The sequence below is a fragment of the Dysidea avara genome, chromosome 3 (assembly GCF_963678975.1).
Source record: "Dysidea avara chromosome 3, odDysAvar1.4, whole genome shotgun sequence".
Taxonomy (NCBI): domain Eukaryota; kingdom Metazoa; phylum Porifera; class Demospongiae; order Dictyoceratida; family Dysideidae; genus Dysidea; species Dysidea avara.
Window position 1 is genome coordinate 38,783,501 of NC_089274.1, and position 144,179 is coordinate 38,927,679.

General features: G+C 37.5%; 3 protein-coding genes and 1 pseudogene across 4 annotated transcripts; 2 read left to right on the plus strand and 2 right to left on the minus strand.

Annotated features, from left to right (window-relative positions):
- The first annotated feature begins 862 nt into the window (after positions 1–862).
- LOC136250911 (uncharacterized) lies at positions 863–74,908 on the plus strand. Of its 2 annotated transcripts, XM_066043252.1 has the most exons (20): positions 863–988; positions 13,104–13,182; positions 27,517–28,008; positions 48,993–49,187; positions 56,850–57,230; positions 57,287–57,652; positions 59,045–59,428; positions 59,484–59,867; positions 59,915–60,292; positions 60,351–60,728; positions 60,779–60,949; positions 68,766–68,851; positions 69,546–69,608; positions 69,668–70,020; positions 70,425–70,706; positions 71,832–71,991; positions 72,042–72,134; positions 72,179–72,292; positions 72,347–72,432; positions 74,584–74,908. In XM_066043252.1, the coding sequence occupies exons 2-20, from the start codon at positions 13,119–13,121 to the stop codon at positions 74,777–74,779; spliced, it is 4,626 nt and encodes a 1,541-aa protein (XP_065899324.1). In that variant the 5' UTR covers positions 863–988; positions 13,104–13,118; the 3' UTR covers positions 74,780–74,908. The 2 variants fall into 2 exon arrangements, with proteins under 2 accessions (XP_065899324.1, XP_065899325.1); XM_066043253.1 differs by lacking the exons at positions 56,850–57,230; positions 57,287–57,652.
- An 857-nt stretch (positions 74,909–75,765) lies between these two features.
- Positions 75,766–95,505, minus strand: LOC136250919 (uncharacterized). The gene is made up of 7 exons (XM_066043268.1): positions 95,265–95,505; positions 89,741–89,859; positions 89,264–89,327; positions 89,101–89,214; positions 86,919–87,110; positions 77,169–77,279; positions 75,766–76,046 (listed from the first exon to the last, which is right to left on the minus strand). The coding sequence occupies exons 1-7, from the start codon at positions 95,394–95,396 to the stop codon at positions 75,870–75,872; spliced, it is 909 nt and encodes a 302-aa protein (XP_065899340.1). The 5' UTR covers positions 95,397–95,505; the 3' UTR covers positions 75,766–75,869.
- Positions 95,506–98,857: 3,352 nt separating this feature from the next.
- Positions 98,858–104,615, plus strand: LOC136248505 (uncharacterized; annotated as a pseudogene).
- An 18-nt stretch (positions 104,616–104,633) lies between these two features.
- LOC136250918 (WD repeat domain phosphoinositide-interacting protein 2-like) lies at positions 104,634–126,970 on the minus strand. The gene is made up of 15 exons (XM_066043267.1): positions 126,781–126,970; positions 123,676–123,767; positions 122,844–122,956; positions 122,724–122,789; positions 122,570–122,626; positions 122,482–122,521; positions 121,674–121,771; positions 121,467–121,559; positions 121,136–121,317; positions 120,249–120,333; positions 120,021–120,078; positions 119,630–119,657; positions 107,045–107,161; positions 106,436–106,496; positions 104,634–104,884 (listed from the first exon to the last, which is right to left on the minus strand). Exons 1-15 carry the CDS (start codon positions 126,855–126,857, stop codon positions 104,759–104,761), a joined length of 1,293 nt encoding a protein of 430 aa, XP_065899339.1. The 5' UTR covers positions 126,858–126,970; the 3' UTR covers positions 104,634–104,758.
- Between the last annotated feature and the right edge of the window lie 17,209 nt (positions 126,971–144,179).

Below are 144,179 nucleotides of genomic sequence, written 5' to 3' on the forward strand. Positions count from 1 at the left end.
TCCTGTATTACGTAACTTTGTGGTTGAGCAAGTCTGTACATAACGAGATTGGAATTCAATAGAAACGTGTGTTGGTGACGCAGTATACTACGTAATTCCGTGCAATGCATTCTTGAAACTTCTTCAATTTTCCAATCAACTTTATTGCCAAAGCAATTGTCAGAATCGGTTATAAAGTTTTATTGTAGAAGATCGAAGGTATGTGAATGTGCACGCGTATCGTCGTAGTGATCCGAACTTGTGAGTGCTATGGTAGCACTTAGAGGTGCTGACTGAAGCAGTCAAAATTTAGCACTTCTAGGTTTTTTCATGAGAAAGAGTAAAGCTCCATCCTATTGCACTGTATGATGTTTCCTTCCACTACCCCCAATGAAGGCAGTTACTAACTGTGGTTTTGTAGTTTTGTTAGACCTATATAGCTATTTAGACCAAGCTGCTGATCCTATTATGGTCCTGTCATTTTTGTCCTTCATTGAAACAACTTATTAGCTAGCAGCTACACAGGATGTGCATGATGGTTAGGCTGTTACAAGTTATCTGCATTCCTCAAATAGTTGACATCATGTTTACAGTATAACTTCAGTGTCAATGATGCACACTTCCATCTATGGATATAATTGGACAACATTCAATACCATTTGTGGAGTATAGCTATTATATTCATATCCTCCTACCATCTCCATAAGCGATTACCACAACACCACAATGCATGACTGATAATCGACTAAGACGAACTGCCATCACAGACTCATCTTCCTGCTTCATAAAGTGTGCAATTTCCAGCCTATTTCAACAGAATAGTGAAACACCAAATACGGCACATAGCTATGCTGTTTCACGTTAAAAGGTCCCAACACTACATCTCACGTGACTTTTAATGGGGTGTGATTTCTTAGGACGTTGCAAAAGAAAGATTTGAGCTGGTGTAGTTATAAAGAGTCTAGTTCCAGATCTTCGCTTGGAACTTCTACCCGAGAGAAGCCATAGCGTAAGTTTTGGTACTAAGACTTTATATATTAGACCACATATACGCAGAGCACAACTGGTCGCTCCCAGGTGTATAGCTACCATAGAACAACAAATCTGTTTGCAAAGTTTAACGTACACTTGTACCATGAAGGCAAAGCGAGACGCAAAAGGCGCAAGTATCAGTACTGCTTAGATCAGTCGACCTAACGCAACTTCCCCCTAGTGAGGGCGGGCTGTGTATGCTATACCAGGGCATTACTTTTTGACAGGCTAAGCATGTAAAATGACAATCACCTCTTTCCAACTGGATATGGTTCTTTGTGTATTGTATTGTGTGTACCTGAATCAGCAAATCCCTTAAGAGTAAAAACAAAAAAACGGATCAAACCCAGTTTATCGTAAACTTGGCATGTTTTTAAACGTACATTTTTACACTATTAATTGATTCTGTATATTTTAACAAAAAAAGTATCAAAGAGTAGCTAGCTAATAGCTATAAATGTGTACAAACAGCAACACCCAACTTTACTTATAGGTATTCTTATACTGACACATACACACACAAAAATTGGGTGTGACTTCAACCAAATGACTTGCAATGCTTTTCATACTGTCGTAATTAACCAGTGATCACTGAAAAGTAGTAAGGATTGTTATGATATGGTTATCTGCTCCATACTTTTTTAAAGTCTATGTTATCCAAACACCCAATAAACCATCAAATTGCTCTAATAAAGTAGTCTTGATTTTAAACTGCTTCCATACTTTAATTTTATCTTCTTCCATTCTTCACCAACAGTGACCACCTTGGGTAAGAGATACACTTGTATGTATGCATGTGATCTAATGAAGAATCCTGGTCAGACCCAAATATTTGACTGGCTGAGCAAAAACCAGCACATTCCTCAAATTCCATTTCAGTGTTTCTCTGCTATATCTATAGTAACAAAGGAATTGACAGCCAAAGTTTCAGCCTTTTATGGATAGTCTTGGAGTTGTAGTGGTAGAAACAGCAAGAAATTTGATTTGTACAGCAACAATACGACAAATAAATTATTAATCAATCATAACTCACAATAGCTACAAAGATGAGAGGACTTGGCTCAATCTGAACTGACAAATCCCATCAAGGTATAGTGTTTCCCTATATTCCTCTGTGTGTGTGTACAAATAAGATTTCAACACTAAAGATGACAATATAAAATTTATTTGTACTGCATCATAAATTAGTGCCCATAATTGATCATGTGCCTTTTGCTGTATGAACATGAAACAAACATTTTCTTACTCTCCATGAACAGGTATAGGATTTATTGATTTGAGCTTAGTTTCACTGGGCGATTAAAATGTGCATAAAATTATGTGGCATGCATACTTTACCTGATTTATTTCAGTATATACCACTTTAGCATGGGTGTTCAAAGGCACCGCTCAGGGTTTAACGGCATAATTGCCTGGACAATATCATGGGAACACAGTTTGCTCGTAGCTTTGATGCCCACCCAGTTCAAAGATACAAAACACTTTGGCTCATTTTATTGAGTGACACAGAGTGTTTTACTGTGGGTTTTAATTTACACATTAGGCTAGGCTCAGTGTAGTTGTTAAGTTTAGATTATTTGACAGTAACAAAACTATATTCCAACCACTTTGGGTGATGAGTGGATGTGTATTTCTACCCACTGCGGGTGTGTCAGCCATAGAGCAGACCATGAAACAAGAAGAATATGACAACTAGGAGAATAGCTTATAGTCCTAAGTACTTAACTTAATGTATTAACATACTATAGTCCGTTCGTGTTCATCTGAGCCCTCATTTCTTGTTAATATCTCTTGTTACGTGGGCCAGCTGCCCAAACATTTAGTAGCGCTGTGAAGCCCTTTAAATGCCAAAACTGTTAATCAAAAAAGCTGTTAATCAAAAAAGCGCTTTGATATGGGTTATAACAAGTGAGTTATGAGGCTTTAAAAATATCCCATACATTTAGTATGAATGATTCAGGTATGCAAACATGTTTACAACATGAAAACATGCTTGTTCCAGTACAAAACCATTGGGAGTGAACAAATGTTCACTTCTTTGATATTACTGTATTTGATGGAGCTCAGGTGAATGTGTATGACTATACCACAATAGTGAAAGTTTAATGTAGTATTAAAAAACCATAGATTCCAAAAACCAATCCCACAATCGAAAGTTCCTGGCATGTGTTGAAACATGATGTAGGAATAATATTCTGAGAGCTATTTTCCCATGCTATTGGAACCACAATCGATTATCAGATGCTAGTGTATAAAACAAATGGGGGTGAGTGCTCCATAAATCTTTCACCTGTCAGGTAAGTGTGCCCTGAGTGATATATATCACTTATACCATGACCATGTCAGGATTTTGCTGATATATACATCTGAACCCCAAGTGCCCCCTCATAGCCATGGTACAACTATATTACATGATTTTACAGCAAAATAGAATTTTGTGAAAACGACTAATTTTTACTTAGCTAGTCACATTTTCTGGTAGACATAGACAAGAACACAACCAACTCTGTTTTGACTTTGATGTATTTACTAATGTGTATATTTGTTTGGCTTCTCACTCCAACAAGGAAAATTATTTTGTACTGATCATTGTGAGTTTAAACAATAAATCATATCAGTGCATATTTCAATGAGGCAAGCTTACTCCATAAGTGTAGCACAGCGAAACACTTGCCAAGTAATCAAGTCATGTTCTCAAACTTTATGTATGTGATATACCTGTATGAGTTCATGTTATAATTGCTCAGGAGTGACATTTTGGGTTTTTTGAAGCCCAAACACTTTATATATTACACACAGAACACAATTAAAAATGTGTTTTTTTGTGTGTCTTGTTACTCTGAACACAACAAAGCAAGTAGACCATTTGCTAATGTCACAAATTATTACTGGAAATTATCACATTGCAGGTTATAGCCATAACCTCATTAACAGTCTTTGTGTTTCTCATGGTGACATTTTCACCTTCCTAATGGTTACATACTTTCAGTGTTTGTGATTGATGTACACACGTTTTGACTGACTGATGCCTTTTGCCAAGCATGAGGTTTGATTTCTTCACTGTTTAGAGTTGCAAGATGTGCCTTTTTAAATACCTCTGTCTTGCTTTGTGTCTCCTATTTCTTCATTAGAAAATGGTATGCATAATATGCTTTGATCTTTGGAGGATAACAAGGTTTTTAAAATTCACTAAGAGTCCTGCTAGCAGGTTCTTAGTATTGGTAAGACATGCATTGCTAGGAGTCTTCAGTAGGTAAGCAACCCAAAGGAATGATGTAATAATCACCGAGGCAGAGCTGAGGGGTGTTTATCCACTGAAGAATCCTAGCAATGCATGTCTTAGTAATTTAGACAATGGCCTGTGGTGACTGGAATTTTGTTATGAACCCACAAAGTATGCAATTTGTTTGTTGAAGTTTGTGGCTAGGTGTCTTACTAGGTTCCACCTATTTACAGGTGTCTTACTAGAACAAAAATCCTGCATACTTTGCAAATATCAAAGCATTCTTGACATGCCATTGTCTAAAAATGGTTAGAAGCCTGCTAGCAGAAAGACCTCAAGCATCACAAATCTCACTTTCGATCATTGATTTGCTATGCTCTCTCCAAGCATATTCAGACTGATAGCCTGTAGTGGGCAACCAGTCACCCAGATCAACATGTGGTTAACCTGTCTATTCATTTTATAGGCATGTCTAAAAGATTTCGGTTATGGGAGGCACAGTCTAACGTTGTAGGTACGTATATTACGATGAACGGAGAAGTTCAGAAATATCACGGAAAATTCTGTTTAGTGTCCATCTGTTTCTACAGTGTTGTAAGGCTGTTTTTGTCTTCTACTAAACTATGGATGGACTTTAGTCTTTACTAAAGACCTAAATGGGTAAGCTTCCTTGTAGAAACGTTATTTTGTACTATGTGTAATGTGGGTGTGGCCCATATTTGAAAACGTGCCTGTTCAGTCTTCGTACTACTGTGGTACCACTAAAGGCACAACTTATTACAACTGATTCCCATTGTATAAATCCACACAAGCTGTTTTTTTTGACACACGTGATCTTTACACTGCTGTGATGCCATAGGCACTGGTTACCGCAAACCCAGATCAACAGTATTGATCACTGCAATTTCCCAGCTGTGCTGGATCCAAGTCTAATTAGCGGTATGAGCTTCAATTTCTTCAGCTTTTCAACAAAGGCACATTCAGTCGTCCGTGATTATTTCAACATTGTGTGACGATTTCAGAACGACATAACCCACAATGACTCCACCCATATTCCCATATAAAATGCATACATTTTCTAAGTCAGTTAGAGACGCACCGCACCCTTGGATCTTCGTGGATTTTAAAAACCTCGCCTCACTTGGTTTTTTAAATTCACAAAGATCCTTGTGCTAGGCCGCTAACCTACACATAATGCTAAGGTGTCGATTCATCAACGGATTTCTAAACTGCTTACATAGAATATAATAAGGAATCACCATCAATTTCATACCATGCTACTTACTTTTAAAGTGAGCAATTGCAGAAGTTCTTCTAATCCTGCCATGAAATACTTATATCAGGCAGAACATAGTTGACACTAAGCTAAGCAGTCACTGTACTTGCCAGTACAAGGTAATTGGAATATGTGTTGAGACACAAAATTGATTATTTAATATGGCTTGTGCCATTCTTTCCTTTGATTGCATAGTAGGACCAGGAAGGTTTCTTGTACCAAAAGATCAACCACCAGCCTCATTTTTCCTTCACAAAGTATTAGTTTAAACTAACCCAAAATGCTTCTGATGAGTTTTTACAGAGGCTTAAAAAGATACGTATATACTAACTAACTAAATAACTGACTGATTGATGGACTGACTGACTGACTGACCGATGGACAGACTGACTGTTGCCTTTGAACAAGCATACTGTGACTATGTAGTCATAAACAGTTATTACCCACATTGGTTTCTTGTCTGGGTAAGTGCTTCACTCAACTGTATGTCAATGACAAAAGATCCATGGTGAATTTTTAAATATATATTGGTATCCACACAAAAACAGCAAAGCTATAAGAAAATGGTGTGGCTTTAAAAAGCCTAGGTGAAAAAGTTGTGAAATAAAAGTGAAATCAAAGGTGGCAGCCAAGAAATGGTTGCAGTGATGTTATTGCCTATATATATTAACAATAAACACACCGTTACAAGTAGCCACTATAAATAATTGCACATCGCAAATGATATGTTGCATACTACTCATAAGTTCAGTCCAATTCTGACAAACATTAGAGCGAATGTTATCTAATTGTGTATGATTTCAAATATCTGCAGAACATCCCAGAAACTCCTATGAAACAGGTCTAAGAAAATAATAATGTCTGTGTGCATTGTTAAAATTTGACATCATTGTAGCCATTTCTTGGCCACCACCTTTGATTTCACAACTTTGTTTCACCCAGACTTTTTAAGGCCACACCATTTTTTTTACAGCTTTGCTGTTTTTGTGTAGATTTCACTTCTTTTTGTACTTGACTTTGGGATTTGTTTTAAGTTCACATTTATTCTTTTTTATGACAATGATGATTTTTGAAGACAAACTTAGAAATGTATTGCATGATTTACTTCAATATTTGGTAATATCATTGAATAGAAGGCACATTTTTGAGGACTTCTAATAGAACATTCATAGAATGTTCTAGAACAATCTAGTACTTCTATGGTAGATCTATGAAATTACAAACATTTATTTACAAGCCTATAAGTTTCATTTATAAAGCAGAAATTAAGTGAGGGGATCAGCCAAGATAGTAACAGTTTAGTGGTTAAAGATGTGGGTGTTAGGTATGGAGGTCCCTGGTATGAACTCTGATAAGTTTTTTTGTTGTTGACATTTTTGTCCACCTTTTACCCCACAGTGACTGCTCTATTAGAGTATCTCAATCCTGCAATTTTACACTTGTTTGGTTTTGCTTTATAACTTTGTAGCTATAAATCTATTGCTTTTCAAACCATCAAAAGGCACTGCTACGATGATCAGCCTATGTACATACCATTTTCAAAGTTATTCCCATGTTCAGTTTAACCTGTAGCCGTGACAGAAGTTTGATCTTCTTTTATGTAATAAGCGCTCATCACTCTTTGGACTCAGTATGCAAATTCACCTTTATGTGCTCTTCATTTGTGCCAAAGATTGAGGCAATTAAGGTACACATTTATGTTTTATAGCAATTTTTGCAAAGTGCAAAAATAAATCGAAGCCCTCATAGCCCTCCTATGGCTTAATAAGAAGAAATAAACAAAGAAATTAAATCAAAACTTTTGAACTCCCATATCTTGCAAATTCCTGGTGCGAATTTAATCAAATTTGCTGTGTGGCCTACCCTACCTGGTGGACAGCTATAGTGCAAAAATGGTGTGCTTTGTAGTAGGGGCCATGGAGCTATGCACCCATGAAAATGCTGTTTTCTTCCTGTCAAAATACTCACGGTGCTTTCTTGACCACACAACACACTACTGTGTGTATTGATAACCAATCCAGTGCATTTCTGCTGAGCGAATAGCATAATACGATATACATGTAGCAGAACTGGTTAGCTAAGCACCCGGAAGTGCAACCAAGCATCCTTGCATGTAGTTCTTTTAAATTAAGCACTTCAAACAGTGATGATGATAATATTATTGACCATTTACAGAAAGTGCTGTTAATGAGCTTTTGAGAATCTCTCACAACCATCAATGCAGTTACAACAGCAAGTAAATAATATAGACTTTTCCTTCAGTTTGTAAGACATCGGTCGATATCATTGATACTTGGTTAGTGAGCATAAGTATACCAGAATATGCATGAGTACTAGACAGGCTTATATTCAATAGACTATAATGCAGTGGGATACTCTCCTCTCCAATATTTACTTTTGATTCTACTTAAATGTTTCAACAAATATGTTACTCACTAAAAATAATGAATTTCTTATTGCTATAAACTGTATCATGCAGTAACCTCTAACCAAACCTTTAATATTGTAACATGCAGAGAAATTGACTTACAGACTCATTGCATTGCCATGAAACAATGAACTTATAAAAAGCAAAACACATGGTAGTGTATATATTGACAGGAAGAAAGAAAATTCAATGTTCATTCCTGCACAGATCCATGGTCCCTTCTCCAAAGCACACCATTTTTGTATTGTAGTTGTCTACCAGCTAGGATAAACCATGCTGCAAAATTGATTAAATTTCTTTCCAGCCATTCGTGAGACAACTTTTCAATTTTCTTTTTTTTCGTAAGGGGTCTATGGGGCCTAGATTATTCTTTTTGCACACTTCGCTAAACTTATTATAAAATGCAAATGAGTAATTCAATTACTGACCTTGAAATTTGGTACAGGTAAAGAGCGTATAAAGGTGAAATCATATACTAAGTAAATCTGATAAGTGTCCACAATGCTATTCACGTAAAAAAAGATTGAACTACTGTCACAGCTACAGGGTAAACTGCTTATGGGAATTACGGAATTACTTGAAATTTGGTGCAGATTATATACACATAGATAATATATGGCTACCATAAGATAACTGAGTAGCTACGATGAAGCATTTGACTGCCAGGTGTTCTTCATGTGCAAAGGACACTGTGTTGAGAAACTTTCTTGTTGCAATTGTGCTTCTGTTCCACACACCCCTGGTGGTTATTGTGTGGTAACTTAGGGTATTGCTAACAGTTTTCTTCTAGGGAGCTGGTTAATGCAAGTACACCCATCGTATATTCACTTTGATATATTGATCAAATTCGGCAATAAACTTCTGGTATATCATTCTATCTTGTGAAAAAATATGGGTAGTGCCCAACATATCTTCCAACCTCTTCCCCTAGACAGCACAAACAAGTGCTAACTTGTTGCTGTTCACCTTTTTGCGCTAGCCCAGATGCATACTTGACAGTATATTCAAACGTAAGCATACTGTAATTGCTCCAAGCATTCCCAAAATATATATGGCCTACTTGGCTATCAAAATACAGTGGTCCCTCGATTATCCGGCTTTTGATTATCCAAATTTTCGATTATCCAAGCTATGGAGGTGACCGTTCTATTAGAGTGTTCTGTTCAAAAGTGTATGTTCTATTAGAGTATTTGTACAGGGCTCTGTATATAAATAAATGGGATTCTATTATCCAAACTTTTCGATTATCTGAACACCCTCAGGGTCCAATGAGTTCGGATAATCGAGGGACCACTGTAAACTTCATTTCTTTGGGGTTTTTCAATCTACTTTTTGAAAACCCATTATCTGATTGCCTTGAAATTTGTCACACATAAAGGAGGTTCAGAGACAATCATTGGAGTCATAACATGTGGATCGCTTATGAGAATATGCTGAAAATCAGTGCATGAATAGGTTAACCATTGTTGCAAGGTAAATGGCTAATAGTAATAAACTGAAATCAGTGCATGGTTAGTCTATCCGTCATAACTTCACAAAGAAGGCGGCCAAGAAATAACTGCAATGAATGATTGCACAATCATCATTAAAAATAATTGGTATTGACATCATTGCTGCCATTTCTTGGCCGCCATGTTTGATTTTACAATATTTTTCCATAGCGTTTAGGAGCCATACCTTTTTTGCATCGGTTGGCTGTGTTGGTATAGATACTGTCTATAATGTGATTCATTTTGCATTACACTTTAGATATTATAGCTTATGAAACAGGATTGGAAACAGATAATGTCACATAATTAACATGTATAAGGGCAGCTACTTAGTCATTAAAGTAAAAATGTGGAGAGTGCCTGTCCTTCATTTGTTAGTGAAAACAACACTGAAACAACAAGCATGTTGTACTGCTATACACCTACAAAGTTTTTGTCACTGGTTAATTGCCTACCAATAATTGGCAATAACTGGTTAATTGGTTGTGTGTACTAAAGTGATATTGGCAGACATAATAGGGTAGTTGGAAAAGGTGGATATGGTCGGACACGGATGCGGACACGGACATTTAAAAAATACACTTTTACATTAAATATACAACAGTTATTTTTCATACCTAAGTAACCTAACATTGCTCTATGCAGTAGTTTTCGCTTTCAAACACAGAGATCTACTTCGAGTAGTGCTTATCTATTTATAAGCGCATATGTAGAGCACGATACAGAGTACCATACACCATATGTGACCGGATTTGCGAAAAGGTACCTTTTCCACACATTTGACATACCAGCAAACTAAATGATGTAACATTTAACTCCTCTTACCGATTAACTTGCTTTTAGTATCAAAATGTAGCCAAATACTGTAGTTACATTCATTGAAACTTTCAAGCAATTATATGCCATGATCAAAAATTATGAAGCTTTACAGTCCAAAAAAATGGGTCACATTTTGTGTGTGAAAAAGGTACCTTTTCGCAAATCCGGTCACATATACTGTTGTACACGCGCTATAGAAATCCAATGCATACTCACAGCTGGCATGTCCCAACTTAGCCTCGCAAGCCAGGACCTTAGTAGCTATAAGCGCCTGTGCCTTATACTGAAAGCTGGCCTACGACAGTAAATTAGGGTCTGGACCTCTACAATTACATAACTACATTAGATTTCTAGAGCACTTGTACAGCAGTACATCGTCCATAATACTTGTAGCGTGCTGACCAATCCTCCACACATGCGCTTATAAATGGATAAGCACTATGCGAAGACCATGTCTGGGCCTAGAAGTGAAGACTACTGTACAGAACGACGTTAGGTACTGTTGTATAGATGTAAAAGTGTATTTTGAAAATCTCCATGTCCGCGTCCGTGTCCGCCCATATCCGCCTTTTCCAACTACCCGGTACTCAACAAGCCTGCTGGAAGGTTTAGGGTGGTACCAAAGTGACCATCAACATCCTTTCTTACAATAACAGTAATTACAATCACATATTTACACATGCTTTGAGGTCATGATGTTAACACTTGTCAGCAGGGGTAATTTATGGTTTACCAAGTGGGGCGGCAAAACTGGTGATTGGCTGACCTAGACAACACCAGTTAATAACTGGTTTTTTGCATACTGGTTCACAGCATTACAGACTTGGTATGGTTGCTCCAGGCGTTGGTCCACTTGTCCATACATCACTTCGGCTGGTACATTACTTTAGCTGACCTAACAGCAATAATTATTAAAACTATGCTGTAGTGTGTAGTAATGTGCATGTGCATGGATTGTTTGTGTCGTCTACTGAGAGCAGTGGCAAAGTACAAGGAGACTTCAATGGTACACATCTCATCAAGTGCTGATGAGCCTCAGAAGGCAAGCAGTTAGTGGTAGGCTACCCAGAAAAAGCTTTGCATATTTTTTCTTCTCATTCAGTGTTTTCCATGTGTACAATACATTGCTAATCACTTTCATACAATGTCACAAGTGTTAATGTAGCTCACAGGTATTTAAAATACACTGAACAGTGTTAACAGGCTATGAACAAAGTCAACAACACACATGCTATATAAATCATAATTCTGACTGGCTCCTGCAATCAACACAGGAGCTACTTCATCTGACTGAATGGCAATGTTATGAATGATGGAAGATTTCATCCGCTGTGCTTTACAACAAGTTGTGAATGGTACAATCTTTCATTTGCAAAAGTATTCTAAAATATAAACATTTAAAGAAAGCTCAACCTTACACTTTACGAACAAACAGCACAAAATGGAATCAAAGGTATTTTTAAAATGACACTGATCCTCATGTTTTAGTTGTCAGCTATAGGACATTGAGGAAGATTGTTCTTAGCTGTACTCCCCAATATAGAGCAGTAACACCTGACATCACAGTAATTACATAATCACTTCTGTGGGACAGAAAACGTATGCGTGCTATTGGAGCACAAGTTTATAAATACTTTGCATCAGGCTTGTTGAAATTGTCTTTTTAATGTGACCACATTATCTGGAGCGAGGAAGAGAGTAGTAGTATAAGAGGTATTTAAGTAGTGCAGGTTAATTTGATCCATAAGTTATGGCTGATAATTGGCAAAAGAAATGCGTGAGCACAAGAATTTTGACACTTTGAAAATTACGATAGAAGAGTCCCACAACGCTAATATTGAGAAATTGACGTACAATAGATCATTATTGATCATCCTTGCTGAAAATGATTGATCATTCTTGCTGAAGTGTTGTTTGGTGACAATCGCTTCTCGAGTTGAGCCTAAAACAGCTGTTTTGTCTTTGTAACCCAACCTGATTCCCAAATAACATTTTTCATCATCTTTCCCAACTTCTGTTCCATGTTCTGGGTAAGTTTCATGCAGAATGAATCACCAAAAGCCAAGTTGTAGCCTCTTGAAGCAGTCCCACCACTGAATTTGTCCCACAAAAGTTGCAGTTACGCATTTTAATATAATTTTGTGACATAAAAGTTATTGCTTTATGGGCTAAAATTGCCTGTCAACTGTGACAAACCCTATGGCCCAGCCAGTAGTGGGGCTTTAGCTCTTGCAAAATTGTCCAGTCCTCCATATACATAGCCAGTACTGGGGTGGTATGGGACTTAATGTTGATAGGTGCATAACTTTCATCATGAACTGGTATTTAATAATTTGACTACATATCCTCAAATACTAACTCTTACTTATTTCTACTGCATTAATGAATAACTTCTATAACCTTATATGTAGGTGTAGCGTGTAATATATATAAATCATGACATACATTTTAACATTGTTGGCAAATTGTAGTTGTATAGGGGCAATGGCTACAAACAATTTCTATGAACACAACAATGAATTACTAACTTTTTGAACCTCACAAGGGAGCATAATTCATCTGTGTAGATGGTTTTGTCTAACAGGTGCTTCATTACCAGCGTAGCACACCTTGTCTGCCTATTTTGTGCACTCGTTAATTATGTGACATGATCAGTTTCCAATCCTGTTTCATAATGTATGATTACACAGACAACTTCAGTGATGTAAACTTTTGTATTGTCTGAACTATGTTCAGATAATAATAATATTTTACTGTGCATGGACAGTTCTTTTTACGTACTGTTAAAAAGAGAAACTTCCTCTGTATTTGTCAGCACATAGTGTTATTATCGTGTGTGTACACTGAACTATATAGGTCCTCAAAGGAACAATGACATTTCTGCTGAAAAGTATTTTTGCTGCATATGTGATATCATATTGGAGCTTTCAATGTGGTAAGTACAGTATACTGAAAATATTGTCATTGGTAATATATCTAATCCAAAACAGCCAAGCTGTGAAGAAGGGTGCATCCTTCCAAAAAAATAAGCTAGTACGAAAAAGATGTGATATCAAAGGTGTTATAATGATCACAAATTAAGTATTAAGTGACATTATAATTATAATATCATTGCAGCCATTTCTTGGCTGTCACCTTTGATATCACATCTTTTTTGTACTAGCCTATTTTTGGAAGGCTATGCCCTTTTTTACAGCTCAGCTGTTGTGGATTAGATATCATTTCTTTTGTATATGTAATAGGATGGATGGCTGTGGTATTCGGGATTAATAGTGCGAGCATTGTAAACAGGAAGGAGTAAAATAGTGCGAGGTGAAGCCGAGCACTATTTCCTTCCTGTTTACAATGCAAGAACTATTAATCCAGAATACCACAGCCATCCGTCCTATTGCAAATTAATCCAACAACCATAGCAACTGTTACTAGGCAACAGAAATTCAAAAAAAATACTGCAAAAGACCAATCACACTTAGCAACGGTTGTGATGGTCTCAAAGTGATGTTTACCTTAGCAACCATTGCTAAGCAACCACATTGTTGCTATGCCATAGGGCATCTATCACTATGGTAACACTAGTTGTCAAGTCGGACATTTACTTCTAATAGAAACACACCACACTATTTTAGCCAATCAAATTAGTATTACAGGTTTTTGTTAAGGGACCTTGACAAACAAGTGTAATACTAATTCTATTGGCTAATCGCTTGACATATTTCAAAATAATACGTCAAGGCGCTATTGAGAGTATTATACTGTAACACATTCATTTGTTGGATTAGTATTTGTATATGATGACTTTTGTCTGATATTCTACAGGTAAGTAGAAGGACTAGATTTTAAGCGACATTTGGAAATTATTTTTGTAACTTCATATTAGTTGTTGTATGTTGCATGTATATGACTGCTCTATTAAGGAATCTCAAAATGCTCTTGCTACTAGAGGTGTACCGATGTGGGGTTTTGGCATGTACCAATATCCGATATTGATGCCACCAAAAGAAGCCAATAACCAATAGTCGATCTATTATTTGTATTACAAACAAAAGTCACAGATGATCTATGCAAAAGTATACATTACCTACTCTACAACAACATGAGCATGTATTCATTGCTCACTCTATGCCTGTGGTGGTAGTGGCTTGGTTTTTCTATTGTGTAATCCAGACAATTAGGCACCCACAAACATTTTTATGTATACTCCCATGAAGCCTTATATGGATATTTCTGCATTACTCCGCAATTTAATGGCTTGTGTGAAGGCTGGTACAGCAAGTTTCCTTGGTTATTCTGTGACTCTTATTGCATCATTTTTAAAGACTGCGATAAGCTTTCCAGCAACAAACACTAGAATCACATGTGTTTATATGGCTTCTTGTAGCATAGCACTTGTTGGTAGAGTGAACAATAAGCCACTGGCACTAAACAGCCACATGCACAACATTGAAAACCAATATAATTGTAATCTGTTTATGTACAAACTATTGCTACTGTATAAATATCGGTAGCTATATTGGTCCTCCTACTATTCTGTACCGATCCCAATATTGGTAAATAAAAAAGCCATATCAGTTACCAATATTTTAGCTGATCCGATTATTGCTACACCTCTATTTGCTACGTACATGTTTAGTTGGTTTTCCATGTTATATAGCTCATTGATATTTAAAAAGATTACTGAAGGTTTGTACCGTGATACATAGTTTACTGATATGAAAAAAATTTCAAGAAGTTTACATTAGCCGGTAAGTGTGACAACAATCGCACTATTGCCGACTGCTCTATTAGAGTATCTTGATCACGTGGCCTTAAGTGTGTTTGGGTATAGACATAGCCTCTTTTCTATGTATGAATATTTTTGTAGTACTCTAATAGAGTGCACTTTTTCTGAGCGCTAGAGTTTCCACTGATAGATCTATGAAATTATAAAACTTTACCATTCTGGTATAGTGAACTAGAACTTTCATTTATAGGGTATATAGAATTTAAGTGAGATGAGCAACTGACAGCAGTGGTATAGTAAATGGTTTGGGCATATACAGTAGGTTGTAAAATAAAGTTTACGTTTCGTAATTGTAATTACGGTGTGATTACTAAGTAATTACCATGTTTGTACTGTAATTACATTGTGACCGTAATCCGTAATTATGCAAAAAAGTAGTTTTCACCAGCCATATATCAAGACTCACGGTAGTGAGTCGCGCGGCCAGTAAAGCAGAAACGCGCGCCGCAGACAATAAATGACGCGACCACTACGTGAGGATTTTACAGGAACGAACGTTGTCAAATTCGGCCGTCCTGTAACTCACCCGCCACTTACGCTATCCCTCTGAAACTCTAGAGTTGAACTCATCGTGTCACTAGTAACCACCACACAAGCAGTGAAGCAAATCCATGCCGATTGTTTCGTGATCGAGATTGCCGACATCAAAGAGGAAGTTTTGTTGTTTTTTTTGTTTTTTTTATCGCATGTGGTTAGACGCAACCGCAGGTGTATGCCTTGCGTTCCTTTGTGCATTCCAAACATTGATTGCCCTGCTATCGCTTCAGTATTCACTCAATCGCCTCAAGATTCACATCATCGATTTCACCATACATGATTACCCTACCGTCGTAATTTCAGCACCAAACGAAGTTTCAGTCGTCCTCAGTCGACCTAGAGGCCAAATACAAATCCCAGATTGTTGTTTTCCGCAATACTCGCTTGGCATGTAGGGCAATGTATCTTTAAACTGTTCTAAAAGTTTCGTTCAGATTGAAACATATGTTTTCGAGAATGACTAGTTTGAAATTTGAATTTAGTCGCCCCCACGTAATTTGCTCTCTAAGAATTTTACACGGAATTTAAAGAATGACGCAGAGCACAACTGCGGTCACTGGGTATTGATGAACTGGCGCTCTATGTAGTTAATCAGTGCATATAGCCACAAAGAAGTGTGCTGCCATAGATTATAGTCCACAGATATAATCTATGGTGCTGCATACCATCATTCGTTTTTAAATTTGAATTTAGTCGCCCCCACCGTGATGTAATTTGTCCTCTAAGGGCGCGGCTTAAAGAACGACACAGAGTACAACTGCGGTTACCAGTTGTTGACACAAGCTGCGAGTAATTAGCACATGTAGCTATCCAATTGTCACCATGCACTATTGCATTTTATAGCACCCCCACACAAAAATTACGCATGTAATTACAACATACAGAGGACACATGAATACCAAACACTTTTCACAACAATAATGTAAGAATTGTACAATAATGACTGTAATATAACTGCTATGAAAATGTTTTCCAGTGGCCAGCCATGGTAGCAAGTCTCACATGACGGCATGTATATTCATCCAAGCACAATGGGAGTAACAAGTAGGTACGATGACAAGTTAATATGACTCCATTTGTAGAATCCAGATGAGTGGGTGTTGCTCCAGTATGTCTAAACAGTTAACAAACATTCCTGTTATAAATACGTGCTAGAGTTGCAATATAATAGTATAGTATTTAAATGCAACAATACATAGTCTCCATTGCATCACTATCAAACGACACTAAGTGGAGGATATTGTTGCATCTCTAGTATGTACACTCTATCAGTACAACCTGTCTTAATGGCCACCAGTATAGAAAGACAACCTCTCTTGAAAAGCCAATTCCAATTGAGAATTTATACACTATTACCTGCTTATTGAGTGAAGGTGGCAATAAACAAGTTCCACCGTAATTTATACACGTGATCTGATCCTGTATATTCTGTCAGTGGATGAGATCCACTTGGCCAGGACAAAATGTGACTCAAATGTCCTAGATGATCCATACTCAACCCACTTATGACCCAGTGGCACAATGGAACTGAGTATAGAGAATACAATTATATTTATTTCTAAGATGTGTGGACACATTACAACACATTACATGTACATACAAGACATGCTACGTACTGTTTTAGCATTTCAAGTCACCACATTATGTACGAACCAGTCAACAATGCTTCATAGTGCCCATCAGTAAACCTGAAGAAAAGTTACGAAAAATAAAAATTCACATAAGTACAATGAAACCTCATTAATATGGCCAGCTGTGGAACCACAAAATTTGGCCTGAATAACAAGGTGGCCTTATTAATGAGGTCATAAAGTACTGCTTAGCTATATTTGGGATCTACTAGAGGTGGCCAATATAATGAGGTGGTCTTATTAAAGAGGTGGCCACTAAGTGAGGTTTCACTGTACATACAGTTCACAATCACAATGGTGAACAATATTAAAGGTTAACAATATACACTGAAACCTGCAGGTCACTTCTTGTGGAAGATTGCTCTCTACACTAAATGACACATTCAGAGATTGTATTTAGATGGATGATACAGTAACACATTGTGACTTCAATACTCGTGATGTGTCAATGCAAGGCAGCAACCATATACACGGCACTGCCGATGCACAACATCACACTTACTCGCACACACAATTTTGCTCAAGATTTTACAAATTGATAATTAAGAGGTGTGGAAACTAGCTGTTCGCTCGAAAGACTGTGTGGCAGCTGTTTTCCTTCTGTACAAGTGGCCACCAAGACAGGTCCACACAAAGCTAGGCATTAGATATTTGGTATTTCATGTGTTGAAGGCATTCCAGGGCTTCCAGTAGTCTCAAATCTCACCACAGTTTACCTCAGGCAGTGTTGTGGTCACCACTAAACCACCGGAATGCTGTGTTATGTTCATCTTATGCTTGGCTACTATATTGTAGAACTGAAATGGATACTCTGAAAAATATATCCTATGGATAATGACTTCATCACTTTCTTCATCAGGAGCTTATAAGGACCAATAGTGAAACTTTTACACTTTGGGCTGACAGCCAACTGCCTAAGTCTGAAGCAGTGCCTTTGGTGCTCTAACAGATTGGCTGCCCCCTTGCTGCCAGCACTCACTGTCTCATACGCTGTCACACACTAAATCCATCTCTATAGCCAGTTAGAACAGCATGCTTCTTACCTTTTTTAAGGCCGCAAAATGCAGCTACCTCTTTAAAAAGCTAGGTCAGAAAAGTTTTGTCCCTACGGCCTGAATAATGACCAGTTTTCACTGTACTATTAGTGATTAGTGATCATGGAGAATAATTTATTAAGATACTAAGATATACAAACGCTACAACCTCTAAATATAGCAGTAAATTTTTTACCCTGGTCCAATGTCTCGTATTAATAATCGTGAGAGACTCTACTGTGACAAATACATGTTTATCATGATATGTGCTAATCGCCTTTTTTACAATTAAGTTTTACAACACAAATACATGTATAGTTAAACTCACCAATTGTGACTAAATCCCTTCAACACGAAAAGAATAGTAATGAGACAACCTTGGAGACAACAGCCTCACAAGCCTATTCTGGTGCGCTTATTTAGTAGCTAGTAATATAAAATTTAAAGGCGTTTATTTACAACAGGACATAATTACGCGTCCTTCTATTGTCTCTGTACATACTTGCCTTTTCTTTACTATTCTCATTTCATTTCACAAGATCTCTTGGAAGGGGCATAACTTCTTCGCTTGAATTAGTCAATGCTTGAAGTAGATCGAGATACTCTAATAGAACAGTCACATTTCTACAAGTGCCATATTTTTATATTGTAAAGTCTGTAAGTAGCTAGTAATTTAAACTATACAATCCAATGCTAAGCAGAAGTTGTAACTATGCTAAATATTGATTGCTGTGTTACAGCTGTTTTGTGACTGTTCTAATAGAGTATCTTGATCGTTTTAATGCAGTACAAGATGAAAGGCAAAGTGTTATTAAGGGTTTACTAGTTAAAATGGGTGGTAGTTGACTGCAGTTACATGCCACTAACAGGGCCGTCCAGAGAAATTAGAGAGCCCAGGGAAAAGAGTTAAAGAGGGGCCCAGTGGCAAGGAAGGGTCTAGATCCTGACTGCTCTATTAGAGTATATCGATCTTTCTTTAAACAGGTATTCAAGGGGCCCCTTTCGGGCTGGGGCAGGGGGAAAAATACCCCAGTTACCCCCCCCCCCCCCCATGTGGGCGGCCCTGGCCACTAAAATTACAGTTATATTTTAATATTCTGTCACTGTAATCTGGGGTTTCTGTCAAAACCATGGAAACTCACCTACTGTTATCAACAGTGCATTGCTTATTCTAACAAAAAGTATTGAAATCCCATCCAAAAACAGCTTATAGCTGTAAAAAAAGTGCGCGTCCAAGTAAAGCAGAGTTAACTGCGACAAAAAGTAATGATATCATAATGCAGTCATGTGCGAGGTGTGCAAGTTGTAAAATTAATATTAGCTAATCAGATAATAAAATGTTATTGTTAAAGTGTTAATGAGAACTATGTGATGCTGCTATTTTTAAGTGTGTGAGCATCTTCATAAATGCCACACAAATTTAATTCTCAATAAAGCAATGTGTATAGATTCTCTGATAGCAATAAATAGTTTGAGTTTGGCCGTCTTTCCTGTATACGGCAATGCTACGAACGAAGGAAAGGTGGCCAAACTCAAACTATTTATTGCTATCAGAGAATCTATACACATTGCTTTATTGAGAATTAAATTTGTGTGGCATTTATGAAGATGCTCACACACTTAAAAATAGCAGCATCACATAGTTCTCATTAACACTTTAACAATAACATTTTATTATCTGATTAGCTAATATTAATTTTACAACTTGCACACCTCGCACATGGCCGCATTATGATATCATTACTTTTTGTCGCAGTTAACTCTGCTTTACTTGGACGCGCACTTTTTTTACAGCTATAAGCTGTTTTTGGATGGGTACAATATACTCATAGTTACCAATAGAGCATAATTCGTAATTACGTTTTGTAATTACGCTACTACAGCGTAATTACAATTACGAAACGTTAACTTTTTCTGCAGCCTACTGTAGTTCCCTGGTTTGATTCCTAGACAATTTTTTGACATTTTCGTGCACGTTTTTTTCTACTTCTCAGTGACTGTTCTATTGGTATCTCAATCACACTTGTTTCACATATTTGGTTTTTGTTTTATATTTCCTTAGCTGAAGTTCTCATTATTTTCAAATCACAATACGTCCATGCTACAATTGTCAGCCTATCTGCATACCGATTTTTAGCTGTTTCTGTAGGTAGTCTACCCTGCAGGGGTGACAAAAACTTGCACTTTTTTGAAAATCACTCGTAATTTTGCAGCACTTCTACCAATCTGTACACGAATTTGAAGATAAATTCTCTATAATATGCTCTATATGAAAATAAGATGAACTTTGAAGGCATGTATCTCAAAGACAGCCGGCTAGTTTAGCTTAAATGGTGTCTGGAAGTTGTTCCACCCCAAGGAATGTTTCACTATGAAGGAAGGAACTAATAGCAAAAACCTTGGTATTAACCAATAGTCATGTATGCCTGGAGAGAAGAGATATGAGTGTTAGTCTACCTTTCATCAGACGAGTGATTCACTGTCTTGTTTTTCTTACAGTTTTTGCCTTCACCGTGGTTGTAGGAAAGGTCTGTAAGACATAACTTACCCAGAAATGGATTGGCTTGTGTATGGGGAATGTGGTGTTGCAAGTTACATCTCCACATTTATAAGTGAATTAAACATCTGTAGTTCTTTTTCTATATTATTATTACTGTACAAATTGATTTTTCTGCTATTACAACTTTGTAGCACTGCAGCTTCTAAAGCTCCCAGCTTCTAGGGCTGAAACTTCAGGTGATCAATCCTTAGATAATGAAAATGGAATTAAATGGAATTAGAAAAATGAGTGAACATGCAGATTCTGTGGCCAGATAATAACCCATGAAACTTCTATTTTTATACATACCGTATCTTACACCCACATGCACATCCACAACCAACCAATAAAGGACACAATATAACAAGTGCACAATCCATGACTTCAATGGAAATTCCCCTTCCAAAAGACCAGGGTGAAAATTTTTAGATGGTAGCCAAGAAATGGCAGTGATGGTAGGTGGATGGAAAAAAATTTAATGACAACAATTCAGGTGAATTTGTGTTGTTTCACTAGGATTCGTCACCAAATTCACCTAAATGAAATTTTTGCCATTCACCCACCATCATAGCCATTTCTTGGCTGCCACCTTTGGCTTCACAACATTTTTCTCCCTAATAAGTTTTAATGATGGCTTTGTACAATAATAAAATTTATTATAATCAACATCATTGCAGCCATTTCATGGCTGCCGTCTTTGATTTCAAAACTTTTTCACCCAGGCTTTTTGAAGGCCACACCCTTTTTATACAGCTTGGCTGTTTTTTTGTGTGGATTTCATTTTTTTTTGTAGTTTAAATATATACCCAAAGCCAACCATAAACTGGTTTTGAGGTTTGTTTTTACACAAATCATTGTTCTTCTTTGCTACAGATGTAATGAAGATGATATGACAAACTAGTGCTCTGCCAATACAGAAAAATAGCTACCTACTGATCCGATACTAATACTGATATAAGTTTGTGCTTGCTTGTTCATGGCTATATAATATATGTAGCGCCTGTATTTATTTGTAATGGTGTTTTATAACAAAGTGAATTCCTTCCTAGTTAGGTATAGCTGCTATTTGTCTATTAAGATTTTGCAGTGACTGTTCTATTAGAATATCTTAATTTTTTATGCAAAACATGACAAGTTGCAGTTGCTCAATTTTTACAAAGCAAATCCTGCACCTTTTACAATTTGCAGCCTGTTGTCACAAGTTTTATTAGCATAGCACTTATTATGATGATTATAATGACAATTGGCTGGAATAGGTCTTAATAGTATAGTGTACTTCCCTGCCGATCTGTACCAAAATGGTTATAATATCAGCTTTGATTTGATGAAATACTAGAGAAGTTGTAATAGTATTATTGTACTACAGAGTTTATTTGATTACTTTTGTAATGCTCTAATAGAGCACACATTTTTTTGAGGCTTATAGAACATGCATAGAATGTTCTAGAACAATCTAGATTTTCCATTGATAGATCTATGAATTTATGAAATTTTACTATTGAGTAGATTTTAGCTAGAATTTTCATTCATAAAGTAGAAATTTAGTGAGGTGATCAGCTGTGATAGCAGCAGCTCAGTGGTTAAGGATTTGGGTGTTCAGTATGGAGGTCCCTGGTTTGAATGCTGGTAAGGTTTTATTTTGACATTTTTCATGCACTTTTTTACCTCGCGGTGACTGTTATATTAGAGTATTTCAACCCCACAATTTACAGTTGTTTGGTTCTTACCTTGTACCTCTGTAGCTGTCAATGTGATGTAAACCACAAAAGGTTTGAGCTATGATGGTTAGCGTATATGCATACCAATTTTTAAGTCATGCTCATAAGCGGTTTACCCTGTAGGTGTGACAGCAAGTCAGCTTTTTTAATGCAAATAAGTGTTCATAGCTCTATGACTATTAATCAGATTTGCACCAAACTTAGTACATGATTGTGCTGCAATACATTCTTAAGTTGTACTAAAGCTCAAGACAATCGAGTTACACATTTGTATTTTATAATGGTTTTTGTAAAGTGTGCGAGAAGAATAATCTAAGCCCTAAACGAAAAAGAAAAAAAAATTAAGCCAAATTTTGAAGGCTTATATTTCACAATTATGTTAGTCAATCTTGCTCAAATTTGGTATGTGGGGTGCTGAAGCATTTACAGTATAAAAATGATTCCAATTCAAGACGGGAGCACTACATATGTATGAAAATCGCTTCTTTTTTTTTCCTGTAAATACACTCACGGTGTGGCGCGCCGGATTTCTTGGCTGCATGACACACTACCATGTGTCTTGATAATCATCAATGTCATTGCAGCCATTTCATGGCCACCACCTTTGATTTTCACCCAGGCTTTTTGAAGGCTGCACCCTTTTTGTACAGCTTGGCTGTTTTTGTGTGGATTTCACTTCTTTTTGCATTTTAAATATATACCCCAAAGCCAGCCATAAACTGGCTTTGAGGTTTGTTTTTTACACAAATCATGATCATTGTTCTTATTTACAGATGTAATGAAGATGATATAAGATAAACTATTGCTCTACCAATGCAGAAAAATACCTAACCAATCCGATACCAAAGCCAGTGTATATACTGATATAATTTTGTGCTTGCTTGCATGTTCATGGCAATTATAATTATTATAAAGGTGCCTGTATTTAGTTGCAATAGTGCTTTATAACAAAGTAATTTCCTTCCAAGTTTGGTATGCATGATTGTACCATTAGGATTTTGCAGTAACTGTTGTATTAGAGTTTCTCGATTTTGCATGCAGAACGTTGCAGTTGCTCAATTTTATCAAAACAAATTCTGTGCTAAAATACTACAGTGGAACCTGTGGTACGGTCACCTGGATTAAGCGGTCACCTCTGCATAACGGCCATGGACACGAGGTCCTAAATATTTTCCCATACAAATGTATGCATTGTTGTCTGCATTAAGCGGTCACCTGTCTAACGCGTATAACAGCCAACTAAGAATTCGCCTCTGAATCACTGTATACATATTTTTCTCCTTCATATAGCGGTCGCTACCTTTTATGGTGGCTTGTTAAGCCAACTGTCTGGCACCACGGCACCATTTCAATTAATGTACAATTATCACACTTCCTGCCTTTCAATGAATACTATATAATCTATCAGGTTTCATTGCTTAAACGTATTCAATAGCTATAACCAACATTCATAACAAGCTCACCTTGTCCTTTCTGTACTAAAATATTACTGCATTGCAGTTGGCGCGAGCTTCTTAATAATAATCACTCATTTATAACGGCCATAGCCACTAAAATACTGCTGACCACCTTATACAGGTTTCCTCTATAACAGCCACCTGTATATAAAGGCCAGATGTATCTGGTCCCAAGATGACCATTATAGACAGGTTCCACTGTATTTCCAGTGTGTTGTCACAAGTTTTATTAGCATAGCACTTATTGTGATGATTATGATGATGACGATTGGCGCGAGTAGATCTTAATAGAAGTGTAATACTCCACCGATCTGTACCAAAATGGCTATAATATCGGCTTTGATTCGACTGAATACTAGAGAAGTTGCAAAAGTATTGGATTACTTTTGTAATGTTCTAATAGAGCACACATTTTTTTATGATTTCTAATAGAACACACATAGAAAGTTCTAGAACAATCCAAATTTTCCATTGGTAAATCTATGAAATTACAAGCCCAACAAAAATTTGGAATTTTCAACTAGAGTAGGGACAATAGCACATCAATAAAAAGTACAAAAACAAGCTGGAGTAGTACACGATATTAAATCACAGTAAAATAATAAGAAGTGTTATATCTCTACTGTGCTCAAGATACCATAACGGAAATGCACAGTAGGGATATAACACTTTTTATTGTTGTATTGTGATTTAATATCTTTCACTACTCCAACTTGTTTCAGTACTTTTTATTAATATGCTATGGTCCCTACTCTAGTTGAAAATTCGAAAAAAAAATTTGTGTACTTGTTTGTTAACTTTTTTTTGTAATAATTATTATGACTGGTGAACCCACACATACTGCATCAATGGTGCCGCACACCCCAGCTACCAATTATCATGTGAAAAGTGAAGTATCCATTATGCTCTGTTGTCAGCTATGTTCAACCCGTTACACAGCAGTATAAATCAATAACTTTTCGAAAAGCACCTCTGCAATCAAAGTAGCCACTATGAAAAATACAGACGATTTCCATTATGAAAGGAAACCATCACATGCTACTGCCAAATCAACACTTTTCACTGTCAGCAAAGATGAATGGGACACAAAGGAGGACACTGCATGGTAAGTCCATGAAGAATGCATTGTACGTACTGCGGTATGCCAAAAGGTACCTCTCAGGCTGAAACAACGTCAAACAATGAAAAAATCAAGCCCGTAGCCTTAGCTGTTATCAAGTTATGCTTACCTGAAGGAATCAGGCAGTCAATCAGTCAGGCAGTCAGTCAATAGAAAATTCCACTAAATATATATTTTTTAAATTCCATGGCAACTTGTTGAAAGCATTTTGGGTCGATCTGAAGGCTTGTTCGGGCTTCGTTTTGCCTAACCAATACTACCTCATCATCGTCTGGGAAAAGTGAGGATGGTTTTTGGGCGATGTTTTTTCATGGACCACGTCTACTCCTTTGTGTTCCCTAGTACTGTATATGATGAACATTTACTATTGAGTAGATTTCAACTAGAATTTCCATTTAAAAGGTAGAAATTAAGTGAGGTGAACAGCCATGATATATAGCAGCAGCTCAGTGGTTAAGGATTTGCATGTTCAGCATGGTTCAAACACTGGTAAGTTTTTTTCAACATTTTTCATACACCTTTTTTATCCAGTGGTGACTGTTCTATTAGAGTATTTCAACCCTTTGTTTGGTTTTTGCCTTGTAGCTTTATAGTTGCCAGTGCAATTTCTTTTAAACCACAAAAAGTTTGAGCTATGATGGTTAACCTATATCCATACCAATTTTTAAATTATTCCCATAGTGGTTTACCTGTGACAACAAGTCAGCCTTTTTAATGCAAATAGTCATCCATAGCTCTATGACTATTAATCAGATTTGCACCAAACTTGGCACATGATTGTGTCACAATGCATTCTTAATTTGTGTGAAAGCTCAAGAAAATTGAGTTATGCATTTCCATTTATAATGATTTTTGTAAAGTGTGTGAAAAGAATAATCTAAGCCCCTCAAGCCCCTTAAACGAAGAAAAGAAAATGAAGAAATTAAGCCAAATTTTGAAGCCTTATATTTTACGATTGCGTTAGACAATCTTTGCTCAAATTTGATATGTGGGGTGCTGAAGATGGAGGACGTTTGCAGTATCTTATTTGAAAAGGGAGCATAGAGCTACATTTGCGTGAAAATCATGTTTTGCTTCTTCCTGTAAATATACTCAAGGCTTTCTTGGCCGCACAATACACTACCATGTGTCTTGATTATTGCCTTTTAAAAACAACAGTACGTTAAGCCATTAACAAATTAAGTAATTGCTTGATAGTTAGCCATGCAATCAACAAGACAAACTTGTGCATTAGCACATCAATCTTGTGATACAATCAAAATTGTATCATGTTGATGGCAACAACAACTGTTCTAAGATTGAACCAGCAGCTGATGCTTCACTGAATTTGGCTATTTGTTGTATACAGCCTCATCACCTCTTCTTTCCTTTCCACTCATAAATATACCTTTACTAGCAAATTATATATCCTTTTCAGTTGCACAATTTTACTTAAATCTGCTCATTCTTCTCCACCTACAAATTACCAAAACGCAGCATCGCATAGCTAGCTATAGCTAATCACGAATCACACACAAAATTATAAGCAATTCAACCTGTACCCCACAATGCTATTAACATCTGTCTAGTCTTTGATGTCATAACATCTTCCACCATGTTGGCCTTCTTTTGGATACATTCAACTTTGTCCTGATCTACTTGATGTAACCACGATCCTTGTTGATTTAGTCCAGTGACCCTTCTTGTTGTTGATTATATGTGACCCAGTCTGACAAAACCGGGCTTATCGCCTATTTAAAAGTATCGAGGAATGCCGGTTTTAAGTATTTAGTGTGTTGTAGCTCGCCAATGGTTGAAGCTATGTGTACCACATTTTCATATGTTTTACACCAATTCTTTACCTTCCAGAGCATCCACTGTACAAGTAGCCAACAACTAAGTTTCCCGCCATTTTAGATAGTTTTTAAACCGAGGCTGACTGTATCAGGCGAGCTGCAAATTGGGTGGGAGGCGGGGGCCCTGGAAGGCGGGCAAGATGGTGTTCAAAAATTGAAAAGGAAGGCCGAGGGATGAATTTGGCCAAGTTTTGAGTCATTGAAGTCTCAAAACTGGCTAAAATGAAAGGAAATTTACAGCAGAGGTACTTATTCAACTCCACAGAGCTGTACAGCCACATACAGTCATTCCCAGGCTGACCAGAGCTCCATTAAGGCCCCACACTACACGTACGGATTGCCACTGGGCTCGGAAAAAGCAGCCAGCAAATCCAGACCACTCAAGTCTGGCTGATTTTAAGTGTGGAATTAGATAGTTTGTTCATGTAGCTATGTGTCCTGGGTGAAAAATCGAATCTGCTGACATGGGCGATAAGACCGGTTTCCTCAGACTGGGTCACATTGGCAATCCCTATTTCTTATTTTTATTTTTTAAGGTGCCTATAAAATTCTTAACATTTTATTACACTTTTAAAATAAAAGCTTTGTGTTGTGATTAGTATATATGTCTACACACAGGTGGACAAAATTGTGTTGATACAGTCAATGTTCAACAACCAGGAATTGACAGATTTGCTGATCGTGTTCAAGTGATAGTTCCAATGAGTAACTTCTCATGTAATGGTAGAATAACTGGTTATCTGATAAGTTTGGATCTGGTTGGTAATGCTATCAATTATCCTACAATTCAAGTTTGGCGACCCACAAGCTCATTATCATATGATGTGGTAGTAGGTCAATATGAACTTGTTGCTGGTGATATAACTAATATTAACAATGGAGAATATTACTTGGCTAATGTGTCACTCACTGGAGTTAACAGGATTGAGTTTCAGTCAGGTGATGTCATTGGATATTATCTACCAAGTTCTAACAACTTGTATAGTGTTAGGAATAATGAAACAATGGGATACATTTCTTACATGATACCTGCTGGAAACACCGCACCCACAACAGTTATGGTTACTGGAGCTGTGGCAGACAGACAACCTTTAATTCAAGTGATATTTGGTAAGGTATTTTAATTGACTCAAGTACCAGCATTACGTATGTATCTATTGGGGACAAGCCCTACAAGTACACGAAAAAAATTGGAATTTTCAGCTAGAGTAGGGACCATAGCACATCGATAAAAGTACTGAAACAAGCTGGAGTAGTCCATGATATTAAATCACAGTAAAACAATAAGAAGTGCTATATCCCTATAGTACTTTTTATCGATGTGCTATGGTCCCTACTCTAGTTGAAAATTCCAATTTTTTTCATGTACTTGTTTGTTAACTTTTTTGTAAATAATTTTATTATGACTGGTGAACCCACGCATACCGCATCTGAAATGGCACCACGTGCCTGAGCCCCTTATCGTCTGAAAAGTGAACTGTCCGTTATACTTCGTTGTCAGCTATGTTCAACCCATTGTAGGGCCGGAGCCAGATTTTGAGTGGTCCGGCCATCCATGGACTGTCATATTCATGCACACTACTCAGTTTTTATTGATCTAATATGATCTGTAAATCAGAGATTATCTGCTTTGGTGTGTTACTTAACTGCATGTGCTAAAAGCACACACAGCATGCTAAGCTAGAGGGGTCAGGGGGCATGCTTCCCCAGGGAAACTTTTGAAAATAGATGCTCTGAAATGGCATCTGGAGGCTATTTTACATGCAAAGTCTCTTCTTTTTGTTAACATCAATGGTAATTTTGTGCTACATTACCAATTAATTGAGTTTCATATCTGACTATTATAGCTAGTAGCTAATTTTATTTTCATGATGTATACAAAAATTTCTCATTGTGAATATTTAGTTTTAGATTGTAACTGCATGCTAATGCATGACATTACATGGATGATCAATTAGCTCAATGCAGTGTGCCATGCAGATGACTCACTGAGACAGTTAACACAGATGTAATGGCTTAGACTATAAGCTATATTCTATACTGAATGCTTTATTAGAGTATCACGATGACTGTTCTATTAGAGTATATTTTGATGATTGCTCAATTAGAGTATCTCGATCTTTTCACTAAAATCAAGTCGGCCAATGCCGGACCGGCCAGACCGTGGGCTCTGGCCCTGACCCATTGCACAGCATTTCGAATCTAGAACTGTTCGTAAAGCATCTCTGCAATCCATGCATACCAAAAGAAAGAAATTGTTCCGCGTGCCCCAATTAGATTAATTATCGTCTGAAAAGTGAAGTATCCATTACGCTTCGCTGTTGGCTACGTTCAGCCCATTACACAGCAGTATGATTCAAGAACTGTTTGAAAAGCACCTTTGCAATCAAAATAGCCACTATGAAAAATATGGACGATTTCTGTTTCGAAGGGAAGCCATCACATGCTACCGCCAAATCGACACCTTTCGCTGTCAGCAAAGATGAATGGGACACAAAGGAGGACACTAGTAAGTCCATGAAGAATGCATTGTACATACTGTGGTATGCCAAAACGCACCTCTCGGGATGAAGCAACATCGAACAGTGAAAAAATCAAGCCCGTGGCCTTAGCCGTTATCAAGTTGTGCTTGTCTGAAGGCATCAGTCAGTTACTCAGTCAATCTGTTGAAAAACAAATTTTTAAATTCCGTAGCAAATTGTTGAAAGCGTTTAGAGTCAATCTGAAAGCTTGGTTTTACCATATTGAAATTAGCCAATGGGATTACGAACCTAATAAAATTTACTGATTTAAGCGGAATTCCGCATATCTACTGACATGGTAAGTTCAAAAACATACGAGAAATCCACTAAAAGTTGGCTTAGGAAACATGGTGTCTGTTTATATAGGCCTACAGAAACTAGAACAAAGCTATTCTAAACTAAGTTGCTCATGCGGCACTTTCTCGAAGCAGCTCTCCTTAACTTTTGTCTTTAAACTGAATGGCCTGCTTGAGGGCAACAATTCTTCATACAATTCCCTTGAATTACAGAAGTATTGTTCATGTACACAATGTTCCAGACCGTTCTTTGTGTTTAGACTAATTAGTTTAAGGTGAATTCCCATAGTCTTGGTAACGGGTGAATCCCACAATATATTACGCATTGGAAAAATGACGAACCGGGTTCAGAAACAGTGCTGGGCCCACGTATCGGCTGCAGCTACAATCTTGAAAATAAGGTGGAGTATTCCCTAGAGGTATGTGAGTAATTAGTAGACCATTTTTTGTTGGTATCGCTATGTAATAATGTGGGTGCTTCGAAAATGCACAAAAATCACTGTTTACATCATTTTAAGCATTTTACGTACTTTTGGGAGCGTGTCCCTTTCAATATTAATGTATTGATTATTAATCAAATAAATTCAATTTGCCTAACCAATACTGCCTCATCGTCGTCTGGGAAAATTTTGGCTGGTTTTTAGGTGATGCTATTTCGCGGTCCATGCATACTCCTTTGTGGTCCTTACTATAGTACTGTATGATATATTAAAGATTCACTGAATTATAAAAAATACACTATATAGCTACAGTATAGTCAATCGTCACTACATAAGTTGGTGCATATGGCCTAGTTGCTTTTTATGTTCTATATTCTATACATATGTAATGCTGGAGCAGATCCAGGTAATGGGTTCCATGGGTCCCCCCATTTTGGAAGAGCTTAATATCACTTGATAAGCTACTGATAATCATTTCTTCAATTCAGTGAAACCAAAATCAGTTTATCAGTCAAAGGAATACTTATTGCATGACTTGTAGTATAGTAGCAAAACACTCATTTTACCTCTCTTTGCTGCAAAATCACTCGAAACTGTTGCCCCAGTATCTTCAAAGTGCCTCTAAAAATGATTATCATTTTGATGTTTTGCAGCTACTTCTAAAGGCTGAAATTCAGTAGCATTTCTAAAGGGCTAAATGGTAAGATCTAACAGTGAAACATTGCTGGGTAATGATTATTTGGTGCCAGACAGGGGCCCAAGTATACAACTACTTATACTTAAGCACACTTTTGAAGTACTTGTACTTTAATTTTTCATGTACTTGTGAATGTTTGTTTACTAATGAAAAACAAACATCATCAGATGATATGTACATGTAATCATTGACAGAACCGCTCATCAATTGTGAGTTTCTGTGTTCTTTGTCAGATGCTAGTTCATTTACGATAGTGTAGCGTGTCTGATTTTTTTGTTTTTATTTTTTAGTTCTTTTGATAAGTATACTTATAAGTATTTTAAGTACTTTTAAGTATTGTGTACTTTGTACGTATATACCATAATGAAATAAGGTTAGGAAGAACGCTAGATATATATATATATATATATATGACTGGATTTGCGAGAAGGTACCCTTTTCACACACAAAATTTGACCCATTTTGTGAACTTTGAAGCTTCATAATTTCTTTATCATTGCATATAATTGCATGAATTGTTTCATGAGTATAGCTACATCATCTGGCTACATTTTGAAACTAAAAGCAGGTTAATCAGTGTAAGGAGTCAAGTGTTACATAATTTTGTTTGCTGGAATGTAAAATGTGTGGAAAAGGTACTTTTTCACAAATTCAGTCATAAAATTATCATGAAGTTCTACACTACATCTGCAAAATGTTTACTACCAGGTATTTTCCATCAAGATCACACTGTAGCCACTGTAATGTAGTCAATAATGCCATGCACTGACAATGCTATCTAGAGTATTTGCTTAAGAAATAAGTGCCTTCTGGTCGACAACGTCATTTTTTATTAATTGTCAAATGAGTTCTTTGTCTATATGCCAATGTCAGAAGTAACACCAAGGTACGAGTAGACGTAGACAAATTACTTAAAGATGATGGTACCTTAACTTGTTCTGATCATGAAGTGGCTAACCGTCTTAACGACTTTTTACTAGTATGTATACTGATGAACCTACATCTGAGGTACCAACATTACCTGACAGATCAAATGGCAGTACACTTCAACATATTGAGATAACTCATGAGGATGTCTTACATCAGCTCAATCGCCTTAAACCAAACAAATCATGTGGTCCAGATAAATGCCACCCACAAGTGCTGAAAAATGTAAAAGATGGACTTATTGTACCACTCTATTACCTTTACAACAAATCCTTAGAAGTAGCAACCTTGCCATTAAGCTGGAAAGAAGCTACAATAACACCAATATTTAAAAAAGGTGACAGAAAGCTCCCAAACAATTATCGCCCTATTAGTCTAACCGCCATCTTCTGCAGACTTTTAGAAGCCATCATCAGAGACAAAATAATGTCATATTTTGCATCTAATATTTTCTTTAGTAATGAACAGTTTGGATTTAGAAGCAAAAGATCCTGTGAAGCTCAATTGTTAACAATTATGGAACATTGGAGTAGAGTTATTGAAGATGGTACAAGTATTGATGTAATCTATTTAGATTTTCAAAAAGCATTTGACAAGGTGCCACACAGACATTTAATGACTGAATTGAAAGCTTATGGGATTCAAGGTAATGTGCTTAATTGGTTAGAAAATTTTTTGTCAAACAGAAAACAGAGAATCTCAGTTCGTGGATCTTATTCTGACTGGACTAATGTAATTAGTGGCGTTCCACAAGGTAGTGTTTTAGGACCTACCCTTTTCATCATATATGTTAATGACTTGCCAGATGCTTTACTAAGTTTCTCAGGTCTGTTATTTCCAATGGATTGGAAATACCTGTTAAATTATTTACCTATCCTAGTTACAGTGCGCCGATACGAAATTTGTTGAAATGTACTGACTGGCTGTTTGGCTTTCTCTCGCTTGTTTGAAGCCAGTTTGAAGGCATGGACATTCCTTTTACATTGTTTATTGTGTCGCATTGTGTACTGAACAAGAACACAGCATGTCTGTGGATATTGGGAGAAATATTGTATGTGGCGGGTGACAATGGCAAGTATGCATCAGCTAATATTTCGGCAGCAACACTATTAGCCAACTTCTTGTCACCTCATTTACACAATCAAAGAAATGTGTGATACATTGGAATAAATTTTATGCCACAATACTACTCAGCTTGAGCTAAACAATTGCACAAAGTAGTGCCTGTTTTCTGAAGTTTTATTAAAACAGTGGAAATGCACAGTGAACCAGTAAGTATCCAGCTAGCCTATTACACTCTACCTGCTACAAATGGTGTAAACAGCAGCAAAGAAACAACACTGCACTTCTGGAAATTTGCACTTCAGGAAATTTGCACAATCATTTTGAAATACTATATTGCACATTTAAACCAATTTTCTTATGCTGTTGTTTACTACTCACCAGTGTCCCAGCCTAGTTGGTAATCAACCTAGCTGTAAACGACAAACTCTAATTTGTAGGTTACAAGAACAGCAAAATGTTCCACCTGTAGAGACCATAAAGGTTTTGTGCACTGAAACAAGGATGGCCCATGATATCACTACGTAAAATAATACGGGAGTTTCCAATCCGTATATGTAGTATATTATCTATGATGCCATGCACTGACAATGCTATCTAGAGTATTTGCTTAAGAAAATAAGTGCCTGTATCATGATGTTTTTATTAATTGTGAAATGAGTTCTTTGTGTGTATATATGGTACCGCCCAAGTGCAATGTCATTTCTCGCAAGTGTGCGCAATAAAAAAACTCACCAATTAAAGGACATGACAGCCATTTTGCTAGCAAGTTGTTATCCCTCTGGATAACAACTTGCTAGCGAATGGCTGCCACGCCCTTTGATTAGTGAGTTTTTCAATCACACACACTCGCAAGAAACCACGTTGCTCTTGGGTGGTACCATACCTGCATCATCTGCAGGTTCCATTCAAGCAATTATTTAACATTGATATTGTCAGAAAAGAATTTGCTTGGCAGTTATCTAAATGATCTAAGTTTGATATGCTGTAATTGTTTTTACAGGCTATCAGCCTCCTATCCTGTATTTACATTATTAAAGATTTTAAACAAACATGTTGTTGCCTTAAGATGAATTATTTGAACAAATACTGTGTATAAAACTGTTCTTTGTAAGTAAAACAAACAGGGATAAATCTAATGTTGAAATTCACAAAAACCATTATGGTGTGTAAGCATTAGCTATTAATATTTGCTTGACTTACTGAAGTGGAACAGTATTGAAACCTAAAATAAAGAAATGTGTTTTCTTACGTTTTACAAAATTATTCATGAATGTGTGAATTTTCCATCCCAAAGCTACATTCAGTATTCTACACAAGCCACAAGGGGCAATCACTTAAAGTTTACTGTATTCAGCCATCTACCAGAATAGATGGGTACAAATTCAGCTTCTATCCAAATGTCATTAAGTTATGGAACAACTTACCTGATTACATAGTTTAGCACAATCTCTTGACATTTTCAAAATGTTATTATCAAATTTTATAACATTGTTTTATACTCATGCATATGAGGTTTACAATTATACACAATAATAATATTAATAATTTGGTACAATGAAAAGTACTTTAATACATGCTGTCAGAATTATTTATACTTTACTTAGACCACAGCAAGATGAAATAATCAAATTTTATTGGCTACTGGTAGGTATCTAAGTCCTATAAATCCCTTGTTTATGCCTCAATAGATCCCTGTCTCTGAGGCAATACAAAATATGGCAATTACGCACCTGTAACATTGGCAATGTATGGGCATTTAGCTGGATAGCAAGTGCCATTACGGGGAAGTGTATTGGGTTTGTTTCTACTAATGATCGCTCCATTTCTCATGTCACAAGTAGCAGTGAAGGTACAACAACCAGCTATGGTCTAAATAAGTAACACAGTGTTTTATGGAATTTGAAAACCCTCAGGCACTGTAGTGGCACTCTCGCTTTGCTCAACACAGGCCCTTTCAGGTTACTAAATTCCATAGAATCCTATGTTTCGATGCCTAACTATCATTTAAGTATTCCTTTGATTTTGACTAGAGTACTTGTGCTTGTGCTTGGATAACTTAGTATCTTTTTGTTTAAAGTGGACAAAAAATGAGTATTTAGTGCATTTTATGAAACTTTCCACACAAATTGCACTCCTTGTGACATGATTTAGTGCTATCACAGATTTGATCTTTGGTACTTTACAGTCATTTTTGTATTGAAAATTCATTGTCATTATCTTCCTGAGGAATTGCTAAATCATGGTTTAAAATTAAAGGTCTTGTTGAAGAAACAACCAGGTATGCACCATGTGCTAGTTTCTGACTGCACCTTTTCTAAAGTTTTCGTAAAAGCATGTGTATGTATTTTTCTACTACCTATGTTTGTCTGTATGCACCCACGTGAGCAAGTCATCCATGTAATGGTAAAAGCAACCAGCATATGATAATTAAACACTAAATTAAGCCTGTATTAAACTTCAGTATAGGTAAGCTTTGTACTGAGGCGGTCTCTTTTTGCCAGTTTGAAATATGGGTGTAGCAACTCTTTACAAACTTTGTGCACTACCTTCCCATTGGGCCTTCAGGTTTTCAACAACCGAAAAGCACCATAGCAGGCCTTGCCCCAGGAAAAGCAAATTGAAAGGGTGTGTGTCCCTGCATATGCAAACAAAATTGAAGGGCAATTTACAGGATAAACACAACGGACAAACTATAAAACACTTAAGAAGATACAGCATAATAATGTTATTTAAGGTGGTTTGTTCGAATGGTGCTTCCTTAGCAGTGCATAGCAATGCAAAAGAGAATTGCAAAATAATTCACTAATAGTTACGAAATATGAAATTACAGTTACTTAATTCTGCATGCATCATTACATAGTTAAAATACCATATACTTACAAATTTTTGAGGGATCTATATTTCATGGATTTTGTAGTTGCTTCGATTTCCGCAAATTTTCACCCTTGAAATTAAATGGTTATTAGGGTTAGCTCTATGCTTTCTAATAGGTAACCTCAGCGAAAATCCTGGAATGTGTTGATCTGCGAAAATTACGTACCTTAAAAAATTGTATGTATTTAGTAAATTGTATGTAATATTTATGCATTGCTGATAAAATAAGTTACCTGCATGGTGCATGGTTTTAGAAGTAGCACAACATCAACTTTGTTTTGTTTGAAGTTAATCGGTGATTCATTCCAGAGTTATGATCATTTATATCAGTCACAAAATTCTTAGAATTTATCTGCCCTTGGGTGTAATCAATTTTACCAACAGGCAAGTAAGTTTATAGAATTGTATAGCTAATATAAATCCACACAAAAATAGCCTAGTTGTGAAAAATTGGTGCAGCTTTTATAAGCTTGGGTGAAAAGGTTGTGAAACCAAAGGTGGCAGCCAAGAAATGGCTGTAATGATGTGATTTTTAATAATGGCTGTAGCTATGCATTATTTTCGTTAACATCATAGCAGCTTACAATTTATTTCACCCAAGTTTATAATGGCTGCACTATTTTTCACAGCTTTGCTGGATTTCACTTCTTTTTGGACCTTATAAGGCCCCAAAACCAGCCTATAGCCGACTTTGGGGTTCGTTTTACTCACATTTCTTCTTATCTATACAAACACAATGATGATTATTGAAGACAGACTTATAAAAATGTATTGTATTGCATGTATTATTATAATACTCTGATAGAGTGCACATTTTTTGAATATAACGCACATAGAATCTTCTAGAATTATAAACGTGCAGGTTTAAAGTAGAATTTATATTTATTTATAAGGCTTTGCAGCACAAGTGTTGAAGGTCTGTAGGACACCTGGTCCTAAAGATGTTGTGTTACATATGTTTGAAAAGGTGCAGAAAGGACAAAAATCCACAGCTGGACCTGGGTAGCCTTGATCCTACAACCATCCAATCTATGCTCAAACTCTTACAAGAGTTTGCCAGGATGTTTTCTCCTTGTCAATTTCATGTATTTGTTTCCATAGGAACTCTAGAGAGTATTCATTTATAGAGAATTAAGTGAAGTAAACAGCCAAGGTAGCAGTGGTTTAGTGGTTAAAGATGTGGATGTTAGGGTATGGAGGTCCCTGGTTCAAACCCTGGTAAATTTTTTCAAAAGTTTTTGTGCATCTTTTTTACCCTGCAGTGACTGCTCTATCAGAGAGTATCTTGATCCTGCAATTCTACACTTGTTTAGTGTTTGTTTTATACCTCTGTAGCTGTAACTCCATTGTTTTTCAAACAATCAAAGGCACTGCTGTGATGATCAGATTATTCACACTGATTTTCAAGTTATTTCCATGCTCGGTTTAGCCTGTAGCCAAGTGGCAAAGTTCAATCTATTAATACACGAACAAATGTTCATAATTCCGTGGATATTTATCATATTCATCTTAGAATGTTAATAAACTCTTCATTTGTTCCAAAGTACACATTTTATAACAATTTTTTCAAAGTGTGCGAAATGAAACTGAAGCCCTTATAGACCCTTTACAGTTTAAGAAGAGAGAAAAAACTAAAATTTTAAATGTCCATATCTCACAAATAGCTGGTACAAATCTAACTACACAAACATGGCCAAGCTGTGAAAAAATGGTGCACCCTTAAAATTCCCGGGTGAAAAAAGTTGTGAAATCAAAGGTGGCAGGCAAACAATGGCTGCAATGATGTAATGCTAATAAATTTTAAGAATGCACATAGTCATTATTAAAATTTATTAGCATTAAAGTCATTGGCTGCTACCTTTGATTTCACAGCTTTTTTTTCACCCAGGCTTTTTAAAACAACACCATTTTTGTAGTTCGGTTGTTTTGGGTGGATTTCACTTCTTTTTGTACTTTGGTCCCAAAACTAGCCTATGGCTAACTTTGAGTTTATTTTTACTCATATTTCTTCTTATCAAACCACGATAGTGGGTTCATAATAGGGATCACCCATGTTTTCTTTATAAAAATCCTAATAAAATGCATACCTAAAAACCACCTTGATAAGCATCCTTCAACTCAAAACAACCCTCTGGTGGTTCTTTGCAATGATTATAGGTCCACGAAAAGGAAGCACTACATGTATTTCAGACAAAACTGAAATTTTCCCATTTGTTCATCATGAGCCACTATTTGCCCATGTTTTTGCTGCAAAAATCCTAATAGAATGCACACCAAAAACCACCTTGAAAAGCATCCTTCAACTCAAAACAACTCTCTAGTAGTTCTTTGCAATGAGTATAGGTCAACTAGTAAGTATCAAGTGAAAAAGAAACAGTACTTGTATTTCAGACAAAACTGAAATTTGCCCTTTTATTCATATTACAGGTTTTTGCAATTGAGTTCGTCGCCTTTGCGATTGAATTCGTCCTGTTTGCAATGGAATTCGTCGGTTTTGCAATTGAATTCGTCCCGTTTGCAATTGAATTTGTCGGTTTTGCAATTGAATTCGTCCCGTTTGCAATTGAATTCGTCAGTTTTGCAATAGAATTCGTTACGTTTGCATTACAATTCGTCATAAACAAAACAGTTCCAAGAAACCAACCGTTCATTAAGAGATGAATTATTTATGCCGTGGAGAGTTACACTTGAGACACTAGAAGGTAATTGAAGCTGGTAGTACGTGAAGTTGATAGCTGTCTGATAAGCTAATTAGCTTGCTCGCGAGTGACCACACCCATCGCAAATGGCGCAGTAGAGTTTGGAATGTTGCTGGAGAGGCTGTCGAGGAAGAATTATTGTCTTATAAAGAATTGTTTACTACTGTTGTACTTGGTTCTTGTAGCAGCTGCTACATCATGTTTTCATGTTTGCTCCAGCTGCCATTCTTGTTACGGACAAATTTAACTGCAATAGCAACGAATTCTATTGCAAAACCGACGAATTCAATTGCAAACGGAACGAATTCAATTGCAAAAGCGACGAACTCAATTGCAAACAGGACGAATTCAATTGCAAAAGCGACGAACTCAATTGCAAACAGGACCAATTCAATTGCAAAAGCGACGAACTCAATTGCAAACAGGACGAATTCAATTGCAAAAACCTGTATTACAAGTACACAAAAATTGGAATTTTCAACTAGAGGAGGGACCATAGCACATCGATAAAAAGTACTGAAACGAGCTGCAATAGTGCACGATATTAAATCACAGTAAAACAATAACAAGTGTTATATCCCTTACTGTGCTCAAGATGCCATGCACAGTAGGGATATATCACTTCTTACTGTTTTACTGTGATTTAATATCGTGCACTACTCCAGCTTGTTTCAGTGCTTTTTATCGATGTGCTATGTTCCCTCCTCTAGTTGAAAATTCCAATTTTTTGTGTACTTGTTTGTTAATTTTTTTTGTAAAAAATTGTGACTGGTGAACCCATGCATACCATATCAAAAGAAAGAAATGGCACTGTGTACCCCAGCTATCAATTATTGTCCAAAAAGTGAAATGTCTTCATTGTCAGCTATGTTCAACCCATTACACAGCATTATGAATCAAGGACTGCTCAAAAAGCACTGCTGGAATCAAAGTAGCCACTATGAAAAATATGGACGATTTCCATTACGAAGGGAAGCCATCATGTGCTACTGCCAAATCAACACTTTTTGCTGTCAGCAAAAATGAATGGGACACAAAGGAGGACACTAGTAAGTCCATGAAGAAGGCATTGTATGCACTATGGAATGCCAAAAGGCACCTTTTGGGCCAAAGTGATGTTGAACAGTGAAAAAATCAAGCCCGTATCCTTAGCCATTATCAAGTTACACTTGTCTGAAGGTGTCAGTCAGTCAGTAGAAAATTCTGTTTAATTTTTTTAAAATTCATGGCAACTTGTTTAAAGCGTTTCAGATCGATCTGAAGGATTGTTTGGGCTTAGCTTTACCTAACCAATACTGCTTCATCATCATCAGGGAAAAGTGAGGCTGGTTTTTGGATGATGTTTTTTCATGGGCCATGCCCACTCCTCTGTGATCCCTACTATACAGTGCTATAGTTATTATTCTTATTATTCACAAGTACACAGAAAAATTTGGAATTTTCAACTAGAGTAGGGACCATAACACATCGATAAAAAGCACTGAAACAAGCTGGAGTAGTGCACTATATCATACACTACGGTAGTACTGTATATTAGGAATCATGGAGATTTGGGTTTTCCTAGCCCAAAAAATCACCCAAAAACCAGCTTCACAACTCCATCCTGGCACCTTGGCAGTATTGGTTAGGTATAACCAAGCCCAAAAGTACCTTCAATACAATCCTAAAGACTTCAATAAATTGTTATGAATTTTTTTTATTTTTTATTATTCAATGGAATTTTCTACTGACTAACTGCCTGCCTGCTTGATGCCTTCAGGCAAGCATAACTCGATAACGGCTAAGGCTATGGGCTTGAGTTTTTCACTGTTCAACATTGCTTCGTCCTGAGACATGTCTTTTGGCATACTACAGTACGTACAATGCACACATCATGGACTTACATTTGTCCTCCTTTGTGTCCCATTTCCTTTTGCTTACAGCCCAAGGTGTCGATTTGCGGTAGCACAATACATGGCTTCCCTACAATACATTTGTAAATGAGAATCATCCATATTTTCTGTAGTGACTGGATTGATTGCAGAGACAATTCTAACACTGTTCTTTGTTTGTAACGTTGTGTAACGGGCTGAAATTAGCTGAAAATGAAGTGTAATGGTTGCTGCACTTTCGAGGCAGTAATTGATAGTTGGGGGCATGCGAGTCGTCATAGTTTCATGGTGACTGGATTGTTGCAGAGGTACTTCTTGTACTGTTTTTCATATGTAGTGCTGTGTAACAGGCTGAACATAGCTGTAAGCAAAGCATAATGGCCACTGCACTTTTGAAGCAGTATTTGATAGCTGGGGCGCACATTCAGACGAAAGCATTAATTCTGGCGCCATCCTTTCTTTTAATGCTGTATGCGTGGGTTCACCAGTCATTATATAATGTTACAAAAAAGTAAACAAACAAGTTTAAGGAAAAATTAGGAATTTTAAGTTTGATTAGGGATTATAAAAAAAAAGTAAGGAAACAAGGGAGTCACCTACACCTGCAGATATACTAGTGAACATTTAATCCCTAATTCAGTCTATACCCCAAGACCAAGACTGAATTAGGGATTAAATGTTCACTAGTATATGTGCAGGTGTAGGCAACTCCCTTGTTTCCCTGCTTTTTTTCTATGATCCCTATTCGAACTTAAAATTCCTAATTTTCCTTAAACTTGTTAAATCACAGTTTAACAATAAGAAGTGTTCTATACATTTCCATTATGGTATCTTGAGCACAGTAGGGATATAACACTTCTTATTGTTTTACTATTATGCACTACTCCAGCTTGTTTCAGTACTTTTTATCGATGTGTTGTGGTCCCTACTTCTAGTTGAAAATTCCAAATTTTTCTGTGTACTTGTTTGTTAACTTCTTTTTGTAAATAAATTATTATGACTGGTGAACCCACACATACCGCATCTGAAATGGCACCACGCACCCCAATTATCATCTGAAAAGTGAAGTATCCATTACACTTCATTGTCAGCTAGTTCAACCTGTTACGCAGCATTTCAAATCAAGAACTATTTGAAAAGCACCTCTGCAATCCACACATATCAAAAGAAAGAAATGATGCCACGTGCCCCAGTTATATCTATTATCATCTGAAAAGTGAAGTATCCATTGCGCTTCATTGTCAGCTATGTTCAACCTGTTACACAGCAGTACAAATCAAGCACCTCTGCTATCAAAATAGCCACTATGACAAATACGGACGATTTCTATTACTAAGGGAAGCCATCACGTGCTATCGCCAAATCGACACTTTTCGTTGTCAGCAAAGATGAATGGGACACAAAGGAGAACACTGGTAAGTCCATGAAGAATACATTGTACGTACTGTGGTATGCCAAATGGCACCTGTCGGGCTGAAGTGACATCAAACAGTGAAAAATCAAGCCCGTAGCCTTAGCCGTTATCAAGTTACACTTGTCTGAAGGCATCAGTCAATTACTCAGTCGGTCAGTAGAAAATTCCATTAAATAAATTATTTTTAAATTCCGTAACAACTTGTTGAAAGTGTTTTGGAGCTTGTTTGGGCCTAGTTTTACTCAATCAATACTGTCTCATCATCTTATGGGAAAATTGAGGCTTTTTTGGGTGATGTTATTTTGTGGGCCACGCCTACTCCTTTGTGGTCCCTACTATACACTACTATTGTAGTGTATGATAACATTATTATTCTTTTACAGGCATAGTGAAGTTTACTGGGATAAAAGTAGCAAGGCTTGCTGAATGGATCATAAGCCTTTTCCATAATGACGTCAGAGCAAAAAATGGTGGCCTCTATTTGGGGTACTCTAATGTTTTCAAGTACAGGTGATATTGGGCGACAAATGAAGATCAATTGTTTGTGTGATTCAGGAAGAAGATATCGAGCTAAAAATAATGGATATGGGTATAGCACAGTGGCATTAAATCTTTTATGTGGGTTTTGAAAATTTTGACTGGTTTTGAAGAAATAACATTCCTTTATATATCTTGTAACCATCCCTGGTACTTGGCTTCAATATCATCTTTACTAACAACTAAATGGCCTTTGAAAACTTGTCGTCATAGCAAGCAATACTCGAAAATATAAGAGTACCTCAAATAGAAAATTGATGTGACGTCATTATGGAAAAGGCTTATTGTGTGTGTCCATGACCTATTTTTGGTTTCATTTTTGAATGGAACAGCCCAAGCTGGGCTGTTTCTTCAGTCTTACCAAAATGCCATTATACACGAGAAGCCATACAAGATGCACTCAGAGTTAGGTTTTCTGGTGTATGCTGCTTGTTGCTAATAGAATCTTGTTAAACTGAGTATAGGCCAGGAAGCTATATCCGCTTTGTGATTATTGTACATGGGCAGATTAAATACTCTAATAATGCAGTCAAGTGTATGGTAACAACAATCTTTGCATTGAATTTTACAGCTATTAAAGGCACCAGTAGTGTAAATTGTAGCTCATATTAGGAGACTCTCAGTCTGTATGCACATTGCAATTTGATCAGTTTCATGTGTGTACTGAAACATTGACGGCATTACTATGCAGAATGCAAAATTACACTATTCTTTATTATCAATAAAATAAATCCATAATCCATTACTGGATTAATAAAAATACATAAACTAGATGAATAAAAAATTTTAGAGGGAGAATAGGGATCACTGAAAAAAGCCATGAAACAAGAAGGGATGGCTGGGGTAGTAATGTAAACCACAAATCCCTATTTTGACTCTTCAAAATGACGGCGCATGCAACTAAAGTTTATGTTACTTTTTTTTACTTTTGATTTTGTAATTAGGTTAGGCCATTGATATAATGAATTATGTAATGCTGTCACATGTGTGTGTAAGTTTTCAGTTGGAGTGATTAGTGGTTTGAAGTGTTGAATATCGTTGGCTTGTTCCAGTTCATTTCATTGATAAGTTGGCAATAATTGCCAATTTTGTGACAAGTGGCACCCAATGTTGGGCTCAAAACTCACTAAAGTCCCTTACACGCAGAATCCTTTGTGCCAGGGCATTTAAACAGCACCAGTAGAGGTGAAGTACTGATTAGATTAGACTGTGTATTCTTGTAGCTTTATTTTTAGATTCATTCACACTGTAGAGATCGAGAGCAAGCATGAGAAAAAATTTGGATCGATTGAAAGCTGTTAGAGGATTGCACTATGGAGTTGTAACGAAACTAACTAAAGAAATAGACGCTCTAATGGCCACAGAACCACTAACCACTGAACACATCAACCATTTAACCGTTATGTGACATGTGTATTGTACGCTGTTGATTGCATCTAGTAAACATCAATCTTTTATCTGTTAGCCAGCATCTCTCGGATTAAAATACTTTCTGTGCAATACTGAAAAGTGGGTGCATACAAAGCCAGCACACACAAAAATTGGGTTGCTAGTTTAGCCAACAGGGAACATTTAAAACTTCCTAAAGTTCTCTTGTAGTAAGTAAATATTCTTCGACCATTGAAGTGATGTCAGTGGGAGGAATGATAGTATTGGAAAATACTGTCTCATCTATCAAATCATTGAAAATGTCAATTTTTTGGTTGAGGGCTCTGACTCCTGATCATTACTTATGATCAAAGATTTAGTTAACTTTACGATCTTATTTTGGTAAAAGTATTTGAAGTTACTGTAAATATTTAAGTACGTTAGGAAAGTATTTAATTACAAATTCAAATAATTATATCCAGTTTCTAAACTACAAATTCAATTACTCATAATTTGTATTTAATTGCAATTAAATACAAATACTCATGTATTTGACACCAAGTCTGTTCCTGTCAATATACTCACAGTGTGGTGTGCTGGCTTTCTTGGCCACACAACATACTACCGTGCGTCTTGATGATTGTAACTTTGGAATGAAATTACCTATTGACTTTAAATAAAACCAAGTTGTTTCTTTCAGCAAGACATGTAGTAGTTGTAAAACAGGCATGAGGATTTTGCCTGATATGTATGCCTGACTGCCCAAGGGCCACATGCCCAAGGGCAGTGGGGCAGGCAAAGCCCAAATGCCCCATGTTACAGCTAATATGTAACACTTCCCATCTGTATCAGGCTGATAGCCTGCACAGGGTAATCAATCACACAAGCCAGTACAAGTGCAACCACTAGATATCAAACAGTAGTACTGTTTAAATAGGGATCAGCGAGTGATTGGATAGTACTCGAATGGAAATTGTATTACTTCATCCTGTTAGTCGAGACTAAGCTCCAAAAAACTGAAAGGGCCTGTTCATTTGAACAACTTCCAGCCCGGGTGAATAGAACATGGACCATCATACTAAAACAGGTCATAGATCTGATCGCCACTGCTACTACGATCAAAGGTAAGCTATGCACACTACTATGGGCTTATGTGTTTCCAATTTTGGCACAGTACGTACTTTAATACAGGAACTTAATAGCTAGCTCACAAGTTACACTGTAACTAGCTGTGCTACAACAAAAAAAAAACTAAACAAACTAATATTTCGAAAATTTTTAGTTTAAAATGAAGTAGGGATCTATGTAATAATTTTAAAATGAGGTAGGGATATTGTTATGGTATGGTGCACATGCGTGGAGGGGGCTGTAATAAGAGTAAACCGCTGAGTTTGGCTACTGTGGATGTTCATGTGTATCCTTTGTGCCATGCCAAATCCTGCCACGTAACAAATTGGGGGCTTGTCCAGGAGCACCAGAAGACTAGTCATTTAAAGATTTTGGTTGCAGATACATTTGTTTTCTTTTTTCACTCCTCCCTCGTGTTCACTCTGTCTGACTCTAACCACAAGTTTTTAATTCTTAGTACCGAGCGAGTGGTACCTCAACAGGTGTGAATATTTGTACAGTTGGCGTTGTTGTTCGTGTGTCTCGTCTAGGCAGGATTTGTTGTTATCGGTGCCAGTGTGCATTAGTTGGAATTACAAATTTGTAGTGATAGACAAGTCATTCTCATCGTCGTTACTCTCATCATTTCTATTATGTTGTTGTGGAGGGGATAATTATGATGTTCTCAGTAGACTCTTTTGTGAAATCGCCCAGTCTGTTGTCCTTAAATTCTTTACTTGCTCTCCCAATACTTGCTCTCCCAATACTTGCTCTCCCAATACTTGCTCTCCCAATACTTGCTCTCCCTTGCTCAACACTACAAGTTGGAAGCCGCTCATATTATGAAAAAAGATGAAATTCAAACACTGATCATAGAGTATTTAGTTGAGGAAGAGATCGTGTCTGAAGATGAAATACCATCAACCACTGATGCTATTGAACTGAAGAGGCTAGAACTGCAAGACAAGGAGAAGGAGCGTGAAGCCCAGTTGAAGATGAAAGAGATGGAATTACGAGAGCAGGCGCTTGCTCTGCAGTTGAAACTTGAGGAACTCGAAATTGCAGCAGCTTCTACAGCTCCACCTGTACCTACCAGTCGACAGGCTGAATTTAATGTGACTAAGCAAGTATGGTTTGTGCCACCCTTCCAGGAGACAGAGGTTGATAAATATTTCTTGCATTTTGAGAAAGTTGCGTCAAGTCTGTCATGGCCTAAACAAGTTTGGACACTACTCCTTTAGAGCTCTCTGTTAGGTAAAGCCCGTGAAGCCTATTCAGCCCTATCAATAGAACAGAGTTCCGACTATGACACAGTGAAACGCTCTATTCTCAAGGCCTATGAGCTTGTTCCTGAGGCCTACCAACAGAGATTCTGAGCCACCCAGAAGACAGATACTCAGACCTTTGTGGAGTTTGCATGGGTAAAGGAAACTTTGTTTGACCGCTGGTGTACTTCTAAAGGAGTTGATGGAGACTTTAACCAGTTCAGACAACTGTTGATGATGGAGGAGTTCACAAACTGCCTTCCTAGTGATATTTGAACCTATCTGGATGAACAGAAGGTAGACAATTTGCATGAAGTAGCAGTTTATGCTGAGGACTACTCCTTAATTGACACATACCACTTCCTTTGGAAAGCCCCATCCCTGTGATGGTAACCCAGCAGATACAACACTTGAAGTAGCTAAAGATGGTTAGCTGGATGCTCATATCACCAGTAGCTTCACTGGTGGAGGCCCATCAGGGAACTAAAGTAGCATCCACCTACCTGCTGGACCAACATGTTTTTATTGCAGGAAGAAGGGTCATATAATGTCAGAGTGTCAAGCCTTACCAAGAAAGGACGAGAGATCTGAAAAGCCTGATCTCATTGTTTCCCCAAGTTTTCAGACAGACCATAAGAAGACAAGTAAGTTGCCAGATGAATACACTCTTTTATTTCATGTGGTAGTGTCTCCCTTGTTGGCTCACAAGTGGAATCTTTAATCACCATTCTCAGAGATACCGGTGCGACAGTCTCTAATATTGGAAGGTGTCCTTCCCTTCAGTTCCTAGTCGGACACGGGAATGACTGTGTTACTACAAGGAGCGGAGTTAGGAACTTTTCGTGTACCGCTTCATAAGGTTCACTTGAAGTGTGGTCTAGTGACTGGGGGAGTGAGACCTTTCTTACCAGTCCAAAGTGTGAGTTTCATACTTGGTAATGACTTAGCTGGAGGAAAAGTGGCATATGTTTCCAATGTGCCACAGGACTCAGTGTCGCCAGCTGTTGCAGCATAGCAAACCCCAACGAAGGTGTATAGGGTCAGTAACAGTAATTCACAGCAGGATCTCAGTAGAGAGTAGGAGATCGGACGCGTTAGATGGTTGCTAGGAAAGAAAATGGTGGACAACCAAGTTTTCGTAGGGTGGTTACCGAAACACATTTGCAGTAGGGACTTGGAAGACATTTTCTTTCTCTATGGAAAACTGACACTTTGTGAAGTGAAACAAGGAATACGACTAGCTTATGGTTTTGTTGAGTTTGAAAACAGAAGAGATGCTGAGGATGCAATATGTCTGGAGAATGGAAGAGAGATCATTGGTACTAAGATAGTTGTGGAATGGTCTAGAGGACACAAGGACAAGAATAGCATACATGGTTATTATTGATATGACTGCTGTGCTCATGATCGGAATTGTTATGACAGAGGAGGACGAGATGACAGATACTCTCGAAGGAAGTCTTATTCATGGTCACCACCATGACATAAGCATCACAATACCGGTGACTGATTGACTCGTGCATTTCACTTAAATATTGACCTTTTCCTCACCTTGCTTGTGTATTTAGGTCTTTTATCATGTAATTTTTAGACAACTTTAATTTTTATACCCACATGTGTTTAGGGGGGCTGTAATAAGAGTAAACTGCTGAGTTTGGCTACTGTGGATGTTCGTGTGTATCCTTCATGCCACGCCAAATCCTGTCACATAACAAATTATATGCAATAATTTAAAAATGAAGTAGTGATCTATGCAATAATGAGTAGTGAAACAAGAGATGAATGGTGGTATTACAGCATAGATTGATGGGAAAGTCCCTACTTTGGCACATTAGCTATAATTTTTCTCAATGCCAAAGTAGGGACTTTCCCACCAAGCAATGCTGTAATACCATCATTCATCTCTTGTTTCACTACTTTTTTATTGCATAGATCCCTACTTCAATTTCTTAAAAATATTGGTAGCTTGCTTGTAGAGTGGTTACTTTGTACAGAATGGTAACTTCATGATGGGGGTGTGGCCCATATTCAGAAACATGCAGAAAAAATTTGTGAATAAGCTATACCACTAGTTCTCACCTTAGCCCAACATTTTTCAACCTGTAGGATAGCAAGGATATATAACAAACACTCTCTGTCTGAGTGGTTTTCATGGCGAAGTCCAAGTCGTACATAGTAATCATGTGTGTATTAATCGATCTCCACAACCGATTTTGGTTTTATTGTCTATATAGTATAGCGGTGTAGTACCCAAAATTAGCCAAATGGTGCACTTTTTCATAAATGCACAAAACTTTCCACATAATAGTATTCCTCATGACATGGTGGTAAATTATCTCAAAATTCAAGGGCAATATAAATGATCATAACTTTGATTTGAAATCACCAATTAACTTCAAATAAAACTAAGTTACTTTGTTCAACACAATCTTTATTGTAGTTCCATGTGGTAAAAGTTAATTAATGCCTCAGGGAGTTAAAGATAAAAATGTTCAAATTTCTGGGCAAAGAGTCACCAAAGGTCAAGTCTGCGATGGCACTATATAAAATAATTTATGTCATGGGGAGTACTACTTACGTGGAAAGTTTCATGCTTTTATGAAAAAGTACACATGTTTTGCATTGTGCCACTATACTAATATAATAGCTGCCCAGTTGTAGCCCGGTCTACATTCAGATGTAGCCCAGCTGGGATACATACAAAATGTAGCCCTGGGCAGCTCTTTTGATCTGAGGTGTGAAAGTGTAGTATTTAATTTAAACCTTATTTTAACATTGTAAGATAATTCCTTTGGGAGGTAAAAACAATTATGATGAATTTTCAAAGCAAAAATGACTATAAAGGTCACCAAGGTCATATCTGCAATATCTAAAAAAATATCATAAGAAGTGTAATTTATATGGAAAGTTCATAATTGTATCATAAGTGACACATTGTTCTCACTTTACCATTAGTGTTGATGATGTATGTGACTACTGTTATTGTTATATACTACACTTGTTTCCTTGCAGAAATTCAGTGTGATAATCTCACAACACCATCCAATGGAGTGATAGCATCATGTAGTTCTGGTAGTATTGGAGTGGGTTATGATGGAGACACTTGTAGTTTCACATGTAACACTGGTTATGAGCTAACTGGTAGTGACACTAGGACCTGTCTGAGTAATGGAAACTGGAGTGGTAGTGATGATGTGTGTAGAAGAGGTACTGCCATTGCTATGTACTAGTTGTATTTTGTTTATGTACATATATATATGTAATTGAGTGTCAGATGTTAACTGTTATTGAACCCATTACCCAACCTCTGATTAACATATTTAGAAACCAACCATTTTGCACAGAAACAAGAGCAAGAAAAATTAACAATTTTTACATTTGAGTAGGGATCATAGAAATAAAAAGCAATGAAACAAGAGAGGACATCTATACCTGCAGCTATACAAGTGGACATTTAATTCCTATACTGTACTTCAGTCTATATATACCCATGATTGAATCAGAGATTAAATTTCTGCTTGTATATCTGCAGGTGTTAGGTGACCTCCTTGCTTTTTACTCCTTTTTACTACTCCTAATCATCCTGATTATTCCTTGTTTACCTTTTTGTAACATAAAATTTGACTAGTGCCCACGCATACCACATCAAAAGAAAGAACAGTATTGGACAAGTCATGAAATTAATTTACATCTGAACAGTCATGCACCAAATCATCTATTACTGATAAGTGAAGTAGCTGTTTTCAGCTATGTTCAGCCCATTACACAGCATTACAAATAAAGAACAGTACAAGAAATATCTCTGCACAATCAACCCAAAATACAGACAATAGACGTGATGGCTAGTCAGCACAGCCACAGGAAACCATAATGCACTACCGCAACCTTGCCTGTCAGCAAAAAAGAAATGGAACACAAAGGAGGAGAAAAATAATTTCATCGTTCATGCATTGCGTGTATTAATCTTTGCACTACAACTCAACACAATAATTTTTGTGCTTTTCTATCTGTAGAAACTTCTAGGGATCATAGCAACTGTAAAGCATGTGTGTACAAGACTAATGATCCAAAATGTTTGAAAATAGCAGCCATATCTCTTTGTTAGTATTGCCAGTATTGCTCCAAGAGTCATCTAAGCATGCAAATAAAAATGCACTAAAAATACATAGGCCAATATATTGACCATATTACATGGATTTAAACAAAGCAATACAACTTCCATACAGTAAGCACTAGAGCTACACAATCTGTAGCATTCTATTTGTGATGTAAATCAAAATAAAAACAGTACCTAGGGATTTTACCCTTTGCCAAAGATAAGGCCAAAACTCACCATGAATAGAAGCTGTTACAAAATAAGAAGACCAATTATTATATACCTTCAGAACACAGTTGATAACTTATTCACAGTGTGTCCTATGGATTTCCTGTAAACACTGTTTGATTTTGCATTCAATAACAAATCACATGATATAAAGCTCACATGAGTCAGACAATTTATAACTAGCTACCCACATGATGCATGTGAAGCAACAGGAAATAAAGACTCTGTTCTCCATGGTGTCATTACAAGCAATTATTTGCTGTTACAACGATTATTCATAGTAGTCCATTGAGTAAACTTTTATTGACGTACATGCGTTGCTTGTAATAGTCATACGTTTAAAAGAATGGCTGATATACCAACCCATGTGGTTTTAAGGGTGTAGGCACTACAAGATGATAAGTTATAGTTATATCCCGGTACGAGGGTGATATCACATGAGTCCGAGGCGGAGCCGAGGACGAGTGTAATAACAATGATATCATCCGAGTATACGGGATATAACTGTTTTATATCCCAGTGCGCGGGAGTGCGCAGAAGTTTACGGATAGTAAATTAAGTTCCGGTTTGAGTTCCTGTCACTGTGCTCAAGATTTCGTCCGAATTGTGTGGAGATTCTACTTCATAGCTACAAGAGAGACCTTACATACTGCCTACAAACTGTAGCGAAGGGCGGTGTTATGAAGCAGCGGTTCCAGGTACGATTCGCCTTCGTCAGAAATTGGTATGGTGGTGTCGCGTGGTGTGCAAGAGAAAAATAAAGACCAACAAGTGGCTACCATAGTCCAAGATAGAACGATGAAGCTAGAGGAAGTTAGTTCTTCACCATAGTGGCCGTTGGGAGTGATTGCTGGAGCGAAAATCGTCCGGGACTATTCTTGACATTTGTTAAACTAGCTATCACGGTATTGATAACTTGTAGTGTTATTGTATAAAGGATTAACAGTTTTCTTGTAAGATTTAGGTAGTTTTAAGTGCTGTATTGGTGTGTTTTGTATCAATATCTCCTTATTTGGCTCTTTGTTCCATTGGTAAACAATGCCATTCGCGGTTATTATGATGTCACGAAAGAGACTGAGTGGCTCCGCAACAGGGTGATAAGTTAGTTATCACTGGGTGATAACTAATATATCGTACAGTAGCAGCGCCACTCTGTCTAGCTGTATGGTAGTTATAACCCAGCACGGCGCTTTGATACTCCCACGCACTGGGGTTTAAGTGCAGTTACTGTAACACACAATAATGTTATCAAACAGTACTGTTTATGTGGGATTGCCCCTAAAGTGATGGGCACCACCTAAAATGCTGCGTTTAAAAATCATCCTAGAGACGTCTTAACTAACAAAAATCACCTTTACAGAATAATAATAGTCCATCTAACATCAAATCAGCAAGCAGCCAGGTATACAATTTTAAATTGCCGAATTTAAATTTTCATTTGTTAGCCTGCCTGCCTGCCTGCCTGTGCCTGCAAGCATAACTTGATAACAGCTAATGCTGCTGGCTTGATTTTTTCACTGTCCGACGTCCTTCATCCCGACCTTTATCTTCCTTTGTGTCCGGTTTCTTTTTGCTGACAGCCCAAGGTGTTGATTCGTAGTAGACTATGTGTGGCTTCCCTACGTTTGTAAACAGGAAGTGCCCATATTTTCCATGGTGACTTAATTGATTGCAGAGGTGCTTCTAATACTGTTCTTCATTTGTAATGCTAAGTAACAGGCCGAAAATAAGTGAAAGCGAAGCATAATGATTACTTCACTTGTGAGCCAGTAATTGATAGTAGGGGTGCGTGAATCGTCTGTATTTTGTTTGTGGTGACCAGATTGATTGCAGAGGTGTTTTTCCTACTGTTCTTCAATTGTAGCACTTTATAATGGGCTGAACATAGCTGAAAATAAAGCGTAATGGACACTTCACTTTCGAGTCAGTAATTGATAACCAGGATGTACATTCAGTTGAAATGTTATCTCTGGCACCATCCTTACTTTTGATGCGATATGCACTGATTCACCAGTCATAATAATGTTTTTAAAAAGTAAACAAACAAGTATAAGAAAAAAATAGGAATTTTAAGTTCGATTAGGGATCATAGAAAAAAAAGTAGGGAAACCTCTAATCGAACTTAAAATTCCTTTGACTTTGCTGCTTTTAGAATCCACGAAAATCCTTGTGCTAGATCTCTAGCCTACACTTGAAAACCTTGTACAGTGAGTGCTAGTGTTATAGTTGATATATATATATATATATATATATTTTTTTTTTATAGTTATAACATGCTTACGAGGGATATGACTAAAATATACACACAATTCACGAGAGCGCGCAGCGCTCGAGTGAGAGTTTGTATATTTAGTCATATCCCGAGTAATCATGTTATAACTGTTATATTCTACACTCCAGTAGATGAAAACGATTTTAGACAGTAAGTTATAGTGAAACAGCACCTCCTGGAGATGGAAATCAATAGAAATTCTTGATGGATCAGGCGTTTTACACTTTTAACGGTGCCACACCCACATAGTCGCGATTAGTGAGTTATCCACGAAGGAGATAAGAGTTCATTGAAACTTGTTCCAGTTCCTGATGTGAATAATTGGTTGATTTAGGCGCTTGTTATTAGAGACTTGTTTACCGTTTAGATAAAGATTTCGCGGAATGTGTGAAGTTACACCATATATGGTAAGCGTAGCCACAAAGCGTGGTATATCAGTTATATACCACAGTTTGCCATGGTATATCAGTTATATACCACAGCGCGGCGCTTTTGATCTCAACCACAGGTGTGGTATATATATATATATGTATGTTTTTCGCCTCACACTATGGCACCCTTTCTTAAATATGTATATCTTTTGGTATATATTTCGAATACCATGATATCTGTAGTATAATATGTTAATACAACATCTCGTCTCCCACTTGGAAGTAGTAACAGCAATTTCTAATGTTTTTACACCATTATTAGAACTGGTAAGTAATTCCTTGTGATTAGCATGCTCTAGGAGTATGCACATGTGTTGCAGCTTGCAATCTTCTTGAAAATTGGTCCAACAATCCATAGCAACTGTTGCCAGGCAACAAAATGTAAACCTGACCTAGTCACATGCTTTTTGGTGGTTGCTTAGCAACAGTTGCTATGGTATCAAAATCATTTCTAAAATCAGTTGTGGTTACCTGGCAACGGTTGCTAGGCAACAATGTTGTTGCTATGTAACATGTATTGGTTACTATGGTAACAGTTGTTGTCAAGTCGAACATGCCTAACTGGTAAAACAACTAAACACTATCAAAATTTTTTAGCCAATCAGATGCGTATATCAAATGTACAAGTGATATACTAACTCTTTTGGCTAGTTTGCTGTAGTCATAGATAATAGAGTACTTAAAAGGGATAGGAAACGCAATAACGTGACGTCACAAAATACGTACACTTCTATTGGAATTTCGTGTATTACGTCACGAACATACTCGTTACGCTTGCTGCGCTTGTATCAAAGAGAAACAAATTGTTGTAACGACAGAATTTTGTAACCAACGACTGTGAAACTTTGCTACAGTGAACTCAAGTAAGTAATCGAGGGAAATAGGATGGTACCAACCCTCAAGGAAGTTATACGCAAAATTAAAGGAGATTGAAAGTGAAAAAAACGGCCCAAAAATTACTTTAAACCACTTTATTTTCTTCGTACTAGTAATAGCATGGGTAGCAGTGAAATTTGGGATAAATATCACGAGTGTTGTATTGGAAATGGGGATAAATTTCACGAGGCGAAGCCGAGTGAAATTTACCATTTCCAATACAACAAGAGTGGTATTTATCCCAAATTTCACTGCTACCCATGCTATTCCCAGTTAATACCATACTCGCTGCATATACGCATGCTGTGCATTAGCGTTGCCATGTACGCAATTTGTCACTATGTACTAAACACGCGTCGACACTAATTGGCGCTACATTGTTAACATAAATTCTAGCCAATGAAATTGCAATTACAACTTTTTCACTGCTGTCAGTGAAATACGGGATAAATTTCACTGCTACTATTGAGACTTTTGTATGGGCAGTGAAACAGGTATGGTATTAGTAAATATATTCTATCCTTTTAACTGTGATAAACCTATTCCTTACCATTTAACAGAGGGAACCAGAGGAAATATCGGAGCAAAACAGGAACTGTTGCTTGAAGAAACGACTAAGTATCTTCCATTTTTAACCAAAAGTTTAAACCACCTTGCAGTACAACGCAACGGTAAAAGACTGTGTTGGTGACACGCCTAGCTTACCACAAGATTCGAAAGTGGAACCGGCTATAAAAGAAGCGGTATGGACGAGGCATGAAGGTACTATGAGCGAAAATGTGACAGCGTGTAACAACCACGGTTAATGCGATACGCTTTGTTACAAAATCTACGGTCTGAATTCTCTCGCCAAAATCTCTCACATAGGCCTAAATACTTGCTGTAGTCTGTTGGATTACTATTTACGCTGCTTAGAACACTAATTCTCATGCTTGAGCACAAAACTGTCTTGTCCTATCAAGTCACGCGTAACGGAAATCAAACCGGAAATTGCTTGCGTTTCCTATCCCTTTACTCTATTATCTATGCTGTAGTATATCAAAAATATACCACAAGCTGCTATTGGAGCTTTTGTACAGGACACGATATTGATGTTGTTTTAATATATATATATATATACCACTTTCACACTTCAAAAGGAAGAGAAGGTGTATAAGTGGTATAATAACACTGCTATCAGTGCTTAGGAATGCATTAACGAGAAATGGAGGTAGTATATACAAGTTATATCCCTCCTAGGAGGGATGGGATATAACTTGTATATACTACCTCCCATTCTCATTAATGCATTCATTCTCAGAAATCAGCCTATTTCTTTGATGAAACTGTGCGATCTCCTCTGCTTTAATATAGTGAAACTTCACAGGATCGATAGAGGGTTTTAGTTTTGTAAAGTGAGCCAAAGCATACATAAGTTGTGGACTTTGAGAAGAACGTTTGTTGTTTTACTGAATGAAGAAGGTCACAAATTAGTTTATATTACATTACTGTTGTGATTGCATTCTAGTCACATGGCAATGTCCGGACACTGGGCGTAGCGCTTAATTGATTTTGCCATTAGTGTTAACATACTAGTTTATTCATGGCTAGTAAAGTAAGTACTTTAGTGCACTTGAATCATCTTTATATTGCTGTTTTGATACCTGGCATGATGTCCTGTAGTGACTGGGTGTGACACTTAATTGACTAGGCCATTATAGTGCTGTAAACATATTCACTGCTTTAGTTTATTCATGGCTAGTATAGTAAGTACTTCATTATGAACTGCTCAACTTGCATTTGGGCTTCCTGTGTTTAATTGCGTACCCACAATAGTCCATTTCCATGCAAGCTAAAGTATTCACGGTATGGTAATGAATACTAATTTATTACACATTGTGCAACATCCGGTGTCCTTTGGGAGGATTGAAACCTATGGGACTAAGACCTATGGGACTAAGGTCGGGAGCCCAAACCATACTGTTTATTCTTATTATAAGAACGTACTTTTATAGCAGCCACTATACTACAACGATGACATGAAAATTGGAAAGATACGCTGTGTTGTATTCGAGAAATCAGCGATCTTGTGTCAAATGATAGTGATATCTTAAGTTGTAAAGGCTGCATCTTGCCTAAAGTGAGGTATTTTTACTCTTATAAGTATAGAGGATCGTTAGGCAACAAAACATGGCCACTAAACCTATTGTAACGGGTGAAATAATCGCCTAGTATTGATAGAATCACAGCGATGAAAGATCGCCTATTTCAGCAATAAAATTTTGCATAGCATTGTTCCCAGCCTTGTAGAAACGTAGTAACAAAGTTTATCTCACTAAGTAGACTTTCTAGATGCTGAAAACAAAGTCACTAGAGTCTTCTGCCATGCTAAAGTCGCCTCTTTCCGCTTTACAACACAGCGAATCTTCACAAACTATATACCATCGTGATGCTAACAACCTGAAGATTATAATTTCGTTCTCATAATAAGAATAAATGGTACAGTTTAGGCTCCCGTGAAGATTTCTTACCTCACTCTCATAGGCTTCAATGCATTTTAAAGGACACCAGATGTTGTGCAATCGCAATTATCAACCACCACATTCCTTAGCCCTTGTGTGAAAATGGGCTATCGAAGTGATCTGCACGCTCGTGTCGATACACTTACGTTCGGCCTCTCAGCAGCACCTTGTTGTTGCTCTTACGACATTATCCACAATCGAAATTCACATTGTCCCATATAAATACACTCACACAGCATTCCTGCAGTTTCCCACACTTGCAGATGAGTCACCCAAGTGGAACATATTAGTTGTAACATGGGCACTTGTGATTTGCCTGAAATATACGCACGAGCACTCAGGCTGTGCCCTCATGCTCGTGCGTATATTTCAGGCAAATAACTCGTGCCCATGTTATAACTACTACATATCATATGTGATTAATAATATAACTATATTGACTGATCACTGGTTATTTTACTTCAGCATGTTCTACTCCACTCAATGGACAAGTTGATTGTGGTAGTGGTGTTGTGGATGTGGGACTTGAAGGGGAAACTTGTAACTTCTCATGTAATCCTGGATACATGTTACAAGGAAGTGTTATTAATGGAACTTGTGAGGGTACGGGAAATTGGAGTAATGGTCCACCATCTTGTGAGACTGCAATCTGTACTAATATTAATGAAACACTACCAGTTGATGTAGTAATTCCACCATGTGATATGACATATCAGTCACAATGTATTATATCATGTGATGAAGGGTTTACTGGAGAGAACGTGACTTACTTGTGTAATGTGACAAGTGATTCTACCATGGTTGAGTGGGTACCATTAAGTGGAGTAGATATGATGTGTGAAAGAGGTTTGTTAATAATAATGCATTCATTTTCTAATTTACTAAACATATTTTATTACCAGTTACATGTCCTTCACCAACAAATGTAACTGTTCAGTGTCCAAATGGAACTACTACTGGTGTGTTTGAGGACACTTGTACATTTTCATGCGTTTCAGGGTATGAGTTACAAGGACCTAGTAATGGAACTTGTTTAGCTGATCAAAGTTGGAGTGAAGGAGATCCAATTTGTGTAATATTAAATTGTTCCACGTCACCACCTGTTGATAACTCACAAGTGGAGTTACCATGTGACACACAGTACCAGTCAACATGTACTACTGTCTGTGTTGATGGCTACACTGGAGGAGGAGGATCCTACATATGTGTTGTGACTGATGTGGCTAATAATAGTGTAGGATGGAATGGGTCAACTGACTGTGAAAGAGGTGAGTAGTGTTGTATCTACAGTGTTACTAACTACAGTTGGATTACTAACTACAGTTGGATTACTAACTTCATATATACATAGCTAGTATTCTGGTAGCCACTGCTTTCTAAGCATAAATCTGAAGACATTTGTGTAAAAGGTTTTGTGGCAGGGCACAATTGCAATAGCTATATTTGTGATGGTAAAATGGTTTATATTCAGAGTGAACGGAAAAATTCAAGAATATTTTTCATGAATTGCTGCAAATCACTCAATGTGAAACATTTCACTCATACGTACCAATGTTTTATAATTTTCTGTAAGTTTGTTTTGAAGGAACAGCAACAACAGTTACTATGCGTATCATTAAATCACATGACAGTTACAATATGAGCAAGTTCAAAGGGATTAAAGTATATCTGCAGGTGTAGGCAACCTCCCTTGTTTCCCTATGTTTTTTTTCTATGATCCTTAATCGAATTAAACTTTCCTTAAACTTGTTTGTTCACTTTTTGTAACATTATTATGACTGGTGAACCCACGCATACTGCATCAAATGAAAGGATGGCACCAGATAAATGTTTTCATCTGAACGCGCACCCCAGCTATCAAATACTGCTTCAAAAGTGCAGTGGCCATTATGCTTCGCTTTCAGCTATGTTCAGCCTGTTACACAGCACTACAGACAAAGAACAGTGTTAGAATTGCCTCTACAATCAATCCAGTCACCACTGATAATACGGACAATTCCCGTTTACAAATGGAAAGTCATGCATCTCGCTACTACAAATTGATACCTTGGGCTGTCAGCAAAAAGAAATGGGACACAAAGGAGGAGACAAAGGTAAGTCCATGATGCATACATTGTACGTACTGCAGTATGCCAGAAGGCACGTCTCAGGACAAAGCAACATCGAACAGTGAAAAATTCAAGCCCATAGCCTTAGCCGTTATCGAGTTATGCTGGCAGGCAGGCAGTTAATCAGTAGAAAATTCTGTTGAATAATTTTTTTTAATTTTGTAACAATTTATTGGTGGAAGCTTTTAGGATTGTACTGAAAGTACTTTTGGGCTTGGTTATAACTAACCAATGCTGCCAAGGTGCCAGGATGGTGTTGTGAAGCTGGTTTTTGGGTGATTTTTTTTGCCAGAAAACCCAAATCTCCATGATCCCTAATATACAGCACTACCGTACTGTATGATAAAAAATTTTGTGTGTGTGTGTGTGTGTGTGTGTGTGTGTGTGTGTGTGTGTGTGTGTGTGTGTGTGTGTGTGTGTGTGTGTGTAAAAACAAAGAAAACTACAAGTTTTCATGGTCCCTACTCTACAGTACTAGTACTGCTGTACTGTATGATTAATCAGACTAAAGCTGTAACTTCATAATTATATACATTTGACCTTGCTGCATAGTGAATTGTTCTATGTTAAATGAACCTATGAATGGAACAATAAATTGTTCACTGGGAGATGATGGAGTTCCTTCTTATGAAGATATCTGTTCTTACACATGTGACACTGGTTATGAACTAACTGGTAATGAGACAAGAATGTGTCAAAATAGTGGAAATTGGAGTGGACCACCAGTGTCCTGTACCATCATGGAGTGTCCCTCATCATCACTACCAATGAACAGCATGTTGGCTGAGTCTTGTAGTAGCACATATCAGTCAATGTGTGATCTACAGTGTGAAGGAGGCTTTAATGGTAGCGGAGACCCATCATACGTGTGTGATGTGTTGAGTGATGGATCAGTAATGTGGATGACAAGAGGAGGAGGATGGAGTTGTGAAAGAAGTAAGTTTTCATTGTATATCCCTGTGATATATGTACATTGTATTTCTGCATACAGCCCAATGTGCCAATTTATCATCACCCAGTAATGGCAACATTTCATGTAATTCAACTGATGCACAATATGTTAGTGATCAGTGTTCATTCTCATGTGATCCTGGATATGAACTGACTGGGTCCTCAACCAGACAATGTTTGTCTGATGGATCATGGAGTGGAGCTGATGTGACTTGTGATATTCTTCATTGTAACAATTTGACTAATACAATAGAGAATAGTGTATTAGTTAATGATTGCGGTAGTGAGTTTGGATCAGTGTGTAGTCTAGGATGTGAGACTGGCTACAGACCAGTTGGTAATAACATGTTCACTTGTAATAGTGTGAATGACACGGTAGAGTGGGTGAATAGCATTGATGGTGGAGCCTTTCAGTGTGACATAGGTAATCAGTTGTTATATAATTACGTATTTGATTCACCATACTTATAGTAACTTGTGAGGACCTGCTGACACCATCTAATGGTGGTATTAGCTGCAGTAGTAACAATCAACCATTACAATACCAAGACACTTGTACATTCCAGTGTAATGATGGTTATGAATTAGAAGGCAGTGTGGTGAGACAGTGTGAGGCTAGTAGGGAGTGGAGTGGCACTAGTACACAGTGTAACATTCTTCATTGTCCTGACATCACAACAGTGGTAGCTAATAGTAGACCATGTGACACATCTTACACTAGTACATGTATGGTGGAGTGTGAGGATGGGTATGACAGATCAGGAAATACCAACCAATATAACTGTGATCTAGATGGTATGGGAGGAGTAACATGGATGTTCAATGGTAGAGAAGTGTCTTGTTCTCCAGGTATGTAAGAGTGCTCAATATGATATTTCCATATTAATGTTACTCATGCACATTACAGTACAATGTCCCAGTCTTAGTGATCCAGAGAATGGTAATGTGACTTGTCCATCTACCACAAGTGTCTTCCAGGACACATGTACTTATTATTGTAATCGTGGTTATCAGTTGAATGGTAACACACAACCAAGTTGTACTGCTAATGGGACATGGAGTAGTGAGCCAGTGACTTGTACTATCTTAACATGTAATGATCCAGAAATGGAGATAACAAACAGCCAATCAGTTGATGTTTGTAATATGACTTATGGTTCAAGGTGTTCACTGAGTTGTTCAAATGGTTTCATTACTGGAGGTGATGGGGAACTTATGTGTGATGATGTGAATGGTATAGCTATGTGGACTAGGATTGGAGGAGGAGAGTTTAGTTGTATGGCTGGTCAGTTATAAACCGTAAATGTGTAATAACTAATAGTCACTTTTAAACAGCTTCAGGTGATGATGATAGTGATGGATCAGCTGGAGCTGCTATTGGTGGAGCAATAGCAGGAGTTTTATGTGTCATAATTATCATTGTAGTTGTGCTGGTTGTGTTATTTTATGTGAGGAAGTCACAACTGAAGAAGGAATACTCTATCAATACCGGCATTTCATCTGAAGGTAAAATCTTATAAAATATTGATCTTTGCACATGTGTGTAATTGATATAACTTTTCACTGTGAATGGATGGCCACAACAGTGCTCTATGCATTTGTATCACTAGTCATGCAACTAGGTTCCTCTTGTGGATGGATTCTGCTATTTGTAAGAAAAGGTCTTTTTATTTATTCTGGATTAATTCTCACAAAAATCTTTACCAATTGAAGTCATCAAGATGCTAATAGACTCTCTTGTGTTATCTCGTTTAATTTGTGCATTGCCAGTCCTTTACTCTCTCAATTTGACATTCATTGTTTACAACGTTTACACAATTGAGGCATCCATATTGCTGTGTCTCTTGGAAAATTTGATCATGTTTCAGAACATTGCTCTAAATTACATTGGCTGACAGTGTCATCTTTAATTAAGTACCATTGCTTGTGTGCTTTACACAAGATTTATCTTGGTAATGGTATTGTGCTGGATCCTCCCATAGTATTCGGAACTAGCCATGAGTACTGCATTCGGTCCTCAAACAAATCTATTCAACCTGTTTTATGTAGACTGTCAAAAACTAAGAAGTTGTTTAGATGTTCAGTCACACACTGGTGGAATGATCTACCTGTTGATGTTGTTTTGACCTCTACATTCCCTTCCACACTTGTCTTGTACAATGATATGTGAAGTGTTAATTTTGTGTTCTTTATTTGTGGTGTACTATGTGTTGTCGTGTAATTGTTGTGTTGTACTATTGTTTATGTAACTGTATTTGTAGTTGTAAATTTTGTTTTTGTAGCTAATTACTTTATGTACACTCTTGTATGGAAGAACAACAATGCCAAATATTGGAGTTTAAATAAAAATCAATCAATCAATTTCTAGATACATTTGTCAGCCACTTAGAAAGCTCTAATACCTTGAAATGCCACTGGTAGAGACATTTTTGACAGCTTCCCACCTACAATGCATTTATTTTTGTCTGAGTGTATGAAGTGGTCCTTAGAGTCCTATATTGAGTCTTCATAGCCCCGTATTAAGGCTGGAGACTCCTCACCTGCCAAATATTATCCTTTTTCCACCCCCACCACCACTACCCATGGTTGTGTGCCATTGATGTTGCTTGAGCTCACCAGTAGCTACCATAATTATCTGTACATGTTTGTGATAAAAATTTCAAACCAGTGCATTTGGCCTTCCAAAGCTACATAATAGTTAGTATATTAAGGTGACGATAAAACAATGACCTGCACAAGAAGCTATAGCAAATACATTATGATGTAACATGCCATATCAAGACACACGGTAGTGTGTCGTGCAGCCCAAGAAGCCGGCATGCCCGTGAGTATATTAACAGGAAGAAAGTAAATGCGATTTTCACACCTTTGTAGCTCCGTGATTCCTTATCCAATTAAAACCAAAGTTGCTACAGAAGTGCCGGCTAGGTAGGGGAGACCATATTCCAACTTTGAAGAAAATCGCTCCAGCCATTTCCGAGATACGAGCGGACAAAGTTTGGGTTTTTTTTCTTCGTTTTTTTTTTCTTCTACTTTTCACACACTTTGCAAAATCCACCATAAAACATGTATGCGTGGTCCAATCAGGCTGAAATTTTGCACACTTAAAGGGAACATTAAGGCAAATCTCAGTACCAAGATTGGTAGGAATCCGATGAAAATTCACGGAGTTATGACTGATTATTTGCGTAAAATAAGGTCGAAGGTCTGTCACGCCCACAGGGTAAACCGCTTGAAGGAATGAGCTGGAAATTACTATGTAGATGGAGTAACTATCGTAGGAGTGCCTTTTTGTGGTTTGAAAGGAATCCAGTTAAGGTCATCGAGATATGACACAAAACCCAGCCTGTGTCACAATTATGCGATCGATTTTTATGAATAAAAAACTATTAGTTTCACGCCTACCAGGCAAACCGCTTATAGCAGTGAGCTGAAAATTGGTGTGTAACTGGAATAATTATCATAGAAAGTCCTTGAAGTAGTACAGAAGAATCGGATTTAGGCCTGCGCCTATTATGCCGGCATAATCTTGAGAATAATAGGTCACCAATTTCGTGAGAATAATTCCGGAATAATAGGATGGTTACAGGCATAATTTTAGAATAATCGGACGACCACGGGAATAATCGGTGGAATTAGGGGGCATGACTCTTCTTGATTATCTAGAAGAAAGAGTTAAGCTACTACAAATGATATAAAGCTGACAGGAGTGCTGGCTGAAAGGAGCTGAAAAGCCTCTAAAAGATCGATATACTCTAATAGAACGCTCAAATACTCTAATAGAGCAGTCAGATCGTTTCATGTTAACAATCTGCAGCCAGCATCAGGGATTTAACTGCATGATTATCTGCAATTCTGAAACTTGTACATCTTATACCAGTGTATTTCCTTCAAGCCTTTGAACATTATTATCTACCTAACTTAGTAGCTATACAGTAGTTACAGCATAGTATTATAATACACTAATAATTAAATACACTTGAATTATTACTGTAGATAGCTATTCTAACTCTGCTGTAACTATTATGGATAGAAAAATGATGTGTAAGGTGGAATGCTTCATATATGGCTATTAATAATTCAGACAAAACTACTTATAGCAGCATCTTGAAAACTAAGCAACTAGCGACAGATATATACTGAATGAGAATAATTATGGAATAATAGGCTGGATGCAAGAATAACAAAAAGAATAATAGGAGAATTTTTTGGGAAATTCTGGAAAGAATAATAGGTAAAATTTTGAGCATAATAGGCTCAGGCCTAATCGGATTACAAACCATTGAGTTATGATTCCAAAGCCAACTACGTGTAGCATATGTGAGATCGAGATACTCTAATAGAACAGTCACATAATAGAGCATTCAGCTACGTTTATAACTTACTCCATTATAGAATTATATTACATTGCAAGTTATTCTGTAGGGAGTTCAGCTACAAACAGTTAATCTTATAGACAATTCAGCTACAAGCAAGTCACCCTGTAGAGAGTTCAGCTACAAATATGTTGCTGTAGAGATTCAGAACCTTATAAGTCACACTGAAGAGAATTCAGCTATAAACAAGTCACCTTGTAGAGAGTTTAGCTACAACAAGTCACTCTGTAGAGAATTCAGCTACAAACAAGTCACTGCATAGAAGGTTCAGCTACAAAAAAAGGTTCAGCTACAAAAAAAGCTACCCAGTAGAGAGTTCATCTAGATCAGCTACAAACAAGTTACTTTATGCAATGTTCAGCTACAAGTAAGTCACTCTGTAGAGAGTTCAGCTACAAACAAGTCACTCTGTAGTACAAACAAGTTACCGTGTAGCTGGAGAGTTCAGCAACCAATCAAAAAAACCACTCTGTAAATTTAAAAAACACTCTGTAAAGAGTTCAGCTATACAAACATGTTATAACTCTATACAGAAAGTTATAGCTCTATAGAGAGATCAGCTAGAAACAATTAGTCATCCAGTAGAGAGATAAGCTACAAGACATCACCTGATTCACCTTATAAAGAGTTTAGTTACAAAGAAACCACCATGTAGAGAGTTCAGCTGCAAACATATCACCCTGTAGAGAGTTCAGCTTGAAAAAGTCATCCTGTAGAGAGATCAGCTAGAAAGATCACCTTATAGAGAGTTCAACCACAAACAAATCACCCTGCAGATAGTTCAGCTACAAACAAGTCACCCTATAGAGAGATCAGCTAGAAGAAGATACCTTGTACAGAGTTCAGCTACAAAGAAACCATCATATAAAGAGTTCAGCTACAAACAAATCACCCTGTAGAAAGTTCAGCTACAAACAGATCACCCTGTAGAGAGATCAGCTAGAAGAAATCACCTTGTAGAGAGTTCATCTACGAAGAAACCACCATGTAGAGAGTTTAGCTGCAAGCAAATCATCTGTAGAGAGATCAGCTAGAAACAAGTCACCCCGTAGAGAGAGCAGCTACAAAGAAACCATCCTGTAGAGAATTCACAGATAACCCTATAGAGAGTTCAAGTCACCGTGTAGAGAGATCAACTAGAAACAAGTCATCCAGAGCTCAGCTAGAAATAAGTCACCCTGTAGAGAGATCAGCTACAAAGAAACCATCCTGTAGAGAGTTCAATTACAAACAGAAAACCCTATAGAGAGTTCAGCTAGAAACAAGTCACCGTGTAGAGAGATCAGCTAGAAACAAGTCATCCAGAGATCAGCTAGAAACAAGTCACCCTGTAGAGAGATCAGCTAGAAACAAGTCACCCTGTAGAGAGATCAGCTACAATCAAGTTACACAATAGAGAGATCAGCTAGAAACAAATCATCTTGTAGAGAGTTCAGTTGCAAACAAATCACCCTGTAGAGAATTCAGCCACCCTGTAGAGAGTTCAGCTAGAACAAGTCACCTTGTAGAGAGTTCAGCTGCAAACAAACCACCCGTAGAGTGTTCAGCTAGAAACAAATCATCCTGTAGAGAGTTCAGCTAGAAACAAATCACCCTGAAAAGAGTTCAGCTATAAACAATGAGAGTTTCAGCTACAGTTCAGTTATGTAAGAAGTCACCTTATTAACTACAGTATGTGGTAATCATCATTCAATGTTAAATATACAAATATTTCATCACACAGAAGCTATACACACAATTACTTCCTTTCTTCCACAATTCCTTACAAGTTAAAAGGAAGCATCAAAGCCATATGGCCAGCTTTGTGGCTTGCAATACAAAAAGAAGTGATATCTAAACGAAAACAGCCAAGCTGTAAAAAAAGAATGCGGCCCCCAAGGTGAAAAAAGATGTGAAATCCAAGGTGGCGGCCAAGAAATGGCTGTGATAGTAGGTTAATGGAAAATAATTACGATAATTCAGGTGAATTTGGTGCCGAATCCTAGTGGAAGAGGTAACACAAATTCACCTGAATTGTCGTAATTAAAATTTTTGCCATTAACCTACCATCACGGCCATTTCTTGGCCGCCACCTTGGATTTCACATCTCTTTTCACCTTGGGGGCCGCACTCTTTTTTTACAGCTTGGCTGTTTTGGTTTAGATAGTATATATACTACACAATTTGTGGTAAATCAGCTCAGCAGTGGGGCTAATTAGGCACTACACCATAAAAGACTTATCAATAGTACAAACAACTGTTATCAAAACAACAAGCAGCTGCTGTTATACAGGTCAGGTTGAATGTAGCTCGAAATTAACAACCTTGACAATGTGAAAACAAGTGCTTATTTGTTTGTGACTCACCCTGCAGCTTGTTACAAACATGATCTTTTCTTTGTAAATACGGGATGAACAACCATAAAACTTCGTAGGAATGGTAAGCAATAGTGTCTGAATAATTCTATGTATCAGTATAATATCATACTAGTATTTTTTTTTAAATTGTTAATTTAAAATGAAATAGGGATCGATGGTATTACAGCATAGCTCAATGGGAAAATCCCTACTTTGGCACATTAACTACATATAATTTTGCTCAATGTCAAAGTAGGGACTTTCCCACCGAGCTATGCTGTAATACCATCATTCATACTTTTTATTGCATAGATTCCTACTTCATTTTTAAATTAACAATTTTTTTTAAAAAAATACTAGTTTTTGTTGTAGCACAGCTAGTTACAGTGTAACTTGTGAGCTAGCTATTAAGTTCCTGTACAGCTTATTAAAGTACATACTTGGAAGCACATAGGCCCATAGTAGCATGCATTGATCATAGTAGCAGTGTCGCTCAGATCTATGACCTGTCTCAGTACAACGGTCCGTGTTCTATTCACCTGGGCCGGAAGTGTTCGAACAAACAGGCCCTTTTAGTTTTCTGGAGCTTAGTCTTGACTATTCACAAACAGGATCAAGTAATACAATTTCCACTCAAGTACTATCCAATCATAGTCTCATGTAGCCAGATCCTATTTCTCCGTACAGCACTTATCGATTGGAAATTATAAACGCACAGGCACTTATAATTTCCAATTGATAAGCGCCGTGTGGAGAAATAGGATCTGGCTATGCAAGACTAATCCAATCACTCACTGATCTCACTGTCCGGTACTGAGTGGCTGAGTCAGTGTGTTCTGAAGAACAAGCCGTCAGAGTACCAGTCCATCTATTAAGTAACAAATCTCTTCGTTGATTGTAGTAAAAGTCGAAGTGACAACTCAGCAGCCTTAATGTTTCATGTGCAACACTTGAAATTATAAGCGCCCTGCTCTTTCAGCAGCATGAGCACTTTCTGAAATAATTTTTGTAGTGTCTACAGAAAAATGTTGATATGGAAAATTAACTCCTCAGTATGGTTTTGCTTAAAGAAGAAGTCAACCAATCCGATTGAAGATAAAAGGAAAGACAAAGTACACAGGGCGTGCACTCATTGGAACCCAAAAAGGCACATCCTACCAGTGAGTTTGTTGTTGTGACATAAAATGATGACCATACGCTGCTTCGTTTGGGCTCTAGACTTGTGACTGTGGTCAGTGAGTGAGTGAGTGAGACAAAATTTCAAGTTTTGGAGATTTTTAAAAAAAGTCTGTATCCGGTCACTGGTAAGTGTTTTCTTGTTTTAACACTACATTTCATGTTAGATGGACTAATATTATTCCATAAAAGTGATTTTCATGGTGTAAGATGTTTCTAGGATGATTTTTAAAGGCAGCATTTTAGGCGGCACGCATCACTTTCGGGGGATCCCTACTTAAACAGTACTACCGTACTGTTTGATATCCATTCTATGGTTTCTTCACTTGGTGCAAACAGTGGAACAATGCTCTCATTATCATACTTGTAAATTGTTTCCACTTATTGATACATAGAATGATTCTCACAATAGTATGCTTTCATCATGTGAAGTACTGGAGCTATAACTCGAGGATGTTGAGAGATAACATATCTTCTGTGGTCCATTAAATACTGCCGATTTCTTGCTTTGAGAGCAGTTCTACACTTTTTACTCCCTTCAAATGATAGATTCCTATATGTGTAGTTTATTTGCATGCAAAATTAATTGCTATGTCTTAAAATTGAGACATAGTAGATTGTTGTCAGGAATGTGCGTTATTGTTTTAGCACCACCTTAAATTAAAATCTTATATAAGTTGTATTTTTCCCAATGTATTTGTGTGTAAATAATGATGGTTTACTTTTTCAAAATTTGATCAAGAAAAACTAGAAATGGTTCTATCAGAGCACTCAAGCACTCATGTACAGCTATAATTACAAATTGTAACATGTACTGTGCATAGCTATGCCTGAGTTGTGGTGTCAGTTTGCAACATGCAAATATTATATCATAATAAACCTTAGCACACACTAGAAATACAATAATACATACATCGTTTGTATTCTACTTCACACAGCCTTTCAACTGTATTGGCAGTTTAAAAGACTGTAATGGCAGCATTAGTACTACTTGCAATTATATTATATTGCTAATAATATTTGGTAGACAGAATTTCACTGTTTAATCCACACAAAACATCTGAGCTATGAAAAATGGTGCAAAGTCTAGGTTAAAAATTGTGAAATCAAAGGTGGTGGCCAAGAAATGGCTGCAATGATGTTAAATTGTTAATGCTAATAAATTTTAACAATGCATGCAGCCATTATTAAGTATTAACATCATTGCAGCCATGTCTTGGCCGCCACCTTTGATTTCACAATGTTTTCACCTAAGGCTACACCATTTTTCACAACTTGGCTGTTTTGTGTTGATTTCACTTCCTTTGTTCTTTATAAGGCCTCAAAACCAGCCTATGCTGCCTAGTCTATCCATATCTTTGTGTTCCCTATGAACTGTCTAGGAATATATAGATGGTAGTTTGATTATTATTCACATGCATTGTTGCTTTGTAGATGGTGAGGATGCTGTAAAAAGGAAGAGTACTATCTTTGTATCCAATGAAACTTATCAGCCATCCACAACAGCTGAACCTATTCAGGTAACACACAGCTTTCTTAATACTGCTATCAGCGTTGTAAGTGGGTCAGTATTGTTGACCAGTTTGACCCACTGACCCGAATAGTAATCTAGATGGGACCCGGATCTGACCCACATGTGACCCGGTTTAATTAAAATAGAGGCGTGCCCCAAGAGCTACATTAAAAGTCCACAAGTTCCACTAGTCAACCCTACATTTTTTTTACGCTGTAAAAATTGTCTGCAAGAAGTGAGTAGCTACGTATTATCAAGTGGGTGTGGCTCCACATACGTATTATTATGTGGGGGTGGCTCCACGTAAGTTTACATGCAGCTACAGAATTTCCAGAAGTTAGTTACCTACATTTCAAGTAGCAACATGGATCTGGTGATGCATGCATGCCCACAGAGCAATGCTGGTACAATTCTGATAAGTGGGCATGACTCTACATACCCCGCACAGACAGCAAAGCATATTCCTAAATGGTGGGTGTGGCTCCACGTAAGTTTCTTGAGTGTTTACAACTGCATTTCCATCAATACAATCGAGCTTGTTAACTTATAGTCACACGTGAGCTCATCCGGGTCAGACCCAGATATTTAGTGAAGTGGATGAGACCCACTTGACCCGGACAAAATGTGACCCAAATGACCCGGATAATCCGGATGACCCGGCCCACTTACAACGCTGACTGCTATTACTTGTTTGGTTACAGCCAGTTTATGAAGATGCTACTGTTGTCATTGCCAATGAACAAACTTCTGGTGCAGCTCCTTTGGTAATAACATGTACACTTCATAGGAAAGTGGTATACACTGACATGTTTATTTAACACAGCCAGATTATGAAGATCCTGATTTCTCCTTTACACATAAATTTTCAGTTGTGGAGAAAGCTATATCTACAATGAAGAAGTCCTATAACATAACAGATATAGCTGCCATACCTGCACAGTATGAAGTCCCAACAATGTCCAGAGATGTAAACCCAATGAACACATATGAGGCACCTAATCCCTCACCATATGAAGTTGTTGACTCAATGGAAGCAGAGCAGAAGATTTATGAGACTCCTTGTGAGGTTGAGGAAAGTATTGGTGCAGCATACAAAGAGCCCTCCTCTGATGAGCAAAAAATATATGAAGAGTTTGAAGGGAAAAGATTTCGCAAGCTTTTTCACAAGGAGGTTATGTAAGTATATTACCGGATAGTAGTAAAGTTTGGTGAGAGGAAACTTTGACAAATTTGGTAGTAGCTAATGCAGATTTGTATTGGACAAATGGTTTGACAGATTTTAAAAACTCTTTTCTCTCCATTTCCTGCTATACAATATACAATTTGCACATTTTTTGGTTGCACACTTTCTGAATATTGTCAAATAGGGCAAAAATTAAAATTAATGGTCCAATATGTAATGAGTTGCACTGTTGCATATAGTCAGAGAACTTCCATGGTAGTTTAGACTACCTCTAGCACCCTAGGCTCTCAAATTTGAACAGTTTAGCTTGTAAGAAGTTAAAACTACCCACAGAACATTTTCTCTGCTACACTTTTGAAGACATACTGCCTATGTGCATAATCCTTAATTCATACAGGAGTTATGAAGAGTTGGGAACTGGAGAATTTGGAGTGGTTACTCATGGTATGTGGCAGTCATCCCCCACCAAGGAAATAGAAGTAGCAATAAAAAGTTTGAATACAGAGTCCTCTACTAAGGATAGAGTACGATTCCTCCAGGAGGCTGCTATAATGTGCCAGTTTGATCATGAGAATGTGATCAAGCTTTATGGTGTAGTGACCGAGACTCCTGCCATGATTGTACTGGAGTATATGCCACGTGGAGATTTGAGAAACATACTAATTAAACTTCAGCCTTCGTAAGTAATTTAAAAAATAATGCACTAAATTTTAGAAAGTACCGTATATAAAAACCTTAGCAGTAAAAAGGTTTGGCAAAAACCCACTATTGCAAAATTGACGGAAAAAAAACTTTGGCAAATGGTGCTTCACCTGAAATTTTTAGCTATGTACCATGTATTGTACCGCTCAAATGCAACATCGCTACATGCGAGTGCAAGTGATTAAAAAACAACTCGCAAATTAATGGTCGTGGCAGCTGTTTCGATCACAAGTCTTTAGGGATGACGACTCACGATGGAAACAGCTGCCACACCCCTTAATTAGCAAGTCTTTTAATCACTTGCGCATAGCGACATTACATCCAAGTGGTAGCCACCATACAAGTATAAGCATCGTTTGCTGGTTCTTGTAACGTTGAGAGCAATGTTTGGATTTTTGTGAACTCTTATGAGACAATGAACCTTGCAACAATTGAAGGGAACACTTGGAAACACCCACAATACCTGTCATGATACTTTGATACCCATCCTTTCAACATGGTTAATCTGCTTATGTGATTGCTAAAAATAATTGGTGGATAAAACTTTGGCGGTTGTAATGCTATTCGCTAAATTCACCAAAGTCTTTTTACTGCCAACGTTTTTTACTATACGGTAAATACTCATGCTATTGTAACCAAACCCTTAATAGTCACATCTAGTTTGTCTTCCTTGATTTGTATAATTGTACAGCATAGTAGGGATTGTGCACTCCCTGCCATATAATTTCACTTGAAATTGAAAACCAACATCATCATTCCTTCACTACAATTTTGCAGTATTGGTTAGGTATAGTCAAGCTCAAATGTGTCTTTGAAACAACCCAAAATGCTACTAACAAATCACATCAGATTTTCTTTTAATTTTATTAGCTGAATTTTCTATTGAATAACTGATGCCTTCAACCATGCACACCATGACTATATAGTAAATGTTACATGTTTGATTTCTTCACTGTTTAGCTTTGCTTGGTCCTGAAATATGTCTTTTCCCTACCATTGCAGCTACAATACATGACTTGCTACTTTAGTGTATGATGTTTTTAAGAATTAATCTCTGTACTATTATTAACTCTTGATGTTATTATCTGCTTTATTTATTTAGGGAGGAAGGCACAGGCACTGTTCATCCAAAGCTACCAATTGTGTTGCTAAAATTCTGTAGTGAAATTGCATCAGGAATGGCCTACCTCAATGGTAAAAATTTTGTACACAGAGACCTAGCAGCCAGGAATATTCTAGTGTCTGAATCAACTACGTGCAAGGTATAATACTTTAACATGGCTGTAAATATATTTCTACATTTGTTAAAAAGATTGCTGATTTTGGAATGTCTCGTGATCTAATTGATGAAAACTACTATGTCACATCAGGAGGGAAAATACCAGTAAAGTGGACAGCTCCAGAGGTAATTATTGTATTGATTGATGATGTTAGAATTATTTTTTGTAGGCATTGTACTTCAGAAAGTACTCACTGTACAGTGATGTTTGGAGCTATGCTTGTGTGTTGTATGAGATATGGAGTTTGGGACACAAACCTTATGAGGATATGACAAGTGATGAAGTACATATACATTGACTCATATGTGACATGATAGTTAAAATGCCACACTAATAGGCAATTGAAAAGGTTGATGCTGGATACAGACTCCCACCACCTCCTGGTTGTCCCAGAACAATGTACAGGATAATGATTCGGTGTTGGTAAGAATATTTGCTTGTAAACTAGTGTACATGTGACAAATCTGGTCTTACCGCCTATTTCCTTCATTCATAGGAGGTTTAATCCATCTTTTAGTCAAGTTATGCCTTCTTTCCACCGATTAGTCCCATGGACACCCAAATTTACACATGTAATTCTGAAATTATGCTCACAAAATTGGAGACCTCTAATTCTCAGAATTACACTGGCATATTACGTGCAGGTCTTATGAGTACAATGATTCAAGGTCTTAGGTCTTGCTGTTGTCAGGATCAATGTTTGACTCTGGAGCTTGGTGTACATACTGCTTCATGGAGTTGGTTAAAAACCATTTTTCATTCTAGTTTTGTCTAGTATCCTATAATTCTTCTATTTATACGTCTCTCTACCCTTACCCACTGCCCTGATTGGAGCTTACCTGAAAGAACTTTTGGGAACTCTGTGATGTACGCCCTGGTATATAGTTAATAAGGTAAAAAGTGTGGAAAAACATTGTTTCACACTCAATACTTACAAAACTAAAACCCACTATTGATGCTGTAAAGTGTCACTACAACGACTACATAAAGCAGAGATCATACAGTTTCATCAAAGAAATCAGATAATTTCTGGGAATGCTTGGAATGCATTAATAAGAATAGGAGGTAGTAGTATAAAAGTTATATCCCTCCTAGATATAAGTTGTATATACTATCTCCATTTCCCGTTAATGCATTCCTGAGCACTGATAGCAGTGCTATTGTACCACTTATACACCTTCTCTTCCCTTTGAAGCGAAGTGTGAAATTGGTATGTGTATATATACAAGTAGAAGGAAAATTAGGAATTTTAAGCTGGATTAGGGATCAAAGAACAAAAAAGCAGGGAAACAAGGGAACAGCTTAAAAGTGGGAGGTTACCTATACCTGCAGATATAGTAGTAGACATCTAATCCCTATTCTTCAGTCTATAACCATGACTGAATTAGCGATTACATGTCCACTAGTATATCTGCAGGTATAGGCAACCTCCCACTTTTAAGCTGTTCCCTTGTTTCCCTGCTTTTTTGTTCTTTGATCCCTAATCCAGCTTAAAATTCCTTCTACTTGTTTGTTTACTTTTTTAATAACACAATCATGACTACTGAATCTACATGTACCACATTAAAAGAATTAAAGAAAGAATGGTGCCAGGCATTCCATAAAATAATTTTGCGTCTGAATGTGCACCCCAATAATCAATTACACACTGAAAAGTGAGGTGGCCATTATGCTTCATTTGTAGCTATGTCTACTCGTTACACAGCGTTACAAATGAAGAACAGTACAAGAAACTTCTCTGCAATAAATCCAGTTGCTACGGAAAATGCAGGCAAAAAGCATGACACAGCCAGAGGGAAGCCATATCGTGCTATCACTAATTGACACCTTGCGTTGTCAGCGAAAAGAACTGGAACACAAAGGAGGACAAAGGTAAGTCCATGATACATGCATTGTACGTACTTCGGTTGGCAAAAAGGCATGTCTCGGGACGAAGCGACATCTAACAGTGAAAAAATCAAGCCCATAGCCTTATCTATTGGCTGAAGGCATCACTTAGTTAGTCAGCAGAAAATTCAGTTAAATAGGAAATTTTTAAAATTCCATAGAAACTTGTTGGATGGGTTTGGGGTCACTCTGAAGACATTTTTGGACTTGGCTATGCCTAACCAACACTGCCAAGCTGTTACAAAGGAAATTTGAGGCTGGTTTTAGGGTGATATTTTTGGGCAAGAAAGCCCAAAACTGCATGATCCCTAATACACAGTACTACCATACCGTATAATTCTGTTAAATAGAAAATTTTTAAAATTCCATAGAAACATGTTGGAAGGGTTTGAGCTCGAGATCACTCTGAAGGCAGTTTTGGCTTGGCTATGCTTAACCAATCTAACCAATACTGCCAAGCTGTTATGAAGGAAATTTGAGGCTGGTTTTAGGGTGATATTTTTGGGCAAGAAAGCCCAAAACTGCATGATACCTAATATACAGTACGACTTCGTATGCATTGTATATTTGTGATGAAAAGTTGAACTTGTGATCATAGGTGATAAGACTGGACCAGACTGGTTTTATATACAAACATGGTCACATATATGTACGTGTATTATTTGCATTTGTACTGTTGATATAAAGGAATCGTGAACCAAGATCAAGGCCACAGTTTGGTCAGATTGTGAAGTTGTTGGAGGGTAGTGGTCGTCATCTTTTGGGCTGGTCTGAAGAGGATGTGCATGTTGCTGGTGAAGATGCCACCAAGTTGGGAGCTCCTTTGGATGCTGCTAAAAACCTTTACTATGACCTTCAAACATTATATCGACAAGAACAATAAATGACTGAAATTATTATTTACTCATACAATATAGTGTGGTAATATGCTTACAAATATTAAAGTTTGCATGTATGTGTGTGTGTGATGATTATTTCAATTTTTAGCACCTCTATATACATACAAATTGAATCAAGAGCCATGTGCACATTGTATTTCCCAGAAATGGTTTAATTATCTTCTCCTTTAAAGTTATATGTACATGTAGCAAAAGCATCAAGCATTATGCCAGCATAATAGAACAATTTTCAAGATTTTAAATTAAATGTGCAATGTGTGTGCCAAAAATACAGCAAAATACGAACACACTACACATTATTACTGCATTTCATATCAAGAAAAATGTGCAGTGTTATTATTTTTATTGTTTCTTGGCTAATTATTCACACTTCACGGAAATAAGATCAAGATACTCTAATAGAGCAGTCAGGAAATACTGTAATGAAACAGCCAACTTTAGAGCACAATCTTGATTTTGAAAGCCTATAATTTTGAGCATGGATTTTTACAGCACTGCTCAAAAGTATAATAGGCTATATACCAAAGCATAGTTGGCTCAAGCCTAATCAACTGTACAGCTAGCTAGTAACACCATTACCACTTTTGATTAATGAAAATTTTAACATGTGTTGGTTGGCAAGGAGTTTAGTTAGGTAGTTCATATAATCACATTTTAATCAAACTGTGCAATTAAATAAAACGTGTATTGAAGCCAGATATAATGTGCAATACCAGTATGTTAGTACTCTTATTCCCCCTCCCCAATTATTCACAGCAATTGTAACATGATTGGCTGTAAAGAAGCTTAATTAGGAGTGTTAGGGAATGGTGAATTTGGGGTGTAGGATTGCAAGGCATGCGCATGTGAAAACCATCTACCACCAAAGAAGTGGCATGAAGTCACAATAAAGACTTTGAACACTGATTCTGTTTGATCATGAGACTGTGATCAAGCTTTATTAAGACCCCTAGCCGGAAGTATGACAGTCTCTCCTCAATATATTTCTTCATATAAATACACATTGTCTCCCGTCAGTCACTGATGTATAAACATAAGCACATTATACACCAATAAGTGTGTGCTTTTTGTAAATTAATATGTTCTGGCAAGACGTTCATGAAGATCATCTTCAGCAGTAATGGGTGGGTACTTGTTGGATCCATCAATACACTTGATCAAACATTTGTTATCTGGGTGTGCAAAGAAAGCAATGGACTGGCGAACTGTCTGTCTTTTAGTTTCATCAGCTGGAATTAGCACCCTGTGGGGCTGAAGATATAGATAATACCATATTAGGATAAGTTAGAGAAGGAGCATTGCAATAATCAATGAGCTTGGTTATTATTATATTGTCATTAGAAAGGCTTAGGAATGTCTCACAAAGCTGCTATACTTGCATGAACCAACGATACACACTTGATATAGTAACAACACAGTACAACAGCATGTGTAATCATTTCAGGAAAAAAATCATTAAACACATACAGGACACTGTACACAAATACACTTCAGTGGAGAGACCATTATCTGGACTAATGTAAAGAATGTTTGCAAAATTGAAATATGTAAACTCAAGATGTACAAGTTAGTCCAATCACAAAAGCACATCAACTCAGTTCAATTACTCTATTAAAGCATACACCAATTTAATAGCATGCACTCCATTTATCAAATACCCCAATTAAACAATCACTGTCAGCATACGTCATCTGCTCTTACAGGTGTGTGCTGTTGATCCTAGACCCTGTGGAGAAGTGTACAAGTAGTTTGAGCCCTTTATGGAGATGGTCAATGTTTTATTTGTAGAGTTTGTACCATGACACTCTACTGGTATAGTCAGTTCCCGTTCACCTGAACCTTGTTTCTTGTTAATAATTCTTGTTACATGGGCCAGCTGCCCAAACATTTAGTAGCACTGTGAAGTCCTTTACATGCCGGGACTGTTATCAAAAAAAGTGCTTTAAGAACAAGTGAGTTCTGAGGCTTTTAAAATATCCCATACATTTGATATAGACAATTCATGCATGCAAACACGTTTACAATATAAAATCATGTTCCAGTACAAAACCATTGGGAGTGAACACATGTTACCTCAGATATTACTATAATTGGCAGGGCTCAGTTAAAGGTGCGTGAACTGACTATAGTTGAACCATTGATGATATGTAGCTTATAATGCTACCTAATGTACTTCTACAATGTCTATTTTCCTGCTGCCTTAAAACTTTCATGTTAACAGAAAAATTCATGCAGTAATTTTTCTGTTAATTCTTTCATTATTAACAGAAAAATTCAGGCTGTACCAGCCTACTTTAGATACATACAGTAAGTGTAGTCTCTCTGCTAAATGAGATTAAAACCCATGAATATGCTCATAACCCATACACTTACCGTTGCCAGGTACTTATCTGCTGTCCAATTCTGCATAAGAGCCCCCAAGTTGACCAGCACAGCATCAGGAACGTATGGAGCATTAATGTATTCACCACTGGAGTGCTTAACCTGTAATCAACACCATGAAACAATACATATAAAAGCACTGATGTCACTCAGTATACTGAATCCACACAAACACATAATTTTGTTACTGTGCAAGTGATTCTTTCGGTATTTCCCCTCTAAAACAATCATTACCCCAATTACCTCCTCATTTACTGGTGATATTTATCTACATGGTACAGCATTGCATTTCACTCCTTGTAGTATAGTATGTACACATTGAGCTGAGCCCTCAAAACATCGAACAACTCATGGATGGAATTATGCTAGTTCTTGAAACCTGGCTCATATGTACATAATAATGCTTGACCCATTAAAAATCTTTTTATTCAAATGTCCCACACAATATTTATGACAAATCAAAATTTTCACCATGAGGAAGCCATAAAACACATAGTATATTGTCCAAACTTGTAATGGAGCCAAACCACACATGTCTGCTCTTGACACCTTTACTGTTACCACTAATCATTCAGTTGGCTGAAATGGTATTTCTCTTGAGACTTTTCTTTTGTAGCTGCTTTCTCAGGGCTCAGCTCAACTTGTTACTATAGTGAATATGCAAAGTGCTTTTAGTGTAAGCAGGCAATGAACTAAGCACCCCATCTACATATGCAAGAATATAAGAACTTCATCTATATACAAGTACAAGAAAAAATTAGGAAAAACTAGAATGTAGCACGGCTGCTATAAAGTAGGGATATTCACTTCTTATTGTTTTACAGTATCTGGACATTACGTACTACTCTGATCCAGCTTGTTTCAGTAATTTTTATTGCAGCGGTATTACATTGTCCTTACTCTAGTTAAAAATTTCTATCTTTTTCTTGTACTTGTACTTGTTTATGAACTTTTTTTTGTCGATTCATGACCACTATTAAAAAGCTAGCTACCATCGCATGTGTACAATTCTCATATTCATGAGTAAGATCATGATCTGCAGCAATCATGAATCTAATAATTACATTCATAAAAGCACAAGGACTGTCCACTTACATTCCAGTTGGACCTACTACTGCACCAATGTCTGGTGTAGCCGCCAGACCAATTCACTTACACGCAGCTACTCATTTACAACAATAGTCTACTTTCATATATATGCTTTGTGCATACCATTCCACAAGCAGTCCATTTCCTGGTGGCAGGCGACTCTCGGCTACAATGGAGAACAGTTCACTGAACTACCCACACAATATTCCAATATATCGGTGCAACAACATTGTGAAATGTGCACGCCCAGAGATCAAAGCCATACTGTGCTATGGCCGCTATAGTACGTATATGGAAGGATAAAGGTAAGACAATAGCGCACATATTGTAAGGCTATCAATAAGCCAAAGGTTTCAAATTTCAAAGTGTTTCCTGTGAAAGAAGTAGGGTGGTTGCTGTAGCCATTTTCCACTACATTTGCCTGAATGGCAGCCAATCAGTAGAAAAATCCAAAGTTTGTTTGTAATTGTATAGCAACTTGACGAAAACATTTTGAGTCAATCTGAAGGCACTTTTGGGCTAGATTTTATGCAACCAATACTACCATGTCATCACGAGGGAAAATTGAGGTAGGTTTTTCGGTGGGCCATGTACTGTGTGATAAAGCTGTCTGTCCATCATGGTACTTTGTTACTTATCAGTCCTGTACATATCTTTCTCAAAATAAAGCACTCATTTATCTGGCTACCTTGAGGTCTTCATTGTGAATGTCATACATATACAAGTATAAGGAATTTAAGTTTGACTAGGGATCATAGAAATAAAAAATAGTAGTGATGTGCAATATACCAAAAAATTATTGACATTGCAATATTTTTTTCAATACCAATGTCGTATCGAATCTGAATATTTTTATAACTGATATCAATATTTATCGTATAGTCAATATTTTGCTAAATTTTTCAATATATTGAGTAATATTTTGGTAATTTACAACTTTTGGTGCGTGATTGTGTAATCACAGTAGAAATGAAGCTCAGTTCTGTACAGTTTAGCCATTTTAAAAAGCGTCTACCAGTTTCCAAGGCTTGTTATTACCTTCATCACAAATTCTATAAAGCATAGCCGCTAATTATAAACATTTGCCTCACGCAATTAATCAAAAGAAAAAAATACCAAAAAAGTATCGAAATTTCAATATCTTACCAATTATCGTATCGATATCGTACCGAAACCAAAATTCTAATATCGCACATCACTAAAAAATAGGCAGCAAGGGAGGTCGCCTACACCTGCAGATATACTAGTGGACATTGTTAAACCCTATACCTATGATTGAATTAGGGATTAAATGTCCACTATTATATATCTGCAGGTGTAGGCAACCTCCCTAGTGTAGTAGATAGGTGAAATACATATTCACTTCTGGCAGAAAACATAAAAACTGGTATACTGGGGTTTTAGAACATGCTGATTCTAAATATTAGAGGAACCACCTCGTCAGATTTGAGCTTCCTGCTCAAAATGGAGATTTTAAAATTTTAGGCAAAATTAATTAATTTGTCTTCTTTGCACATTACAATTCTGCTGATTGTGTTCTGTACACATTACAATTCTGCTGATTAGACATTACAGCAGCTAGGTGTCACTGCACATGCTCAGTAATATGCTGAAACATCACTTTTGATGTTTACACTGGTGGTCCAGCTGCTGAGCAGGTTTGAGTCTTCTGTCCATATCCAGGTAAAGGTGAGTTTTGGGTGTATGGAGTTAAATGAGTTAAGGGTAATAAAGTAGCTGGAAGATCAGGGTGGATCCAGGGGTGTTCAAAGGGTTCCATGGAATACTTTAAGAGTCTAAATATTATATTTATTGAACTGCCGACAAGTTTCTTTTACATTTGGTAATCAAAATTAGTCCATCAGTCATTAATACAAGCACATATAGTGGCAAAGCATTTATTTCACCACCTTTTAATGTTGCCATAGAAACTTCATGCGAAATAAGTGCCTCTAAAATAATTCCCGTTTTATAGTTTACAGTCATTTAACAGTGAAGCATTGCTGGAGAGTGATTATATCCTATATACCACGTTCCAGAGTGAAACCTTCCTAGTTTAAAAGCCTGGATCCTCCCCTGAAGAATGTAGTCTCATGCCTAGAAAGGGCTATTGAAGTTACACGAGACCCTATCCAAATACATTTAAAGGGAAAAAGCGGTCTGGGCATGACACTATGATGAGTGTGGGTGGAGCTAATGTGGAGCTCCTATAGGAATTAGTATGGTAACTAGAAAGAGTATTAGAACACATTTCATATATAGCATGCTGTTTCACTCTAAAACTATGGCCACCAAAAAAATGAAACTTCACCCTTCATCTGTGCCTGTTGTAGTATCACAGACTACAGATTGGACATTATGTGTATTATGTCAGCAATCAACTATAGTGAAGCATTGAGAAATCTATTAAAGTCCAAATGTGAGAGTCAGTCTAGTGCCTATGAAACATTAGAGGAAAACTTGAAAGCATTGGATGAACTTGATTCACTACCACTTTCCATCAATACTTTTAGGTTAGATGATGGTACAGGCATTGAAGGAACTCTCAGATCCCACAATGCAAAATGGCATAAAACTTGTTATGTCATGTGTAACAAGACAAAGATTGACAGGATACGTAAAAAGAAAGCCAAACAGCAAACCCCAGCAACAAATATGTCACCACTTAAAGGTAGGCTTCGAGGAGCACTTCCTTCTACTTCTGCTGAAACTGAACTGCCTGTATGCTTCTTTTGTGATGCCTTAGTGGAGCAAGATTATCACAAGGTTGTTACTAAGAAGCTAGATGCAAATGTCCGCAAAATGGCTACGGAACTCAATGACACCCTACCATTGGCAAAATTGTCATCTGGAGATATGATAGCAATGGATGCTGTTTACCATAAGCACTGTTTAACAGGGTTTTTCACTAGGTACAGATCTAGCATGCGCCAAAAAAAAATCAATTACTGAAGAAAGCAAACTGTCATTTGAAGCCATACCACTTGAAGAACTTATCTCTTACATTGAAGAAATAAGGGAGACAGAGAACAGTATTATCAAGCTCTCCAATTTAGTACATCTGTATAAGTCTTGTCTTGAACAGTTTGGAGAAGACACTTCACAACGGATAAATACAACACAACTTAAAGAGAAACTTCTTGCACAAATTCCTGATCTGGAAGCTCATAAAAGTAAATATGAAGTCATTATGTCATTCAAGGAGGATATTGGAGATACCCTATTGGAGGCTACAAAGAGGGATAGAGACGATGATACAGTTGTCCTCATGCGTGCTGCTGACATAATCCGAAAGGAGATATTCCAAATGGAATACAGATTTAATGGATCTTTGCTTGATGAACAATATGATAACCATTTCACTTCTCTGTTAGCATTAGTGCAAATGATACTTGGTGGAACTAACATCGAGAAACAAACAGAGAACAACAGGGAGGTGAAAAGTGCTGCAATATTTCTATTACCCAGCTCTTGACATTCAATGCAATGAAGCGTAGCAGAAAAAGCAGCAATGCTGTACAACACAACCTGGACCGAGAAACAAGACTCCCACTTTACCTAGGACTTCTTGTCCAGGTCTATCAGTATCATATGACAGAATACTTCAACCGTCCACAGATATGGCAAATGTTGTTATAGACCAGTATGAAGATGATGGGATTGTATGTCCAACAATCCTGAAAGAAGGTCTGTTCACAACTGGAAATCTTGACAATTTAGACCACAACCCTACATCTACATCAGCTCAGAATGCATTTTTCATGGCACTGCATTGTCACTGACACAGCATATCACAGACGAGAGTGCAGGCCTTGAACATAATCAGAACAGACCATTACTTCATGAAGGAATTGAAAAGTCTAAAACCATTAAGCCACTAATGGAATCATACTACGAAATTCCACCAGCAACACTTCCTATTGACAAGCCATCTCCTTGTAAGACTACAGGAAATGTTACCCCTCAAAGTGCAAGACTTGAATCTGGTGAAACGCAAGTTTCCTGGCTGAAAGAGGTTGTCCAGTTGTTACAAAAGGAGCAGCTCAACCAAGATGAAATATTTCATGGTCAGCTTACTTTGCATATCTTCAATGTGCTGTTCGCCATCCACCTGCGATTTCTGCTTTGATGCCTTTGTTCTGTGATAATGCACACTCTGTGGCCATGGTAAAGCATGGAATGGACGTCATCATGAAAGCTACTGAGCTTGTGAATCCTGCACAGATTCCAGTCTTGACCCTTGATCAACCATTATACACCATTGCTAAGCAAATACAATGGTCTTGGCCAAGCATGTATGGTGAAGAGAAGTATGTAGTGCTTATGGGTGGACTCCACATAGAAATGGCCCTACTGAATGTCCTTGGTTAATGTTACGACAGAGGGGAGAGCTGATGCCCTTCAGAGTGGTTCACACACTTCAAGAGCCCAGTGGGCTCATCAAGTAACAGCAGCAGCAGCCTTATACTATCTACGAAGTCAAACATTCACTGCATATAAGGATAATTTAGAGGTTGATAACATGACAGCAAAGCCATTTGATGAGTGGTGTGCAGACATGGAAAGTAGTCATCCACAATTCTTTTACTGGGGCAAAACTTTAAAGCTAGAAGTCCTCTTCCTCCAGTTCATGCAATCGCAACAAGATGGAAATTTCTCAATGTACTTGGAAGCACTGGGTAGCATTATTCCTTGGATGTTTGCCATGGATCACTTCCATTATGCATGATGACTTTCAGTACATGTGAGGGACCTCATGCAGCTGGAATGTGAATGTCCCACAGTTTGGAATGAGTTCCTTAAGGGGTATTTGGTCACTCAGAAAACCTCACACAAGTTCTCCATGATGGCCCATGATCAGATTCATGAGCATTTGAATACCATTGTGAAGGGTGATGGTGGAATAATAGGAATTACTGAGAATGAATCAGCTATGTGACGCTGGATGATTGCTGGCCCAGATATGGCTAGGATAGTAAGTGAGGTCAGCTGGAAATCCAAAGAGCAATCACCATGAACAAACTCCAAGCATACAGAACAGGTTTGCAAGAAATGTGAAAAATGTGGTAGACATTTCGGGAAATCCTTTTATAGAACGAGCTCAGATTTGTTTGCTGTTGACACAAATGTATTCATGGCTTATGAAGTTATTAAAAGTGTAAGGGAAGCTGAACATCTAGGAAAAGCTCAATACAAGGCTTTTGTTGATGACCACATGATCAACTTGACCAAATCAATCTATGACACTATACCAAAGAACAATCTAATCCTATTCAAATCAGGGCAAGAAAAGAGATCATCAAAAGCAAAAGCAAAAGATCTCCAGCATGAAGAGTGACCTGGAATTGTTCTCTAGAATGTACATTTCTTGTCAGGCCAGAGAAGGAGAGATGGATGTATTTTTCGAGCATGAAAATCATGCTTGGCCACCATCCCTAGCTGAGAATAACTCAATGCGTCATGGCAACAAAGCAGATTTGCTGAAATGTCTAGAACCTTTTGCACCATGTCCACCATCATCACTTAAAATTCTTGGATGGAGCAGCCCTTGTTCACACATTGGAGCCAAAGAATGCAGCCTGTACTGTAAAGTCATTCAAGGATTATGCAGACAAAGATTTTTTTGCCTTATTTCTTCAAGCAACTTCAGATTGTCCAGCAGATATGTGTAGTGTGGGACTCATACAATGCTGACAGCTTACAGGCACATACGAGAGAGTGCCGTGGTACTGGAAATCATTTGTGTGTATCTGAGAGAACATGTATACCTCAAAACTGGAGGAGTTTTTTGCGTGTTGATTCCAACAAAACTGAGCTCTTTCAATTTCTTGCTTCAGCCATTGAATCTGCTGTGACACCTGAGGGGAAGGTATTTATCACCACAAAAGGAGAAAGGGTTGTATCAACCAGCACATTAGACATCTCTGCTCTTCAGCCTTGTACACAAGAAGAAGCTGATCATCGTATTATGCTTCATTGTGTTCATGCTCACCAACATGGTCTGAAGAAGATTATAGTGCATGCAACTGACACAGATGTGCTTGTACTTGCCATTGCCACAGCCAGAGTATTGGAAGGATGTGAGATCTGGTTAGCATTTGGTCACAACAAGAATTTCAGATATATTGCAGCTCATATAATCACAGCTGAGCTTGGTGATGATTGGTGTAAGGGATTGTTGTTCATGCATGCCTTCTCAGGCTGTGATATAGTCTCATCTTTCTGTGGTATAGGAAAGAAAACTGTTTGGGATGTTTGGAGGTCTTTACCAAGCCTAACAACTCTGTTTGGTTGCCTTTCTCATACTCCTGAGGCAATTACTGATGATGATATGAGAGAGATAGAAAGATTTGTGGTTTTACTGTATAGCCATACTTCACAACTTGTCACTGTAAATACTACAAGGAAGCAACTCTTTTCTTATGGGAATAGAAAGTTGGAAAATCTTCCTCCTTCAAGAGCAGCTCTATTTCAGCATGTGGAACGTACATCATTCCAAGCAGGCTATATTTGGGGACAAGCACTGATAGCTAAACCATCTCTTCCAAGTCCTGCTGATTGGGGTTGGCAAAAGGATAGAGATGGGAAATGGACACCATTATGGACAACACTTGCAGAAGCTTCAAAAGAATGCAGAGAACTCATTAAATGTAACTGCAAGAAACACTGTCTTGGACACTACAAATGCCACAAGGCCAACTTAAAGTATGCACAGTTGTGCTATTGTAGTGGACAATGCACTGAAGAAATACAATAAATTTGTACATTATGTTACATTAAGTTTACTAATGACTGTATTGTTTAGAGCAAAAAGTTTTTTTCTTTTTGTTATGACTACATAGCCATAACAAAAAGAAAAAAACAATGTCATAGCTAAAAATCTTGACCACAGCTATACTGAGCTCAAATTTAAGCAGGAAGACTTGTTCTGATAAGCTGGTTCCAGTTAAATTTAGAATCAACATGTTCTAAAATTCCAAAATACTAAATTTCATGCTTTCTGCCAAAAGTGAACATCTTTGCCATTTTATGTTACATATCTGCCCCACTACCCTTGTTTCCCTACTTTTTATTTCTACGATCCCTAATCGAACCTAAAATTCCTAATTTTCCTTATACTTGTTTGTTTACCTTTTTTGGTAACATTATTACGACTGGTGAACTTATGCATACCGCATCAAAAGAAAGGATGATGCCAGAGTTAATGTTTTCATCTGAACGCATGCCCCAGGTATTAATTACTGACTCGAAAGTGAAGTAGCCATTACGCTTCAATATCAGCTATGTTCATCCTGTTATACAGCACTATAAATGATGAACAGTAAGAAAAACACCTCTGCAATCAATGCAGTGACCATGAAAAATACGGACGATTCGCAAGCCCCAACTATTCGAGATTGAACGGTGGCCATTATGCTTCACTTTCACCTGTTTCAGTCCATTACACAATGTTACAATGAAGAACAGTACATAAGAGAAGCGTCTTGGCAGTCAATCCAGTCGCTACGGAAAATACGAGAGATACCAACACAGCCACAGGGAAGCCACATTGCACTATCGCGAATCAACACCTTGCCGGCATTGTCACCGAAAAGAACTGGAACACAAAGGAGGACAAAGGCAAGTCCATGATGCATGTATTGTATGTACTGTGGTTGGCAAAAAGGCACATCTCGGGATGAAGCAACGTCGAACAGTGAAGAAATCAAGCTGACAGAAGGCTGAAGGCATCAGAATAAATTCTGTTAAACAGAAAAAAAAAATTAAAATTCCACAGAAACTTTTTGGAAGAGTTTGGGGTTAGTCTGAAGACATTTTTGAGCTTGGCTGTGCCTAACCAATACCGCCAAGTTGTCATGAAGGGAAATTGAGGCTGGCTTTAGGGTGATATTTTGGCTGGAAAAGCCCAGTTCTGCATGATCCCTAATATATAGTACTACCGTACTGTATGATAACACATTGAAGGCCATAAAAGAATTTTGAACTGCACTCCTTTGCAAATCACAGTGCAAAATGTTCAACTGGTAAAGCATCATTGTGTACAAGAGATACAGATAGGTTTAGTCCCACAGGTGACAAAGCATTATAAATTTTTATGTATGGTAGCAGAATCTGAAAGTGTGTAAAATTGTCTTGACCACAGGACAGGTACCAAAACATGTAGCCATAATAAAATGCAAAAATCAAAACTTTTACAGTGCCCTCTCCCTCCCTTCTCCCCCCCCCCCCCCCCCAATCACTCATGTTGCATAACAATGAAGTCATTACAGTTGCTATACAGCATAAAACTGTGCTCTTCACTATCATGCATACAAGTACACGTAGCTATACTGACTTTCAGGGCTGTATCGTGCAGGACAGTGGGACCAATCCTTGTAGACCACCTAGTGTCCAGGAGGTGTAACTGAGAAGTCTATATTATATCTCTGAAATAAAAAAATATAATTATACTGCTCTAATAAAACAATTAATTTGGCATTTCAGAATTCTGGCCATTCCTTATGCTGAGAAGTACAGCTAGTCAGATAAGAACAACTACTCTATAAAATGTTTTGGTATTTAGAATTCTGGACTCTCTCCTGCCAAATGGTTGCCATGTACTCATTAATCATTCACTACATATGTGCCATAATACTAAGGGACATTACATACCTGAAGGCCTCCTATGGAGTCTTGAAATAGTAGAGTGACTGACCCATAATCTACATGTTCCCCACATCTCAGTTGACCTGGTTTGATAGTCGTGTTTTCACCAAGAGGAGGATAATGAAGTAGTCGTAGGGTTGTAAAGTTCTTCTCTGTGTCACCAATTTCCTGATGTGCTTTAACAAAGAATTGTGGATCCTGTAGAAATACACATCTGAAGTAAAGCAACCATGTTTCTCCATGGACACGATCATCTCTAATACAGCAGTGACATATTTAGTAGTCTTACCTACTTAACACATGTGAGAGAAATTGGCAGTGTGTAATTTTTGCGGCATATAAAATTTTGTGGATTTCGTGGTATGCACAAAAATATATTCCATAAAAACTATTCAAAACTCACATAGCAGCTCGAGCAAACCTGAGATCATCATTGCACTTACCTTTCATTTATTTTAATTTACTGGATGGGCAGACACTGTCTGATATGTCCAGGGGACCAGACCAATATGATCACACTACATGTACAATATTATTTTTAAGTAGGGTAAAATTATCGTGTGACGTGACGACAGCACTTTGTAGACCATATGATGGCTTTGTTCAAGTACTGCAACCCGTTTCTACCTCTAATCCCAGTGAGCAACATTCTTCTGCACCAGGTATGCGGGACCATGTGTTGCTCAAGCAATTAATTCTAAATATTTACAGCGGTGGATCAATGATTTTGCTAAGGAGGGGGCACACAAGTAGAAGTGACTCCACAATATGCAAAGCACATTCCGTGAAATATGAAGCATGAGCTTCCTAAGGGGGTCTGGGGGCATCCCCCCCTCCCCAATAAATTTTGAAAATTTAAATTTCTGAGATTGAATTTGGTGGCAATTTTGACTGAAATTTGTTAATAGTTCAACACTGGAAGTATATAAATGTTAATAGTATAAATTGAGCTAGAAAACAGAAATAGCTAGTAGCTATAGTATAAGGTCTATACTCTATAGGCTATAATATAGCTATGCTCTACAAGGAAATCAACTTCTGAGATTGAATTTGGTGGCAATTTTGACTGAAATTTGTTAATAGTTCAACACTGGAAGTATATAAATGTTAATAGTATAAATTGAGCTAGAAAACAGAAATAGCTAGTAGCTATAGTATAAGGTCTATACTCTATAGGCTATAATATAGCTATGCTCTACAAGGAAATCAACTTCTGAGATTGAATTTGGTGGCAATTTTGACTAAGATTTGTAAATGTTTGTGAAAATTCAAAGCTTGCAAGCATGAGCTGGTAGTATAAGGTCCATAAGTTCTCTAAAGGAAATTTTGATAATTGACCTTTTGAGAATGAATATTACAGAGCTACAAGACAGAATCTACACTAAAGCACAAACATTGCTAAATGTTTAAACACAGATATTGCTGGCATGTGCATGGTGTGCAGGTGCATGTTTCTCCATAGAATTTCTAGTCACATTAACTAGGGAGTCAGTAACTCAATTTAGAATAGGTGTTTTAACTGATAAACAGTGTTTTATACTTTGACTGTTTTATTAGAGTATCTCAATCTCTAAATGTAGAGGGCACTCTAACCCACCTAGTTCCCCTTGTGTGCTATGCCTATATGGGTAACAATTTGCTAGAGATAGATTTATTATATTATTCACAGTCACAAACTAAATAAAAAATGTTTGAATAATGTCTAAGGTGCCTAGCTATGGTCAATGAGCAACACCATGAAAATTTTCTGAAGGGGGGGGGGGAGGGGGGAAGTGCCCCCCCTACTCCCCCCCCCCCCCCAAAAAAAATGCACCCCTAGTACACAAATGCTCTCCTTGGCGTACCTCAAAGTTCACATCATGCCTAGTCCAACAATTGCAATGCCAGCTCTAGCTTTCAGTGATAACTCTGGACCCACAAATTTCTACTCGTCAAGATTAAATGACAAAACTTTTACCTATGATATTTATTATGCTTACGGTACTTACAGTAGCCATCTCTCTATGTACATCAATTGCCAAAAGTTAAAAAGATATTTCTATAGCAGTCCACCTGTCAACCTTAGCCACCTATGTAAACAGTTTTGGAATACAGGTAGCAGCTAAGAATGACGAACACATTTAAAAATAGGCACAAAATATAACCAAAAGGGGTTTAATGGTGTTGAGCTGTAATGCACTATACATACCTCCAGTTGTAAACCTTTGCCCATACACTCCAGTATTTTCAGTGTCAGTTGTTCACAGGCTAAAAACAAATTTTGAATTGTTTCCTTAAAAGGAAAACCTACATCCGGCCAGATCTATAAGTTACATCAAAGATTAATTCATCACTTTATGTAAACTGTTTACCTGACATGGTCCTGGTGAAACATTGTAGCACTCCTTCAGGTCTGCAGGTTGTGAAGGATTTAGACTACAGTGAGTAAACAAGTTGATGTGATGATCGACACTTCAACAAACGAGCCACTGAGTTAATAGTATCCCTTGATCAACAATGCATCTATTAATTAATATTGTAATCTAACAGTTACCAATAGATTAGGTTACTGCAGTTTACATAGTACTGTTTAAGTAGGGATCCCCCCAAAAGTGACGCACACTGCTACCTAAAATACTGCCTTTAAAATCATCCTAGAGACATCTCATGTAATGAAAATCACCTTTATAATATTAGTCCATCCAACATCATCCAACATCAGAACACAACTCACTGGTCCACATAAAATTTCAAGCACACAAATAAACACGTCACGTAAAGTGACCATAAAATGGAGGATGATGGTGTACAGATATACAAATTATCATTGTACACAGTATGTACAGTACCTTTCCTGCTCTACACAGACATATCCACTGTTCTTCGAATTGTCATTACGTTGATATAGCAATTTGGTTGGTAGCGGAAGCTTGAAGAATTGCTTGGCAATCTCAAATGCTAAATTGATCTACAGTGAAGAAACACATAGTACAGTACCAATCAAATGCAACGTTGTCTCGGGAGTGCAAGCAATTAATTAAAGGGCATGGGACCACGAGTATTCATCCTGTTTCGTTTGGGATGAATACTCGTGAGTGAAAGTTTTTTAATCACTTGCACTCTCACAAAACGACATTGCATTTGAGCGGTACTGTATGTATATGTATGACATCACACAGGCAAGATCTAGGTGAAATATGAACTACATACTTCATAACCACTTCTCAATTGAAAATAATATGACCAACTCTTGGATAGGGTCTACACAGTAGTACATAATCTAACTGGTAGATTATTGCAGGTACTACCACGGATGGCTATGCATGTACGGGTGATATTTCCATTAGAAGAGTTCATCACCATTAACCTTGGACACACGCTGTCAAAATGGCTGCAATAAACATTCCATCATCGACAGACGGTCTTTATGCCTAGTCCTATGGTCAAGCCTATGAGATTTTCATACTTGACTTGGTAATCACAATTTGGTGTGAATTACAGTGCATGTGATCACCTGCACAAATTATGAACACTGCTATTCAAAGCCAAACAACATACTCAGAGGAGGTTAGTCATGAGTCATAATTATCCCTATGATGTCACAACAACCACCAAGTGATTAACAACTAGGAAAGCAGCACATGGTATTGAAAAGGCTTGTAAGGGCCCTTGGACATACTGGGTCCTTACAAACCATACCCATTTTAGAAAGTGTTAAAGTAAGATTAGTTCAGTTACAGGATGAATGGTGATACTAGTAGGGTAGCTTATAGCAAAATTGTTGTTACAGAGTGGATAAAAGTACCATTTTTGGTATACAAGTTCTTTTTGGTGTACTTATCAACATTAGAAGGGGTGCCCACCAAACCTAATTATGTGGGGGCTGAAAACAAAATGGCCATCAAGTAGCTCTAATATAGTACATTCACAGTATATCACACACTTGAATATGGAGTGAAATACACTTCTGTAGTTTTCCTATTTTATATTTTTGCATTCAATGTGTACAGACTTGTCAAATGGATTAGCAAATTGCACTGTAATTTCGTATGTGTGCAATTTGAGTAGCCTTCTTAGACCAGTTAGTGGCAGTTAATACCAATGTTTAAGATGCATGTCCACAACCGTGCTGTGGTCGAACGATTTTCAGAGTGGGTGGGTGGGAGGGCAAAGATAGCCACGACCAGTCAACCATAAACCCATGCAGACACACAGGGTCCCATTGATATGGCTCCTCTGTACCCAGTTCATACATGCATTTATATAAGGTGTTGTGGGGTGTGTTATCACTAGCTAATAGCCCTACACCTATACTGCATAGCTATATCTCTTCACTCCCTACATCCGCTGCTATGCTCCTCTACACCTATTGCATGTGCTTGATGCTTGTATATATCACAAGAAATCATGGTCACGTGAAGGTCTTTTCTTTATGCGAGCTTTACGTACTTCACACTACAAGGATTACAGCATTAATAGTTGTTATCCGCAAAGTGAAACATCGTTACCTTTAAGGAACTATAAGCTGGGATGTCTGTTCTAGTAGGTGTTCCCAAACTGAGTGTAGATCACGTGAATACCACACTACGTTCATGGTTGGCCACTTTGATTTTCAACATCTTTGTTTATTTTTCTTCATAACTCAACTTCACCACAAAGTCTTAATAATTTCTGGTTTAATCGTCGGTAGTCAGCAACTCCCATACACTCGTACACTACAGTGTGACTGCCTTCTTAGGCTTAGATCTGTTACCACCCTCAATCCGAGTTAAATCTTTCCCACATCACAGATATGACACTCCTTCTACTGTTCAAACTTCTCACTGCACAGGATCCAGGAAATATTTGAACAACAGATATCACGTGCAAGCATAACAGAAATAAAATTACAGGCGCTTTTGTGTTTAATACAGTGCCTTGTACAGTACAATGAATGGCTTGACAGTTGCAGTGGACTGGTGATGCCACACCCCAGAGTGCTTTTGCATGATGGTTGTATGGCTTCTTACATGAGGTATGCATTTCTGTGTGTGTGTATATAACTTTGGCTGATTGGTACTAGTACTTGGCCCAAAAAGTGGGGGGGCCAAATCATGCTTTTGAAAATTGTGGGGGGCACAGCCCCCCTGCCCCCCCCCCCCCCCCCCCCTGGTTCTGATGCCCTTGATTTGGACTATGTAATACACAATTTTTGTCTTAAGCTACAGTGTATAGCTCATGCACACAGTGCAGTTTGGAGATGACTGTTAACGTTAGACCCATAGAGAAGAGTACTCATTGCAAATTGCATAGCTACGTGCAAAAGATAACTTACACTACAATTTACTGATTCATTTGAAAAGTTTGAATGCCAAATATAATTCAATTAAAATAGGAAAACTAACTCCACATTCAAGTGTATGGCATACCATTAATGTACTATGATGGGGCTACTTGATGGCCATTTTGTTTTCAACCCACACATATTTACATTTTTATACATCATTCCCAGCACCTTTTAAAGTTTCGACCAATGTAAAAGATTTATAATTAGTATTGTCTTTATGTAGTTTAAAGATGCAAGGGTAGATTGCTAAATTCAATTGCTGAACAACCTACCCCTTGCATCTTTAAACTTAGTCTGGCCAGCCAGCCTGTACTTCTTTTGTCATTTGGTTGGGAACCAAATCTTCTTTCCCGACCAAATGACAAAAAATACAGGCTGGCTGACTGGCAAGACTAGCTCGTCATAAAGACAATACTAAATCTTTCACATTGCTGAAAATTTTAAAAGATGCTGGGAAAGTTACATGAAATTGTCTAGGATCTAGATAGCTTTCTTGGATGGCTACTATAACTACACTTGCCACCAAATATACATTCTTGCTTTCCCCTTGAAAACAAGTTAGGTCTGTAACATAATATAGGCTTTTTTCCTCAATATTTTAGAGAATGTGTTCAACACCAGTATCTAAGCAAACTAATAATTTATATCAATGTTTGAGTCACAATTGGCTATACTTGGCTAATTAGATGCACTATACTACAATATGACTTTTCAAGCATTTGCTCTGTAAACCTTTCCTGTCTGCATGTTGTATTATTACCATGTGGCATATTAAGTGCCACAGAGCCACCACCACTTTAGAATAGATCATCGTGATACGATATTCACTAGTTTGCATGAAGGATCATAAGCTCTGGAGTACCCACATGGACAATTCAGTTTGTTTACTACTTTGCATTTCAAGTACCTCCACTATAACCACGTACATAGATTTGTTTGCTGAGATATACTGTATGTTTCTGCTTGCATCTTTTTGAATCTCGGGTTGCCTTGTATAGACTATCTATTCAAGTGGCACTCTATCGTGTCATCTAAAATTGCATGATAGATCTGTATAGTCATAACAACTCCTGGAGGTTGTAATCAATTACTACACTATCCATGATATGCAGTAGCTGAATTTATTTTTTAAATGCTTACAAACTAGACTCCCCAGCATAATAGGATCTATGTAATTATGTCACATATAAATGATAGTTGGAAGTACACATAAAGAAGTAAACTGTTACGATATGCTGTCCTACAATGAGATTGGCATGTTTAAGAGCAAACAGGTTGAAAATTAGGATTACTGTGCACTAAATAAACAACTTAAGAGAAGCCAAAGAAAGTGTTGCTTTCCTCATTCCTATACTACATGCAGTGCGGGGGATAGGGTAACTTTGGAAATGACATTACACAGTGAAGTTTGAATAATACAGCGGATTTAATTTGGATGCCATTCTGGGGTCATCTTCCCCTGGAATATTATAGATTATAGAAGGTCTGTTATGACATTTTAGACTGTTCTTATTGTGTTTTTAATTTATTAGCTACAGCTTATTAAAGGAGATATTTACAATATATTTGTTAGTTGTTGACTGCTCTATTAAAGTATTTAGATTTTTTGCTGCAAGCAGTGACCAATAATAATGGGGGCGTGGCACCCCTTCTAAAAATGGTACAAATGCTTCAACAAACCTTCAGAAAAAAAATTGGTGCTTTTATCCGCTTCGTAACAATTTCCTCAAAAGTTGATGCTAAGCTACTGTACTATACGCGACCAACTCTCCTCTGAAAGTTCTTGAAATAATGGTGACACTTTCCAACCAAAAATGGTGTTTGTCTGAGAATGTTCCATGTTGGTTAGAGAAGAAAGAAAACCCATCATATTATTGATGAAAGCAACATGAAGTAAAATTTAGGTGAGGTGAATCCTCGGACACACGTAACCACAAATGTAGTATTACGTACGTGGGTGTGGCAAGGAAAGGAGAAAACCTACAATTAAATTGTTTTATCATGATATGATGAACCAGGCCGGACTTTAGGCCACTCCAACTTGATTTACTGTTTCCCATCCTGGCCAATAAAGTGCAGGCCTGAAAACTCCATTATTCCATTAAGTTAACTACTATGCACACAATTACAAATGTTTTATACATGTAGCTAGAAGGTGGGCAATTCAAGTTAACAAAAGCTGGAAGTAAACTCAGTCAGATTAACCTGCAAGCTTGCCTTCACCATGTGTTCAATCTACTGTATAGTGAGAAATTTTGGCGGGGGAAAACTTTAGCGAATTTGGTGTTTGCTACAAATTTGCCAAAGTTTAAACCCGCCAATTACTCGTAGTGCCTCAGATTAACATCTTTGTAGCTATAGAGAGCTTAAATTCTCCAAAGTTTATTTTGCCAAATGAAATTTAGCTTGCTTTTTGCCAAAGTTTCCCTCTATACAACATACGATATCTCATAAGAATCCAGACTAAAACAATCAAATAATACATAGTTTATGGAATTTTCAGGCTTGACTAAAATACTATGCGGGTGGTGGACAGGAAATCAAGTTGTTATCCAGACAAAATGCATAAAAATTTGACAGTGTTCTACGTTTGAACAAATTTTACAAATGCCTGGTCTAGTTTTGTTTAGGTCTTGGTTCAAGCATAGATAATGCACCTATCAATGTCACACCCAAGGAGGTCAGGCAGTGGGTAGGGATTTGTAAGGGATTTGTCACCCTAACTCTTTGCAACGCACATAAACTATGTTGTTAGCATGTTAGTGATTCCGGAGGTAAATAGTACGAATTAGTAAGGATTTGTAACCTGAAGTTGTGGTGTTCGTCATCTAGCTTTTGCAAATTCCCACCTCTACCTGACCTGGGGCTGGTGGGGCATGACATTGATAGGCGCATAATATACACCCCAATAGTAATTCCTAGTATATTTTCCATATTATAGGCTCTAATGTAATATCTATGATTTGTCTGCCTATTTGAACTCCACTCAATACAAAATCTGACAAGATGACAAACTGTAACACAACAGGTTGTACTGGTTAGCTCACTTTCTGCTGCTCTATGCCGTGATTTTTAATGAACACAAATCCGGTGTGTGTAAACGCCTCGTGTAGTTGACTGATCACTCTGTCATTACTGCAAACATCCCCGACTGAGAAATCAATTACTGGTAGTTCCATTTGTTGTTAAGCTTGCTCTGGTCGTTCTATGGTTCACAGAGCATTCAGAGTTCGGTTGTTCTCAGTCAATAAGTATACGGATAAATACGGATCCCGAGGCGACGGATTCGGTTTAGATTCGAAAAAGATCGACGAAAGTGCGAGGACCGAGGTTTTCTCAGATCATTTGATTTGAAAGGGATACAAGTCAACTTCGGTGAGAATAAACAAGCTAATCTATTTTTTAATTTTTTTTAATTTTTATTTTTTTTAACCCGGGCTTGATAATCTATCCCTCTCTTGTGATTTCGGTTCTAAAATTCGTGACCTTCCCGTCCCTAATAGATATTCCCCACACGGGTAGGGAATATATAATCTATGTGTACATAAACCCGTGAAAGTCTGAAAGTAGCCAGTTTTGCGTATCGTAAAGGTCATTTTGGGGCATCCCAGCATAGACACGCCAGGGGTAAGCTTTTTAGATTTGACCTTTGGTGATTGACCTTTTAGGGGTAAGGTGGACCTTGCTGATCACGCAAAGAGTGTAATACAGCTGCAGTTCATGGTTTTGTTCTGGTATAGACTCCATGTTGCCAGCAAAGGATCAACATACTCTCTAATACAGCAAACTCTACAGCTCTAAGGCCACATAAAATTATTTATTAGATTATCATCAACCTGACTTCCTGTTCTTAATGCGGCGGGCGGGTATTTATAATTTATTTAGAAAATTTTTTTTACAAAATTAAATTTTTTTTGTCAGACTAATTAGTGTTTAATTTAATCCAAATACATTTTTATGAAGAATAACACATACAAGGTTCTATATAAAGACTGTTAACTTTTGTGCATTACCTTTCTATGGTAGTGTTTAGCACACATTTCAAATATATGATGAAGTACACATGATGTCATGTGGCTGCATACACAATTGGCTGTTGCATAAGGTGGCCTGTAAAACTAATCACAAGGTCATTCTACTATATCACTCATTCATCAAGACTCATGGTAGCGAGTCAAGTGGCCAGTACAGCAGAAATGCGTGCCGCAGACAATAATGATGCAACCACTACATTATTATTAGTTACAATAGCTGTTCCTGTCCTAGGTCTGTTAGCAGAAACAGCATATCACACACTACGATAGTAGTGTATAGTAGAGACCACAAAGGAGTATCCTTTGCTGCATAGAATGATACCAAATTTAGCGAATTTGGTTGAGAATAACAACTTGTAAATTGGGATTTTCCCCCTGAGATAATTAAATTTTCCTCAATTAATGTATGGAGCGTGCATTATGTTATCATCAGCAGTAAATAGCTGTCGCTATGGCAACATTTTCCCATTTGTATGGTCAGAATTGGAAAGAGAAATTCAAGGGCTTTCTTTTATTGTATGGTGTGCTGTAGAGATTTTGTGAGTTAAAGGTTGTAAATTAGTGTTTTTGTATGTAGTGTAAAATACATGTGTTTTGCATTGGACAATGAATGACAATGAATGATGAGATTTTATGATCAGTCTGTTTTACCGAGCTGAGGTTTCAAAAAAGATATTAAACTGATATTAGATTTATTAATGCATAATTCTTAAATTTTAAGGGTTTAACCCAGTGTTTTGGAAACTTTAATGTTGGCCACCTGAAAATGTTTGATTTGACAAATTCCATACACATATGTTTTGAGATGAGGCAGTATTGGTTAGGTGAAACTAAGCCCAAACAAGCCTTCAGATCGACCCGAAACGCTTTCAACAAGTTGCTACAGAATTTTAAAAATAATTTATTTAACGGAACTTTATACTGACTGAGTAAGTAAGTAACTGACTGATGCCCGGGCCTTCAGACAAGCGTAACTCAATAACGGCTAAGGCTACGGGCTTGATTTTTTCACTGTTTGACGTCGCTTCGGCCCGACAGGTGCCTTTTGGCATACCGCAGTATGTACAATGTATTCTTCATGGACTTACCAGTGTCTTCCTTTGTGTCCCATTCATCTTTGCTGACAGCGAAAAGTGTCAATTTGGCAATAGCATGTGATGGCTTCTCTTCGTAACGGAAATCGTCCGTATTTGTCATAGTGGCTATTTTGATATCAGAGGTGCTTTTCAAACAGTTCTTGATTCATACTGCTGTGTAACGGGTTGAACATACCCTACAACGAAGCGTAATCTGGTAATGGATACTTCACTTTTCAGACGATAATTAATATAACTGGGGCATGCGGCACCATTTCTTTCAGTATGTGTGGATTGCAGAGGTGCTTTTCGAACAGTTCTTGATTCGAAATGCTGCATAACCGGTTGAACATAGCTGACAACAAAGCGTAATGGATACTTCACTTTTCAGACGATAATTGGGTGCGCGGCGTTATTTCAGATGCAGTATGCGTGGGTTCACCAGTAATAATTATTATTTACAAAAAAAAAAGTTAACAAACAAGTACACCAAAAAATTTAGAATTTTCAACTGGAGTAGAGACCATAACACATCGATAAAAAGTACTGAAACAAGTTGGAGTAGTGCACGATATTAATTCACAGTAAAACAATAAGAAATGTTATATCCCTACTGTGCTCTCCCATTCCAACTTGTTTCAGTACTTTTTATCAATGTGTTATGGTCCCTACTCTAGTTGAGAATTCCAAATTTTTCGGTGTACTTGTTAAGTACACCAAAAGCTGCAAATGAGGTTCCATTTCAGTGAGTTACTTGTTAATAAAGATGTTAACAGAAACCAGAGTACAAAGAATAACAATGTACAAGTAACTCACTGAAATGGAACCTCATTTGTAGCTATAGTGTTTCTGAGCTATATAGGAATATAAATGCATTGGAAGAATACAAGGCTTGTCCTCAGAGTTTCTAGTGGTATATTTACTTCATTTTTCACTTTTTTGGATTTTTCAATCTATGAAAAAGGCGAGCCCGTGAAACAATTAAGTCAATATGCCTCATTTGTTAATATCTTCACCAATACTCAGATTTCCTATTTCACATGATTCAAAATCCACACATGTGGTATCAAATCAATACTTTCACTCTTAACAGCAGACAGAAGTCTATGGCTTATAGTGTTGTAAAGTTACTGTTATTTTATAAGAGCTATAAGTTGACATACAGTACTTGTTTTCAAATGCCCACATGCATACCATGATATGGTAAATAGGACTGCTTATAGATATGTGGTGTATAGTTATCTCTCAGTAAACACCTGTAGTACCCAGCCAAATGCAAGCATGCGTGTAGAAGAGAGTTATGCAGTAGGAATGTATCTAAGCAGTCCTATGACTGTGTATCAACTCTAGTTATGTTTGTGTAAATGTATCCCCAACTACATAATTAATCTCCCCAAGTTGCACTGCCCTTTTTGTGCATACAGAAATGCCGTACAAATAACCTACAGTGTACTTTATGTGCAAACCATATCAAAAATGTAGGCTCTTCTTTTACTAAACCCCTTAGTCAAGTGGTTGGAATTTTTCATCATGCCTCTGCAGTGTCTACATACAACTGGATCACACTATCCACCCCTTCCTTTCTCCAAAACTCATGCCTATTTAAGGTGGGAATGCTAGAAAATTGAATAAGCAAACCTCCTTTTAAAAATAACGTGTGTGAACAGGAGAAACCATACAAATTTGGGAGTGAGCTATGGAATTTCTGTAAAAACTATATACTTTGTTCTCTGGAGGCCTAAGAAGATAGAAATCTGTAGTGAGATTATTTAGTTGGTAAGCTGTGGTCCTACCTGTGGTTGTATGCTACATTATTCAAACAAAAATTGGAAAACACCAAAACGAAGTTTTATTACTGCTATAGCAAATTATACATATATGCTACATGTTTGTAGACAGATAATTGAGGAGTACACAGTAGATATTCAAATGGACATTAAAGTAGTGGCATCAGAACAGCTGCAGACATCACTCCAGCTGTGATAGATCAGTTACACGAAGCGTTCACCACCATCGGGTTTGTGATCATCACGAATCATGGAGTAGAAGAAAAGGTCAGGACTCCTTATAGGACACTGCTGTATAGGGATATTAAAGATCAGTGTTAATGTACCATGCTCCTGTAAGAAAGGGTCCAAATTATTTTGATGGTTCAAAAGTCTCTAGAATAAATGGTCCCATTGTATCAGTCTGTTATAGGGCACATTGAATATTCACTTATTCTGCAGCTAGAGCAGCTTTCAGGGTGTGTAGAGAATTTTTTGATCAGCCAGTGGAAGAAAAGGTCAAACTGAAAATCACCAAGGAAACAAACACCAGTGGATATAGTCGTGTTGAACAAGAGAAGTTAGCATGTAGAATTATAGTTTGTATGTGTGAGTGTGTGCGTGGTTCAGTTTCCATCTTTGTTTTTGAGATGACCACTTCTCCTCCAAAACCAGAATGAGAGATCTAACAGATTAGAACTACTCTCTTTGTCCCAATTTGTTCTTTATAAAAATACTTTTTCTCTGATGATGTGTGAATGTAGTTTTTTTTTTCTTTCTACATTGTGCAGGTTGAATCCTGATATTGGTGACCTAAAGGAATATTTTCACATATCAGATGATGCATCAACGCAGGTGTGTGGTGTGTGGGGGGTCGCGTGTGTGTTGTGTATATGTATGCACGCATTATTGTCATGAACAAATATCATGATTATTGTCCACTCAACTCTTGTAATGAAAAACACCAAACACATGATGAATTGTCAATCAAATGGTAAAATTACATTGAAAATTAACAAATATTTCTCTGACTATTGCAAATATTGCATGATAATTGCCAATTTTGATTATCACTAGTCAAATGAAAAATGCATGATGTCGATTATTGCCAATAAATACATACGTGGGTGTGTGTGGGTGGGTCGCATGTGTGTTGAGTATGTGTGCACACACATACTCATCTTCAGTGTTAAATCCTTAGGGGAATTTGGAGGGTGACTATGTGAAAAAAGTCTGTATGATAGCTTGTGTTTTTGATAGTTTTGTGTGCTATTTTAAAATCAAGTATACAGTGTAGTAGTCACTCACAACTTCTTTTTTAAAGTTGGGGGTGTAAAATTTTAGCCCCCTAACCCCTGGAATAAAACACTACCCATCTGTACAAAATTATTGTGACTGATTGATTTCACTTCACCACACAGGTATGGCCAGCCAATCATGCTCCATTCAAGACTACCATGCAAGAACTGTACTCATCTATGCACCAAGTGGCATTCATCATTCTTGAATGTATGGCTAGAGCATTAAAACTGGAGGTACTTCTGTAACTAGTATCTAGGCAGCATAAAGACATGTGAGTATCCAGTTCAGTAGTGGGTATTTAGTTAATACAAAAAAATCTACCTGAATATTTGGGTGGACAGAAACTAATTATTTGTCTTAAATGCACCTTTCTTAATCTACTAGTCTAGTTGCTAAGTAAATGATAACACAGACCAAAAATGATTAAGGTCTTACAGGTAGTCATTCTAGCTACCTGTTGTACAAAATTGTATGTAATTTTCCTGTGCCTTATACTCCCTGATAAAGACTCTGCACAGTAACAAATACAATTTTATTGATCTTTGAAATTGAGTTTATAAATGTATTTTATTCAGGATCCAGAATTCTTCATCAAAAGACATTTGAAAGCTAGGGATTTACAGAAGAATAACACGTGCATGCGCATTCACAACTACCCAGCTGTTCCTCAAGGTACTGTCATCAAGCCAGGCCAGTTGAGGTGTGGGGAACACACAGACTTCACCAGCATCACCTTGTTGTTTGCATCACCTTGTTGTTTGCATCACCTTGTTGTTTGCTGATCATCCCGGTGGACTACAGGTAGGCTTGTACTGTTGCACAAACTATCATATAATGATGTAATCTCTTTAGTTGTACCAGAATGCAGTATATTGTGTACACATATGTGCATATACTGTGTATATGCTTTTGCATGCAGGAGCATGCGTGCTAGCATATATGTATATGACCAATGACCATCTCAGCTAAGACCATATAGTTGCTTATCTACTGTCAAAGAAATGGACTACTGAAGTTTTATTTTTACGTTGAATAGGAATTATAGTGCTAGACAGTAGGAAGAACAAAGAAATGAATATTGTACACAGGTGCTTTAATTGGTAGCCATAGCTTGTGTGAACACTGGCCCACAAAGCTAAGACTTTACTCATTGTGATTGCCATAGCAATATGAAGTATGTCTAATGTAGGGATTAAATTTACAACTTAACTCCCTTGTTTTATTGTAATGGTCCCTACTAGCTGATTTTTCCTAACACTTCTCTATGTATCTGCCACCTTTTGTTAGGGATGCAGCGATTATGCTGGCATAATTTTGGGCTTTATAGGTATGTGTGGGAATCAGGAATTATGCTAGCATTTTGAGGTGATTGTAAAGTTTTAACAGTAGGAAAATCTGCAGATTGCACAATTCCGTTAAAAAAGATTGAGATACTCTAATAGAGCAGTCAGAAACACTAATAGAACAGCAACTGAATATTATTTACTGTGATAAAGCAGTCAGTGAAATGAAATACTCTAATACAGCAACCAGATAAAGAATTCAAAACTGTTTGAAGCAAACATCAATGAAAATGGTCTAAAACTGGCATTATTAGCCAATTATGGTGGCATAATTTTGAGAATAATGGGCAATTCTCAAAAACATAATAGATAATTTTTTGAGCACTGCACAAAAGCATAATGCTCAATTTTTGGAGCATAATAGCTTCATGCCTACCTTTTGTTCACCTACTCCTATGTACACGAAGAGCTTGTTTCTGTTGCTTGAAGTGTATGTCTGTTACATGCATTTTGTGGTAGAAGAAAACAATACTGTATGTTGTCATCTAAATAGTTTTTTTTTGTTTTGTTTTTTTTGCTGAGATGGACATGTAAATGTAGTATACATATGTACAAAATTGCTCTGAAAAACTGTTGCAATGTTTTGAGCAATGGTCAATTATAAAGAAGGATGCTGTAGTCAAGTGTACAAGTTGTAATGCAATCAATATGGACAATGATGATTAAAATGTTGTTCTATAATTCCATTCTACCTATGCAAACACTACATGGTCCATTTGAATTTCTGAAATGTGCTGCATTCGTGTACAACCACTTTGAGGATACAATTCCACTCCTTCTTTACTTTGACATTTCAATACACTGTATGTATGTATCATTTGTTATTCTCCACTACCACATACAGGTTAACCATGGTGGTCAGTACATCACAGTGCCTCACATACCGGAGGCCATCCAAGTCAACATCGGTGGAGTAATGCAACGTTGGACTGGTGATCAGTATATTGCACCAGTAAGTGGAGGTAGTCATTCACTACATACTAGTACTGACTGATGAGACTAAGTTGTGATTCATTTGTGTATTAGTCAAGTGTACATTTTGAAGATACGGGATACTGTAAACCCCACATGTACACTATCGATCATTTTTCATGATTAGGGGTTTGATTTTTCTTAATGCATTGTTATCAAATATTTATGCATTCTTAACTTCTCATAAATCGACATGGAATTCAAATGTTGTTATGGAAACATGAGTTGTCCTCATGCCAAACAGTGAAAACTGTGAACCAAAAATCAGACCAATGAAGAACCATGAGAACTTACTAACAATTCTAAGGTTTGAAGAACATCACTTGTGAGGGACTGACAAGAGGATTTGTGAATAATATGTATAGTTGCTGAAATATGACTACAATATGGCCTAAAGCAAGACACTGTGATCACAAAATTAATTTTTAAATTGATATCAAAAGCACTAGAAACATTATTTCTAACAAATGGCTCCGTCAGGACCTAGACAAGAAGCCAGACTAGTAGTCTGTTTATACAAAATGTTAACAACTAGTTTGACAGTCCTAATTTTTGGTTCAGGAAAATTTCGCCATTAGTCAGCAAAACTACGCATGCGTTTACAGGTGCGCCAGTTGCTAAGTGTGTTGTATCTATGTTATCTTGTACTGTTACGTGTGTTTTCTTGTACCTTGTAACTGTCGGTCAGCACGCTATTATTCTCCCAACAATTTAAGCCTGTTACCAGCTGAAACAAAACACAATACCAAGCCCGCCTTAAGGCCACTCCAAATGTGACCTGCAGTTCGAATCCTGGGGTTGGAGGGATTTTTTCCCTTACTTTGGCCCCTTTTCTGTTACACCTTTTCAGCTATAAGCCACTAAGTCTAAGTCCTTGCAATTAGGTTAGGTAATCCTAAGGCTGCAGCACATGGTGCTGTCAGACCTTCAGTGCTGGCCACTGTAAAGTGCTAATAATAATAATAAAATATAAATTCTCTGTTTCCCGTCCACCGCCCGCATCTAGTTACTGTCAGCTCTAAATATTCCATTATTCCGTATTCTTCCATTATTTTCCGGTTATTCTTGCATACTGAGGGGCTCAGTAAAAGCCATCTTGAAACAGTGTCAGCTCATGTGTCAGTAAATGATGCACAAACTTCACATTTGTACTATTTTTGCAACTTGAAAAGGAAGGAACAAGCTTAAACATGCTTTTATGCAGCTGTTTATGGTTGTGCCAGGCAAGTAATGGCTTGAAAAGCTTCCAATCTTATAATGAAATAATGGAAATGGACCGCCCGCCCGCATGCAAATATGCTTGAGTCCAGGACGGGAAACAGAGAATTTATTTGGAGTGGCCTAATTACGTAATAAAATTTTTGTTTGACAGTCGCTCACTATCCCGTAACCTTAAGTGCAGTAGATTTCTCAGCTCACTTTGTTCAAATTACTGCACCTATGTAGCTGCATATTTTAACTTGCACTTTCAACTTTGTGATTGCATAAGAGTAGAATAATAACCCCAATTCTGCTGCTACAAAAAAGCAACTTGTAATTAAATTCCTAAAAATACTTTCATTGTTTTTGTGATTTTGTTCTAGTTACACAAGGTGATTATACCAGATGATGGCACACAGTATGAGTGTCGCATCTCCATTCCATTGTTTGTCCATCCTGACATTGACACTATGGTAGAGTGTCTTGATAATTCTAATAAATACCCACCAATTCTTGCTGGTGATGATTTTAAAGAAAGAAACGATAAGCTATACTTTTAGAAATTTTATTTTAATGTTTATTTCAAGAGTTTTTTATTTAATGGTGTGTGAAATAATGGAAACTATATACATAGCATAAACTGTATCTTTGTACATTACTATTAATACTAATTGATCGATAATATTTTTTAGTGAACTAACTGCATACGAGACCATAACAGTGTTTCAATTTCTTAACATTTTGTATAAAACAGCAAATCAACAGATATCACAGCACAAGATGTAGTTACATTAGCATCAATAAAACTCTCAAATGTTCTTGACAACACATACATTTTAAAAAATTATTCAGGTTTTAGTGGAGTACAAGTTAGGGGGTTCATCGTCATCTCGTGAAGAAGGCTCATTGCTACCACTTGGAAGATCAGATGGGTGTGTAGGTAGTGGCTGATTGATGAGGCCTCCCTGATGGTGCTAGCAGTAGATAAACAAAATGATAGCATACATGAAGTATTGTACACACACAAGACACTAAGTAGCTTGGAACAGAGTGTGATAGATGTGCAGGAATAAATAGCATCTTACAATTATCCATAGGACGTCATGTACCCGAGTACGGAGCAAATATAGCAGCATGCAAAAGGGTTAGTGTGCAGGTCCAATTAAAAGACGTAAGTACTTTAACTCAACAATATTGGCCAATGAAGTTACAAAACAACATGGCCTGATGATTGGTTAATGATGCACGTAAGTTATTTTACAATTCAATATTAAGTGGAGATGTTACGGTACGTAAGTGCAGTACAACCCGATTAATTATCTGTTAAGTTAATTGCCAACAGGTGTATGTTCTATTAGGACTGGGACGAAACTTTGAATGTTTCGTGGGTTCGAAGGCTACAGTAAATAAACTTCAAAGTTTAAAACTAATAAACTTCAAAGTTTAAAACTATCTTCGAAGCTTTGTAATGCACTCATATCCTACGAAAGAATTGCAAATAAACATCATTATCTTTATTGAAGCTGTTTATTCATCTTGCACAATCAATGTTCATCTCTTTACAATCCATCGTCGTGTGCCATGCCACTATTGAGGCCCTGAAATTCCTAGCTAACTAGGTGTACCCATGGAATAGTGCTGCAGATGCAAGTTTTCACACTAAGCAACTGTAGAATATTGTTACATGTGTTGACTGTTCTATTAGAGTATTTCACTGACTGCTCTATTAGAGTATCTTGAGCCATCGCCCTCAGTTTTAATCAAGCCATTATTCAAAGAAGCAAGATTCAAATCCAGAGGTCAGCAGTGATTAAGTGCCTATAGAAATCAATTACACAAAAGTCAAAATTCTGGGATGAAACAAATTGTGTGGAATATGTAACATAGTGTAGCATTGTTCACAAGAATATACATACCTAGAAAAATACGGGTCAAATAGAGTTGTCATGACCCCCCTAGTATTGGTGCTTTACACACTAAGGTACAATGATTTTAAAACAATTTGTAACTTACAGCCATCCCACATAACTTGCCCCCCCACTTTTGAGTACTGTTCACCACCCCTGGTACAAATCGATTTCTCACTATGCTGTGCTATATAATTCCAAAACCACCACAATAGACTGAAGGACACTACAGGCACAGTGTGATGCAGAGAAAAAAAATTGAAGTTATACATGTAGACAGGTTTTTTCCGAGATGGTTACACATAAATGAATGGGCTTCATTATTCATGTAGATGCTCGGGGGGTTACTTGTTAACCAGCTTGTAGCTCACTGCTTTTGATATTCTGTCACAAGGTGTTCTATTACTGGTAGTAAGCCTTGTACTACAAATAAAGCCATCATAATCTCCTATGAGACTTTACAAAAGGTTACACCCCTGACCTTCATTTAGGACTTGGTGTTTATTAGAGCCCAGCTTTAACACAGATATAATATTACACCTGTAACAACTAATTCACATATTACAATCTGTGACTAAACCACTACACAAGTTAACACATAATGAAGGGCCCACTTACTGGTTGTTGTGATGTTGTTCCTGCATCTGGGACATCATCAGAAGGTGGTAAGTCAAGAACACTGTGAACAAGGTTACAAAGAAACATGATAATGTTAACTAACATACATCGTTAAGTACAGTGAAACCTCACTTAGCGGTCACCTCCTTAACAAGACCACCTCATTATAGTGGCCACCTCTGTAGTCCCAAATACAGCTAACATGTACTGTACATGATTTCAGTAATACGGCCACCTCATTATTGAGGTCAAATCACTTAACCCAAGAGGTAACCCAATTTAAGAGGATTTACTGTAGTACTTGACTGGTTGGAGTCCAAAAGTCAAAATACAGTGGAACCTCAGTTATCCGGACCCCACTTATCCAGATTCTCGGTTTACCAAACCACAAAAATGACTAGTGACTGTTCTATTAGGGTAATTCAAGAATATGCTGATATTTTTATCAATGTTCTTTATGGTTATTTATATACAGTTTCAGAGATACAGACTTTTCAGACTTATGGACCACCCCTGGTCCCAAGGGGTTCGGATAACTGAGGTTCCACTGTATAGGCTTTATGGTTGTCAAGTGTGTAGATTTCTTTACACTTGTCAATATACACTCACTTGTGACACTTCAACAGCTTGCTTTCTTTTTGATGGTCTTTAGGATCAAAAGAAAACACATGTAACCTTCCATCAGCGGTGATTACTAGTAGCAAAGGGACCCTGTCCTTCGTGGTTCTGGAAAATGGTGAACAGAAATAAAACACAGTACACAAATATAAGGAAAAATTAGGAATTTTAAGCTTGATTAGGGATCATAGGAAAAAAATAGGGAAACAAGGGAGGTCACCTACACCTGCAGATATACTATAACATTCATGAGTATAATCAAGAGTTCATAATATAGTAGAGAGGGAGAGTGTCAAACACTGAATATACCCCATATAACTGTACTGCCACTAGTATCGCCAGTAATTTGGAGTTACCAGGACACTCTAGAATGAGCTTCATCCAACACAGGTAAGTTCATATTCATTGCAATTCATTCAGGTTTACCGTTTCTTTTTCCAGGCGAGAGTCATGCCATATCAGATGCAGCCACCAGCTCTATTGCTTACTCCATTTGCCTTACATTCACCTGTCCAGCTACTTAACCGTCCAGCTACTTAACCAACCACCTACTGTGATTAACCAATCTATGTTTAGTACTCCGTCAACTCACGAGGATGTTCGTCTGCATGAGCCAACAGCTCCTGGACCATTACAAAGCCTACATCAGTCACTTGTACAGCCAGCCAGCCAGTCAGTCAGTTACTTTCATCTCACTCTGTTGTTCAGCTGGCCAATTCATCTCAGCCAGTAGTCCAGCCAGCAAATCAATCTCAGTCAGTTGTTGAGATGGCCAATTCATCCCACTCACTTGTCCAGTTGAACATATCATCTCAGCCAGAGTCCAATCTCTGTTACAGCCAGCTGGTCAGTTACTTTTATCTCACTCTGTTGCTCAGCTGGCCAATTCAGCTCAGTTTGTTGTCCAAACCAACTTACCAATTCATTTCAGTCAGATGTCCAGCCAGCTAATTCATAATCTGTCTCAGTCAATTGTCCAGCCAGCCAGCCAGCCAATCCAGTTGTTCAGCCAGTTAGTTCAGTTGTCAAGCCAGCCAATCCAGTTGTCAAGCCAGCCAATCCAGTTGTCAAGCCAGCCAATCCAGTTGCCAAGCCAGCCAATCCAGTTGTCAAGCCAGCCAATCCAGTTGTCAAGCCAGCCAATCCAGTTGTCAAGCCAGCCAATCCAGTTGTCCAGCCAGCCAATCTCCTACCACCGACTCAACATACTGCAACATAGCCACCTTCCACGAATTCATTTAGTCACTTGCTTCCACTGGTGGATAGCCATTCTACAGTTACACAAAGCACAAGGGATGAACTGTCACTTGAAAGTGCATTCTGCAATGGACAGTCCAAGTATCCTAATCTTGCATTTACCAAGACTGTCAGCATTAGAGGTTACACAGCGTTTAATGCTGTTTTCATATGAAGCCTAGCAGCTTATGAAACTCTGAAGAGCTTCAACATATTACAGTTACCCTCCTGTGCAACTCTCCAAGCATATACTGGAGCATTTCTACATGAGGCTGGTGCTGCATCTAAATCTATCAGCAAACAAGTTGAAAGGTGCAAGATGTTTCAGCGATCGTGTAAAACTGAGAAGGAGAGAATGCCCTGATCCATGGGTGTACTAATTTTTGATGAAGTGAATGTAGTTTCTTCACTGATGTGAAACTCTAGAAATCACCAAATCATTGGGTTGGCTATGACAGAGGAAGCACAAGCTTCCTTACATGACGTTTTTCAGCTGTTTGATAAGGATCATCATACTAAGCAGACAAGTTACATCCTCCAGTTCCTCTGGAGGGACTTGACTTCATCATTTGATATTGTGGGGTCCTATTATACCAGTAATGAAACTATGCCAGCAAAAGTCGCTTGTTCCTGTGTATTTCAGACTATCAAGTAGTTTCAGGTGACCAGACAATACGGAATGCTAGTTACGCCCATACTATGATTTCATGTTATAACTGTAACTCTGTATAGCACCTATTGTGCAGCTGAAATTACCCTTAAATACTTTTTAACTACAGATACATGACTTGAGAACCAGGCTACTGGTATGCGATGGTGCAGCTCCCAATTTAACTGCATTAAAGTCAACGCATGGATGCCAGGAAATGTATGGTATTTCTGATGGTCCTGATCCATATGCTGTCAGACCATGGTTTGTGAACCCTTATGATCCACCTCATCTGTTATACTGGCTCATATGCCCTTGTCATCAGGTAATTTACTAAGCATGTACATGTACATACACTTGTCAATTTTTCACATAATAGTTGAAGAACATGATTAATGCTCTATTCTCCTCACAATCAGGGGGAAACAAGAAGATTTACTGCTGCTGATGGGATCACATTCGGGTGGAAGACTATTCTTCCAGAAAGCATCAGAGGAGAGACTGAGCTGTGCTAGAATGGTTCCCAAACTTAGGGAAGTACATGTACTTCGTGATGCATGGACTAAATTGAAAGTCTTGCCTGCAAAAATTATGCAGGTATGTTTTCATTGTATTCTGTATGTAACTGTGAACTTGATTAATATAGCAAGAATTGGTGTTGTCAGAGTTTCACCACTACATCATGAAAGATCCTCCACCAGATGATGCTGGCAGTGTTAACTCTGCAATACCTAGAAGCATGAAAAAAGATTTTTGAGAAGAGCTCTTTGTGTCATGATAAGATATGCGATGTAGACAGTCCGGTGCTACACTCTATTGCAGCAGGATTTTCGCACTTTGGACTAATCCGGTCACCTTTGGGCCAGAATTTTCTGGCCTTAATAGACAGGTGGCCAGAATTTTCTAGCCTTAATAGACAGGTGGCTGCATTATTAATTCACCTGTCTTAACTGGTCATCTAGATTTGCAATGAATTTGGCTGGATTACACAAGTCAATTTAAACATATTAAATGTATACAGTACAATTGGTAATGCTGATGCTTAGCTATGTCAGTATATACAGCACCTAACTAGCTGCAAAATATTTAGTTGTAGTTTGCTCTAAGTTCAGCTGCATCTTTGCACTTTGTAAAGATGTTACGACTTTCCCCATAGTCTCAGCAATTTCTTCTTCACCACTTTGAGATAAATATAGCAGTAGATCATTTGCCACAGAAATAGCTTCTTTGTGTGTACTAATGGAACTCTTCTCTGGCTCAGGCTCATCATCTTCACTGCTGATTTCCACATCAGATGGCTCATCATCTTCAACACTTGCACACGCTATAATAGCAAGTAGCTCTTCCCTCCAATTACTGGCTTCACCATCTATGTCATGTGACTGACAAGTGCAGAGGTCATCATCTGCATTTAGGTATTCTGCTGAATCAATTTGTTTTACAAGGCCATCACGACTTTCTTGTATATCAGCAAATGGATCTCCTGGAGGCTGATCTTCTGTACTATCAAGGTTTATGCCACAGGTCTTAAAACACCAACGTATGGTTTCAGGCTTTACTCTATCCCAGGCTTCTTTAATCCATCGAATCGCTGTCAAAACATTAACAGACTTCACAATTTCAGAAGCACTAAGACTGCTACCATCAATTTGTGACAGGACATGGTTTAAAATTTAAAAGTAACTTCCTGTAATGGCATTTAAAATTCTTAATTATGCCAGCATCCAATGGCTGCAGCTTTGATGTTGCATTTATGGGTAAAAATACTACTTTAATGTTAGAGAATTTTTCTTGCAAAGCTGGGTCATGAGAAGACACATTATCAATCAACAATAGAATTTTTCTGCCAGTTCTCAGTAGTCGTCTGTTCAATGTTGCAAGGAGAGTTGTCATTATTTCATTATTCATCCAAGCTTTGGCGTTAGAATAATATGGAACACCATGTGGCTTTTTCAAATTTCTTATGCCTTTAAAACGTTTGGCAACTTTTCCAATTACAATAGGTGGCTCTTTATCATCAGTAAAATGCTACACTTCTTTGATCTCTTTCCACCTCTACATTCCTTTCTCTTCTCAGCTAATGTTTTATCAGGGAGTGCCCTGTAAAAGCAGCCTGTTTCATCTTCATTCCAGATATCTTCCAATTTATAGCCCTGGACCAAAGCTCTGAGTCTTTCAAACCAGCCATCTATAGTTTCTTGTTGAACATCAGCTGCTTCACCACTGACAGTTAGCTGCTTTAAACCATAATGGTTTTTGAAACTTTGTAGCCAACCATTTGACGCTTTAAACTCTGGCTGGTGAAGCTTTTCTGCGATTAAACGAGCTTCAGTTTGTAGCATAGGCCTACTTACTGGGACATTCCTTTGCCTTACCAAACAATACTACTGATACACTGCATCATTTACCGATTGAAATGCAGCCTTTCATTTGCGTTTCCTTGTTAATGGCTCTCCTTTTGTCTCAAATTCAAGCACAATCCTCTCTTTGTTCTTTAGAATTTGTTGGACCTGAGTTCGACTGCATTTGAATACTCCAGCAATAGCATGAGTGCTGTCTTGAGGATGTTTTTTTACGGTACTTAATCACGTTATAATGCTCTTTTAGCAACAGTTCATTTCTTGATGATTTTGATGCCATAGCAGCTGTTCATCAGCCAGAAATCTCAATTTCAATTTGTGATTATATACGTGTTTGGCAAGTTTAAAACCGGTTTAACCTGTTACGCAAATGAATACATCATTTATTGGGAGGGCTGATATCTGGAGGGGGCATAACATCAGGCATGGCAGGTAGTCACATCAATGCTTTTGAATTAACACCGTATATCCGAGGACTCCATGTCTATAAAGAAGTATGGACTCCTTATGTTGGTGAAGAGTTGTCCATCAAGAAAGAAAATGGAAACCTGTACAATACATTTGCTGTGGCTGTGGAAAAAGAAGGGGATGTTGTTGGACATTTGCCCCAAAGTATAAGCAGGAATGTAAGCTACTTCATAAGTCACAGTGGGAATAATGCTACTTGTACTGTCACTGGTCCACGAGTGAATCGTGGAGTGGGGCTCGGAGTTGAAGTATCTTGTACATATAGGTTTACTGGACAGAAATTGTTTGTTAAGACTTAAAGAATTGTTGTATAATAAAAAGTGATGACCATTATATGCGACAATAAATGTAAAATGTTTAAAATAATGGGAATTACAAGTGTGACTGTAGCGTGCATTTGGCAGGTGGCTGCTTTATAACTACAGTACATAATATGGGAACTTTGTACAATAGGTATTTGGGGTCTTTTATGCTGGCTGCAATAGGGAGGTGACCGGATTATTCAGGTGCTGGATTAGACAGGTTTCACTGTACAAAGCTTTATCACAAGAAGGTAATACTATTATTTTGTAATGGGTACTGCATGATAATGTTCTGCATTTGATAAATAGGTGAACTGGAAGTACAAGATCCAAGGTTCCTAAGTTGGCAAAGCTAGTAAACAGGATATTACTGTGATTTAGTTGTGGGCATACGAAGGGACAAAAAAATTATATAACAACTTGTTTTTACGTAGTGTACACTGGATTTATGCTGTGCTTTCCACATCAACAAATTATCTTTGTCATTTTCTTTCTGAAACATTTGATCCGCTGAGAGTTTGCATGTAGTTTTTCTGATTTTGCAAGAGTATCCTTGGAAGAGTTCCCAGATCACTTTATTAGTCCACTGAGGTTGTCAGGAAGTGCTGGTGAGACACTGTTTAGTCAGTTCAAGCATACTGCTGGTGGAAAACTAAGTTCAACGAATTATGCTACAGTTAGGGCAGCACATCTTGTGAAGCACACTGCGGCTTATCACCATAGTTCAGTTGACTACAGGGATGTCCCTTTGCATTTGTCTAATTGTATGTTGCAGAAAAAGAAGTACAAGCATGCACAAAAATCAGAAAATTAATATAAGTATACACGTATGTGATGTAACAACATTTTTTACTATATTATACGTATTATTGCTGTTTACTTTTAAGATTAACATGATGTGTTAAAAGTGAGTCACGTAAATTTTGTCCAGCCAGACTGGCATTACTCTTGTGTGCAACTCTTCTGTGTTTAAAAGACTCTAAATATTCTTGCATCCTGATATGAGACAATTTTTGTACCATCTCCTTGAACACCATGTCAACAGCACTGCATGATAAATTCTCAAATCAGGGAACCTTGGCAACTGCTGCAATTAGAAACAGCGAATGGAGATTTAGGTCACTATGAAGCGATTCTACCACTGCTGTCAAAACGTCTGATCCCTAGGGTGGTGTCATTACTGGTAGCTATGTCTACAGCTTTCAGGAAAGGCAACAGTTCTGTACAAGGAAAGTACATATGGTCCTCATCACGATATTTGAGATACTCTGGCACATGGTCCTTATTTTCTTTCCTATGCACACTGAGTTGCTGCAAAATTGTTATCTCTTGTGACACTTTATCTTTTTGACTTAAAGAACAGCTCTTTATTTTAGTATATCTTTTGTGCAGCATACTACACATCACTGCACATCTGAAACGAAAATAAACATCTTTAGAATATGCACTTGAATCTGGGGCTTGGACATTGGGCTCAATGATCCTGTGACATTGCCAAAGTACATGTAGTTCTTCATACAAGCAATCACAAAACAATATCATAAATTTTTTAGCATTTGGCATTTTTAGAGAGTAAGTACTACACACTTTGCTCCACTTAGACCGAAAAGCAACTACTAATTCAGCAACAGGGTCTGAGGGGTGGAGACCAATCAATGACAACTCCAGGTTCTTATCCACCAAGAAATAACTGCAACAACTCCAGGTTCTTGTCCACCAAGAAATAGCAGCAATGCTGATGCCATTTTATCTGAAGCTGCATATGTTGCTCCTTGCATTTGGAGTACTCTTCATACAGTGCAACAAAAACCTGCTGTTAATGGTCTGCTATAAAACTTAGTGAGTGATTGAATTACAGAAGGCTTCCAGGTCCAAGTTTGAAGCTGGCAACTGTTTTCGAACGTTTGATAGCGCAATAGTGGTGGTTTCTTCTTAAAAATTCCTAATACTTGTTTATTTACTTTTTTGTACATTATTATGACTAGTGAACCCGCACATACCACATCAAAAGAAATTAGAGTGCCAGAGTTAATGTTTTTTTGTCTGAACATACATCCCAAGGTATTAATTACTGACTCAAAAGTGAATGGCCATTACGCCTCGCTTTCAACTATGTTCAGCCCATTACACAGCACTACAAATGAAGAACAATAGAAGAAGCACCTATGCAATCAATCCAGTCACCACAAAAAATATGGACAATTTACGTGCCCCAACTATCAATTACTGACTTGTAAAGTGTCCATTACACTTCACTTTAAGCTATGTTCAATCTGTTTCGTGGCATTACAAATGAAGAACAGTAGAAGTGCCTCTGCAGTCACCATGGAAAATATGGACGATTTCCCTAGCTGCCGTGAATCAACACCTTGAGCTGTCAGCATAAAGAAAAGGGGACACAAAGGATAACAAAGGTAACTTAGGTAAGTCCATGATGCATGCATTGTACGTACTGTGGTATGCCAAAAGGCATGTCTCTGGACAAAGTGACATCGAACAGTGAAAGAATCAAGCCCATAGCCCTTTAGCCATTATCAAGCTACGCTTGTCTAAAGGTATTAGGCATTAGTCAGTCAGTCAGTAGAAAATTCCATTAAATATATATATTTTTAAATTTTGTAGCAATTTTTTGGAAGCGTTTCAGGTTGTACTGAGGGCTTGGTTATACCTAGGGGGCGTGCATCACTTTGGAGGAGTCCCTGCAATATACAGTACTACTGTAAAAGAGTTGATCATAGCCCTTGACAGAATCAAGAGTTTCTAATATACGTATCAAATGGTATGGTCGTACTGTTTAAGTAGGAATCCAGGTGAAATTTTTGTGCGCCGCCCAAAAATCTGCCTTTAAAAATCATCCTAGAAATATCTTACAAGACAAAAATCACCTTTACGGAATAGTACTAGTCCATATAATACACAAAACAGCATTAAATACAACGAAACACTTACAGGTAGCTGGATACAGTTTTAAAAAATCACCAAAACTTGAATTTTAGACTGACTGCCTGACCACAGTCGCAAGCCTAGAGGCCAAATAAAGCAGTGCACGGCCACCAATTTACACCACAATAACAAACTCACCAGTGGGATGTACCTTTTGGGGTTCCGACGAGTGTGTGCCCTCTGCACCTTGTCTTTTCTTTTATCTTCAATCAGGCTGCTTGTCTTCTTTTTCATCCAACAAAACCATATTGAGGCATTAAATTTCCGTATCAACACTATTCTTTAAGCAGCATAATAGACGCCACAAGATTATTTAAGGCACTTAGACTATGCTACTGTACGGAGGCATAGATTATATATTCCTTATTTATGACGGAGACTACTGTACGGAGGTACCGGTACTAGATAGCTTTCACGATAGGTAACAAGATCATGTCCATTCTTCATCCTACACATTATCAATCTATCAATTGAAACCATGATGACACACCCCTTTTACGCTAGCTGTATTTCAGTGACCACACACCTTCAAGTTGGAAGGCTGACTCAAGACACTCTAATAATTGATCGAAACCACGCCCCTTTTGGGCAAGCGCACATCTTCGCAGGCTGACTCGAGACACTCTAATACAGCAGTCACATGCTACATGCCTTAGCAAAAAAAACTAAACAAACTAGTATATTAAAAATTTTAAATATAAAAATAAAGCAGGAAACTACTTCAGCATAGCTCGGTGGGAAATCCCTACTTTGGCATTGAACACAAAGTAATTGCTATACCATGCCAAAGTAATTGCTATACCATGTCAAAGTAGGAATTTCCCACTGAGCTATGCTGTAATAGCTACCATCGTTCATCTCTTGTTTCACTACTTTTTATTGCTTGGATTCCAACTTCATTTTTAAATTTATAATTTTTAATATACTATCTCAATCAGAGATATGTACAATTCCTAGAGGACATTCTTGACATTGATTGTTAGTCCTATGAACTATCAATTTATCAGAATGTTTCATGAGCTCTTGAATATCCTCATAAGTTGGCTGAAAAAACTTTGGGCAGAATTAAGTAAATTATACAAGGCCACAATAATGCACTGCACAAAAACCTGTATACTGATTGTCCTACATGCACACATATACCATATAGTTTCGTTGCTAGGCATATGTACTTACAAATTCAAGAGAACATTTGCTCAAAGAATCATAGGAGAGCAAAATGGTCTTCTATAATACAAACCTCTTGTTCCACACAATACAGAAATTGGACTGCAAATGTCAATATAAATACAACAGCTGGAATAATGCCATCCCAAGACCAAAGTTTCTTTGTACATTTATGCAAGTGTGGCTGTTGTACTATGGTATTAGGGTGATGCTAATCTCAAATGAAGCCCTGGTAGACATCCCTTGTAATAAATCATCAAGGGGGCATGGTTGTCATGAACCAATTGCACCTAAACCATTAAGGGGCATGGATCCTATACTCTGTTTACCACGTACCATGTGAAATTTTGCAACATATGCACCAGGCTTGGGGTCAAATACTTTGAAAAGCATTTAGATACAAATACTAATACCATACCTGTTTCACTGCCCATACAAAAGTCTCAATAGTAGCAGTGAAATTTATCCCGTATTTCACTGGTAGCAGTGAAAAAGTTGTAATTGCAATTTCATTGGCTAGAATTTATGTTAACAATGTAGCACCAATTAGTGTTGACGCGTGTTTAGTACATAGTGACAAATTGCGTACATGGCAAACGCTAATGCACAGAATAGCATGGGTAGCAGTGAAATTTGGGATAAATACCACTCTTGTTGTAATGGAAATGGTAAATTTCACTCGGCTTCGCCTCGTGAAATTTATCCCCATTTCCAATACAACACTCATGATATTTATCCCAAATTTCACTGCTACCCATGCTATTACTAGTACTAATACAACATCAATATCGTGTCCTGTACAAAAACTCCAATAGCAGCTTGTGGTATATTTTTGATATACTACAGCAAACTAGCCAATAGAATCAGTATATCACTTGTACATTTGATATACGCATCTGATTGGCTAAAAATTTTTGATAGTGTTTAGTTGTTTTACCAGTTAGACATGTCCGACTTGACAACTACTGGTACCATAGTAACCAATACCTGTTACCTAGCAACAACATCGTTGCCTAGCAACCGTTGCTAGGTAACCACAACTGATTTTAGAAAAGATTTTGACACCATAGCAATGGTTGCTAAGCAACCACCAAAAATGTAACTAGGTCAGGTTTACATTTTGTTGCCTAGCAACAGTTGCTATGGGTTGTTGGACCAATTTCAAGAAGATTGCAGGTTGCAACACATGTGCATACTCCTTGAGCATGCTAATCACAAGGAATTACTTACCAATGGTGTAAAAACATTAGAAATTGCTGTTACTGCTTCCAAGTGGGAGACGAGATGTTGTGTTAACATATTATACTACAGATATCACGGTATTTGAAATATATACCAAAAGATATACATATTTAGGAAAGGGTGCCATAGTGCGAGGCTTCGCCTCGCACTATAACATCTTTTCTAAGTTTGTATATCTTTTGGTATATATTTCGAATACCATGATATCTGTAGTATAACATATACAAATACTCTGAAAGTATGAAATACAAAATACAAATACTTATATCCAGGATGTATTTTAAATACAAATACAAATACCTAAAACTTTTAAAGCATTTAAATTACTTCTGTACTTTGATCCTTTGATCTGAACTACACGTTACACAACCACCCAATAGTACACACCTCTGTTTTAATATTGTTCTAATAAAATTTCAAATGTATGGTAAAAACAAGTGTAACATCATAATGCTGGAAAACAATAATGGAGTAGACTTCTTGCTCTTCTTAGATGACATTATGGAATTATGTTACAGGGTTTGAATGCTTGTACTTATAATACTATTCAACTTCAAAGAAAAGTAAGTTCTTCATAACTCTTCCCATTCAAAGAAATTGAAAGAAAATAATTAGTATTTGATATATTTTTACAGATTAAGGTGTCAATAAGTCAAAGAGATCATCTTCCAACCAAATCAGATTAGGTCATACAGAATCTCTTCCAAGCAAAGTATTTGAAGTATTTTAAGTTTTTACTCAAAATATTTAAGTACAAATACAAATACATGTTGTTTCAAAGCTTCAAAATACAAATACAAATACTCAAAAATAGTATTTAAATACAGCTAAATACAAATACTCATGTATTTGACCCCAAGCCTGGTATGTACCATTGATGAACTTCTAGTGTGTCTTCTATCATACACTACGATAGTAGTGTATAGTAGGGACCACAAAGGAGTAGGTGTGGCCCACAAAATAACATCACCCAAAAAAATAGCTTCAATTTTCCCAGACGAGGATGAGGCAGTATTGGTTAGGTAAAACTAAGCCCAAACAAACTTTCAGATCGACCCGAAACACTTTCAACAAGTTGTTACGGAATTTTTTTTTAAATTTATTCAACGAAATTTTCTACTGACTACCAAACTGACTGATGTCTCCAGACAAGCGTAACTCGATAACGGCTAAGGCTACGGGCTTGATTTTTTCACTGTTCGACGTTGCTTCAGCCCGAGAGGTGCCTTTTGGCATACCACAGTACGTACAATGCATTCTTCATGGACTTACCAGTGTCCTCCTTTGTGTCCCATTCATCTTTGCTGACAGCGAAAAGTGTCGATTTGGTGGTAGCACGTGATGGCTTCCCTTTGAAATGGAAATCATCTGTATTTTTCATAATGGCTACTTCGATTGCAGAGGTGCTTTTCGAACAGTTTTTGATTCGTACTGTTGTGTAACAGGTTGAACATAGCTAACAATGAAGCATATGGATACTTCACTTCTCAGACGATGATTTATATAACTGGAGCATGTGGTACCAACCCTTTCTTCTGGTATGCGTGGGTTGCAGAGGTGCTTTTCAAACAGTTCTTGATTCGTACTGCTGTGTAATGGGTTGAACATAGCTGACAACGAAGCGTAACGGATACTTTACTTTTCAGACAATATAGCTGGGGTGCGTGGCGCCATTTCAAATGCAGTATGCGTGGGTTCACCAATCATAACGTTATTTACAAAAAAAGTTAACAAACAAGTATTTCAAAATTTTTTGGAATTTTTGCCTAGAGTAGGGACCATAGCACATCAATAAAAAGTACTGAAATAAGCTGGAGTAGTGCATGATATTAAATCATAGTAAAGCAATAAGGAGTGTTATATCCCTACTGTGCATTTCCATTATATCTTGAAGCACAGTAGGGATATAACACTTCTTATTGTTTTACTATGATTTAATATCGTGCACTAGTCCAGCTTGTTTCAGTACTTTTTATTGATGTGCTATGGTCCCTATACTCTAGTTGAAAATTCCAAATTTTTGAAGTACTTGTATAACTATGCCTTATACTGGCCTTCATCACATGTTTTTAACAACCATGACTAAGTACGTGTACAAGAAATGAGTATGCACATATGCACTTAATAGACACATACGCTTAACAACCAGACCCTACAGTACATGTACATAAAGGTATACTGTAAGATAATACATATCCACAGTACTTACTGTGTAACAGCACAAATATTCTTCGCACCTGCAAAATCAACAAGTATAACTAACTCATTTGTTAAGCAAACACAACAGTACCAACACACATAGAAACAACTTTGTACATTTAATAAAACAATCACATAACCTAAGGGTTAAGAAGGTAATGCTGGGTGTAAACTACCTCAGTAGATATAAATCTATACAGTTGGAACATCAATCCAACTTCAATTATAACAATCAGACATGAAAAACAATATACTATAACTAAAATACATACAGCATACACAATCTTAATGTGGTAATAATATTATTCCATATAAAGCCCCCTAACAATGAACAAAGGTGTCATCCAAAGTAATTCAGTCAGCAAACACTGTGTCCCTAGTACTACACAATAATGACTCACTAGCAGACTCCAACTTTGCATGAGAAAAATGTCGTGATCTGGTCAACACATCTGACATCTATATACAACAGGACATGCCAACTTAACAGACAGTACAGCGAAGAGTATTTTCAAGGGACAGGAGTGAATTCATTAAAAGTAAACAAAATTTACTGATAACTGTAGTACCATTATCAAAAACTTCAATAATATTCATCAGTAATAACCACACTATGTAATGATACTCACATTGGAGGGAAGATAACTGGCAGAGCTCATCAGTGCCTTGCCAACATAACTCATCCATCCTGATGATGAGCTGTCTTCTGTAGTCCTACCAGGAGGACATGACATGTGACAGAATATAATCCTCAAGGCCAAGAATATACAAAACATATATACTATTGCAGAGGAGGGTGGGAGCAGTTTAAATACTGTTAAAATGAATTACGCAAAACCTATCGTTAAAATGAATTCCGCAAAACCTATCGGTTTCTGGATGAACTAAAATGTGTGGACGATGTAACAAAGTGTGGCATCATTGTTTGGTTTAAAATTTTCAAAAACCTTGCTAGTGCTAGTATTGCTATGCGTGAAATATTGTTCCATCAGTTTTGCCTAGAAAACTAAGCGTTTTTACAAAAAAACACACCATTTTAATCCTTACACAAAGCACAACCAAAATATCTAGCAATCAGCAATCACCACCAGTTGCTAGTTTTGTATTGGACTATTGAGGTTCACGTGATTAAACTATGCAATTAAGGTGATACTTTCAAGTAGCGCCTAAAGCGCTTCTGTCCTCCTCTGATACTATTGTAGTATAGTGATGCCTGCTTAATCAGATCACTGTAAACACATAGTACAAGTAGCAAACTTGTCATTTACTACATGTCATTTGACTTGTTACTGTAGTACAGTCACCTGCTTAATACTGAAATTATAGCCCAAAATATCCATGTTTCACAGTATAACAGTACTGTTAGCATAAATATTTCATTACAGAAATCACCAGCAAGCGACACTAAACTCAACACCAAGGTGGGGTGATGGTGGATGTCTTATATATATTATACAACACACAACATACGTCTATTACTACCATCAATAGGATACCATGCACTTTAATCACTTACGGTTCTGATGGTTGTTCAGCTACCTTGAACAAGTGGACGGTTTCAGTGTTGCTGCAGGCAGCTAAAAACATGTCATCATATCCAAATGCCAGGGAATTGATGGTAACTGATCGAGCCACTCCACGCTGGAACTCAAACAGTTTAGTCCCATCAGGAACACTGAACACTCTGATCAATGTGCCCTACAGAAGTTTTGATGTGTTGAAATGCACTGTATTAACCTGATGAATTCACCAATGGGACAGAAAATATGGTCTAAGTAATAAAATGATCTTGAGGTTATGAACTAACATGCTTAGTATAAAATTTCACTTCACTGTAGTTAACATACTTTTTCTGAAGCCGTGGCCAACTTTTCACCAGACTGGCTAAAGTTCATCGCTGCCAATACCGAATCATGTGCACCAATAACACTTATAGCTTTCTGTAGTGGAGATAACATGTATATAAAGTCTATTAATAGTTGTGATAGTACATGATGTACATACATCTGCCATCTAGCAAACAAATAATGCATCATTACGCTTTGCGCACGTACAAGATTCATTGCATCAAATATCTGCACTTCTCCTGTCTGACTACTGCTGGGGTATGCTATGTAGTTCTTTTCACTGTCAATTGATAGTGCACAGACACCTACAACAGAAAAAGAGAACTGATTAATATAAGTAAACTGTACATGTGGCCACAACATGGACAATGCACAAACAATAGGTAGATTAGGAGTCATAATTGAGCACACAGGCACACACTCACTCACTCACACTAAACACAGACACACACTACAAAAGCAAAAAGCAAAGCCTTCAGCTGCCTACCCAGTGAACCAGCAATGGGACACCTGTACACTACTCAGGTGCTAGGGTCAGCGCTGGTAAATCTTTGCAGGACTAGTAACCTGCAGGAGGCTGTACCAGTCCCACTTGGACCTTTACCAGCTGTGTGAGACATGGACAGTTGGCATTTGCTTCCCCAATTAATACCAGGTACCGGTTGATGTTACAGCTGGGTGGGCTGCTTCCTCAACTGACACCAGGTCACTATTTAAACAGCTGGGTAGACTGGAGCAATGTGAGTACAGTTTCTTGGTAACACCAAATTGACGTAACCAAGCATCAAACCAGGAACCTTTCAATTACCAGGCCAACGCTCTAGCCACTTGGCTATGCCGCCTCACAAACACACTACACACACACATTATGCACACAACATATGTACACACACAAACACACACACACACACACACTCACAACATACAGTACATACGTAAACGTAATATCAACAACATACAGCAATACATGCAACAACAGACAATACCATTGACAAATAGTAAAATGCAACCTTACCATTTTTATTACGAGGAGTATCTCTTATTGTATGAAGGACCTACAACAAACTGCATCAACGAGTTGATCAATCAAGCTATTTAGTTACCTTCATGTCTCTAATGTTGTGAATATACAAACTCGTTTCTAGTAATACCAATAATCTCTAAAAATGCATACAAAATTATAAATAAACATTCAAAACTAAACAAGTAGAGGAAAAAAGAACAACACATACTGTAAAACATGTATACGACACTTACCTGTCTGTTTAACTTTAAAGCCAATATACTGTCCGAATAATTATAACTACATATTTCAGTTGCTTTCTGGAAACACAGCAAGCATATATAACATTCAAACAGTTACAGTACAATATTTACCTTAAAGTGACAAAGTTTTAATTTTCTTTTCTGTGCTTGAGTGACGACAGCTACAAGACTGCTGGAAAACAACCTTTCAACAAGATAAGTCTCTTCTTTGTTGCTAGAATTCTCTGAAGAGTGAACATTGTCATTGTACATGAAAGCAAAAACCAATTGTGATGAAAAAACAATTGCTAAACTCCAACGTCTGACAGCATACATACACATATTTCTAGGCATGCAACACAAGTTATTATGATGATTTTGTATGCAAATGATCTCACTAATGGAAACGTTAAGCATATGTAAGTAAGTATATGACTATAATTACTGTACTTTATGAAAAGAAAAAAATAGTAAAATTGGCACATGTACAAATCATCAATTGGTACCTGAGCCTAACAGAACCCTACACCTACATTGTTATGGATTATAAGTACTTTATTTCTAGAGAATATCACTGAAATCATTTCAGTGTCTCCTTTGTTATAATCCTTGGAATAAAATATCAGTATGGTGAAATGACAACCAGTGTATTATAGGATGTGTCCACTTTAGGCTTCTTTCAAGAGAGCTACCAAAGCTTTGAAGCTTTTGTTGACTATGTCATGTTGGTAATTACATTGATCATAACTGATATGATTAAGGTCACACACTTTATCTAGTCGTAGCTATAGTACAGGTTCTAGTACATTGTCAATATACCAAAATTTGTCAAGGACAGTTCCAAGAAGCACATGACCTTTTTTTGACTGATTAGACACAAGAGGTAGCCTGAAACTTTTGTTGTAGTACATGTACATGTTCATAACTAACAGTGCAGTCTATCTTACAGTGTTAGTGTACATACCTTTGAAGGAATCATGTAGTATAGTCAAGTTGGTTTCAACTGAGTTTAGGCCAATTAGCTGGTAACCAAAAGTTGTTCCCACACAAATACACCTGAAAAGTATGTGTCAGTAATCCACAGTTGTATATTGCAGGTTCTCAATTATGCAAGCACATGCCCGCTGCATACTGTATTTTCCATACAGTACCAATTGTGACCCGTTGAGCAAAAGCTGGCCGTTTTCACAGATTCCCTGAATTCCATTTTATTGCTTCTCTGTTATCTATAGTAACAAAGGAGTGGACAGCCTTTTGCAATGAATAGTCTTAAGAGCTATAGCGCTAGAGTCGATTTGTACAGCAACAGTACAGCAAATAAATACAGGTGCTTATTTAATCAATCATAACCCACAACTGAAACAAGCTACAAAGATGGGGTTTGGCAGTCTGCTCATCATGAATTGGCACATCTACTAAGGTATCCTCTACGTCTCCATGTGGACAAAGAAGAAGGCCACCCCAACAATTAAATTATGACAGTAAACATTATTTCTACCACATCGTAAATAAGCACCCATAACTCACGTACTGTATGCTGCACAAACACAAAACAAATATTTTCTTACTCCCAATGAACAGGAGAATCTAGTGGTATATAGGTTTTACTGGTTTGAGGTTTGTTTCAGTACATAGTGAAGGGATTGAAACATGTATAAAATTTTCATGTAGCTAGCATGCGTATTTTTACCCAGTACATTAAGTTATAGTTAAAGCACTGCTGCGCGTGTGTACGGAAAATACAGTACGAGGGGGGTGTCTTGAGGCAAATACAGCACTCGGCTTCGCCTCGTGCTGTATTAGCCTCTCGACACACCCCCTCGTACTGTATTTTTCGTACACACAAGCAAGGCGGTGCTTTGAGTATTATATTGTACTTCCTGGCTGTCTGGCTCGGAGCGATTTTCTCTAGTACTCAAACCGCTGCGGTTTTCGGTGATAAGGATATCAGTAAGTATTTAACTAATCTATTTCTAGTCGCAGAACAAACTAATAGGATTGGTTTGGCTAGTTTTAGCGATTTACAATGTCACGCACGTGATCAATCGTGCTGTCTTAGTGGAGTCGTGTTTAAAAAGCTTCGTGATCAGATGATCAGACGATCAGTAAGTGTTTATATAATCAATTTGTAGCATAGAATGAACTCTAGGGTTATTATGGCTGGTTTTAGCGATTTACAGTGTGTTGTTTACATAACATTACTTAAATAAATTCTCCACATAACTATACTGTATTTGCCCTGTATTTGCCCAATTAAGCATGTAACTGTACTGTATTTGCCCAATTAGCTGCATAACTGTACTGTATGGACAATACGATACACGGCATCGTTTTGATCCTCCCACGCAAAGTTCAATATTAGAATTGGCCGTTTTCGCTCAGTGGGTCACAATTAGCTACATGACTGTATATGAGTCATACAATACAGTTATGCACATAATTGAGCAAATACACAGAACAGTTATGTAAGGAATGTTACAAAAACAACCCCACCCAAACAGCACAATTGATCACATGTGTGACAATGTAAAACCAGCTCAGACAACTGCTAAGAAAATTCTTTTTATGGAGCAGAGTAAACAGCAGTCACATAGTGCAGTGAGACATCATCATTTCTGTTTACGAATATGTACACAATCAGTCTGATGAAAAAGTAGTTTGGTATTTTCAACCAAAACCCTAAGCACTTTTAGCAAACAAAGTATATTTCCTTAAAGCTTAAGCAAATAGGGATCTGAATTAAGTCTGCCCCACCGTTTGCTTATTTTGTATTGCAACTATTGAGGGTCTTTTTTAAAGACAATAATTTTAGGTGGTGCTTAAAACGTGTCCAACCTCCTCTGAAACTAGCCTGACTAATCCTACCAGTTAGTTCTATTGACCTTACATGGACACTGACTGATAGTCTGGTCACCAAAATTGAAGTAGTGTGAGCATACGAGATCCAAGCAAGAAGACCAGGAAGTACAATATAGCACCGCCTATGCTGTGTGTATGAAAAATACAGTACTTGGGGTGCCTCAAGGCAAATACAGCACTCAGCTTTGCCTCATGCTGTATTAGCTTCTCGACATGCCCTCTTGTGCCGTATTTTCTGTACACATGTGTGGCAGTGCATTAACTATAACTTATAGAACTTTGCGTGGGAAAGATCAAAGGAAAAAGTGTACCTTAAATTTCATAAAGTACACTCTCAGCCAGCCAACAGTGCTATATCGACCACAAAGAGTACTTTATTGAACGAATAAAGCAATATGAGTTCTACCACTGGATTACTTTTATAGGCATACCTAAATGCTTCGATGATGGTTGGGAGAAGGTAACGTTGCTGTTACGTTTGTTAATGTTTATGTAAACGGACAAGTCCTGGAGATATCACGAAAATATTTCACCATGTGACTCAAAATAGAATCGATTGTGGGTTGCGAACAAGACGCGATGAACGTCTACCATGCCAAACTATGGTGAACTACACAGTAGTTACTTTGTTAAACTAGTTGTGTGTTGTTCAGGCTGCTAATAATTCGTGCAATGTGTGCTAATTGCGAGTCCTAGTGTATGGTGAAGCTACACAACTAGAAAGTTCCATAAATCATTTAAAGCATAGCCTTGCTCGTGCTATATGAAAAATAAAGTACTCGGCGCTTGGACGAGATGCTAATAAAGCACTCGGCTTCGCCTCATGCTGTATTAGCATCTCGGCTGCGCGCCCCATACTTTATTAGCATCTCGGCTGTGCGCCCCATACTTTATTTTTCATATAGCACTCGTGGCTATGCTTTAACATACACATAGAGGATGGTTCAGCTAACTTGATGGATACACAAGCAAAGGATCATTATACATACACAATTACACTAGTCGATCATTAGGGACCCATTAATGTGTGTAAGTGTCACTTCATTTGATAAATTTAAACTTGATAGTTCATTTCTTTCAGTATCCTAATGCTGTATGTGTAAAATGTGTTCTAACGTTTATACAACCGTCAACACAATAGACCACACATCTCAGCATTTCACAAAACAAGTGTTATATACTCAAGTTATGCCCGTACACAAACGCTTACGTGTTGTCTTGGTTGAAGTTTACGTACAACAATTCGGGTTCTCCGCGACTTCCGCCTGGCACTGGATCAAGATTCATTCTCTACTTGTAAGGAGACTGATATAAGCAAGACGTTGTTATAGACTTCAACACTATCTATATTTTATTTAATGCCACACCTCACGCCATTTCTAGAACCCACAATCGAAACTGCACAACACATATCTATTATTAGTATATGACATAGTTAGAAACTTAAAATAGTAACAATACGTAATGTTGCAGTATAAAAGCACTCGAAACAGTTGTGATTTTCACTGGTGACCTAGTTGTAGCGCTCTCTGGCAGTCGTTTCTCGAGATGAACGTCAGGGGGTGGGTGCCTGCAGTTTGCAAAGATTTCTCCTTCTGATCAAGTCGCTTACTTCGCTTACTTCGAGTGGGCAAGGTCTTTCGGCCTTGTCTGCTTGGCAGTTCCCCGCTCTGAAAATCCCGTGCCATCAGCGACCCCGCCGTCACCGAAAGGTGCTATGGGGTAGGTGCGGTGTCTTTTCAGGGCACCCAGCGTCCTGTTGTTCCAATCTACACTACAGACGCTCATTGAAGCGCGTGTGGAAAGGGGCGGCAGGGCGGTGGGAGCCCAAAGTGAGCTACTTGTTCAGAAGGCGAAACCCTCGCACTCCGTAGGCACCCATCTCTTGAGTACATCGCCACGTCACAGTGTGACCCAGTAGAGTAGCCAGCATTCCACCAGCTATAGCCATAGATAGTATATACTACGTACATATGCTATGGCCTAGTGCATGTGGGCTGTGTCCGCAAAAGGCGAGCCACAAAAGGCAAGCCATGCATGTTTGTGTACACATTACCTTAACTGGTAATAGGTCAGCTGATGTGTAGGAGTCACGAGGTTACTGTTACTGACTAAACATGGCTTGCTGCATTACACTGATGTGAATACTATCATGCATGTCAGCATGCAGTAAAGCTATGCGTTTCGCTATCAGAGATTTAGTGGCCAACCTTTTGAGTGCAAAGCACAGTCTTTCTTATGGAATAGTGATGGGATGGCTGAGATTTAAACTAAGCTTCTCTTTGTTGAGATCTGCAATTATGTGCATTCGTGGTGCCAGGTCCAGTTTGCGCTGTCCCGTTGCTGAGGCACCGATTGCTGTGTAGGTAGCTGAGGCCCATTGCTTATTATGTACTGTTTTTAAAAAAAAATGCAGTAAAGCTATGAGGGGGGGACATGAAGTGACATACTGTGAAAACGCTAGTGTGTAGGAGCTCACAAATTCTCACACCCAATGCCCTTTCGAATAATGATATTCATGATACAATTAGCTAGCTATGGCAATCAGCTACTGCATGCTCATGCAATTAAGCTATTATATTTGCACGGTGCCAGGTTTTCTGTTTCTCATCAGCACCCACACTACATTTTTGCTGCCACACATATTTCCCCACTAATTGTCTGAATAATACATGCACGTAATGGTTTTCAAGAAGGTCATGCACACTCTTGTACAGTGCACTTTAAAGTGCCAAGCAATGCTTTTTGGAATGTCAGATTTGTACAGTGAGCCCTCCAACAGTGGTGTAGCTACCATTGGGTATTGCAGCCAAGAAATGGTTGCAATGATGCTAATGTCAATCACTTTTAATGACGAGTGATCATTAAAATGATTGACATTAACATCATTGCAGCCATTTCTTGGCCACCACCTTTGATGCCACAACATTTTTCATCCTGGAGGCCGTACCCTTTTTTCACAGCTTGCATAATTGGTTGTTGTTGGTATAGATATTACTAATTATTCAAAACCAGCTTTGGGACTGGTTTTACTTGTATTGTTTTTTCTTTACTGTAGGAACTAGAAGAGAAAATTTTTTGATTTGAACTTTAGCTAGATATATAGTTGTAATGAAATATTGTCATGTACTGAAATACAACTTGTTCAGTACCATTACAAGTCACTTAATAGAGAATGCACCTACATTACCAGGACCGTAGCCAGACTTTTATCTAGGTAGGTTCTTTTTAGAAGAAAAGTGGACCTTTTTTGAGGCCCTTTTTATATGGATTACATTATGGTGTTCGCATGCTGAAACTAGGGGGGTCTGGGGGCATGCCCCCCAGGGAAATTTTTTGAAAATAGACACTAAAAGGTTGAATTTAGTGGCATTTCAGTCAATAAAATAACAATTTTTAGGTAAGCTCAAGACCAGCTATTTGGATGACATCTGGGAAATATCTCTACTGCTACTGTAATTATACCATCTGTGATTATACCATCTGCATGTGTCTATAATATATTGGAATATCACAGTGAATAAGAATGGGAAAGATTGAGCGCTCTGTTGGATCGTGCATTGAAGCATGGATGCTATTTATGGGCTCTACATGGGAGGGGCTTGCCCACCAAAATTTTTATATCATGAAAGTTCTAGTTTAGACAACAAATATGGTTTTGTAAATAAATTAAGTAGTAACATACAGATTTTAAAAGAAAATGTAATTCTATTAGAGTGATTGTTTTATTAGAGTGATTGTTCTATTAGGGTGGTTGACTGCTCTATTAAAGTATCTCGATCTTGCATTGCATTACAAGCACTGAATGATCCAGCTACTCGGAGCACTTAATTTAGCTTCTTATTAGTGGTGTTTATTAAACTGGAGCTAATGGGCTTTTGCTACTGAAAATTTGGACTTGTATACTAAAATTGTGGGCCTTTTTGCTAAAATTGTGGACCTTTTTACTGAAATTGTGGACCTTTTCCCAAGAGGGCGGTTCTTCCGAACCCCCCCCCCCTCCTGGCTACGGGCCTGATTACAAGTCTCCCTGCAGAGAGTTCAGCTACATTACAGTGAAGTCACCTAGTATAGAGTTTATTGCAAGCTACAGACAAGCCACTCTGTAGAGAGTTCCACAGGAGTTATGCTAGTTGAACTCTCTATACTGGGCGACTTGTAATGTATGTAGCTGAACACTCTATACAGTGAGACTTGTTACATAGCTGAACTCTCTACTAGTTGACTTGTAATGTGGTTGAAATCACTACTAGGTGATTTGTTGCATAGCTGAACTGTCTACAGGGAGGTCTTGAGGGGTGTAAGCTTTGTTTCGTTGCCTTTTGGTAGCCAAGAAATCAGAAAAAAACTGCACCACGGTAATTAAAACTGGTGCACTCTTCATTGCACTCATTATCCATGTAGTTGATCCCAAGATGATATGTAGCACTACTGCACCATGAACATAGTTATGTATCTGTTCATCGTTTCTGGCTTTCTTTGTAAAATAGGACAAATTGTCACATATAAAGTTCAGTCAGTTTGGCAATGCAATTATGTCATGGGGGAATGATGATATAATAACCACTTTGCAGTTCATGTATGCTCACTTGATTTTCCAGCTTACTATGTTTGTAAATTGCAAACAGGATACTGCACATACAGTTGAATTCAGCCTTACCTGCCAGTTGAATATAGTGTATTCATGGGAAGGAAATTCTCTGACTAAATGTTAAATAAGAGCTCAGTTACACGTATGTACCTTCTTGTTAATCTTGCTGATAAATATACCAACAAAACTAGAACATATTAGGTAACTGTATGTGCTGCTAGTACTCAAGATAAATCTAGACAATGAGAAACCTGTGCGTGCATACAGTGGTGGTGGTAGTTAAAGGGTTAGGGAAATTTTTTTTGTAAGTCCAGTAGTCCAGTCCAGTGAATGCATGGGTACATCTGGCCTTAAAGAAAGATCAGCTTCTTCAACACATACAAGTTTATGCATATGAAGTCTTTAAAACTGCAGGAGGTCAATCAAAATGAGTTCAAGAATTAGCTGAGACTTTTAGAATAACTGTTGGGCATATGATTATTGTGAAAAAATGTATGTAAAACCAAACAATGTTATGTATTATAGTGATTGTAAGCTGTGACAATGCTTCGTGCTTTAATTTTCCACTGGGTATGAGTCATATCCCAAGACAGCCCTAGGTATATATATACATTTTATAGTTATAACACGGTTACGAGGGATATGACAAAAATATATGCACGAGCGCCCGCAGGGCGCGAGTGCATATATTTTTGTCATATCCCGAGTATCCGGGTTATAACTGTTATGTACTACTTTCATTGTCATGTCTACTGCTCCCGGTAGTAATACAGTCGTAAGTAAAACATTGATTGTTAAAGACAACGTTGGATTGTTACCTGAAGATGAACTAGCAAGCCATTATTGTTTACAAGTGCCTGGCTGGTGTCCCTGTGTTAACTGCCGCGACTTTTCACCACCAAGCGTTTCTCTGCTGGCTAAAGACAATGCTAAAGACGATTTGTGCGACATGAATCGTGAGTCATACCGCCTGATTACTGCGCCTGATGTTGAAGCGAAAGGCAAGTGCTACAACTAGTGCTGTGAACACTGTTGGAGAATGTACAAAGGCTGCTAAGCATGCAGGAAGTCCAAGCGCGTGATACACCCCGATACGCACTCGCTGCCTTGGATCACCCCAAGGACCAACCAGGCAAGAGGTTTCAATTTGACTGCCACAGCGATGATTTACAGATGACCAGTCATTTAGTGAAAATGGTAGTGGCACAGAATTGGTGGCATATGGTTCTTCTACCACAGCTGTAAGTCATAGAAGTTCATTGATTAGCCAAGATCAGTTTGTTACAAAGCAACACTTGCCACCCCCTGCTCCAACATTTATCTTTAACAGTTGCAACTTTTCAAGCTGTCCAATATCTTTTTCTGGTTCATATCAAGACAGTACAGATGACATTGATGAGCTTTTAAAAGACATATCAGTTGATCAGCTGTTTGACCCATAAAGGACGTTATAGAGACAGTGAGAGACTCTCTATATGATTATATCTATGTGATTATATACAAAGTTTAAATGTACAATTATTGCTTAATAATCAATCAAAATATTTCAAAGTCTAATACAACTATAATTGCCATAGAAACAGGCCTCTTATAAGTATCACCTCCTGGGTTGAACAAGTTGCATAATGTTGTTTACTGGACTTTATGGAATGTAAATGTTGAGAGTTTGTTGACTGTTGAGACCTGCACATGGAATGCTGTGGGACACCACAAAGTGTGGTATATCAGTTATATACTACAGTTTGCTGTGGTATATCATTTATATACAACAGTCTGAGCCTTTGATCTGAGGTGTGAAAGTGGTACATATATATATATATACATAGAGAGAGAGAGAAACCTGACAAAATAGTGTTTTTAAATTCTGTGCTATGTACATTTAACTAAATATATAGAGCCACAAAATATCATAGGAGCAGTGGTTTACAACACTGAAGTTATGTGACATTTATATATTAAAGTTTAAAGTTTGATAAAATATCCAGCTTACTGTACAGAACAATAAAGACGGTAACAAATAACAATAGCACACAACAATAACAACAACTTCGAATTCATGATTTGGATTTTACTAATATCATTTAGCAACTAAAATGATAATGCCTTACAACACTATCTACATCATGCTAACACAATAAGGGACATGATATACGCAGCAGAATCTTCTCTATAGAACAAGACTTACTATTCGAACCATTGAATGTACAATTCACTGCATGATATGCAACTAAATTACAGCTGTTGTGATGTTACCGTTAAATTCAATTCTGGGGTTGAGTTTTACGTTATCAAAATAGCATTTATTCAAGTTTGAGTTGGAAAGTATTGTCAGGCATAAACTATAATTGAAATTATGTAATTTAGTGCAGCATAATAGAAAATAGAAAAATATAATTATAGTCTGATTTTGCTGGAAATTCCAAAAAGTATAATAACAGTGCCGGAACTTATATACATTACACATGTCCATGCAATCCTGACCACAGATTAAAAAGAATGGAGTGCAGAGTGGCTATTGAACAGGCAGTCGTGATTGACATTTGGATCTCTCCGCAATGACTGTCATTGTGGGGACTGGGAGTGTAATCTTGCTGAGATCTTCTGAAATATTACACTTTTGGTTTCAAATTTCAAAAACATCAATGTTCAGGGTTAGTTGATTCTACAGCATTTATAGATACAGGCATGCCCACAAGTGGCATATAGCTGGCCTAATTCCTTTACTAAAATTTTTTGGCATTTGACTGTTCTATTAGAGTATCTCAATCCTTTAATGGGAAGAATCTAGTGATGTTCTTTTTAAATCCAAGGCAGACAAGATATACTTGACTTTTGCACACAACAAGTAGATTGTTTAATTCATTCAATAATCACATCAGTGTCTTGCATTTTACAAGAACTACAAGTACTGCAAAGATAAACCAAACACATAGCACATGAAAGTATATAGTGAATAAATTGTTGGTCATGGGTGGCATGTACATGTGTTCATGAATGAACAATAAATTTAGTGGTGGTACAGGGACAAGGATTTTATTATCAGGTAAATGCAATATATAATGATATAGATGGTACCACAGTTAATGCACTTCATTTGTAACCATGTCAATATGCAAAGCCACACCATTATTCACTCCTTTGTTCTCTGTGAAGTTTGTTACATGGATATAACAGGTCTCTTGTTGTTTGTCTAATTGCTGCTCCATAACTCAAATCTGATGAGAATATATTTAACTAAACACTCTCATTTGTGGCATGAATTATGAGCCCTCCATTGCTGCTGTTAAATAATATAGTCACCATGCCTTAACTAATGTGATAGATGAAATAAAAGTTCTATCAAAAAACATGGCTGGAATATTGTTTGAAGAAAAGACTGTATTGTCTACTGAAATAGTCATATTTACTGGAAATCAATTACTGCATGACATGTAATATCATTGAGCTAGTCAAATATACATTAGGATGTCTTTATTGTCCATTATATGATAAATTATTGTCTAATGATTGTTGGATTGGTATCTCTAGCTGAGTCTAGCATCATAAATATATAGTATGATTAAACTGCTATGCATGTGTTGCATGCGATGACTGTTCTGTTAGAGTATTTGACTGTTCTACTACAGTATCTCGATCTTGAATATGATACGATGGAAAAAATAATGGGGAAAGGGTTGGGGAGTGGGTGCATGTCCCCTGTACCCCTTTTGAATCTACCTCTGAATTACTTTGGTTGAACTAATATCATGCAATGTTAAAGTATTGTGAATGGCTCTAATATGTATTTGTAGGGTTATAAGGGTGAAGAGGAGTGGGACAGGTGACATATTATGACATGTGTATGTTCTCCTATTTATAAGACATGAAAATTCATCTTTCATATCATTGTACTGAATTACGCTTTCTATAATAGAAATGTTTCCTGCTGGATCCAATAACTCAATTGACTTATAGCTGTATAAAAAAACATCTTTTAATTAACAGTATACTGAAAATACAATTCTCGAAATATTAGCTGTAGTAGGATCACCACACTGGTCCCATGTGATCCCTTCAATGATGACATCACTACATGACTCACAATATACACTTCCACTATATTGTTACACATGATATAGTAGCAGCATTACCAGTTATCATAATGTTGTGTAGGTTCAGTCTGATCTCATAGCTGTTCTCGGAGGCAATGAAACAATTTCTGAAGTGACATTTTATTCTCAATGGATGATAAAGCAATGTGAATTGAATTACATAAGCACAATTAATCTTTCCACATAGTATTCAATATGCCCTGTTTCCATCGCTGTTAATTAGTGATCACTTTACTATAACTATGTAAATTCACTCATCATCAAACACATACACAAGAAAAGCAATCCAGCCATTTGACTAAATAGGAGAACATATACACATGCATGTACATAATATGTCACCTGTCCCACTCCTCTTCACCCTTATAACCCTATACAAATACATATTAGAGCCATTCACAATACTTTAACATTGCATGATATTAGTTCAACCAAAGTAATTCAGAGGTAGATTCAAAAGGGGTACAGGGGACATGCACCCACTCCCCAACCCTTTCCCCATTATTTTTTCCATCATATTCAAGATCGAGATACTGTAGTGGAACACTAACAGAAGAGTCATCGCATGCAACACCATACAAACTAAGTATACCCATGATATGATATATTGTATGCAGTTAGTGCTGAAAATGTAAGTTTTCAGAACTAAACAGTGGCTGTCCTTTGTAGACTGTAACTATATACAATGCAACTGAATTTCTTTATATACTGCATGCACAGACTGATCCCTACAACTCTTGCATGATGAAGACCTCTCAGAAAGCAAGAACTCACAAATAATTTCTCCTAAATTTGTAAGCTCATATGCCAGGACTTGATTACATAATAATTATTTGCAATCTATATGCAAAATATCCATGACTGCCTGCAGCATAAGGCTTGAAAATATAGAGACTGGTTGTGGCATAACATATTAATTGAAATGTAGCAGGGCCAAATTTAGTTGTAAATTAGTGACTGCTTATATAGCTTTTAGCTTTTCACCTGTGGTCAGACTGGCAGTCCAAAGTTGCTGCTTGTTGACTTTTTAAAGTCAATATTATGGTGCTACATTTTTTTTCTGTATGCATAAATGATTTTTTTACTGCAGTGTGGATTTGCTTTAAAGACTGATTAAGTACTATACCACTCATCAGTATTATTTGGAGAACTGCATGTGTGACCATAACTACACTACAGAGACCATCAGGGGCAGAGGAAACACATATACTAGTGAACATTTAATCCCTAATTCAGTCTTGCTCTTGGGTATAGACTGGATTAGGGATTAAATGTTCGCTAGTATATCTGGAGGTGTAGGCAACCTCCCTTGTCTTCCCTAATTTTTTTTCTATGATCCCTAATCGAACTTAAAATTTCTGATTTTTCCTTTAACTTTTTTTTTTTTTCTTTATTATTAATTACTAGGCAGGCAGCACAGCTGGTTTGCCTAGGATGTAAATCACAGAACACGTTACAATCAATAAGTTAAAGTATGTATGCTACATTGTGTATGTTACAGTTACTAATAATAAACAGTGCATGTGTTGATTACAATTACTATTCATAAATAATAAGTTACAGCATACAGTACATACATATAATTGCTAGTTATAATCAATCAGTGAGTTATAGTGCATACTATTACAATAAAAAAGAAAGAAAGAAAAGTTACGATAATATAGTTATACAATTAATAACTCACGTAGTTGATTAGTAAAATTATCTAGAGTAGCAGCTTCGATAGCAGAAATGGGTAGTAAGTTCCAATCACGAAAGGATTTTAGAAAGTAACTATTATGATAAAAATTAGTTCTAGCAGTAGGTATATTGAAGTGAAAATAATGTTGAAATCTAGTGAAGGGTGTGGTGGTAGTGGCTGTAATATAGGTAGGTATTTCTAGTGAAACTGAATTGTGTAGTCCTTGGTATAAGATAGAGAGCCTTGAAATTTGTCTTCTAATGTTCAATGCGGGCCATTGCAATTCTGAAAGCATGCTGGTCACACTGTTTTCCCAGTTGTGGTTAGATTTTACCCATCTGGCAGCAATTCTCTGCACCCTCTCAATGGCTTGGATACTTGTTTGTTAACTTTTTTTGTAACATTATTATGACTGGTGAACCCACGCATACCGCATCAAAAGAAAGGATGGCGACAGAATTAATGTTTTCGTCTGAACGCGCCCCCCAGCTATCACAAGAACAGTGACCCGTGACCATTACTATTTTATTATTAGCGATTTACAGTGACCATTACGCTTCGATTTCAGCTATGTTCAGCCCGTTACACAGCGCTACAGACGAAAAACAGTAAAAGAAGTCCCTCTGCAACAATCCAGTCACCACGAAAATACGACAATTCGCGCGCCCCAACTATCAATTACTGCCTCGTAAGTACAGCGGCTATATTACGCTTCGCTTTCAGCTATGTTCAGCCCGTTACACAGTGTTACAAACGAAGAACAGTGTTAGAATCATCTCTGCAATCAGTCCAGTCACCATGGAAAATACGGACGATTCCCGTTTACAAACGTACTGTAGGGAAGCAAAAGCCGTTAGGTACAGCAGGGGCGTCAGAGTAGGTCCGGCAGATCCGGAAATTGCCCGACCAATCCTTGCCATAAGAAGATCGATATACTCTAATAGAGCAGTCAGACACTCTAATAGAACAGTCAGATACTCTAATAGAACAGTCAGTTACCATATAAAAGGCAATCTAAGGATGTAGTACACCACTACAATCTGTGTGAAAGTTTTAGTTGCCTGACCAATCCAAAATTACTTCCTACTCCCCTGTACAGTATGTTACCATTATAACTTAGAAAAATATGACACCAAAAGGTACAGAAAACGAAAAAAAAACTTGTCACAACGGGCACTCGAGCCACAGACCTCCTGGAGCCTGAAAATGTCACAAATGTAAATCAATATATATCATTATATATCTAACCCACACCCTAACCTAACCTAATGTTTTAAAACATTGTCCTAATCCTACTAGCGCTTCTTCCTAATCCTAAGGGAACTTTTCCTCGGGTAATCCCAAGGGTGCTGTTCCTAATCCCAAGAGCGCTGTTCCTAATCCTAAGGGCACCGTTCCTAATCCTAAAGGCGCTGTTCCTAATCCTAAAGGCGTTTTCTAACCCTAGGGGTGCTGTTACTAATCCTAGGAACACAGTAAGAGCGAGAGTAAGAACAAGAGTAAGAGCAAAATTACGCGAAATTATGATTAAAACCGAAATGGTAACATACTGTACTTAATAGCTAGTGCAGGGAAGCCATACATCGCGCTACTGCGAATCGACACCTTTGGCTGTCAGCAAAAAGAAATGGGACACAAAGGAGGACAAAGGTAAGTCCATGATGCGTGCATTGTTCGTACTGCGGTATGCCAAAATGCACCGCACGTCTCGGGACAAAGCGACGTTGAATAGTGAAAAAATCAAACCCGTAGCCTTAGCCATTATCGAGTTACACTTGCAGGCAGGCGGGCAGGCGCAGGCAGGCAGGCAGGCAGGCAGGCAGGCAGGCAGGCAGGCAGGCAGGCAGGCAGGCAGGCAGGCAGGCAGGCAGGCAGGCAGGCAGGCAGGCAGGCAGTAGAAAATTACATTGTATAATTTTTTTAAAATTTCGTAACAATTTATTGGAAACCTTTAGGATCGTACTGAAGGTACTTTTGGGCTTGGTTATACCTAACCAATACTGCCAAGGTGCCAGGATAGAGTTGTGACGCTGGTTTTTGTGTGATTTTTTTGGCTAGGAAATCCCAAATCTCCATGATCTCTAATATACAGTACTACCATACTGTATGATAAGTTGCTTACCACACTGCTCCTCTAAGAATACTGTGACTGCTCTATTCGAGTACCTCGAATTATTGATGCTATTGAGCTAGGCTCTCCATCACAGCTACAGATAATTTTAGGCAGGCAAAGTCCCCCCACCATAATTTTTTCACTGGGCTACAGCCCCTTTTGCCCTCTCTTCCTCGCCGCCCCTGGAGACCATGTGCCTGCTCATCCAGGGTGCAATCATAAATTGGCTTGTGTATGACCATAGATCCTTTACATCTTGTTTTATGCAAGGGCTAAAAACCTATGCCCTCCATGCTGGCAAAGTTTTTAAAATTGGGGCAAATAATAGGTGGTGAAAAGAATTAGGGGAATAATCAGCAGGAGAATTCTTTAGTAGTATCCAGGAAGTTTCTGGGAATAGCCATAATGGACAGTGTCTTGAACAATGTTCTTCATTCTGTCAGGGTGATTAACATAGTGACAGTGATAATAAAATGCACAAAGAAGTCAATGACTGTAAATGACCAAATCATTGCATGATATACGTAGCTATTATGATTTATGCAGTGAACTTTAAATATAGCATGCACGAGCATGCGTGATTTTGGTGAGAAAAAAAGAATTGCTAGAAAAAATATTTGGAACATCATTGCAAGTTCTCACCCAAAAGGACGCAACATACACATGCATGTTCTGTGTCAAAATATTCTGCTTTGGGATTATTTTTACTTTTTACATGTAAATGAAATAACTTTTGTGTTTACTTATCTTTTTTTCAAAACATTGCAAAAACTAAAGCCATGGCAATTTTGAACAAGACCACTACAGAGAATACAAGAATACACAAAGTCTATAAAACCTAAAAGGAACCAAAGACATAATATTATGTGTAGTTTCAGTACATTTGCTACTATACATATTGTAAGATATGCTAAGGGTGCCAGCAGAATTGCAACATAATATATGTGCAGCATCACATTTAGCAGTGGCAGCAGCACCCTTAATATCTGCCAACAGCACCACTAGTACAAGTAGTACCAGAACCAACACCACCCCGCCCAGTACTAGTATCAGAACCACTCCTATCAGCTCCAACACCATTACTATCACCAGCAACAGATTGTAGTCTATGGTTGATTGGTTGGTTATATTTGGACAAGTCACATTTGCAGCTTCGCATGAACAATTCTCTATGGCCATGACTTCTCCATAGACACAGAGCAGATTGTTATTATTATTATTTAAATTCTTTGAATAAACGGTGGTCAAATATTAGTATACAGTGTACATACTCTGAAATTCTACGTAGTCTGGGTAACCACTAATTAAATTGGCCATGAGTTATAATGTACAGATTTATGACAAATATATATATATATATATATCTAGCAGTGTTACAGATCCATGTAGCAATAGAGTTAACACAGTTTGGTGAGTGCAGTTTGCATAGTTATGTAAATGGAGGTAATTTTGTGATTTCAGCATTGATGATTTTGTAATTACCTCCTAAATGAAATAATTGAAGATACACCAGGGTATGGTGATTACATATGCAATTAAATGATGGCACATCGAAATTACCTTGCAGAAACTGTATTGCCTGAGTGAGAAAGTTAACACAGTGCTATACAAGATAATTGTAGCTGCATGAGTTAGCTAGAAATTGATCTGTTTTTCTAGTATGTTTTCTAACAAGGTATATTTAAGACCATTTTTTGCAAGATTGGTGGTCTTGCGGGCTTACTGTCAGAAATTCACAAAGTTGTCCCATACACATGTTTTTTTACACCACCAGATATATTTTGTGTCATATCTTTCTAATGGCTACTGCAAGGGGAGAGAGAGAGAAGGATGGAGAACTGTTTTAAAAGATATACAGAGTCTTGTTAGTGTAATCCGTATGTTACGTATGTGTGTATACAACAAGGTTTATTAAATGTAAAAATAATAATAATGGCTACGTCGAATCACTCGCAATTTGGTACACACAGTCTACCACATGTTACCTGTAGTTTTGTTGATCTTAAGTTATGAAAACAAACATAAAATATTCACGGAGTTACCTCCATTTACCTTACCCCATTTATAAACTTTTTAATTGTTTAGGAAATGGATATAACCTTAAAAAATTGGATGTCCTCTTCCAGCACAAAAATTAAAGTACGTAGTATACAATTAGTTTGTCAATGACTACACCAAATATGATTCTATGTCCTGCAAACAGTATAGTCAGTGTGGCTGGCAGCCAAGCATGAATTTGTGTATTTATTTGTTTGTGTATTTATTTATTTTATTCATTTATTAAGACTTTACAGCACAAGTGTTGAAGGTCTGTAGGACACCTGGTCCTACAGCCTGTTTAAAAGCAATCACCTGACAGGGTTTTAATGCTAATGTACATGTTATGCACACATAAGTGGCTAGTTTAAGTTACAATAACGATTAGTGCTAAGTGGTAGTGTCTAATCACTGGACTGGACTACTGGACTGGAATACTGGAATGGACTACTGGACTGACATTTTTTTTGGTTTTGCACATTTTTAAGGGTTGGGTTATTGTACATTTGGGTGACAATTCAGCACTAAGTGGTGAATATGATACTTTAATCTTAAAAAGTAGCTGTGGTAAGCCAAATGGATTCAACTAAATGCATCATATTATGGCATTTACAATTTACAGAATGCAGACATTTCATTCCAGTAATAACCATTTATGCAATGGGATGTAGTTGTGTGTTCACACACACCCACGCATCCCCCCCACACACACACACACACGGACACACACCATACATGTTATAGAAAGTTGTATCACAATAATCATGTGTGCCTAACAGTGAGAAAAACATTTTTGGGTATACATATCTGCCATACAGTAGAGTAGCACAGTGAATAGAAATGCATTTAATTGGCTTATCACAGCTACTTTTTAGGATTAAAGTATCATGTACCACTTTCACACCTCAGATCAAAGGAAAGCCAGTGCATATATATCACACATCACACTGGCTCAAAATGTTAACAAGATATACGCACTGCTACCAGTGCGTATATCTTGTTAAGGCAGTGTGTATATCTCGTTACACACTGCACCCTCGGGCCTGCGACCCTCGGGCTTGGGCATATATATCAGGCAAATCCCTCATGGCCATGGTATAACTATTAAATACGCACTGCCACCAGTGCGTATATCTCGTTAACTTGAGACATTGCATACCTAATAGGTGTGCACACTATATCCAGAAATCATCAGATTTCTTTGATGTTTTACTATTATCCTCTTCTCTTATATAGGGAATCAAGCAAGCTGTGATAGTGGAATTCAATTTTAATACATTAACAGTAGTCTTTTTACTTTTGTAAATGTAGCAATTAAAGTAACTTTTGTAAATGTAGCAATTAAAGTAACATGATTAACACTAGTCTCTTAAAATTGCTATATTAGCAATAATAAAATTAAACTACTGTTTGATGTATTAAAATTGAATCCCACAATCACAGTTTATTTGGCAAAATTCAATCTCACAATCACAGCTTACTTGATTCCCTATATAAGAGAAGGGTATAGCAACTGCAGATTTTGCCAATTAGGTGAGTCTACATGCTAAAGTAGAACATATTAGTTATACCATGGCACTCGTTCTTTGCCTGTATACACGCACTTGCCCTCGGGCTTGTGCGTATATATCAGGCAAAGTACTCTTGCCCATGATATAACTATTACATATTCACCACTCAGTACTGAAATGTTGTCACAAGTCACCCAAATGTACAGTAACCCAACCCTTAAAAAATGTGTAAAACCAAAAAAGTGCCAGTCCAGTAGTCCATTCCAGTGATTATACACTACCATGCTAAGTTACAATAGGTGCTAAGTTACAATAAGTGCTAGGTTATAATGAGTGCTAAGTTACAATAGGCGCTAAGTTACAATTACAAAGTATGTAGGAGTAGTTATGTTTCAAGATCAATGTTAGAGTCAAATTAGGAAAACATAGACTGTTCCACTGGCCTGGGGAATTTGGCACCATCCTGGTCACTCGTGTATGTAACACACACGCATGTACATGGCCAAATGGTGAATGGCTCTCCTTGGAGCAAAAGATTTTAAAACATGGAATCGTCACATGCATGCAGCATTTGGATAATCTTTTACTCCTTCTGTCCTTCATAGGCAGCAATCAAACGTCATGTTCGATCCAAAAATGTGTAGTGCACCTCTAGATAGCTTTTGATGCTATATAGTCCCATCCACCTTAAAAATAAAATATCTCCATACACATTTTCTATGTACGTAGCTAAATGCATGGGATATCAAGGTCCATGCATGGGAATATAAATAGCTACATGTAGTATGGCATCAGAAAATCATGTAGCAACTGGTTAAAATGAAGAAACTTTGTCAGGCTGGAAGAATTTATATATGTGGCTGTAGTGTATGTAAAAAAAGAAATTATCGTATTCTACAGTCCAAAGGTATATAAAAGTGTATGGAAAAGCAAACGTTAGCATTTTGACGGCTATGTTTTGTGCGCATGCGTCAGTCACTAGTAAATGTACATGTAGCTGGTCAAAATAATCGTCTGGATCCAGGCAGTATGGCAGAATCATATCACCAGAGCACTGGGACAGAAAGCAACCAATCCCAGGACATTTACTGTGCTGAAAATACCGAAGACATACGTGTGTCTTTATCACCTGTAAGTCAAGATTAGACTGTCTGCATTACTTTATAGCAATTAAAACATTCTTAGAATGATAGCTCAGTAAACCTATCAGCAAATGTGATGTCCACAATGTCTGATGCTGACAATTTTATGGAAGTTGATAGTCACCTGGCTGGTGTTATTGATAGTAATGAATTATTCTGCATGCACCATGCTTCTTGTGTCCACATTCTTCACCAAGAAGAGTATGTTATATCATATGTGACCATGTGACAAACCCAACTTGTTTGTATTGTACAGCCTTAAGTTGCATGGAATGCAGAAATCCAATATAATACCCTCACAGAGCCATGCAATCCTAGAGTCATTAACAGCTTTGCCAATTCATTATAGTAAAAACAAACTATAGGTACATAGCTTAACTAGTAAAGTTTGTGTGGTGGCTAATACAAAAATGTTGAAGTTATTTGCATAATTGTGCATATGAATGTTCATCTAACACTTCAATAAGTCATTATCAGATTGTTCCAATACAGTAAATACTACTAGTGTATTATAAAGAACAGTCTATATGGAGCCATAATATACTAAATTTATACATCTTTACTGTACATATCGATATCGGACTATCTTTATAGTAATGTAATTATTACATTGAACTGTAACAGTATTAGCAGAAGCTATAGTCACTCACTGACTACATACAGGTGTATAATTCTATAAGGTTATAGTGAAATCTCAGCGTTGTATTTCCCTAGCTGTTATAATGTGAAATACTTGTTTGATTACAATAGATGATACATGTAGTACCACAAGTAGCAGCAGTGATGATGATTATCAACAAATTTCACAGAACTTTAAAGCAGACTGTTTTGAAGTTTCAACTCAGCCGTCACCTATGGAGTATCCATCTGCAACACCTTTGCTGCCTGAACAGAATGAAGGGTGTACATCTGGCATGTGTCCTAATGAGAAGGAGTCTTCTGAGGAGCCAGGTTCATCATCAGTTTTATATTTGATTTCTGTTTTACTTGTCAAATTACAAGTCAAGTACAAACTGAGTGACAGCGTTATGACAACATTAATTTCAATTTTACAGTTACTTTTTACTTTGACCTCACACCCGTTGCAATATTCCATTCCAAAATCTCTTCACAACCTTTTTATGATTGCAGGTATCAATTAGTTACCTGAGTACTGAAAATTTGTTGTATGTCCAGATCCTAGATGCTGTAATTTACATAAGGATACATTACTATCAGAGGCTAGTAGCATACCACTTTGTGCAAAGCAAACGTATAATTCTCAATGTACACAGCAACTTGGTTATGAAAAATTCTTATCGTCTGGGAAAATACGACTTGCCCCATATAAGACATTTGTTTATTTGTCACCCATTGTCTGGCTTAAAAATTTTACAGCATCAAAACATTTGAACAGCTTCTCTACATTCAACAAGGATATCCCTATATTAATGATGTGTGGGA

What these genes read in the sequence shown, in the direction of transcription:
- LOC136250919 (XM_066043268.1), bottom strand. Translation starts at nt 95,396, where the DNA reads ATGGAACTACCAGTAATTGATTTCTCAGTCGGGGATGTTTGCAGTAAT. An exon ending in ACGGCATAGAGCAGCAGAAA is followed by an intron (nt 89,860 to 95,264) that starts GTGAGCTAACCA and finishes TCTTCACTGTAG; the next exon opens with ATCAATTTAGCATTTGAGAT. An exon ending in GTCTGTGTAGAGCAGGAAAG is followed by an intron (nt 89,328 to 89,740) that starts GTACTGTACATA and finishes TACTCACTGTAG; the next exon opens with TCTAAATCCTTCACAACCTG.
- LOC136250911 (XM_066043252.1), top strand. Translation starts at nt 13,119, where the DNA reads ATGACATTTCTGCTGAAAAGTATTTTTGCTGCATATGTGATATCATAT. An exon ending in TGATGATGTGTGTAGAAGAG is followed by an intron (nt 49,188 to 56,849) that starts GTACTGCCATTG and finishes ATTTTACTTCAG; the next exon opens with CATGTTCTACTCCACTCAAT. An exon ending in TAAAGTGGACAGCTCCAGAG is followed by an intron (nt 72,135 to 72,178) that starts GTAATTATTGTA and finishes TATTTTTTGTAG; the next exon opens with GCATTGTACTTCAGAAAGTA.
- LOC136250918 (XM_066043267.1), bottom strand. Translation starts at nt 126,857, where the DNA reads ATGAATCTTGATCCAGTGCCAGGCGGAAGTCGCGGAGAACCCGAATTG. An exon ending in TACTCCTCGTAATAAAAATG is followed by an intron (nt 121,772 to 122,481) that starts GTAAGGTTGCAT and finishes TTTCTGTTGTAG; the next exon opens with GTGTCTGTGCACTATCAATT. An exon ending in GCTGAACAACCATCAGAACC is followed by an intron (nt 120,334 to 121,135) that starts GTAAGTGATTAA and finishes TCCTCCTGGTAG; the next exon opens with GACTACAGAAGACAGCTCAT.